The sequence below is a fragment of the Callorhinchus milii genome, unplaced genomic scaffold, assembly GCF_018977255.1.
Source record: "Callorhinchus milii isolate IMCB2004 unplaced genomic scaffold, IMCB_Cmil_1.0 Scaffold5, whole genome shotgun sequence".
Classification (NCBI taxonomy): Eukaryota; Metazoa; Chordata; class Chondrichthyes; order Chimaeriformes; family Callorhinchidae; genus Callorhinchus; species Callorhinchus milii.
In genome coordinates, this window is record NW_024704746.1 from 5,629,882 (window position 1) to 5,752,900 (window position 123,019).

Genomic DNA, 123,019 nt, shown 5'->3' on the forward strand with positions numbered 1-123,019 from the left:
TTACACTCTACACGCTATATACATTATATGCACAATATTTTCACTCACAAAATACACAATCAATCCACTTTACAATATATTCTGTGAAGTTGCTTTGAGATGTCTCAACAATGCGATAAGGCGCTATATCAAATGCAAGGATTATTTATTATTATTATATGCACTATATATTCTACACATTATATACATTGCATACATTCAATACAACAATAACAACAAATTACATTTGCATAACGTCATATACACTATACATTATTCACACTATATACTGTTCTGGACAAGATGAAACAGCCTGCCATGATCTACATTATCTGGATATATTACACAATAATAATAATAATAATCCTTGCATTTGATATAGCGCTTCTCACGTCTTCTAGATGTCTCAAAACGCTTTATAGAATAGACTGTAAAGTGAATTGACCATATATTTGTGGGCGAAATGTGGCAGCCAATTACGCACAGTAGTGTCCCACAAACAGTCGTGGATTGAAATGACCAATTTATTATTGTTTTTTTTCTTGACGGATTATAACAGGCGTGTGGAGTAAGGAAACGTGCCCAAGGTTTTACCCTGCCGGGAATCGGACTGAGGTCTCTCGCCTGCAAAGCGAGTGCTCTAACCACTGAGCTTTGGACTGCACATCTGGTTTACTGAGTTCACTAATCGCTGCGATATAAGGCCCAGAGTCAAGAGGCAGTGACTATGAGAGCAGCAATCCATTGTGTTAGAAGTTGATAAGCTCAGGCTCCTAAGTCTTGATGGCACCTCCAAAGATGCAGTGCTCCCCCAGCCCTACGTTGGAGCATCAGCCTAGATTATGTGGAGTTCCACAGTCTTGCTTGGCCCTACCTCTGTGACCTCCTAAAACCATACCAACTTTTCCTCTCCCTCCACTCCACACTGCTCCACTATTGGCAGTCAGGTCTTCACCCTTTCTGCCCCCACCTATCCCGGAGCTCCTCTGCCTCGCCCCCTCCTGTCTCAAGACCTTCGTCAACAACCATGCCTTCGGTATCTTCCCTCCTCCACCCTCCCTGCCCTCCACCTCTCTCTAACCCAACCCGCAGTTCGAGTGCAAACCCTTGACTGTCCAGAACCTTGGGATGTCCTCCCAATGTTATATTAATGCAATTTGCTGTTGTTATTGTTGTATACTCTCCTGGCTCTTGATGATGGAGAAAGAGAGGGAAGACGAGGAGGATTGTGATGGAAGCTGGAAGCCTGAGAGACCTAGAAACCATTTGTCAAACTTGTTGGCTTCAACTCTCTCGAAGCTGGTCTCCTCAGCACCCCACCTGAATTACTGCGTTCAGGGGGTACTGGAGGGGGTACAGTGCAGATTCAACAGAATGTTACCAGGGCTTAAAGGGTTAAATTATAAGGGCCGGTTGCATCAATGTGGCTTGTATTGCCTTGAGTTTAGAAGATTGAGGGGTAATTTAATTGAGGTATTTAAAATAGTAAACGGATTTGATAGGGTAGATACAGAGGAAAGTATTTCCTTTGAATACAGAACAAGGGAGCATCATCTTAAAATTTAGAAGTGGATTCAGTGAAGCACTTGTTCACAAAATGGAAATCAGGAACTTTCTCCCTAAAAGGCTGTGGATCTATTCAAATTTTCCAGACTGAGGTGGATAGATTTTTGTTGGATAAGCGTATTAAGGGATGTGGGGCAATGGCGGTGAATGGAGTTGAGGTACAGATCAGCCATGATGTAATACAATGTTGGAACAGGCTGGAGGGACTGAATGGCCTATTCCTGTTCCCATGTTTCTATGATATAAGTTGGTCACTCAGGGTGTGGAGGCAGTAACGATGAGAGCAGTGAGGCTGATCCATAGCAGTTACTGAAGCTCCTTAGCCTTACGCTGGGCATCAACTTAGACTGTGTGATTCCAAGTCCTAATGTGGGGCTTGAACCCACAACCTTCTGACCGGAGTTGGGAGCGTACAGTGTGAGTCAGGCTGAGGGAATGAAGCAGTTCTCTAATCCGAGAGAAACTGAATTTGAGGAGGAGACTTTGAGTGCGAAGGGCCTTGATTCTGATGTGGGCGGTGGAGATGGTTAGGGGAGAGAGAATTAAACAGAACAACTCGTCTAAGTACAATCCGAAAGAATGGCACTGAGAGGGTTAAGTTAACCTTCCCGTGGTAACTGAGGGATGTGAGAGATGAAAGGGGTCGGGAAAAAATCCACGGTAAATCTAGCTTTTTTTTCTTTCCAAAGGCTCTAATTAAAGTTTAATTAAAAGACGAGTAAATCACAGGGCCCCTAAATACCGAGCGCAAGATCACCCAAGCTAAACATCTCCCCCTGCAATTCACTCCTCGCCTTTGTGTCCTTCCATTACCACCGAGGTTCATTTCAGAGTTTACATATATTTTCTTGACCTTTGAACTGATCCCTGGGAAGAAAAGCTTGTTTGTCTGGGGCCAGGAACCCCTTGGCTCATGTTTCTCTAGGTTAGGAGCGAAAGCGGCTGAGTTAACAGCGGCCGAGGTGAATAAAGGCAGCAGTCAATCGCTCTCGGAAGCCAACATTGCCGAGGACCTGACTCTCTGGTTGCCTCTTGGCCCCACTCCCTGCCTCCTGACCCACTGCCTCCAACCCTTTGATTCTGTATTTCTCCCTCAGGTCACACAGAGTTCCCCTCGGCCACCTCGACTTTGGTTATCCCCGAGAACACAACAGAACACAACAGACCCTTTGTTTTTTTCCCACTGACACTATGGTTTAATAATAATAATAATCCTTGCCGAACTACCGATAGTGGGGCAGGCAGAGCGGGGGGCACGGAGCAGGCTGGTGCTCCCTGAGCAGAGAGAGGGGCTGGGTCAATAGGGTTGGAGGTTGGCGGAGGTCAGAGATGGGATTCAGAGATAGATGAAGAGGGGATGAGATGGAGAGAGAATTAGGGAGTTACAGAGATTAGGTTCAAAGTGGCTGTAAGCTTAGCCACCGATTGTGGGATGGAGGGTCAGAGCACTTAATAATCCTTGCATTTGATATAGTGCTTTTCACGTTGGGAGGACGTCCCAAAGCGCTTCACAGAATACACTGTAATGTGAATTGACTGTATATTTGTGGGCGAACGCGGCAGCCAATTGCGCACAGCAATGTCCCACAAACAGTCGTAGATTGAAAATGACCAATTTTATTATTTTCTTGTTTTTTTTTGGAGGGATTATTATTAGTCGTGTGGAGTAAGGAAACTTGCCCAAGGTTTCGCCCTCTGCCTGGAATTGAACTCAGGTCTCTCACTTGCAAAGAGAGTGCTCTAACCAGTGAGCTACAGGACTCCACTTCTGTGTTAGCTGAGTGAAAGGGGGTTGGGGCAGAGGCCGGGGTGCAAGCAAATGAACAACAACAACAGTAGCATTTATATACTGTCCCTCACGCAGGGCAGGTTCTCAGAGCACTTGACAGTGATGGAACCTGACGCCGAACAGGGGGTGGGTGGAGGGTGGGGGGAGGAGGTGGCCATAAGCACAATTGAAGAGGAAGGTCGTCAGGCATAATCCAAAAGAGGGGAAGTGAAGTGGGGGTAAGGTGATAGGATTGAGGGAGAGAGTTTTAAAGCTTCAGATCATAGTGCTTGAAGGCACAGCTGCTGATGGTGCAGTGAAGGGGACAAGGGACAAGCATGAGGCCAGAGTCAGCCGAGAGGAGGTGGCGGATAGTGTAGTGGGGTTCGAGCAGGTCGGAGAGGTAGGGAGCTGCCGGATGTGAAGATGGAGGTGCGTGAGTTGGGAGTCAGAGCTGCGGTAAAGCCCCTCAGCAAGATGGTTACTAAAGGTGATCAGAGCTGAGCTCCAGGCGACGGGGAAACAAGAGGTTTGGGAACAAACACCTGACAATGTTATGCAAGTAATTCCGTGGACTGAGCAGCAATGTTATTGTGGCACACACTCAATATTAGCTGGTGATGGAAGCTTTGTTGGATACAGTGGAGCTGCATATCTGCTGAGGTTATCTCTGGGTGAGGACCACCTTGAGTAAGTTTGAGGCTTTGACCTTCAAGAGTCACAGCTCCTCATTGAGCCGGGGATGGGGGGAGGAACACTTTGGAGTATTTACATGCCTGATTCTGCTGCAAGCCAAGCAGCATAAACATCAATGGTTTGTGTGTCAGCCTGGCAAGGTGGTAGTGCACTCACCTCTGAGTCACAAGATTGTATGTTCAAGTTCCGCATCGATACTTGGAATCACATAGTCTAAGCTGATACTCCAATGCAGTGCTGGGGGTGGTTGTTGCATTGTCAGAGGTACCATCATTCGGATAAGACTTTAAACCGAGGTCCCATCTTCCTGTTCAGGTGGACATTAAAGATCCCATGGCACGATTTGAAAAGAGAAGGGAGTTTCTCTCTCTTGATGTCCTGACCAACAATCCTCCAAATAGAATTGGCCACTCACTCCAAGGCTGTTTGTGGGACACACACTGGCTGCCTCATTTCGCCCACAAAATACAGTCAATCTACTTTACAGTATATCTCTCTCCCTCTCTGTCTATCCCTGTCTATCTCTCTCTCTCTATCCCTGTCTCTGCCCCAGAACTTGGACTTTCTTTCCCTCTCTCAGTCTTGCCTTACTCCCCCACATTACAGGTTGATAAACTGCTTTCCTAACCTTATTTATTAAGGATGTCCTCCACTGTGATCATTAAGAAAGGCAACATGCTCCAGGATTACCGATTGGCCTGTGTTAGACTCACTTGCACAAATGCACACTCTGGGGTCCCCAAGCCTTGGTTCCTGCCAACTTGCGCCTAATAGTTTCCAGAATTAAGTAAGCAGGATGTGTCCCTCCAAGGAGAAAGTTCTTGTTTCATTCCACAATCTATCTTTGGAATTTCCATGTGTAGATGGGACGCATGGAATTCTCAGTTTAGTTTGGATAAGCTTAAGCATGTTGATGACATATGTGTCAGACACTTGGCTGACCCCCAAAAATTCCCCTCTTTAACTTTAATTTTCACCTCTATCTCTCCCGCTGTCGTCTCACTCACTCTTTGTGTGCGTGTGAGTCTCCCTGACTCTGTCTCTCTGTAGAGGCTGTTCTAAAGAGGGGATGTGAGGATAGATTAAAGGAACCTAAGTTCAAGATCCTCACTCTTGTATTCAAATCCCTCCACTCCTCTGCACCCCCCTACATCTCTGACCTCCTCTCTCCTCAAAACAGTACCCGTTGCCTTCGATCCTCCGGGTCTGGCCTCCTCCTCGTCCCCCGAGTCCTCCGCTCTACCCTCGGCGGCCGTGCCTTCGGCCACTATGCCCCGAGGCTCTGGAACTCCCTTCCTCACTCTCTTCGCCTCACCCCCTCTCTTCCTACTTTCAGGTCCCTTCTGAAGACCTTTCTTTTCGACCACGCCTTTGGTCACCTCCCCCTGGCTCGGCCCCAGAATTCGTGACTGTGAAGCGCTCTGAGACACCGTCCGGTATGGAGGGCACTATATAAATCCAAGTTGTTGTTGTTGTTGTTGTTGTTGTTGTTGTAAGTAACATGGAGATCAGGTGAGGGGGTGTTGAGGGGGGTGTACGAGAGATACCACCTGAGCCACACTGACTGGGGGTTTACAGCAAGGTGCTGAGGCTTCAGTTATTGAATTAGTTTTCTTTCACACTGACTGCAAACCCCAGCATTGGCAGGGAACATAGTATGTGGATTCAGGTGCCAATCACAGTTAAAGCTAAGTTGTGCTTTACAATGCATAGCTGAGCTTGAATGGTACTCTGAGTTAACACAGACTGGCTAGCATTAATAATAATAAACCTTGCATTTGATATAGGACCTTATCACAAGATCAAGACATCTCAAAGCACTTAACAGAATATATCATAAAGTGAATTGATTGTGTATTTTGTGGATGAAACGCGGCAGCCAATTGCACACAGCAGTGTCTCTCAAACTGTTTTTTAAAAAACATTTTTGTCCTCTGAAAGCGATCTGACAATCGACTAACAACCAAGTTCCTATTCACTGCTGGTAAGTGTGGAGTAAGGATATTTGGCTAAGGATTTGCCCCGCCTGGGAATCGAACCTGGATCCTATCCCTTACGAGACTGGCTCACTAACCACTATGCTAGGGGAATCCACATTTCCTCTTTGTCTCCAGGGTCGGAGCGAGGGGAAGTTCAGTCCTGCCACACTGAAGGCGGCCGCACCTCCTATCGGGAGCGTTTCCTCTTGACATCCAGGTGTGAGGGTTTTATTCACGGGTCAATGGGGGCAGCTTCCAGAGCCTGGAGGAGAAGATGTGACATTAATTCAGGCTCTGGCTGACAGGCTCGATGTCAGGCGAGAGTGTGTGTGTGTTCCTGTGTGTATCGGTGAGTAATGTCTCATGTGTTATGTCTGTCTGTTTTATGTTATGTTTATGTTTCAGCGCCTTGGGACGTCCTCCCAAGTATAATACTATACTTGTATAGTATTATATACAAGTATATATAAATACTTTATATATACTTATACAAGTAAGTATAATACTGTACTTGTATAGTATTACGCTATACAAATGTAATTTTGTTGTTGTTGTCTGTCACTCTGTACAGTACTATCTTGTCTCACACTATACAGTATAGCCTGTCTCACACTTTTCCTTACAGTCTCTCAGGAGTATAAAGCAACATGACACCTTTGTCTACAGAACAGTCACTACACTTCAATTGTAAACCACTTTCAAACAATTTAATTAAATAAGACAAGTATCATTCCCTTGTCACACTATAATAAGCTTTGCCACATTACAGTACAGGTGTGTAATACAAGAGCACTGCGGCACAGGTGTGCCAGCCTGGCTCAGTGGTAACGCTCTCGCTTCTGCATCAGAAGGTTGTGGGTTCAAGCCCCACATCGGGACATGAAATTACAGAGTCTAAGATGACACTCCAATGAAGTGCGGGGGTGGGGTGCGGGGCGTGGGGTTTGCATTGTCAGAGGTATTGTCCTTCCGAAGAGATGTTAAACCGAGATCCCATGTGTCTGTTCAGGTGAATGTTAAAGATCCCATGGCACTCTACCAAAATAGAAGGGAATTTCTTTCTCCCAGTTTCCTGGCCAACAATCCCCTGAATAAAATTGGTCACTCGCTCCCTGGCTGTTTATAGGGCATCGCTGTGCGCAACTGACTGCCGTGTTTTACCCACAAAATATACAGTCAATCCACTATACAGTATACAGCAACAACAAATAGCAAAATTACATTTGTATAGCGCCTTTCATGTCGGGAGGACGTCCCAAGGCGCTAGACAGACCAAGTTAGGGACCCGAGCCGAGGGTCGGGGTGGGGAAGTGGCGAGGGCGGGGGGGGGGGGGAAGCAGGAAGCAGCTCTCATCCAGGACTTGGTGTCTGACAGACATTCTGTCAGCACAGCAGTGGTCCTGGAGTCAAGGGTGGAGGCAGAGAAGTAGAGTTAGATGTCATCCGCAAACATGTGGAAGTTAACCCCATGTCTGCAGATGATGTCACCAAGAGGGAGCATATAGATGTTGAAGAGGAGGGTACCAAGGACAGAGCCCTGAGGAACGCTGCACGAAACGGTGGGAGGGCTAGAGGAGAAGCCATTTGAGGAGATGAAGTGCAGGCGGTGTGAGAGGTACGATCTGGACCAATCAAGGATAGCGCCGTGGAGGTTGAGGTGAGAGGAGAGGCAGTGGATGAAGATAGAGCGGTTGATGGTTTCGAAAGCAGCAGAGAGGTCAAGGAGGCAGATGGACAGAATGTCATTTGTCACTTTGACCAGGGCGGTTTCTGTGCTGTGGGTGGCACGGAAACCTCATTGGAGGGGTTCGAGAAGGGAGTGGCGGGAGAGGAAGGAGCGAAGCTGAGAAGCAACAACTCGTTCCAGGACCTTGGAGAGGAAAGGGAAGGTTGGAGATGGAGGTTGGAGAGTATATCCCGTAAAGCGCTTTGAAATGTCAGTGCACGTGTGTAATAACACAGCATTACATCAACAATTCAGTTCTGCTTGCGCAAGGAGCGTCCCAGAGCATTTAACACTGGCGGAGGACTACTCCAAGCTGGGGGGTGGGGACCCTAAGCATGGTCAAAGGGGAAGGTCGTCAGGTGCAACCTGTAGGTGGGGAAGGAGCGGGCAAGACAGAGGGATTGAGGGAGCACAGTCTGTCATGATGTGCAGTAGAGGTCTGTAATAGGTGTAACAATGCCCTGTTCACCTCCAAAACACAGTCACTACACTTAGATCCTGTGCAGCCCTATGAGACGTCCTCATGACCTGTCAAAGGTGCTGCGTCAAGTAAAAGGATTATTACTACAGTCGCCTGTGTCATAATAACCCTTGCATTTGATACACACACCTAGTTTCATATCAAAACGACTCAAAGCACTTCACAGGATTCACAGTAACGACTGTGGATTTTGCAGACAGCAATGTGCCACATCTACAGTATAGGTGTGAAATAATATTCTGTGTCACAATACCGCACGGGGTTGTGATAACAGCTTTACAGGACAGTCTGTCACCCTACAATATAGGGTGTGAATACAGGTTACATTGTGGAGTCCTGTAGTATAGCACACTTGCCCTCGCAAGAGAGAGCACCTGGGTTTGATTCCCGGGTGGGACGAAACCTTAGGCATTTTTCCTTACTCCACATGCCTCTGTTTACCCAGCAGTAAGTAGGACCCTAGTCGTTAGTTGACTGGCAGATTGCTTTTTGGGGGATAATCCTCCCCCCAAAAAATGTGGTCCCTCAATCAGCTACTGTTTGAGGGACACCATTGTGCACAATTGACTACCGCGTTTTGCTCACAAAAGACACAGTCAATCCACTTTACAAGATATTCTGTGAAGCGTTTTGAGACGTCTCAACGACACGATAAGACGCTAGATCAAATGCAAGGATTATTATTATTATTATTACAGGACAGTCTGTCACACAGCAGTACAGGTGAAAACGTACGGCAGGATGTGGCGTTACAAGCACGATAGAGTTGTGAATGTCAGTTGTGTGACAAGAACAATACATTGAGTTTATATAGCGTGGAGTAGGGTCTCGAAGCGTTGGCAGTGTCACAGCACAGACAGGCTGGCGGGAGGATGCTGAGGACAGACAAGAGGAACAAGCAGCCGGGTGTGTTGACAATCCTTTATCACGTACAGCAGAAGGTATTCGCTCATTTTCTACAAGCAACCGGTACATTACACCAAACACGCTGCCGAGAGAAAGTATGCCCCTGGTTTCGGTAGCTTCCAGAAGCCGGGAGATTTCCCTGTCAGTTCCCGTCACTCACGAAACGCGGAAATGCCAGGTTTGCACGCGAGGAGCTTGCCCTCCGCACTTGTTACTTTTTATTTGACTAAATAGCACATACATAGCACAACGTGAACACAACAATTATTAACCTGTAGGCTACTGACAGTGACTGAGGGACACACAGCAAACAGGAACCAGGGCTGGATGGATAGTCATTCAAAACTGTCTGCCGATGGGAATCCTGGAAGAAACACCTTTAAGTCCTTGTTAAAGGAACCGTGCCACCTTTAACAAGCACGTAAAGGTGCAGGTGCAAGGCACTTTACCCGCCCGACGCACCAGATGATTTTAACTCATGACAGCATGGTCAATCCCCCCCACTCCCACCTCATCTGAATGAGACGCAAGCACAGACAGTCTCCAAGGAGGGGTGATGAACCCAGCTCCAAAATTCAGTCAAGTGTCACGATGTACTGGCACCTTTAAATCTTCCTTCCCTGCCCCTAACGCTTTCTCTCACCAGCCACCAAATAATCACAAGATGTTTGCCTGTGTTTGGTGACTCCCATTGCTGTCAGCCAGTCACTGCTCACACAGGGTGTGACTGATTGAGGCCAGGCCTGGGCAATTGCTCACAGCAGCGTCCCACAAACAGTCGTGATTGAGTGACCAATTTATTATTTATTCATTTTATTGTTATTTTTTTTGAAAGGATTATTACCCCTGGAAAAATCGATCCACCAATCAACTGACGACCGGGTTCCTACAGAGGTGTGTGGAGTAAGGAAACTTGCCCAACGTTTCGCCCTGCTCAGGAATCGAACCCAGGTCCTATCCGCTGGACGGTGGGGAGTCACTGCACAGTATAGGAGATTGGACGCTCACCTTAATTCCAACCAGACTGTTAAACATCTTTAAAATGAAATGCAGAACATGGGAAAGAAGTGAGGAGTGAAGAGAGGTGAGGAAACGTGGGAGAGGAGAAAGGTGAGCAGAGGAGAAGTGTGGAGAGGTGAGGAGAAAAGAGAAGAGAGGAGAGTGTTAAGGAAAGGTAGGATCACCTTTTGTTGTCACTAGGTGTCACTAGCTTGCTGTGTACCCAATGCAGGAGGCTTCCTGACGATAGAAAAACAGACCTTCATCACCAACAACCAATGAAACATAGCTTTGGGTCCAGTTATGGTGGCAGCTGGAATTCCTTTGAGTCTCTCCATCGCCGGACAGCAGAGCAGACGGGCTCCCTGGCTCCTCCTCATATGACAGGGGCTCCGCATGCCTCGGGATAAGATTAACATTTTATCCTTTACCTTTTCCCACTGCCTCCCTTCACCCTCCCCACCAAACCAGTACCCAAGCTCGGGGTGGGAGCCAAGGGTGGTGGGGAGGGAAAAGGTGACCAAAAGCGCGGTCAAAAAGGTAGGTCTTAAGATACACCTTGAACATAGTGAGGGAGGGAGCAAGGTTCAATGTTTGTACCCCATCTGTGAACTTGTCACCAGGCTGGATCTGGGGTCACCAGCCTGGGGATGTGGGTAGCCAATACTCGTGCTGCCGATCGGGATCAAATATTAACACGACTTCCCGGGACAGAGCACAGCATTAAGGATATCAGGCAAATAGGAACATGTACAACATACAACGATGAGAGAGAAAGAGAGAACCCGGTCAGCTGTGAGCTCCTGTCTGCTGTCCGTCACTGAGACCCGATTGGTAGGGTTAATACCTGTTGTGTGGGGGAGGGGGAGTTTCCAGTCGTCTTATAGTGTCACAGTTTGTTTTCACAGTTTAAATAACCAGCACTTTTACACACACACACATCCAGAAGCTGTAGATACAGTACTTACACCAGAAATCGCGCTTTTTCTGCAGCACATCAGTTTCGATCGCTGGGGCCGGTCCTAACTAAAGGCGTGTAATAACACTCGCAAATTAAACATCCTTCTTTAAACGATTTACAAAAACGTAAAACTCGTGATAAATTTCATAACTTAAGTGCACGGAGTGCTTCATTAAATAGTAAAAACTGTAGGAACAAGCCACCTTTTGCTAAATAAGAACAGTTACTGTCGTCAATGAGATCCGTTGGACTGGTGGAGTGCAGCCTGTTCTCTGTTGACATATGGCCACTTATCTGAGCACAGTTTCCAGTTTGCTCCAGGCTCTTTGAGGAAAGGCCTCACTACCGGTCAGTCACTTTTCCTCTTTCCCCGTGAAGATGTCCGACCCCTGGTCTGAGTTCCATAGCCGGCCGGGCCAAGCCGAGCCTAGCGAAAAGGAAGGAAAGGCAAGAAGCAAGAAAATTGTCCTCTGGCTCTCTCTGTAGAGATGGGGCTCCTGCACTCAAAATGGCTTCTCCTACACCATCAATCTTTGGAATTGAACCAGTCGGTCATTCACAAGATGACATGTCGCCGTGGGTTGATCAATGAAAGTCTCGGAGGACGCTAGGCCTGATCGCATCCTGCCCGGCCTTCCGAATTCCAAACTAGCATAAGGACAAATATACCTGCATACACATCTACTCCTACATAACCTTCTTAGAAAAGCCTAATGAACACAAGTTTGCTTGTTGACATTAAAGTGGGCGGGGGAAAAAAGGGGTTCATGATGTCACACTGGATCTCACACTGTCTCTATTTGTCGTGTCGAGCAGAAGTTCAGAAATGCCTTGAAGTAGTCAGACACAATGTTGGTTTGCCCCCCCCCTCCCCAACACCCCCCCACTTCCAAAGGGAGGAACCCTTCATGAGGTAAAGTAGGAGTTTTGCATGGAGTACAGCCGGTCGATGGGATTGCCTATTCTGGCCTGCATGGAGCTTGCCTCGGTGGTTGCTAGGAGACAGTCTCCCAAACTGTTGAGTGAGGTATCGCTGTCCATGTCGTGGAAAAGGGTTTCGTTTCCTGCAAATAAAATATAATATCAGTATCTTTGTCAGCCACCACACTGGATAAAGCACAGACCACAGGTTTAGAGATAGCTGGCATCACTGCAACAACAGCAATTTGCATTTATACAACGCCCTTCACACAGGATAGAGTCTAGGAACTCTGCACAGAGGCACACTGAGAAGTGGAGGGAAGGTCACCATAGGTATTTCGCCCACAAAGTACACAGTCACTTCACTTTACAGTATATACTGTGAAGCGCTTTGAGACGTCTCAGCGATGTGATAAAGTGCTATATCAAATGCAAGAATTATTATTACTACAGGGCATTGAGGTGGCGATACAGACCACTACAGGGAAGATGTCAAGGCGATAGATACGGTGCGGAGGAGATTCATTGGGATGGTACCAGGGACGAGAGGTTTTACTATACATATAGTATGTATATAATGGTAATCTTGCATTTGATATAGCGTCACTTTAGTGAGACATCTCAAAGCGCTTCACAGAATATATTGTAAAGTGAAGTGACTATATATTATGTGGGCGAAATGAGGCAGACAGTTTGCAGACAGGAATGTCCCATAAACAGCTGTGGGGTGAGCAGCCAATGTTATTTGGGGGATTGTTGGCTAGGACATCAGGAGAGAATATATAAATATATAAAAATGGACTGTTTGTGGGACATTGCTGTGCGCAATTGGCTGTCAAGTTTCGCCCACAAAATACACAGTCACTACATTTTACACTATATTCTGTGAAGCGCTTTGAGACGTGATAAGGCACTATATCAAATGCAAGGATTATAATTATATATTTTATATATATATATTATGAAAGGCACTATATAAATGTAATTTATTGTTGTTAATCTCAAGGAGAAAGGCATCACCGTAAGGGTGCATGTGGTCTCCTGGCATCTGCGGAGGGGTCAATCCCTGTCGGAAGGGGTCAGTGCTGTATCCGTTCTGATCAATGGCCAGGAGCTGCTGTGGAGGCAGTGTTGTGTAAGGGTTCATCATAGTCTCCATCCCAGCGTTACTGGAGTTGTTCACAGGGGCTGAGGGAGAGAAAGGGAACAGAGTAAAATAATAATAATAATAATCCTTGCATTGGTACAGCGCCTTTTATATCAGGAGGACGTCTCAATGCCTTTCACAGGTTTTACTGTGTAGTGGAGTGACTGTGTGTTTGTGGGTGGATTCAGCAGACCGTTTGCGCACAGCACATCTCAATCTCAACAGTTGTGATATCTCGGCACACCAATGTTCTCCAGGTCGCATGGACATGAGCTAGTTTATAATAATAATCCTTTGATGCATTTAATACAGCCCCTTTCACATAGGGTGGACGTCTCAAAAGCATTTCACAGGATTTACAGCTAAGTGGAATGACTGTGTATTTTGTAAGAAAACGTGACAGCCTAATTGAACACAGGAACATCCTGCAAACAGCCGTGAGTGACCAATTTGATTTGCGGGATTGTTGGCCAGGACACCGGGAGAGAGAAACTCACTTCTCTATTCGAATAGTGCCATGGGATTTTTAACATCCACCTGAACAGGCAGACGGGACCTCGGTTTAATGTCTCATTTGAAGCCCAGCACCTCTGACAGTGTATCACACCCCCAGCACTGCATCCGAGAGTCAGTTTAGGTAACGTGATTCCAACTTGGAGCTTAAACCCACAACCTTCTGAGTCCTGTACCTGTGTTGAGTCGTTGTGTGTTTTGCTGGTCCTGTTGCTGTTGCTGCTGCCTGCGAGCCAGCTTCTTCATCTGTGCAGAGAGAAGACAGTGGTCAGAGCACACCAACCCCAGCGCCAGACACACACGTGGTCACACACACATTCACAAACACACACACACACCCACCCACACCCACAGTCAAGGGGGCTATATCAATGCAAGTTGTTGTTGTCACAGAGACGCTCACACATACACACAGTGACACAAACACACACACAGGAACAGTACACAGTAACACCGATCAATATCTGAAACACAGACACCACCGATAAATATTTGATTAAACAGACTCCACTGATCATTATCTAATACAGACGCCATCAATCACTGTCTGCCACAAAGACACATGTGACACACAGGTTACCTTTGCTCTTTGATTCTGGAACCAGACTTGCACGACCCGGACACTCAATCCCGTCTCAGCAGCTAACGTCTCCCTGACCTGAAAACAAGAGAAACCTCAATCAGCGGTGAAGTCGCTCTGTCATCCTGAACCCAGCTGGACTGCATTTGGGTCTGTTGTGACGGTTCAGAGTAGATCCGGTCAGGGATCCCCTCGGTGGGATGATGGCCTGTCTCTGGAGCAATGAGTGAGAGAGCCTGTCACCTGCTCCCTCCCCTATTACACACAGCTGATGTTTCCGTTCGCACTGGCCTGGCACAGGTAGAGTTCAGTCCTTTCGCCAGTGAGAAAGACACAGTCTGTGAGTGAGCAAGCGAGCGAGGGAGGAGCAAACAGTAAGAGAGTTTGTGGAACTTCAGGATTTCCCAGGATAAAATGTTTGCACCACAACATCAGCTTATTTACACTGTGCCAGTGCCAGCTACTCTAACCCACTGCCTGCTCTTTCACCATAACCATAACCATAACTCTCACCCACCCTACCATCACAACTTCCTTCAACCCAACCCACTTAGCCGCTCCCTTTGCTCAGTGAGCACCCGCCTGCTTCATGTCCCTCACTCTATCCCCCCCATCATTATAATAATAATAATCCTTGCATTTGAGATAGTGCCTGATCACGTCATCAAGACATCTCAAAGGACTTGCCAGGATATACTGTAAAGTGTAGTGACTGACTATTTTTGGGGCGAAACGTTGGTAGTCAGGCTGTCAGCCATTCTGTCCCCGTTCCCTGGAACTCCATCCCAGGTTCCTCCGACTCCTTCCCTCCCTCCCGCGCCCCCGACCTTCAAGGGACATCTCAAAACATATCTCTGTGATCACACTTTTGGTCATCTTTTCCCTCCCCACCCCCCGGGCTCCTACCCCCCAGCTCGGATACCCATCCACTGTGAGCCATGCTGCGACGTCCTCCCGATGTAGAAGGCACGGTGTAAATCTAAATTGTGTTTATTGTACAACCTTTAATAGCATTTTTTTCTCAAATTTATTCATTCACTTACAGGTGATCTGCACTCTAACAAACATTTGTGATTACGGGTTTCTGACCTCCCCTCTGTCCCTCGTTTAGACCATATAACGTGGGGCTTGAACGCACAACCTTCTGATTCAGAGATGCGAGTGCTACCACTGCACCGGGCTGACACACATATATAGGCAGGGTAAGTGACAACATCAATGATGGATAGCACGTTTGAAAGTGCAGTACAGAACAGAAGGTGTGACATCGGTGCCTGGTGTTCACACAGAGCTGACACGTTGCACCCTGTGTTGTTTTGTCAAAAGATTCATCGACACAAGTTACTGAAGTGCCTGTGAGGAGGAGTTTCCCTGACATCTGCTGACCCCAGGAACCCCAAAGACCAACCAGTTCCTGCAGCCCACATCCAATGGTGTACAATAGAGATGCACGTGTGAAGTGAGAGAGACTTACTGCCTCACTGTCAATGCTAACGTTCAGGCATGGAGAATGACCATGGACAAGAGAGAGATAGTCACCCATTTAATTGTGAGCGCTGTTAATGAGCCAAAGCCAAACCTTCTCACAGTGTGGGAGGGGGAGCAACTTCAAATTCATGATAAGAAACTAACAAAGCTTGCATGATAGGTCCCCCCCAACACCCTTCAGTCTTGCTCTTACCTTTCTGCACGGTTTGGAAGAGACTTCGAAGGATGCCTTGAAGGCACGTCTCTGCTGTGTGGTGAGGATGGTCCGTGGTCTCTTGGGTCTCTTGGAGTCTTTGGAATCGTCGATTCCTTTGCAATGTCCCTGCCCTACTTTGCTGCTGCTGTCCTCCTCGTCGCTCTTCCCTACAGGAAACACACAAGCAAACATGGCTCATCAGTCACCCCAACACAGTCCAACACATGGGAACTATCTGCCTCATTCTCTCTGGAGAGTATCAATTTCCTTTCAGTCGCATGTTCCACACTCATTGCTCTCTCCGTCAGTGTGTCAGAAATGCTCAGTTACAGGTATTTTAACGTTCTGGCTGAGTTTTCCTTCACATTCAAACTCCTGGTTAAAAATTGTTGTAAAGAATATCCACACAGACTGTGCTACAGGCAATACCCGGTACCTGGCTTTAGAGGTGATCTCTAACTGTACCAACAACCTTAGTACATAACTAGTTTGCAACAAACTCATCTTGCAGAGGGCTTTACTGTTATATCACATGCGCAGTCTCAGAGCAACTGTGATACCACAAACACAGTGAGAGATCCACAACAACTGTTATGCCACACACACAGTCAGTGATACAGTTACTGTTAGATCACACGCAGAAATGCAGGGTCTGAGTTACTGTGAGTCAGTATGACACAACTTGGGTAAGGATCTTTTCTGTGTAGTAGTAAATCAGCAGTCTCACTCAAACACACCATAAGAATATAATAATAGTAATAATAATAATCCTTTGCATTTGATTTAGTGCCTTATCATGTCACTGATATGTCTCAAAGCATTCACAGAATATACTGGAAAGTGAATTGACTGTGTATTTTTGGGGTGAAAAGGCCAGTGTGGGATATAGAAACATTCACACTGATACATGTCTAAGACTGAAGTTAAGGCACATTTTGAAGACGTTGCAGAGGGAGTTCTACTCTAGGTTTGGCTAATTCAATGCCTGAGTTCTGAGTATAGACTGTTGACACTGGCTGACCAAAGTTTCCATTCCCAGCACTGATATCACTCAACTTGGTGAAGACAAATCAAGTGTGGTTCTTAAAGACACACTGATTCTCCCCGTGGGCTTTATCAACTATAATTCCTAATAATCACAAAATGAATCCTAATCCCTGACTCATTTCCTAGGAATGAGACTGAGGTTTGTCTCTCCCAGGCCGCCAGGAATTCCCTTGGATTTCCCCTTAATATGGCCTTTTGTTGACCTTGGCACATTACAAAATCATAAGACTGGTTCAATGAAGAAGACCCCTTCGGCCGATCAGATCTCATCCCTCCAGAACACGCATCCTACATAACAAGCTGTTTTTAAGTGTCATGGCCTCAACCCTCCCTTTCTCAAATTACCAGACACAACAGCTGGATGGGGAAGTTATCTGAAGTCTTCACTGGGGAAGAATCCATTTAACCTCCTGCATTACCTGGCTCTTTTGTAAAATGTCTCTCCAGCTCGCCACGAATGGTAAACCAGAACATGGGAGGTCAATTCTCCATGGTGGGTGTTTCAATAAGGAGCTGCCAGATGTTAGAATTTTGCCCGAGGACGTGCTTTGAGTCGTTCTTTCTTCTGGATCCCTCATGGAATGTACTCATTGAAGTCAATGGGATGTTAACATTGTGGACAGCATTTCATGAGAGTTATAGAGTTTGTTGGTGTGTGTTCACCATTCCTATCTGTGGGTGTTGGTATCTTCACAGCCCTCCTTGAGCTTCAAATAAGGAGCCAGGCAGTACTCTCAATAGAAAGCTATTCAGTTTTAGCTGGTTAGACTCCAGCAGTTACCCCAACGCACACCCTGTGGTTCCCAAGCCTTGGCTCTTGCCAACCTGCACCTAATACTGTCTGGAATTAGGTAAGCAGGATGTGTCCCTCCAGGGAGAGAGTGCGCATTCCATTCCAACAATTTATCTCTGGAATTTCCATATGTTGGTGGGATGCATGGAATTCTCAATTCGGTTTGGATACTCTTAAGCATGGTGATGGGTTTCCGCATGTGTCAGACACCTGGCTGACCAAAAAGAAAAAAATCCTCACACATTCCTCCTCGGGGGAAAGGCAGAGGTGGAGCTGTCACCACAACCACCAACCTACCTGCTGTGCAGTGAGATACACCGAGACCACTTTCTACAGCTGCACAGCACCATGCAGCAATGCATTTAAAATAACACTGGGAGGATGTCTCAAAGCAATTGGCTCTGCTGGCTGGGCACCCAAGATGCGGGTGGGAGCCGAAGTAGGTGAGGAACATATGAACATGAAAATTGCTGGATGAAAGAAGACCAAGATCCATCCAGTTTGCCTTCCACCATCCTGGCAGTCACACGCACATGTCATATCCCAAACTATATACTGTATCCCAACATTACATTTAGATTTCCTAAAAGAAATCTATCTAATTTGCTTTTGAAAGACTCAAAACTTTAAGGAAAGATGACCAAAAGCACGGTGAAAAGGGAATGAGGGGAGGAAGGGGATGAGACGGAGGGACTCTGAACGGAGGGCAGAACGGCTGAAAGCCTGTCTTGCCGATAGAGGAGCGGAGGCGGCAGGGGGCACGGAGCAGGCTAAGGCAGCCCAGTGTTTGCTGAGCAAAGGGAGCAAAGTGAGGACCACTGGGAGGGAGGCACAATGTCAAGAAGCTTTTGGCCTCAAACCAAATGCCACAGAGAGCCTTTTAATCCCTACGCTCCCAGGCTGTCAGAAATACCACCCACAACAAACACAGCTCAAGATGACAGAGGCTGCGGGCCATGTAATTGGGTTTAATAATCTTCTCTATAATTACACAATTTATCAATAAAGGAGCCCCACTAACTTTCCCAGACTGACAACCATAGAGAAACCAGCACAAATATACAGGCTGTTGACTACAGTCTGCTAGTTTTAAAATGTACTTTTCTTTTTACACCCTGCGCTCAATCGATTCTCTTCATAAAAGTACAATAAGTTTACATTGAATGTGATAAACTGGATTCCCTTTGGTGTTGGCCATTTTTGTGGGATATTGAATGCGAAAGACTAGCTCTCTATCTGAATATGTCATCTCCCATAAGGAAATGCTTATGATAATTCCAATCAGGCTGCCTTGGCTTTCCAACGTGTTAGTAAGGTGGGTGTGTTCAGCAGAAAGTGCAACCAATAATAATATAATAATAATAACAACAATAATAATGATAATGATAATAATCCTTGCACTTGGTAAAGCGCTTTCACATTGGGAAGACGTCTCAAAGTACTTCACAGAATATACTGCGAAGTGAACTGACTTATTTTGTGGGTGAAATGTGGCAGCCAATGTCCCACAAACAGTCGTGGATTGCTTGACCACATTTTTTTTTGGAGGGATTATCACCCCCGGAAAGCGATCCGCCAATCATCTAACAACCGGATTCCTACTTACTGCTAGGTAAACAGAGGCGTGTGGAGTAGGGAAACTTGCCAAAGATTTCACGCCGCCCGGGAATCGAACCCGGATCCTCTCATTTGTGAGGTGAGAGCACTAACCACTACACTATGGGACTCCATGCATGAAACCACAATGTATTTCATTCCTCATGGGCTCAGGACTCAGACAGCCTGTGCTGTCAATCGCCTTACTTTCTGATGAAAGCAATCTGCCTTTTTCTTTAATATATAAAAAAAGTGCTGTCAACAAAACTGAGTGGAAAAATAAACTTTGCATGTATGGTAGTCTTGGCTGAGAGGCCAGACAGAAAGGCAGGTCACGTGAAGTCATGGGCTAAGGCTTTAGCTCCAGGCGACGTGTTGAAGACGAACATGTTTTCACAGTTGGGGCTGTGGTTTTAACAGCTGCAGGTACTGCTTCACTCTTTCCCAGCTTAACATCAAATACGTCTCCCCAGAAGGGAAATCTGAGACTATCGATCCCTGTTGATGTAACAAAGTCCATACCCTCACATTGGCGTGATAAAGTCCTTACAGAATGTGGTGTTACAATGGAGGGAGGATGCTAACCTTTAACTCATGGGACCGGGGCATCGCATTCTGGATGGGCTGAAGGTCTCTGTTGTCTGGGAGGGTCCGAAGGAGAAAAGAGTGAGGGTGATCACAGCTGAGCTCCGTATGACACATAGCTCTGTAGTGTAATATAATAATAATCCTTGCATTTCATATAGTGCCTTAGTACGTTGTTGAGACATCTCAAAGGGCTTCACAAAATATATCGTAAAGTGAATTGACTGTGTGTTTTCAGGGGTGAAACGTGGCAGCACAATTGTGTTCAGTAGTGCAGAGTCCCAGAGACAGCCATGGATTGAATGACCAATTTTATTTGGGGGATTGTTGGCCAAGACACCGGGAGAGATAGTGTCATGTAGCACAAGTTAGAAGCTTATGTCACACAAAGAGGAGGCGTGTGGGAAATAGGACCCTATCAGTGTTACATTCCTCAATTTCGCCAACCTCAAGCACACTGTTTACCACACACTGACAATGAAGGCTTGAGATCAATCCTAAGAGGTTCACAAGTGAAAGTCACTGCTCCAATCTTTCACCAGATGCTGTCTCTCCCCAGTGTTAGAGGAACGAACTATGAGGAACTAGCTAGCGCTTTTCAGATTTGTGAGAAGATGACTCAGAGGGGAGTGTTGGGCAGTGATTCAATTGTGCACAGCAATGTCCCACAAATATGAGTGGATTGAGTGACCAATTTTTTTTTGGAAAGAATGATTACTCCCAGAAAGCTATCCGCCAATCGACTAACAACTGGGTTCCCACTTACTGCTAGGTAAACAGAAGCATGTGGAGTAAGGAAACTAGCCTAGGATTTCGCCCCACCCGGGAATCGAACCCGAGCCCTCTCACTTGCGAGGCGAGCGCTCTAACCACTACGCCATGGGACTCCACAATGTATCCAGTTGGGTAAACTTCCTGTTCAATGATGATTTCCCCCAGTGCAATCTCACCATTGTGCATAGGTCATAGTTCAACCCACACGTTCCACTCCAAATACATTGGATTAGAAGAGCCTAAAGAGGTATAGCACACCGGTGTCACTCAGAGGGATAATTGGCTGTGAAGAACTTTGCTCCTTGCTCCTCTGCACCTCTCAGGTAACACTTAGTGTTCTGTGTCTAACCTCAGGCAGCTATGTTTTCATTGATCAAAGCCACCAAATAGAGCTGCAATTTCAACTCCCCAGAGGCCGTCGTGAAAAGCATCTTACACGGAAGATAAAAATAGGTGATGTGTGCAGCAATCACAAGTATTCAGCTTGATCTCATTTTTGGGTTAAATCAAGGTCCCGTCTGATTGCTCAGGTGGACATGAAAGATGCACTGACATAATTTGCAGGGAGTTTCTCCCGACGTCCTGAATAATCCTCCAGGTTAAATTGGTCAACTACCTTATGGGCTGCGTGTGGGACCTTGCTAGCCCAAACATTTCCCACATTTGCTTACGAGAACATTCAGTGCATTTGACAGAAATTGCTCCTGAGCCACTTCGGGACATTTCGACATGATTAGCTATCATAAAACCGCTAATTATCTTTAGTGGATGGTTGACTGAAAGCCATTTGATTCAGTCACAGAGTCTTACCCTGTGTGTTTTTTCAACACTCCCATATTCTTATCCCCTCTGGCCTGAGCCTTTGAAGTTCCTCTCCTCCCCCATTGTTCTTCGAGACTTAAAGACTTCCTTTAGTCAGTGAGTTCTCTCCAGTGGTGTGGAATGAAAACAGTGACCATACAGCTCTGCAGATCAAAAAATTGGGAATCCTGTAGCATAGCAGTTAGCACCCTCGCCTCGCAAGCGAGAGGACCCAGGTGCGATTCCTGGGTGGGGCGAAACCTAAGGCAGGTTTCCTTACTCTACACACCTCTGTTTACCTCGTAGTAAATGGGAACCCGGTTGTTAGTCGTTTGGTTTATCGCTTTCCAGGGATAATAGTCCCTTAAAAAAAATTGGCACATTCAATCCACGACTGTTTGTGGACCACTGCTGTGCGCAATTGACTGCTGCTCACAAAATACAGTCAATCCACTTTACAATATCTTTTGCGAAACACTTTGAGACATCTCAACAACGTGAAAGGCGCTGTATCAAATGCAAGGATTATTTTTGTTATTATTGCTGGTCTTTATAACACTTAGCGTGTACTGAGATTCAATCTCAATGTCTGGGGGCTTCTCTCCACCCTAAACATAGTTGAGCAAGTCACACATTTGTATGTTAGTTCACTTCAGACATAAGTCATAATTTTGAGTTGAACTCTGTCCGGGTGCGCTTGATTTCCAAGTTAACCTCTTAGCTTCCATCGGTCAAAAGCTTCACTGAAATTCACCAACACAGTGGATATTTTCATCCATCACAACAATAACAACAAAATTACATTTGTATAGCGCCTTTCACGTTGGGAGGACATCCCAAGACACTGGATAAACAGTGTTTCGGACCACAATGAGAGGTAGCGAGATGTGGACAGAGAGGGCAACCTGGTGCTCTTTACAAAACTAAACAAACAAGCTTGTTCAGCCTGGGCTTCCAACTCCGAATTCCAGGTATTTTCCATGTAAAGTGAGCCTGGATTACTCCCCATGTGGTGTTTGGCTAAATAGGGTGCCAGCTGTGTGTATAATATTTATTCTGCTGGTTTAACGTCGATGCAAAGAATGCAAACATTAATTAAGTTGTCTTTAAAGCCCCCCCTCCTCATCGCTAGGGGCAAAAAGGCCATCACTATGCCAGCCTGCTCGGTCAATCCTCCATAAAAGGAACTGAGGCCAGTACAAGAGCCATTCAGGAACCCCTCAAATTAATAAAGATCTTGGTTCACAGGCATTACCGAGAGAGAGGGAGAGAGGGAGGATGTTAGAGATCTTTAATTGGAAATTGTACTCCTCCTGGACAGGCTTTGTTTACCCAGGATTGTCTCTTCATACTGGGAGAAAGTAGTCATTAAATCGTGGGTTGCCGGGATTAGAGCCTGCACACGGACCTCTGGAGAGCCACCTCTCATCTCCTCTCCTCTCATAAAAACGGGCTTTGAGGTGCGCTCTGGCGCTTTTTAAAGCCCCTTTTGATATTCTGCTTAGTTTAAATCAGAAAAGAAAAAAAAACATGCTGCTCCTAATTCCGCTATTAGCAGAAGAGTGTGAAAGGCCCCTGAGCACGGCTGTGAAGCACATGGTGTTGAGTACCACTTCCCAAGCTCCTTTCATTCCACGGATTGCCCTTTTGCTATGTGACTCCCAGAGAACAAAGTCCGCAATATGCTGACATCAATAGACTATTCATCCGGAGCGCCAAGCGCCAGGCTGGCTGACGGACAATGCGGGGGATCTGGGGGTGCGTAAACCTGGGCACTTTTTCTATGAAAATGTTAAATAAAAATTTAGTTAAGCCTCTTTAGGAACAAGACTTCATCAGCCCGAGCGGGCAGCTGAAGGATATGTGTGTTAGTGCCTCGATCCCACACACTGATGAACATTCTGCAGGGAATTCCTCCCCTTATCACCACCGTCACTTTTACTGAAATAAATACGTTCAAGGAAGCAGAAAATGGATTTTATCACGTGTTTCTGTAGAGGGTTCAGTTTGGTCTGTATTCTACAGGGTTTTCACAAAGTCCTGTTACCCCCTGCGTTTTTCTTACATTAGTTTTATTTTTGAACGTAACAATGTCTGATACCAATAACTTCCTCCTCACTGACTCCATCCATGTTACGGAAGATGAGGCACCGAACATGGCGACGGATCATTATCTGCCATGAAAATGATGATACTCTCTCACACCGATCCTCTGAACATCTAAATACAGTTAAACACTTGAACTCGATACAATTAAGTACTTCTAGATACAATTATAATTTTTCCACATGTTTCAGTTGTTGGTCCATGCACTGTAGAAAAAAACACGGGAGGGGGTAACAGGACTATGTGAACACCTTGTACATGCAATCAGATCGCTGTTAGATAGCACAGTCTTCTCTGAAGAGCATTTGTCTTGTGATTATCAAGATGAAGGACGTCTGTGCTGGGGTAACATAATATTTTCCTCATTGAACCCGTGCCAGCATGAAAGCTCTCTCTCTCTCTCTCACTCTCACACCAGGTATAATACAGGTGCATTATGACATCAATGCACATTAACTTTGAACTTCAGGTGAGTGCAGCCCACTCCATTAGTGTGACACTTCCATTTCCACCACCGACCCCAGGGAGCGCTCTGAGCGAGGCTGTCCTCATGCTGTGATTATAATAATAATACAATACTTGCTTGTCTTATCACATTGTCAAGACATCTCAAAGCGCTTTACAGATTATACTGTAAAGTGGATTGACTGTATTTTTTGAGCAAAACACAGCAGCCAGTTTGCATACAGCAGTGTTCCATAAACAGCCATGAGGTGAATGAGCAATTTTATCTGGGAGTTTCTCCCTCGCAGGACACTGCGAGGGAGAAACTCCCTTCTCTTTTCGAATAGCGGCGCAGGATCTTTAACATCCACCTGAACAGACAGACGGAACCTCGGTTTAATGTCTCATCCAAGGATGGCACCTCCGGCAATGCAAACCTCACCCCCCCCCCTCCCCCAGCACTGCGCTGGAGCATCAGCTTAGACTGTGTGATTCCAAATCCCGACGTGGGGCTTGAACCCACAACCTTCTGACTCAGAGAAGTGAGTGCTTCACTGCACCAGGCTGATACACATGCTTGGACACTCTGAGTGGTGCAACTCATGGCCTAGAGAGGCTGGGAGGAGACCTCCCTCAAACCTATGAGGCCTCTTAAAGCATGAAAACAGATGCGTCAGACAGGACTCATGCATTTTTGATGGGGCCAAATGGCCTCCTTCCATGCTGTAAGTTTCTATGATTGCATGATATGGAGTTATTTAAAACGCTAATTCAGAGGTTCAGTAGGTGGGAGGGGGAGGCGGGGGTCGTTATATATAGAATAATTGATCCCGGGAGTGAGTTACAAGCCCGAGTCAATCGAGTTGTGTACCAAACAATAGGTACCTTGAAGTGCTTACAAGACACATACTTTGATCGCTGCTTCACCATCTGCAATCTACAGCAGCAAAGGCTAAAATCTCACCCACAGAGAGGGGCAGGAAATTGGGCAGGCGAGGCACCATCTGCCACTGCCACTCACACTGGGCACAGCATTGTTGCCCAGGCCTTGGTTCACGGACACAAATTCCCAGCCCATGCCTGGCTCTCCAACAGGCTCTACACCACTGCTGCGGAGAAAATCTCTCAGGCAAATAGCCGGACACCTCACACCTATATTGAGCTGTCCATCTGTTGCCTTGCAATGGAGGTATCACCGTGCAGGAGATGTTATAAGCAATTGCGACAAGACACGACAAAGATTTAAGGTCATTTTCAAACACATTCTGCAGTTTATGGTGCAATATAAAACCATCATCACAGTACACCTCAAATACGAGCCCATCACTTCACCTGGACACAACAAATTATCAAATGGTTAAATGGGTCACAATAATAATCCTTGCATTTGATACAGCACCTTACCACAACGTCAAGACATCTGAAAGGGCTTTATGGGATTTTACTGAAAGTGTATTAACTGTATTTGTAGGGGAACATGTCCTACAAACAACCAGCGAGTGAGTGACCACTTTTAATGGGAGGATTTTTTTGTGGACGTCAGATTGAGATATGCAACTGTTGGTCAGGGCACTGGGAGAGAGAAACTCCCATTGGTTTTTGAATAGTGCCACATGATCTATAATGTGCACCTGAACAGGCAGACGGGACCTCGGCATGATAAAGCATGGCACTTCCTACAATACTATGAGTTCAAAGACCCCGATGTGGAGATTGAACCCGCAAACTTCGACTCGGTTGGTGAGAGTGCTACCAACTGAGCCAGGATTGGTCACAGGCAGAAGCGAGAGAAATCCAGGTTCAATTCCCAGGTGGGGCAAAACCTCAGGCAAGTTTCCTTACTCCACATGCCTGTGTCTAACTAGCAGTAAGAAGGAACCTGGTTGTTAGTTGATTGGCGGATCACTTGGTGGGGGTAATAATCCCTCCAAAAAAAAAATTGGTCACTCAATCCACGACTGTTTGTAGGACACTGCTGGGCGCAATTGGCTGCCGCATTTCGCCCACAAAGTATACAGTATATTCTGTGAAGTACTTTGAGACATCTCGACGGCAACATCAACTACAAGAATTAATATTATTATTCTGCTATCCTGACCTTTGCCTTGCCTACGCTGTCCATGGGGTTGCCTTACATACCTGAGTCCGACACAGCCGGGCTGACGAGACTCAGTAGCTCGCGTTCCTTCTCGTAGTCGCTCTTGCACAGAAGCTGCCCCTCTTTGAGCACAAACTCGTCGCCTTTCTGGAGCTGCCTCTCGCACACACAGCAGCAGAAGCAGTGCAGGTGGTAGACGCTCTTCTGCGCCCGCATGACGAACTCGGTGGGCGCGATGGTCTCCAGGCAACCGCTGCACTTGGCAGCGAAGAGTCTGCAAGTCCAAGAGAAGAGAACTTATTCAATCCTCAATCAACTGAGTTACAAAATTGGAAGGTGCTGCCTGAAAGGGCGGTGAAAGCAGATTCAATGATAACTTTCAAAAGGGAATTAATAATAATAATAATAATCCTTGCATTTGATATAGCGCTTTTCACGTCGGGAGGACGTCCCAAAGCGCTTCACAGAACACACTGTAAAGTGAATTGACTGTATATTTGTGGACGAACACGGCAGCCAATTGCGCACAGCAATGTTGTAGATTGAAAATGACCAATTTATTATTGTTTTGTTTTGGAGGGATTATTATTAGGCTCTGTGTGGAGTAAGGAAACTTGCCCAAGGTTTCGCCCTCTGCCTGGAATTGAACTCAGGTCTCTCACTTGCAAAGCGAGTGCTCTAACCACTACAGGACTCCAATTTATTTACTTGAAAAGGAAAAAAAAATTGCAAGGCTATGGGGTAAGAGCGGGGGAGTGGGATTACTTGGTAGCTCTTTCAAAGAGCTGGCACGGGCACATAGGGCCGAATGACCTCCTTCTGTGCTGTAGGATTTTATGATTCTAGAAACCATTCTCAACTATTCCCTGCCATAGAACTTGGCTGTTTGTTGGAGTCCAGGCCACACGAGTCCGCTCAGGAACCTTGGCCATGGGATCATTCTTCAAGTGTAGGTGTAATGATTGGGAGGAGGTATCTTTGTTGACCAAAGCAGGGTTAGATCAGCTCACGCAGCACAGACCAGGAGTCCTGGACTGAATGGAGTTCCAAATAGTGAGTCCTGGGGTCCTTTCTGCCCCCACCCATTGGAACTCCATCCCACAGTCTCTTCGCCTCGCCCCTTCCCTTGTCTCCTTCAAGGCCCGTCACAAGACACTCCTCTTGGACCGTACCTTTGCCACTCTCCTACCCCCCCACTCTCCTTGCCCTCCATCCTTCCTAATCTCAATCCCCAACTCAGGTCCAAATCCCTGACTGTCCAGCACCTTGGGACATCTTCCTGATGTGAAAAGCAGTGTAGAAATGTAATTTGTTGTCGTTGGTTATTGTTGTATGGCTTAGTTCTTTTATCCACTTTGCCATTGGATCAGGGATTGCCACAACCTGAGTTACAGAAAGTCAACCTAACTCCACTAACAGGAAAAGGTGGGGAGAACCACAAACTCTGTTAATTGGTCTCTGAGCCCCTGACAACAACACACATCTACTCTGTTGGATTGCAACACTATTCACTGAGCCAACCCGAGCTGAACACGCCAATGTGCGATTCAACGGAAACCTATGAGAAATATATTGGATAAAACCTAGCAGAATACAATGCAGTTGATGTTTAACAATTTAGGTCACTCAATCCACAACTGTTTGTGGGACACTGGTGTGCGCCATCGGCTACTGCGTTTCGCCCACAAAATACAGTAAGCTCAATCTACAATATATTCCGTGAAGCGCTTTGAGATGTCTTGACGAAGTGATACGACGCAACTTCAAATACAAGGATTATTAGTATTATTTATAACAGGAACACTACGTGCTTTAACTGTGAAGCGCGCAATATGTCACGCAACCTGCATGTCTCTCCCGTGTTTATCCCGTGTGGGATGTTTAGGCTGGGTGCACTACAGTACAATAGTCTGGATTTCCAGCTCCTTGTATGTGCATTTTCCCCCAGTGGTGAGTACGCCAGCAGATTTAAATTACAGGAGACAGACAGGGGAGAATAAAACCTCACACATTCCCCGCTCGTCCTACATGTGTTATTAGCTACATTACCATGGAGACAGCAAACCCAGTTTAATAAAAGAAAATACGCTTCCACAGACCTTTCCCCCCCTTAATCTGTTTAATCGGCCATCGCTAATCTGTTTAAGAAGCTGCTGAATAATCTGTGCTATTGTTAGGGGCTGCAAGTGTGGAATTTCTTCTGCAGCTCAAAGCATAGCAACAGACTGAAGGGTGGAAGGAGTGACAATATTTAAACAACTGGCTAATGAAATATGGCAAGCAATCAATCATCACTAATCGCTGAGTCCTGAGATACGCAGAGAGAGATGTTTTTCAATTTTATAACTGGTTAACTGTATGGAGGAAGGCAAGCGAGGGAGGGAGGGAGAGGTGGAGAGAAATAGAAACAGATACAGCTGAGCTGAGTGCTGATTGTAATTTCAGGTATCACAGAATATTTTGTACTACTAAGGGGGAAAATTAAATGGCAGCCTTTGTAGGAGCTGTTACACATTGTAAAAATAACAGCCAGGAAATCCAACGGCAGAGTCCATCACAGTGGCAAAGGAAGTGTTTGTGCAAAGGGATAGCCAGAGCGAGCGAGTGAGACAGGCATTTGCCCTGATAACAATCAGCCTCTCTCTCGCCTTCTCTCGCCTCCTTATCACATTTCCTCCTAAGAACCCAGCGCTGAAGAAACCGTGACTGAAACAATAGGACAGTTTGCGACTGCGCAACAATAAGCTCCTGACTCTGGCTGTCACGTCACGGAATAGTGAGCAGACGCCTCGTGCAAAGTGACCCACTCCATCAGCTCACACGTGTTCAGACTCTCTTACTCTCAGTGTATTATTTCATTTACTCCATTTACTCGCTGTTTATTGTTGCATTTGATCCACCGTCTCAATACGACAAACTGCTTCTTGCAATGAACTGATTCCCATTTCCCCCACTGTAGATCTGCCACATTGATAGAAATGCCTCTTTGCAAAACCACTCATTTCCTTAGGCGTGAAAATTGGGGGACGAAATTCACTCTACTTAACATCTTAGTGTGACCAGAGTTTGGCATTTTTTTTTAATTTTGATGCCTGTTTTCTGTAAGTTTCTTTCAAGAACTACAGAAAAACAACTCAAAGTTAAGCCTGAATTCAACAAATCACTCAAAATGCTACACGAATAGAGTAATTCTCGGCCCAAAATGGAATTTCTCCCCCAAATAATCCTTGCATTTGATCCGGCGTTTCAATATGACAAACTGCTACTTGCGATGAGTTGTATTGATTGCTGTCACACAGGCAAATGGAGCAGTAAAGCCATGCCAACTATGTACCACCTACAGTAACAAATTAATGAATCTGTTTTCTTGGTGAAGTTGGACGAGGGAACAAGATTGGCCAGGACCTTGAAAGAACTTCCCAACTCTTCTTCCAAATTGTGCCCTGGTATCTTTAACATCCACCTGGACCACAAGAACAGGCAGTTTAAGGTCTCACCAGAAGGATGGCACCACCAACAATGCTCCCTCAGCACGGCTCAGTGTCAGCCTCGGGGGCTCCAGTTTTTGTTCCAGACAGAATCAATTATCTGGATTGGAGAGTAGATTTAAAGACAGGGGGAACAATCAGGGGCTGATTCTCCTTGTGGCTTTGGACTTGAGATGGGAACACAGCTGCCCAATAGTGTCTTGTCTCGGCACTCTCCCCGAAGGCATAGAGTATGTATTCAAAGATCTTATGTCACCCCCGTTTGTGTTGGTGGTTTTACACCACTCCTGGATACAATAATACTTCTGTACATTTATATTTTTATTTCTTTGTGTACATCAGATTGAGATATGGAACCAGCAGCAAATACACTAAGATCAGCGATAGCACAGGTTAGAGACAGAGTAAAGCTCCCTCTACACTGTCCGTCTACACGCCTAGATCAGTGACAGCACAGCTTAGAGACAAACTGAAGCTCTCTCTACACTGTGCGTCCTCACTCCCAGATCAGCTACAGAACGAGTTATGTTTAGCGGAGATTTACCCAAAAGAAACCAAACTTATTTCACACAAAGTTGTCGAGCCAATAAACAAAGGAGATTCTTGCCATCAGTCTGGGTGCTTCCTCTGTGATCTTCATTTTCCTTGGCTCTTGCCAACCTGCGCCTAATACTCTCCAGAATTGGATAAAGCAGGGTAACACCCCTCCAGAGAGAGTTCGAATTCCATTCCAGACACAGGAATTTCCATGTCCTCTTGCATTTGCAATTTGAGAATTGCAGGCATCTGTAAGATGGATACTCACTGATAGATCTGAGATACCCCAACTCAGCTCAGCAAACCCAGTACAGATTGGCTGTGCTTCAGTGATGCATCGCACAGTGTGTTTAACATCACCACAAAATACTCAGAATCCTAGAATCCTAGAAGAAGATCATTCAGCCCATCTGTGCCTGTGGTCCCATGCCCGCTCTTACCCCCTAACCCTGTAAATTTTTCCTTTTCAAGTACCTATCCAATTCCCTTTTGAAAGCCACTATCGAACCTGCTTCCACCACCCTTTCAGGCAGTGCATTCCAGATCGTAACATCTGTCTGCATAAAAAAAATTCTCCGCATTTCCCCTTTGGTTCTTTTACCAATTATCTTGAATCTGTGTCTTCTGGTTACTGACCCACCCACCAGAGGAAGTAGTTTCTCCTTATTTAGTCTTATCAAAACCCCTCATAATTTTGAACATCTCTATTAATTCTCCTCTTAACCTTCTCTAAGGAGAACAATCCCAGTTCTTTCCACATAATTGACGTCTCCCGTCCCTGGTATCATTCTTGAAAATCTCCTTTTTACACTCTCCAAGGCCTTGACATCTTTCCCAAAGTGTGGTGCCCAGAATTGGACACAATACTCCAGCTGAGGCCTAACCAGTGATTTATAAAGGTTTAGCATAACTTCTTTGCTTTTGTACTCTATGCCTCTATTTATAAAGCCAAGGATCCCATATGCTTTTTTAACAGCTTTATCAACTTGTCTTGCCACCTTCAAAGAGCACGTCAACAGAGACGAGAGAACAGAAAGATTGTTCATACAAAGAGATGTAAATGTACTGAGCATCCACAACACAGGCAACGTGCAGAGTATAAGCTACTTTAACACAACTACCTAGCACCTTTTGATCTGTGTTTCTCACATCCACAAGAGGGCAACCAAAGCCATTAAACCCACACTGTAACCCCAGCACTATCCACACCACAGCATCAGTTATGATGTCAAGGTTCTCAGTTAGGGCACTGTATTAAAGAACAGCCTCCATTTTTATGGTGCTTGTAACGTAAAAATATCTCAAAGTACTTCACAGCAATTAGTCGAGTGCTGTGACTGCTTTTGTAGATAACCACAGTGGCTATTTTTAGCAGAGGAAGGTCCTACTAATGTCTACGTGGTGAATGACGGAATGTCAGGGATCGTATCACGGGTTCTTTTAACCTGACGAACAGAGGATTACACCATGAGTTGAATGTCTCAATGTTAGGAGTGGCACTGTACAATGCAACACTCCTACATTACTGCCATGACATTTCAGCATGGGGTATGAGCTCACAAGCTTCTAACCCGCAGGTGAGATTTTTACCAACTGAACATTACAAGACCGTTACAACAAGACTGTTTCGCATTCTGTTACACCATTACAACTCTGGTGTAATTATCTCTGTTACACCATTACATGTATCTCATCTATAGCAATCTGTTACCCTATTACAAGACTCTGATATACGTTACTGTATTGCAAGACTATAATGTAGCACTCTCTATTACACCATTGCAAGCCTCTGATATAGCACCCTCTATTACACCATTATAAGTCTGTCAATTATAGCACTGTCGGTTCACTACAAGATTTTGGGGGACATTGCTGGAGGTCAAATTGGCTGCAGTGTCTGCCTACAGAATACACACTGCACTTTACAGTAAACCCTGTGAAGTGCTTTGAGTCATCTCGATGAAGTGATAAGGCGCTATATCAAATGCAAGGATTATGACAACCGAGTTATGGCAATCTGTCATACCATTACACTGAGTTACAATGTTCTCTGTTACACCATCACTCTGTTATGGTGCTCTCTGTTATACCATTACCGAACACCTAGATATAGTGCTTTCTATTACACGATTACACAGGAGTGTCAACCTGGACATAACAATAATTCTTGCATCTATCAAAGTGTCTGAAAGCGATCAGATGATTTTACACTAAAGAGTAGTTACTTTAATGTAACAGCTAATTTGAACACATCAGTATCCCACAAACTACCATGAAGTGAATCACAAGTTTAATCGAGTGGATTGTTGGCCAAGAGAAACTCCCTTCTCTTTTCAAATAGTGCCATAAGATTTTGAACATCCACTCGATAAGGTAGATGGGATCTCAGTTTAACACCTCATCCAAAGGGCGGCACCTCTGCCGATACAGAGCTTCCCCCCAGCACTGGAACATCAGCCTAGACTGTGAGCTCAAAGTTCTGATGTGGGGTTTGAAGGTGAGAGTGAGAGGAATTTGAATTTATTGAAAGTTTTTTGGGAGAAGCAGGTTTCCAGAGATTCAGGCAGAAATACCAGGGATCTCAAGAAGTGCTGTGAGTGAGTAAACCGAGGAGGCTGACAGTGTGTACCATCTTCACATCCTTAAACAATAAAGCTGCTGAACGCTAGTGTAATCTGCTGGAGAGGTTGTTAATCCACAGAGTAAACCAGCACTGAAGCACTCCGTCCTGACAATGACAGCTTTAAATCCTCTGCTTTAAGAGGAACAACTGCATATTTGTGGGTGTTGGAGAGGGAGATTCACTGGTCCACTTTCTGGTGCCTCCTTTATTTGGGATGTCCTCCCGACCTGAATTGAAATCTAAGTTGTGTAATATAGTATTCCTAACTTTTGTGCTTTAGAACCATTGGCCCAGACAAACCCCACCACTGCAGGGCGGAGATCGGTGGGGGGTGGTGGGCTGGTGTGGCAGTAAGGCTGAGTCCGATCTTGTGTCACCGTCTGATTACACACATGCAATGACCAATTTCTCTCCCTCCCTCCCCACACCCCACACCCCATCCCTCCCTCCACTGTCTTCTCAATGAAAGCAGCAAAAGCAGAGTTTAGAGGAGTGAGAGGCCGATTACAAACAGGAGTCCTAAAACAGTGAACACTGTACACCAACAAAGTCAGTGATGGGGAAACAATGACAAAAGCCAGACCCACCTACTATAATACAATTTACATCTACCCTTGAACTCACAGCGTATTAAGCTGACGTTCCAATGCAGCCCCGGGGGTGTGTTGCATTATCGGGGACGCCAACCTTCAGGTGAGACCTTCAACTGAGGTCCCGTCTGCCTGTTCAGGTGGACAGCAAAGATCCCATGACGCTATTAAAAAAGAGAAGGGAGTTTTTCTCTGCCCGTGTCCTGGCTAACAATTCCCCAGAAAAAATTGGTCACTCGTTTCATGGCTACTTGTGGGACACTGCTACATACTACCTCATTTGCTTACAAATATACACAGTCACTCCATTTCACAGTAAAGGAGTGAAGCACTTTAAGATGTACTTCTGACATGATAAGGCGATATACCAAATGAAAATATTATTACTGTTATATAGCCTCTTTCACGTCAGGAAGATGGCTCAAAGCTCTTAAGGATATCAAATGCAAGGATTATTATATTTATTACAAAATTGAAGAAACGGAATCCAAGAATATATGGACAGGAAAATATCCAGACTTTAATTAACCCCTTGTATCCCAGGCTCACAGCTTTGTGTGCACTAAGGATCTCCACACCTGAATCAACAGAAGGAGAAATAAGCTCTCACAGGGAGCTGGACTGCCCCAGCCCCTCACAGGCACACAGCTTCCCCTGGCCTCTTTGTACAGAACATTGCATCTGCTGGTTGTCAAACAGACATCATGAAAGGGAAGAGAGGGAACCTTAATTCTCCCGACAGAGATCCCACAATGTTCCAACAGAAGTACTTGTGCAGGAACAATGGACGCTGTTTGTCCATCCTCAACTGGTGTCTGCCTCGCCATTGAGCAGGTACAGCTCTCATTCCACTGCCTGTAACAGCAGCTTAGAGAGGCTCCATCTCCATAGTAATACCCAGCAAGCCGGATATAGTGCAAATGCTATTGAGGCAGCTGTTCCCCAGGTGATGCATTGGGATAACACAAGGACATGCACTGTGTAATGTGGATTGACTGTGGAATCCCCTGGACTGAGTACCTCAACTAACCATCTACTGACTGGTAGAATGATGCCAGGACTAAAAGGGTGATTATAATGATAATATTAATAATAGTAGTAATAATCCTTGCATTTGATATAGCCCCTTATCAAGTCGTTGAGACGTCTCAAAGTACTTCGCAGATTACATTGTAAAGTCGATTGACCGTGTATTTTGTGGGCGAAATGTGGCAGCCAATTGCGCAGAGCAGTGTCACACAAACAGTCGTGGATTGAGTGACCACATATTTTTTAAACACTACGCTAAGGGACTCCCTATTTCTCGATTACACACCTATCCCCTTCCCCGCTATTGGTGAAGAAGGACAAACAGAGATCACAGTAGAGATCAGAAATCTCAGTAGAGATCACCAGCGCCTATATGATTCTATAATAATAATAATATTTGCATTTGATATAGCGCCTTATCACATCGTTGAGCCATCTCAAAGCGCTTCACAGAATATACTGTAGAGTGAATTGACCGTGTTTTATGGGCAAAATGTGACTCAAGTGGAGTCAAGGTGCAGCAAACCAGAGCAGATGCAACTGCTGCAATCCTTCCACCATCAGTGGAGAGAGGTGAGAGGGGGCAGCAGGATGGGATTCAGGCCCTGTCTGCTCTAACCCTCTGGCTGCAGTCTCCTTACCCTTTCATCTCTCAGCGCCTGGCTCCTGTACCCTGAGGTGCTTCTGCACAAAGACACTACACTTGTTGTTTTGCTAATTCCTCAAATAAATGGGGAAAAAAACTACACTGAAAATACCCGTACACTGACTTTGTATTGAGGAGCTGTTGGTCGCTTTAATGGGATTATCCTTTGTGCGCTGTGGCCCGGAGCCATTTCTAACACATATAAGATTTTAATTGCTGGTTTTCTGGGGATTGGACACGCCTCTCCTTTCATTCCCAATTGAAGGTGTCATTGGCAGTTCTTTATCCCTCCTTTCAGTCCCTGTCACAATGCAGGGTGCAGATGAGCGCATAATCAATCCATAAACAGAGGATTCCAGCACTGCCAACCCCCTTGCCATTCAATGTGGAGTCCTGTAGCATAGTGGCTAGCACGATCACCTCGCAAGCGATAGGACTTGGGTTTGATTCCCTATTTACCTATTTCCCTATGTAAACAGAGTTGGTTGGAGTAAGGAAACCTGCCTGAGTTTTTGCCCCAACCAGGAAGCAAACTTAGGTCCTCTCGCTTGCGAGGCGAGTGCTCTAACCATTACGCTACAGGACTCCACGAGTGCTGAGGGATCAATAACATCCACCTGAACAGGCAGGTTACCTGCTTTTAGGCCCTTCCTGAAAGGTTGGCATCGCTGACAATGCAGCCCTCCCGCAGCTAATGTCTCAACGTCACATTTCAGTGTCAGTCGATGAGCTCAAGTCCTGATGTGAGTGTTGAACCCACAACTTGTAACTCGGATGTGACAGTGCTACCAGCTGAGCCAGGCTGACACCTATTATCATCAGAGTGATAATCAATATTACACTAAGCTTCGTGCCGTAGGGAGCTATTATTTGCCTAAACAAAAGCCTTCATCATCATTTTAATTTAATTAGGATATCAAACCTTCAACTGACCTCAGGCTGCAGCTCAGGATAATCCACTCAAAATAGGAGGGTATGGTATACTGATCGGGGGAGGGCATGCTGTAATAATAATAATTCTTTCATTTGATATTGTACCTTCTCACATCATTGAGACGTCTCAAAGTGCTTCACAGAATATACTGTAAAGTGCATTGACTGTGTATTTATATTTATGGGGGGGGGGGGGTCGTGGCATGGTATACCAATCAGGGGAGGAGTGCACATTGACAGAACCATGTGAAGCACGTTTGATCAGTTTCCCCATTGAAGTCTCAGGTAAACATCGCTCACACAGGTGGTGGAGACATTGGTAAAAATGCCACGATTCCCGGGCCATCCACCTGTTCCTATCCTGCCCTTATTGTAACATCCCCTTCTTATAGACATGCTGTGTCTGTGCTAATAATGATCCTTGTAGTTGATATAGTACCTTATCATGTTGTCAAGACATCTCAAAGCACAGCAGTATCCTACAATCCCACAGTCATGGATTGAGTGACCAAATTACCAAATCATTGTTATTATTTATTTTTGGAGGGGATTATTACCCTCGCCAAAACAATCCACCAATCGACGAACAACTGGGTTCCTACTTATTGCTAGGTAAATAGAGGCGTATGAAGTAAGGAAACTTGCCTAAGATTTCGCCCCGTTCGGGAATCGAACCTGATCCTCTCATTTGTGAGGCGAGTGCTCTAACCAACATGCTACAATATCCAAGCTGTTGGATGTATCAGAGACTGATTTTAAAGCAAACTCTTGTATTCAGCACACAAGGTAGAATGGACAGATACACAGTCACTCCACGTGATTCTGTTCACCTAGCAGTTGTTAGTTGATTGGCTGATCGCTTTTCCGTTCAAAAAAATAAAAAATAACAATTCGGTCACTCAATCCACGACTATTGGTGGGACCCTGCTGTGCCCAATTGGCTGCCACGTTTTGCCCATAAAACATAGTCAATTCACTTTACGGTATATTCTGTGAAGCGCTTTGAGATGTCTCGAAGATGTTCTATATCAAATGCAAAGATTTTTATTATTATTATACTGAGGTGTGGCAGACCACATACAAGCTTTAACACACACACACACACACACACACACACACATATAAACACGGATACTCGTGCGTACATGTGTGCACAAACACGCACGCCTTGATGTCCAGTGATTATCTGTGTCTCTGAGGGAACTTCCCCATATCTGATTCCCCCTGATGTTTCTCCTCTTGCATGATGTCCCCTGCGGTTGAGAACCCATTCAACGTGGCTCAGGAAGGTGTGTTTAGAGAGAGACAATTCCCTACAGCTCAATGGAGGAGTCAGTTGGAGAGCAGCGGAGCCTAGGAAGGTCCCAGGTTTCTACCTCTGGACCCTTCTCAGTCAATGATCTCAGCTGTTAGTGGGATTTTGCTAGCACCGACCAGCTGCCGTGTTTGCCGACACAGCAGGCATCACTATGCTTTGAAACAACTCACTGCGGTTGGATTGAGTGAAGGTTGAACTGTGGAACAGTCAGCCACAAAGTTCTTTTGCTTCAATATAGTCTGATCACAAGACTGACCTTACCAACCTGCCTGCTCCTTCTGCTCAGTGGGCACTAGCCTGCTCCCCGTCCAGCACCCTACTTACCCCACCATTGGTGGTCGGGCCTTCAGCCTTTCTGCTCCCAGCCTCTGGAACTCCACATTGTCCCCTCCCTTGCCTCCTTCAAGCCCATCTCAAGACCTTCCTCTTTGACCGTGCCTTCAGCCATCCTCCCATCACCACATCTCTTGCCCTACACCCTTCTTGATTCCAACCCCTAGCTTGGGTGCAAAACCTTAACTATCCAGTGACTTGAGATGTACTCCTGACGTGAAAAGTGCTGTAAATGTAATTTGTTGTTGGTGTTTAAAAGGAAATGAGATTGCTGTTTGAGAAAGAGAAATATTATCCAGTGGGGATCAGCATTAACATTGCCGAACAGAACAGTGCTCCACAGGATGACTGTAGTGGGATTTGGGTGGTGAAACACATAGTGGGGACCTCTGAGGGTGAAAGTCTCCAGTGTCTGATTCCCACAGAGACACCCCTGGTTTTGAAGCACCAGTGTATCCTGTGAAGAGATGTCTCGTCAACATGGTGAAGTGTTATATCAAATGTAAGCATTATTATTACCATGATCTGTGCGTCAGCTTGATGCAGTGGTAGCACTCTCACCTCTGAGTCAGGACTTGGAATCGCATAATCTAAAATGACACTCCAAAAGCAGCGCTGGGTGGAGTGTCACATTATCGGAGGTGCGGTCCTTCGGATGAGATGTTAAACCGAGGTCCCATCTGCCTGTTCAGGTGGACATTAAAGATCCCATGGAAAAGAGAAGGGAGTTTCTATCTCCCTCGGTGTCCTGTCCAACAATCCTCCACAAATAAAATTGGTCACTCAATCATTCATTGCTGTTTGTGCAACGTTGTGTGCAATTGGCTGCCATGTTTCACCCACAAAATACCTAGTCAATCCATTTTACAGTATATTCTGTGAAGCGCTTTGAGACGTCTCAACGACATGATAAGGTTCTATATCAAATGCAAGGATTATTATTTTTATAACTCACAGAAGCAGAGTTTTGTTAGCCGTTTCTAGAGAGTACAAGTGCACCATGATAGACGACCCGTTTAGCAATGCCTGGAGAACAGTGAGGGAGCAGTGAAGCATGATAGTGGAAGGTGCACATCAGTAATGGCTATCTTAATATCTTGATCAGATGTTAAATCAATGTCCTGGCTGCCTGTTCAGGTTGATGTTAAGGATCCTGTGGCACCACTCAAAAAGTTTTAACAAGCTAAGTTCATGTAACTTGCCAGTACAAACACTTGCCATGTGAATTGTGTTAGCCAACCACACCCCAAATCAATTTCTTTTTAGTCAGCCAGAATGTTACCCATAACATAGTTATTACCATGCTTAAGAGTCTCCAACTCAACCTGTTGACAGTTCCACATATGTATAGTTTCTATTTGCCTGGTATAATGTGTGTGTGGTGTGCTTCTATGAGTGTGCACTAACCGCTGCCTTCGCTCTACTGGCTCCGGCCTTCTCCTTGTCCCTCAAATCCCCCTCTTCATCAACGGTGGCTGTGCCTTCAGCCGCTGCACTCCAGAGCTATGGAACTCCCTCCCTCAATCCATTCGCCTTGCCACCTTTCCTCATTTGCGCCTTGAAGATCTTCCTCTTCAACCATGCATACGGTCACCTTCCCCGTCCCCCTGGCTCGGCATCGGGCTCCACCAGAGTTTAGCGCTCTGGGACGCCGCCTGGTGTGCGCTAAAAATAAAATATGCGCTCTCTCCCCAAAAGGGACATACCCTGTTTATCTAATACTGGAGAGTATTAGGCACAGGTTAACAAGAGGCAAGACTTGTGGACCCCAGTTGGAGTACTGCTGGAGGTTAACCAGATTCTCACTGTTAGCACTGCGAGGAGCACCCTACCCATTAGGGCTTTGCTTGCAATAACTCAACACAAAACAAGCATAAAGTTTCCTTCAACTCCAGCATCAACCAGAAATCAAATAGGCTGCAAACTGGCTACCCTATCAGTCTATCCTCTCTGTATCCTGTCCCCTCATCACAGCAAAATACTGACCTCAAACTAAATCCAATCTCCTGAATTCAGCGCAAATTGCATTGACAAACTCATTGCCACTTTTCGAGATTCAGTGGTTTTGGATATTAAATATTAATACATAAAAGAAAAGGAATATTCAAAACGTTAAAAAAAATCAATCTTCTGGCTTTGTTTAAGCTAGAATTTTATTCCTAAAACAGACTGGTTATATACAGTGAGTCGGTAAAGTGCAAATAAGCAGCTTGACTATCAAAGAGCTGCAGAGTTCAAATTCATTATCTGTGCTCTTGAGGCAGGATTTGACAGCTCAGTGCTCTGTAAACACACGCTGCCCACCACCAGGTCAACTGCATACTGATTAAAGCCTAACCAAACAAGCCGGCCTCGGTAATAATCACTAACTGCCCTAATAACCACTGGGCCTCAGGAGTAATCTCAGGGCCCTTGCCCCAGCATCTTCAGTCTCACTGATCCCTCTGGTTTCTCCCCAGCCTCAGATCTCAATGCTCATTCCCCCCACCCCTCCTCCCGCTCTCCCAGCCTGTCTCACTGAGCTCCACTTAAGCACTGGGTCAAAATTGAACTTTTCAGGATCTCTGTGGTACTCAAATCTCCAGAAGGCCACAGGTTCCATTTCTGCTTGGCTCTGAGAGATTGGGCAGCTACCAGGCGCTCATTAAGCAGCTATTGTCTCTCTTGGTCAATGGGCTGAAACTATCAGTGAGGCTGGATGCTGGGATACAGAGAGAACCGAGATCCTCAGTGCCCCATTCCATGACTCCAGCACAGTCTCGAAAACAGTAGGACATAATTCAGAGTGCATCAATGATTTTCAATCATACAGTCACTGGTCAACCATCCTACTGCACTCACCTGTACTGTACCACACACACCTGTGCTGTACCACACGCTTACCTGTGCTGGACCACATGCTCACCTGGACTGGACTACTAGCTCACCTGTGCTCTAACACACACTCACCCGTACTGTATCACACACTCACCTGTACTGTATCACACACTCACCTGAACTGTATCACACACTCTCCTGTACTGTACCACACACACTCACTTGTAATGTACCACACACACTCACGTTTACTGTACCACACACACACTGTACTGTACCACACACACACTGTACTGTACCACACACTCACCTGTACGGTACTGCACACTCACCTGTGTGAGTGTGTGGTACAGTACAGGTATCTCCTCTCACCTGGACCTTATCTCACCTGTTAAGTATCTCTCCTTTCACCTGTTCTGTGTCTTACCTGTACTTCAATACAGTTTGACTATCCAGAACTCTGCAGCTCATGTCCTGTTCTGTATCCTCGCTCGGCTCTACTGGCTCCCCATCCCCCAGCAGATCGAGTTCAAGATCCTCGTCCTGAACTTTAACCACCTCCATGGTCTCGCCCCACCCTACCTCTGTGACTTCCACAAAGCCTACCAACCTGGCTGTTCTCCCCCTACAGCCTGTTTCACACCCCTCTCCCAACCCACCCACCAACAGCAGTCAGGCTGTCAGCACACCTGCCCCCATTCCATCCCAAATTCCTTTCGACTTGCCCCTTCCCTCACCTCTTTCAAGTTTCACCTCATGACGTTCTCTTTGACAGTGCTTTGGGACATCATTCCCACCCTCGGCTCAAACCCTTCGGCCCCCACCCCCAGCTGGACTGTCCAGCTCCTTGGGAGGTCCTCCCGACATGAAAGTTGTTGTATAAATAATAACTTTTGTTTACTTAATTACTATCTAAAAGTAAACTTTCATTCCTTCAAACGAAACGTTAAACTGTTCAGGCGGACGCTAAAGATCCTATGGCACTTTTCGAAAAGAGAAGTGAGTTTCTTCGGGGTCCTGGCCAACAATCCCCCAAATAAAAAAAAATTGGTCACTCACTCTGTGGCTCTTTGTGGGACACTGCTATGTGCAATTAGCTGCCATTTCGCCCACAAAATACACAGTCACTCCACTTTACAGTATAATCCTGTAAAGCGCTTTGAGACGTCTCAACGACATGACAGACTACTATATCAAATGGTAGGATTATTATTATGATTATTAACTTGTATTTGTATTGCATATCATTTAATCCAGTGCTCTATTACCATAAAACCTTTCCTATCCTGGTGTTTGCCTCTCTCTGTCAAACATCCCTATTGACTTTGCCTCCCTACAGCTTTCTTGGACCGACGTTCCACATCTTCACCACGCTCTGGGTGAAGAAATGAATCTTGACCTCAGCTCTAACTGTCTGGGCTCTGGCTCTGAGGCTATGGCCCCCACTGTATTACTGATAAAGATGCGGACTGCTCCCTTCGGAGGCGTGCATAGGGTTAAACAGCTCCCCTCCCATCACGGCCACTGCTCTGCCGATGCTCTGTGTCAGCGCTGATTTAGATGCCTTTCCGATTAGCACCAGCGTGTAGCTCCCGCCTCCCGCGTCAAATACAACCGACCCCTGACCCCGGCCTCAACAGCCACTGCTAGGCAATGCTCAACCAGCTGGAAATGGAACGTAGAGGCAGCCCACAAGGGGGGAGTGAAAGGCTCTGTCAGACACTGCAGTCCTTACCCCAGCCCGTCCAGCACTCCCACACCAAGCCCAGGGCCTTTTGCTTTGTCTATGGTCGTGGGGGAGGGGGGAGTATTTGAACTTTTTAATGCATCACCCGTCCTTCAGATGAAACATTAAATCGAGGTCCCGTCTGTGCCTGTTCAGGTGGATGTCAACGATTCCATGGCGCTAGTCGAAACGGGAAGGGAGTTTCTCTCTCTTCCAGTGTTCTGGCCAAGAATGAAATCCCCAAATAAAATTGGTCACTCACTCCATGGCTATTTGTGGGACATTGCTGCGTGCAACTGGCTGCTGCATTTCGCTCACAAAATACACAGTCACTCCACTTTACAGCATATACTGTGAAGCGCTCTGAGATGTCTCAACAACGTGAGAAGGCGCGATATCAAATGCAAGGATTATTATTATTAATAATATTAATTAATGCGTGGAAAATTTGAAAAATTATAATTTGGGATTCCACAAATATCAACGTCTCTATATACAGGATGCTCAGCTGCTGTAGTATTTACACGTGCTGACTGAGCGCTCTCCTGCTCATCAGGCCCAGCCTGTGCTGGTTTTATACACTGAGCACAGAGCCTGTGTCTGGTTACCCCTCTGCAACCCTAGTCAGCTGCCAGAGGAAAGAGATCAGATTACTCTCATTAAAAATATTTCTGTAATGGGTATATTTGCTGCAGTAACGTGTTAATCACAGTGACACCAGTATGTGTGAGTGACATTACTCTCTGTGACACTAGTGTGTGTGAGTGACATTAGTCACAGTGATGCTAGTGTGTGTGAGTGACATGAGTCAGAGTGACACCAGCGGTATGTGTGTGAAATGTTAATCGCAGTCTTTCTGTGGTACAAGCAATGTGGTCTGTCTACTGTATAATCACACCATCATTGTGCCTTGCTTCCATCCCAATAAACTTCCCATCTGTGTAACTAGCCGGGTTCATCACAGGGCCCGAGCTCCCTCATTAACGCACATGGTCCCTGCACTGTGCACAGGTCATGTCAGTGTGTGCACAATAACATAGCCTCTACATTAAGAGACCTAGAAATGTTCTGCACAGAATGGGGCCAAGGGAACCATCCAGCCCTATTGTGTCTGTCACAGCACTACCTGTTTCTAAATCACCTATTTTTTTATTAATCCCACTTTCTGCCCTCTCACCACATCCCTTAGTGTTGTTACTGCTCAGGTCGTTCTCTCTTGAACAATTTCATTGATCCGGCCTCAACAGTCACTGGTGGTAATGAAGTCTTGACGCTAACAACCCCCAAGAAATTCCTTGGCACTATTTCTTCTGCTAACAATCCTGAGATTGTGTTCCCTTGACATCGATTCCCCAACTAAAGAAAGTGGGTTTGGGCTATTACCTGCTATAAATGTCAAGCTTCGCTCAGTTGGTAGCAGTCTCACCACTGAATCATTACCTCACTTCAGGACTTTGACCTGTCTAGACTGACACTCCAGTGCAGTGCTGGGGGAACTCTGCATTGTAGGTGGTACTGAGCTTCAGTGAGATGTTAAACCGAGGTGCCATCTGCCTGTTAAAGATTCCACGGCACTAATCGAAAAGAGAAGGGAGTTTCTCCCGGTGTCCTGGCCAACTGTCCCCCAGATAGAAATGGTCATTCGCTTCGCAGCTGTTTGTGGGACACTGCTGTATGCAAATTGGCTGCTGCATTCACCCACAAAATATACAGTTAATCACTATGGAGTATTATCGGTGAAGCACTTTGAGACGTCTCAACGGCATGATAATGCAAATGCAAGGATTATTATTATTAACTGCAAGCCCCTTCCCTTGCAGTCAATAACCTAAACAAAAATACACAGGAAGCAAACTAAAAGATGGAACAGAAAAAATAAGGCTTTTAGATTTACACAAAGATACAAGCAGTGAGGATAGGGAATAGCTGACAGAGCCCACTCGCTCGAGTTCCGTGACAACATGGGGGTAGAGAAACATCCAAACAAATACAAATAAAAGCAGACGTGTCAGAAAGCACAGCTCACTCTGAGTAGGCACAGCCTGACAACTGAAAACGCTTCCTTCAATGTCGCTGCCTAAAGATAGGAACTCTTACAGTTCGGGTCTCTTTATATGAAAAAAATCAAGGCATTTTGCTGCAGAAATCAATCACTTCTTAAATTTATAACATTATTCCTCGCATTTGCAATAGCCTTATCGTGTCGGCGAGATGTCTCAAAGCGTTTCACAAGACCATTCAGTTGGCGTGAAGTAAATATCAGCAAGCATTTAATTGGATAGAAATGAAGGTGAATGTCATGATATCAGCATTTACTTTATAATCAGCATTTATTCTCCCCCAAAAATTACTCAATGGTCACTCAATCCACAACTGTTTGTGTCTGGGACAATGCTGTGTGTAATTGGCTGCTGTGTTTCACCCAAATAAATACACAGTCAATCCCACTTTACAGTATATTCTGTGAAGCACTTTGAGATATCTTAACAATACGATAAGGCTCGATATCAAACACAGGATTATTATCATTGTTATGTAGGGGATTCCTTCTCACTTTTTTTAAGCCCCCTCGCCTCTGTCCCCTCCCCCGACAATCCTGCCCCCCCCCTCCCCCCCAATCCCAGGCTGATGAACGACCCTGGTGTTGTTGGTCCTCAGGTAAATGACAAAGTTGTCAGGAATGTTGCTGAGCTCTTGAGCTGACCGCAGGGGTTGACGAGGACTCCTCTTGCTCCTGCTCCCCCACCCTCTGTGCCGGGCTGAATGCTCCATCCGGAGCCTGGCAACCGGCAGAGGGGCTCAGTTGCACAGAATGCCGGGGTTTTTTGGCTGGGCTTTGCAGGGACGCAGCCCCTGGGGTGGGAAGAGAATGAAACTCCAGGAGAACTGGCTCCAGAGAGGAGAGGAATTAGCTCTCCCAGCAAAGGGTCAGGCAGCGGGGGCAGCCTACACTGATTGACAGATACACAAAGCCCCCCAATAAAAATCCCAGCTCACTTTCACTGCCTTGCACAGAGAGATTTAACTATAGGAAGAAACACATGGGTCTGATCAGAACTGTTGCTATTTCCCACAGAAACACTGTACGTTTCTCCTTACTCTCCTCTTATGCCCCCTCCCCCCATACCTAGCAATCCCCCAATGGCCATTCTTATAAAATATTAATAACCCTTGTATTTGATATAGCACCTTATCATGCCTTGTCAAGATGTCTCAAAGTGCTTCACAGGATATACTGTAAAGTGGACTGATTGTATATTTTGTAGGTGCAATGCGGCAGCCAGTGGTACACAGCAATGGCCCACAAACAGCCACCGAGTGAGTGACCAAGTTTATTTTGGGGATTGTTGGCCAGGACATCGGGAGAGAGAAACTTTCTTTTTTTTTTGAATAGTGCCATGGGATCTTTGACATCCACCTGAACAGGCACAGACGGGACGGGAAGTCTCATCCGAAGGACGGCACCTCCGACAATGCAGCGCTTTCCCCCAGCACTGCACTGGAGGCTCAGCTTAGACCATCTGATTCCAAGTGCAGATGTGGGGCTTAAACCTACAGCCTTCTGACTCAGAGGCGAGAGTGCTATGACTGAGCCAGGCTGACATATAGTCTTATGTGTATCACAGCGGAGACGATGTTCGAGTGCATCCTCGAGGGGCCCTGGGCAGCCATCAGGTGCGGGGAAGCCTGGCTGATTCCCAGTCCCCAACCCAGAAGCCCTGAGTGCAATGTTAACCTAACCACTGTCCTGGCAGAGACCATCCAACCCGGCACACAGCAGGATCAAATGTAGGACCGTCCCACTGTGTACAGGTCAGTATCACACAGGGAGGTGCATGTACTCACCGAGCCAAGAGGGAAGCTTTCAGTCACCTTGCTTCAGGTTAAAATCTGTTTCATGGGACTGAAATGGAGCAAAGATCACATGCTGACCTTCCACCTGCTGTATCTTGGCATAACTCTATGCCTCTCTCACTGGCATGCAGGAGACCTATCGTTAGTAATGAGTATGGGGCAGACACAGAGCAAAGACAGACCTAACAGAGATTCCATCGGTTCCCCATGCCTCAGAGGATAAAATTCAAAATCTTTATCCTCACTTTCAAGGCCCTCCATGGCCTTGCCCCGTCCTACATCTCTGACCTGCTGACCCTCTAGCCACCTGTCCGTTCTCTCCGCTCAACAGGCTGTGACCTGCTCCAGGTCTCCCATCCAACATGCCCTACCATCGGTGGTCGGGTTTTCAGCCTCTCTGCTCCCACTCTTTTGAACTCCATCCCACAATCCCTTCGCCTTGCTCCTTCAAGGCACGACTCAAGACCCTCCTTTTTGACCGTACCTTCAGCGGCCCTCCTACTCCCTCAGCCCTCCCCCAACCCTGCCCCCCACACTCGGGTCCTGATCCCTGACTGTTTAGTGCCTTGGGAGGTCCTCCTGACATAAAAGGCTCTTTACAAATTAATTTTGTTGTTTTTGTATACATGTGTGTGGATCTGCACGCACGTGCGTGTGCATGTATGTGTGTATGTGCATGTGTGTGTACCTGTGCATGTGTGTATCTGCGTGCTCGTGTGTCTCTGTGTGTACTTGTGTATGTGTGTACGTGAGTACTTGTGTGTGTGTTTATGTGTGTACCTGTATGTGTATATAATCATTTAGCAATCACAGTAAACACAGCACTCAGACCAAAAGCATGCCTGGCGTGTTCTATTTCTGGGATAGTATGGAGGGTGGAGGCTTCACTCTCTATCACACCTACAAAGATCTCACCTGCTGAGCTGCAAGACAGCATGAAGGTCCTGTATGTACTGTGAAATTAGTCAGATTCCTTAGACAAATAGCATCCCTCACCCAATGCTGTGTACCCAACTGTCCAAAGATAGAAATACTGCAGGAAATCTGTTTGTCTCTCTGTCTCATATTGCTTTCAATATCTGTTACCTGTTCTTCTCTTCTCTCTGAACATGGTTAGCATTCTAAATGTGTGTCTCGCTCTCTGCCTGTCTGTGTGTGTCTCACTCACTCTGGCCCTGATTGTGTGTGTGTGTGTGTATGTCTCACTCTCTCTGACCCTGTGTGACTCTGTGTCTCACTCTCTCTGACCCTGATTGTGTTTGTGTATTACTCTCTCCAACCCTGACTGTGTGACTCTTGTGTCTTAATCTCTCTGACCCTAACAGTGTGTCTCTATGTCTCACTCTCTGACCCTGCCTGTGTACGTCTCTGACCTTTACTGTGTGTGTGCGTGTGTCTTATTCTCTGACCCGGTCTGTGTCTCTCACTCTCTCTGACCCTGACTGCGTGACTCTGTGTCTCTCACTCTCTCTGACCCTGACTGCGTGACTCTGTGTTTCTCACTCTCTCTGTGTCCATCTAGCATTGTTATCTTTTGCTCACTCAGCTCTACCCCTGGCTCTTAATTTCTCTGTATCTTTTATTCTGTTGCCCATGTCATGCTTTTGTATCTCTTACCAAGACTCACTGTATCTCCATGTGCTCCCTTCTCTCTCTCTCTTTTCCCTCACTGTGACTGTTTCCCATTCTCTTCTTGGGTGACACTCTCACTCAATCTTGCCCCGCTGTCTTTCATTGTGTTTCTTTCTGTGCGTGTGTCTCTGTCATTGCGTGTGTTTGCGTCTCCGTCTTTCTCTCCCTGGCACATTGTGGGCCTTTCTCTCACTCCTCTCGCCTGTCTCAGGTTTATGTGCCTCTCTTTCAGTCTTGCTGCCTTGTCTCTCTCATTGTGTGGGTGTCTCTGTCACTCTACATAGTTGTGTCTCTCTCATTGTGCGTGTCTTTCTGTCTCGCTCCCGGTCTGGGTTTCCCTGGTGGGGCTGCCAGTGGATTGCCTTACACCTTTACAAAGGGTGTTGTCTGACAGAATGCTACATTCTCCTTGATCCTTAAACAAAGCCAAAAATTGCTGCCGTACAAACCCAGCTCAGGTTCCGTTCTGTACTTGAGTACGTATTTCTCTCAGCGCTATTCTCTCTCTAAAATGACCAGTTTTCATATCACTAAGAATTCACATCAGTGCAGTAATGGCTCTAGGCTTTGCCGAATATAATATTTCTGGTCATTTCCCACCCACATTTCCCCTCCGCCTGAAGGAGGAATGGATTGCATCTTCAGAGAGTAATTCAGGGACAGTAGGAATTGACCCAAACCAAGTGACCAATAGTTAGCCCAGCGGTGGGTGTTTAACCATGGAGGTTGGTAGCTAGGTAAAGGTGGCTGGCTGTGAGGTTACTAAGCCCAACAGTGCGAGGGAGGGACACAGGGTACTAACTGAGCCCACAGGTCGTAAGGTAAGGCTTCCAACCATAAGTGGCTCTTCGCCATGTACAAGCGGAGGCAGAGTGGCTGTGTGTGCAGGTTTTGTGTGTGTGTGTGTCGGGAGGGGTAATGTGTGTATGGGGGTATGGTTGTGTGTGTACACAAGTGGGGATGGAGATATCACAGTTCAGGTCTGTTTGTGCTCCATGTTCTAATGAGGGTGGGCACTCTGCCTGCCTTCACCCCTCCCAAACCCCATCCCAAGCTGAGATCTCACCATGGCAAGCTGAGCTCAGCCTGTCTGACCACGAGCTGTGGGCTGAACCTTCCCGGTCAGTACGGCTCAGCACCACAAGCATTTTTGCAAAGGGTCAGAGATGGCAAGACTCTATCTTCAAACCCAAACTCTATCCGTTCCCTCACGCCTGACTGAAGGGAGCTTTGCCGAGGAGCTCATTCTTTTCCAAGTGCAGATTGCAATTTTGTGTGTTGATCAATTCCCTTTGGCTGCTGCTTGCTAGTAAATCTGATCCCATCAGTCACACACACACACAGAACAAGCGAGCTGACTTTTCAGACCAGGATCTATCAGCTTGGTTGTGCAGGGCCACCCCCCTTATCTGATAAACACTCCGTGGGACAACAATTCATTAAACAATCAGTTTGAGAACATTCAGACCAGACACCGCTTATTGGATCTTGCGGCAGCTGCTCCTTATCAAGGTTTCGGACGCTCCTGGACCCAGGGTGGCAATAGAAACAACATGCAATATCCTGTTGGATTTGGCTGTCATTTCCTGTCAAAAGCCAGTGCCATAGAGATCACCGTGGTAACTAGATACACAGATTGAGGCTATTTCTCAGGGTGAAGCAGGGAATGGATTAACCTGGAGATTAACATGAAGAATGGGTTTCAATTTCCGATGGCTGCTGACAGTGCGCTGGGAGACAGTGGGCGTTTCAGGGAAGAGCCAGGCTGTTTGCTGGGTGAAGCTGCATTTCTTAGACCCCGGCTATTGGCAGGCAGCTGACAAGCTGAAGGCAGGCTCAGGAACCACAGCGAGCCGTCAGCCCCAGCCCTGCCTGGCACTGTTAGCAACTTTATGCAATGGCTATTTTGGTTTGGGTGACACATGCGGAAACGCATCACCGTCTTTAACAGTGTCTGAACCAAACTGAGAATTCTATACATCCCTTGTGGAAATTCCCTTGTGTGCAATGGAAAACACGCTCTCTCCCTAGAGGGACACACTCTACTTGTCTAATTCCGGAGAGTATTAAGTGCAGTTTGGCAAGAGCGTATTCTCCACAGCTCGGTAGCACAGTACAGCTCTGTCTATATCACTGTAGATGTAGCCATTGTAGATATAGCCTTATCCAGCTAGGACCACCCTACCCGCTTAGGGACCAGAGTGTACAATGGGGTAACTACTGGAATCCAACCAGTTAAACCACATAGCTTGCCATTAAGAGCGCTGATGGGTAAGCTTCCTGCTGCCGTTAAGGTTTTGGTTAGCAGGATCCAAAGCCCTAGTGGGTCCTAGCTGGATAAGGCTATATCTACAATGGCTACATCGGCAGTCGCGCCTTCAATCTTTCTGCCTCCACCCTCAAGAACTCCATCCCACAGTCCCTCCGCCGCACACCCTCCCTCTCCTCCTTCAAGGCCCATCTCAAGAATCTCCTCTTCAACCACACCTTCAATCACAATCCTACCGACCCTCCCTGCTCTCCTCCCCTCCTGATCCCAATCCCCAGCTATGGTGTAAATCCTTGACTGCCCAGTGCCTTGGGATGTCCTCCCAACGTGAAGGGAGCTGTGTAAATATGATTTGTTGTTGTGCGGTACAGTTGCACATGCACCAAGCCTCGGCTGGTACATTGATCGCAAGAATCACTTGACCACAGGGTTCAAAGTGATAACAAGTGATTCCAGTACCATCGTCCCTTCTTCCCTTTGGCCTCACTTGTCTATGTGCACACATGCACCTTCCAGGATATAGTCACTGGGTAGAGATTGGGAGCAAGAATCCATCTCATCCCCACACACAACACTGAGGCCAGCTGTACCCTGGCTGAGATCAGCTAATCACACACGAGGCAGTGAACATATTCATCAGGAGAACTGCCTGCTCAAGTGGTAAATGGTCTAAACACAAAGCTGGCTGATAAATAAAGAGGAATAACAGCAGTGTTAAGCTTAACAATGCTAATTCACTCTCTTACAGGCACCCTGTCAATGTTTGCACACAGCTATAAAGCAGTCAGCAGCCAGATCTGAAAGGAAATTTAATTTCCTGATCAACAGAACACTCCATTGATTCTGTATTCCGCAGAAGGTATATCCCTTTTTAATAATATCAGGATATTGAATAAACATACACAGTCAAATCGGCGGAGGATGGAGGGGAGAGTCAAACAATGGCCACTGTGAAGAGTATTGGCACACAAGGGCACTTTCGTTCTGGTCACTTCACAGCTTCAGATCACGGAGATGTTTAGCCATATACATCTTTCTCCAGCTGCTCCATTTACACAAAAAAACATCGCTGTCAAACCAAATGTTAAACTCATACCTTTTCCTACTTATTTGGCCCTTCCGCATATTTACTGCACTGTTAGAGGCGCCGCCCTTTGGATGAGATGTTAAACCGAGGACCCGTCTGCCTGTTCAGGTGGACGTTAAAGATCCCACGGCGCTATTCGAAAAGAGAAGGGAGTTTCTCTCTCCCGGTGTCCCTGGCCAACAATCCCCCGATAAAATCAACTAATTCACTTTGTAGCTGTTTGTGAGGCATTGCTGTGTGCAAACTGGCTGCCGTGTTCACCAAAAGATACACAGTCACTGCATTTTACAGTGTCTCCTGTGAAGCATTTTGAGGTGTATCGACAATGTGATAAAACACTTATCAAAGGCAAGGATTATTATTACAGGGTGCAGGCAGCTCGTTGTAAGCCAAGGTTGGCTCATGCAACAGACGTTGGGAATTAGCACCTATGAAGTCATCCCAGGAGCTAAGCCCTGGTAAGGATGCCTGGATCGGGTGGTTGGGGGCAGAGGGATGCCATTCACCACAGAATGACTTTGACATCTCAGCTTTACCTCACTCAGCTTTCACCTCGCTCTGTAAACTCCCACACAGATCAACAGGCACCTTCCGGGAGGTTCAATGGGAAAGAAAAAGTGAACCCTAAAGAATACTATAATAATAATAATCCTTGCATTTCAAAAAGCGCCTTATCATGTCATTGTGACGTCTCAAAGTGTTTCACAGAATATCTCGTAAAGTGGATTGACTGTGTATTTTGTGGACAAAACGCGGTAGCCAATTATGCATAGCAGTGTCCCGCAAACAGTCGTGGATTGAGTGACCACACTTTTTCTTATTTTTTGGGAGGGATTGTTATATCTGGAAAGCGATCCGTCAATCCTACTACTGCAAGGTAAACAGAAGCGTGTGGAGTAAGGAAACTTGCCTAAGGTTTCGCCCCAGCCAGGATTCAAACCCGGAGTTTCTCGTGATCGCACTGACAACTACACTACGGAACTCCACAGATCTGCAGAGGCGGCCAGACAAGCGGGTACAAATTCAGGGAACAAGGGGCAATTTCAGGCCAGACACTAGGAAGCATTGGTTTACACAAGAGTAATCTACAGGTGGAACAGGTTACCAGAGAGAGGGGTTGTGGCCAGGATGCGCGACTGATTTAAGAAACAGCTCGGCGGTGTCATGGGAAGATGGTGAGGTGGGGGATTCTGGATGAGGTCAAATGTGCCAGAGGACTTTCTTCATCCAAACCAATCTTGTGATCTCATGCGTTCTGTCAGAAGCTCTACCAATCCTGCGCTTGGTATCATTAGAGGTCAGCTTGTACTGCTCTGTACTTCAAGACGGAAAATGAAGACACAGATCAGGAATAAATATAGGTTCTGCTGCTGAAATCCAAAGCTTATGCTTTCCGGAGAGGGTGTGAGTTTTCTAGTTAAACTCCAATCCAAGCAGAATTGCCAGCAGTCAGAATGTTCCGTCTTCAAGTTAAATCTCACAAATGCCTGTAATCTCCTGACGGAACACTCACTGTCCAAACAGGCAGCACACTAACGACCATCAGCCTCCATGATCCATTCCATCAAAGGCCTTCTCTCTTGCCCTCTCCTCAATTCTGTACTGAGTAAAAACTGCACGCCCATCACTCGAATCCTTGCAGGCTCCATTGGCTCCTTGGCTCTAATCGATAGGTGAGGTGGGATTTCAAGATCCCCCCACCTCACCTATAAATTTCTGCACATCCTACCACCTTCCCTATTTCTCTGACCTGCTTCTCACCAACCCCCACCTTCCCTCAACTAACACTGGTCTGCCATGCATCTCCCAACCCCTCTGCACCACCATCAGCAGCCAGACCTTATCTATCTTTAAATCCCATATTAAATCCCACTCTTCAATGGTGACAACAACAGCAACAAATTGCACCCAAACTGGGATTTGGAATCAAGGGGATGGAGGCCAAGGGTGGTGGGGGTTAGAAGATGACTGAAGGCAGTCAAAGAGGAAAGGCTTGAGACCGGCCTTGAAGGAGCAAAGCAGAGGGGCTCCGAGATGGAGTTTGAGAGGTGGGGCAGGAAGGCTGAAGGCCCGACCGACAATGGTGGGGGCAGGCACGTGGAGCAGCCTGGTATCTGCTGAGCTCCCCTTCTGCAACCCCACCACGGTTCAATGCTCTAAGACATTATCCTGCGTGAAGAGTGCTGTATAAATGCTAATTGTTGTTGTTGTACTGAGAAGGAAAATGCCAAGGTGCAGAGGCAGCCACACAAGGAGGTGTACTAAGGGCAATTTCAGCTTTGTGGACAAGGAAAAGGAAAACAATTTGTTAGAAAATACATTCACAGTATATCTTGTGAAGCACTTTGAGATGTTCCAGTGACGTGATAAGACGCTGTATAACAAATACAAGGATCATTATTATTAATAAGCATAATAATAATCCTTGCATTTGATATAGTGCTTTTTCACATCTACTAGATGTCTCAAAGCACTTCACTGTAAAGTGAGTTGACCGTATATTTGTGGGCAAAACACGGCAGCCAATTGCTCACAGCAGTGTCCTACAAACAGTCGTGGATTGAAGTAACCAATTTTATTGCTTTTTTTTCCTTGAGGGATTATTATTAGGTGGCGTGTAGAGTTCGGAAACTTGCCCAAGGTTTCGCCCTGCCGGGAATCGAACCCAGGTCTCTCACTTGCAAGGCAAGTGCTCTAACCACTGAGTTACAGGACTCCTGAGCATCCGTCTTTTCCTCTCCTTGTTACGTCCAAAATATCTCCATGTCAGTTACCTCTGGGAGGTGAGACAACAGGCACAGGTTTGTCTGCTCAGATGCGCTGTGGCTGGTGGGGAATGATTTGCCACACTGTTACAGCAGGGGGCACTCTACTAAAGAAAAGGAGAACAAATGTAGGAGCTTCAGTCTGTACACGGTCATCAATACCTGACCTGCAAGTGCTCCATTCAAGACAATTCTTACAAAGCACCAATATAATAATAATAATAATAATCCTTGCATTTGATATAGCGCTTTTCACGTCGGGAGGACGTCCCAGAGCACTTCACAGAATATACTGTAAAGTGAATTGACTGTATATTTGTGGGCGAAACGCGGCAGCCAATTGCGCACAGCAATGTCCCACAAACAGTCGTGGATTGAAAATGACCAATTTATTATTGTTTTTGGTTTTGGAGGGATTATTATTAGGCTCTGTGTGGAGTAAGGAAACTTGCCCAAGGTTTCGCCCTCTGCCTGGAATTGAACTCAGGTCTCTCGCTTGCAAAGCGAGTGCTCTAACCACTGAGCTACAGGACTCCACAAAATATTCAAAAACAACTAGTTAGAATAAATCTGAGCAGTTAAATTCAACCCGAGGACCAAACATTGTGCAATGTCCTTTGGAGTTGAGTTTAACCTCTCATGTTACACACGTTTTACAGGTGTGTGTCACCCTGCCTGACACTGTCTCCTCCAGGTACAGTCTGAATGGTGACATTAATGCGGTAATATCCCACAAACAGTAAGTGACCAGAGAACTGGGAGAAACTCCCTTCTCTTTTCATGAACAGGTAGACGGGACCTCAGTTTAACGTCTCATTGAAGGACAGCAAATTCAGACGTTGTGTTGCTCCCCAGCGCTGCACTGTAGCATCAGCCTAGACTGGACGCTCAATGTCCTGACGTGGGTTTAACCCACAACTTTTTGAATCAGAGCCGAGGGTATTCCTGACTGAGCCAGGCTGACACCTTTAGTGACTGGTGATGAACACTGACAAATATCGCACGGACACCTGGAGTGGAAACTGGAGCAGATCTGTTGCCAGCAGGAGGAGCGGTTTCATTCGACAACATGACAGGCCACAGGAGATGCTGCTATAATACTAGTTATTAAAAACGGGTGGCTTTGCCTTTAATTGTGGACCCGCGCAGGGTGGCCATAGCCTTTTAACAATGAGATTCAGTCAGTCACCAGCGGCCCTGAATAAATGGTGCTATCGTCTTACAGCTGCTAGCTTTACATTCCTCATCCTTGTCGGCCTCTCTGCCCCTTTCAGAACAGCACTAAACACAGTCATTAGTTTAATTAGCTGGGGAATTTCACACCTCTCTTTATGACTGTTCTTTTATTGCCGATTGATTCTCAATAGACTCAGTAAACAGTGGAAGCCCTTCAAGTCCTGGTGGCGACAATTAAACAATGATTGCAGGTTTCCTCCGCCCCCGCCCCCACTCATTGATTGATTAGGCTCAACCTGTGACTTGGGGCAGACCTTACGTCCCTCCCCACCAACAGCCTGGGATGCACCTGTGACAACAAGCATTAGGACAAAGCAGAGCCTTGCTGGCCTGAGGGACGCTGCTGACAGGACCCTCCAGCAACAGCTCCCCTTCATTTCTTCTGCAGAGATAGCACAGACCAACCCCCAGCCCCCCAACACCCCCCCTCCACCCATCCTACTCCTGAGGGGCTGCCCATGGTTTCTGCTGGGTGTGAGCTGTGACAAATGTCACCAGCTGCGGAGAGCCCTGAGGTGCAGAACATTGTACTTCAAATAAAGATCAACGCAGTGCACGCCACTCATCTTTCCAGCTCTGCCTCCAGTGACAGCACTAGCACTGGCAGATACATCAGAGATGGCTGTTGGTGGGCAAGGCAGGTGGTTGTTGAGAGATCTGACACGTCCATTGCAGAGTGCTGGGATTTGTGTACTGTTGAAGGCAACAATAATTTGCAATCCGCCCTTCGGATGAGACGTTAGCCCGTGGTCCCATCTGCCTGTTCAGGTGGATGCAAACAAAACCACGGCAATATTCGAAAAGAGAAGGGAATTTCTCTTTCCCTGTGTTCTGGCCAACAATTTCCCCAAATAAAATCAGTCACTCACTCCATGATGTTTGTGGGAGACTGCTGTGCCCAATTGGCTGCCACATTTTGCCCACAAAATACACAGTCAATCCACTTTACAGTATATTCTGTGAAGCATTTTGCGACGTCTTGACAATGTGATAAGGCACTATATCAACTGCAAGGATTATTATTTATACAGTGCCCTTTACGTGAGGTGGTGTCTCCGAGCGCTTAACAGTGCTGTAATTTGACGCTGAGCCGGGGAGAAAGTAAAGGTGACTGTAGATGGGCAAAGAGAAGGCAAGGGCGGTGTGATTGAGGCCAAGGGTTCCAGAGGGTCAGGGAATCAAAGCTGAAAGCATGGCCGCTGATGGTGGAGTAAAAGGTTTTGTGGAATGAGCAGAAGGTACTACTGAAATGGTAAGCCGAGAACCTACTTCTTTGTTCAGGACTTTAAAGGTCCCACAACACTATCTGAAAAGAGAAGGGAGTTCCTCCCAGTGTCCTGGCCAACAATCTACATTAGGGGTCTCTAACCGGTCAATTGCAATGGAGGGTCAAGAAGTGACCTGCTAAATACCAATACCAGTTGGAGTTCCAGTAGCTGCTGAACTGCGATACTCATATCGCGGCCATAAGTGAAGAAAAATTCAATAAAGAACATTTTATTCGTTAGCCGACCATAAACTTAGCGACCACTGGTCCGGATTAATCGGTCAATGGTTGTCTGGGGGACCATTCTGTGTGTGAATAAATAGGCTGCCGTGTTATCCTACCAATATATTTCTGTGTTCAGCCACAACTGCAGAAACCTGCCACCGTGCTTAAGAGTATCCAAAGCACATAGAGTTCCAGGTATGCCACCCATACATGGAAATTCCCAATGCTGTAATGGAATACAAACTCTTTCCCTGGGGTAATGCTTATCTAATTCTTGAGAGTATTAAACCCAGATTGGTGAGATCCAAGGCTTGGGGACACCAGAGTGTGCATTGGGGTAACTACTGGAGTCTAACTAGCTAAAATCGCATTGAGAGCCCTGTCTGGCAAGTTTTCCCGCTGCTTGTTCGGCTAGGTCCACCCTACCCATTAGGGTGGTTAGTGGTTCGCGCATTCGCCTCATAAGAGAGAGGACCCAGGTTCAATTCTCTATTTACCTAGCAGTAAGTAGGAACCTGGTTGCTCGTCAACTGGCGGATTGCTTTCCAGGGGTTATAATCCCTCCCAAAAAAATAAAAATTGAACAGGAGGCGACTGGGAAGATTCCTGGACACTACAAGCACCATGAAGCACTGAGTTGTTTTAAAGTTATACACACTGTAATCAAATGCAAGAATTATAATTTTTTCTCTCCTCATTGCTACTTGCGGCACGTTACTGAAACTGCTGCCATTTTGCCTTGAAATAGTCTCACTTTATGATCTGTGAACTACCTGTGAAGTGCTTTCAGATGTTTCCGTGTGGTAAGATGCTATAAAAATGTAACTTCTTTATTATTATGAATAATGTAATAAATCCTGCATTGTAGTGGTTAGCACATTCGCCTCTTAAGGGAGAGGACCCAGGTTCAATTCTCTATTTACCTAACAGTAAGTAGGAACCCGGCTGTTAGTCGACTGGCAGATTGCTTTCCGGGGGTTATAATCCCACCCAAAAAATAAAAATCGGTCACTCAAACTACAACAGTTTGCGGGACAATGTGGGTGATTGGCTGTCACGATTCTCCCACAAAATACATAATCACTCTCCTTTACACTTTACGTCTCAACGCCATGATAAGGCAATATATGAAAAGCAAGGATTATTATTATTAATAATATTTTGCGACTGGTGGGCTCTGGAGGGTGTGTTCTCTGGTACACAGAAGATGGCAGGAACAAGCCAAGTTTTACTATCTGTCGCACCAGCCTCTCGATGCCTGGCTAACTCCACGTGCATATGACTCTATATGAAAGCACTCACATCCCTCATCTGTCGGGCCTTGCCTACATATCGCTAAATGTGTGCCTCTGATGTTAAAAATAGCAGCCAGTTCCCAAAGACTGGGGAAGCTGCTGATTGCTGTGACAAGAGCTGAGTTTGCACGCTGTGTCTGGACAGTGCAGGTTAGGGGTGGGAAAGAGGAGAGGAGGTTTAACCTGCAGTGACTCAGCTCTCCGACACACACCTGATCATTCTAACTTACTGGATATGTCTCCAGTTAGTTTACTGATGTGCTTCAAAGCCATTTTAATACTGTCCAGTCAAAATAAATTGCAATATTTTAAGATGTTTCCATTCAAATCTAGTGCAGATGAACCCCATTATAAAACAGTACAGGTAAACCCATTATTTTGCTCAGAAAATTTACAGTCAATCAGTCCACAGTATATTCCATGAAATGCTTTGAGATGTCTCGATGATGCGATAAGGTGCTATAACAAATGCAAGGATTATTTATTATTATAATACAGTCATAGGTAAACCCTGTTATAATATAGTACAGGTAGACTCTGCCATTATAGAGTAGTTATGATACAATACAGGTAAACTGGATTATAATTCAAGCAAAAGTGCCAGGTAACATTAAAACCTTATATATAAATATACAGACTGTCTATTTTGCGTTCCGCCCACACAATATACAGTCAATTTACTTTACAGATGTCTCAATAACGTGATGAGCTGTTATATCAAATGCAAGGATTATTATTATTATGTAAAACCTCCTCAAACTCAAACCAGACGTTTCCTGTGCAGTAATTTTCCCACTAATCCTCTCCCCCCACTCCCGTCACACACACACACACATTCCTTCTACAAACAGAAAACAGCACTGAGGGCGATGTGCAGCCCAGACAGCACTCAGTGCCATGCTGCATGGGTTAAGATACAGGAGGCTGCTTCTACTTTACTCTTGGAAAGAAAAGAGCAGAGCAAACATTGCAAATAACTCAACCAGCTGTCAGAATCCAGTGCTGACTTAGCAGTTATTCTTGAAAAGCCACAAGGTAGCGAGAGGGGTTGAGAGAACTTTGGGACGTGCCCTTGATTTTCTCCAGCTTCGTGTGGACCCTGACATCCCAGTGCCACGTCACCCCCTCCCCTTCCCCCTGACCCACGCCCAGCACTGGAGCCATTTCACAGCTGGTTGGAGGCGTGTGGTGCTATTTGCTGGCCAGAGGCGGGGAGATGATTGTCAGCCACTTGCAAGCTTTCTCGCTTTGCTGAGACCTCGCGCCTCGCTGCCATGGCAGAAATCGCTGAATCCTGGCTTCTCGATCTTTCTCTCCCTCCCCAGTCACCCTGCGAAGCAGCGCTCCATCAACTGCTGATTTTTATCAACAAGCGAAGTGTCCATACAGCAGAGTAACATCATACAACACAATTTTGCTCACAAAATACAATCAATCTACTGTACAGCACTGTATGTCAAAGCACTTCACTTTACAGTGAAGATGCTTTGAGATGTCTCATCGACGTGATAAGGTGCATAATAATAATCTTTGCATTTCATATAGCACCTTATTATGTCGTTGAGATGTCTCAAAGGGCTTCACAGGATATATTGATTGTAAAGTGGATTGACTGTGGGCGAAATATAATTGCCATATCAAATCCAAGGATTCTTATTATTTACATGTACACCGCACCTTTCATTTTGGGACAACATCTCAAAGCACTTGACAGTGTCGATGGGCACCCGAGCTGGGGATGAGAGCCCAGGGTGGGGAGGGGAAAGATTACCGAAAGTGCAGTCAAAGTGGTAGGTCTTGAGATGTTCCATGAAAGAAGAGAGGAAGGGAGGGAGGGAGCGAGTTGGAGGGACTCTGGGATGGAGTTCCAGACAGTGGGGAGAGAATGGCTGAAAGCCTGCCCGCATGGTTGGTAAAGTCACAGCCTAGTGTAAAACCGGGACAGGGTCAATAACAGCTCCTCTGCCACGAGAGCTCATTGAGTTTATCCAGGGAGCAGTTGAGCCACAGACATTCATGCCTTATCCCCATTCTGTGCTTAGTCAGCAATCACACAGTGTAATACACACAGGATAGTCAACATGTTCCATTCACTGTTATACCAGCACACAATCTGCTCACTGTCGCACATCATTAATAATAATAATACTTTCATTTAATATAACACTTTAACATGCCATCGAGACATCTCAGAGCGCTTCACAGGATATACTGTAAAGTACAGTGACTGTGTATTTTGTGGGCGAAACAGAGCAGCCAATTTGCACACAGCAATGTCCCACAAACAGCCATGGAGTGAGTGATCAATTTTATCTGGGGATCGTTGGCCATTCTCTTTTCGAACAGTGCCATAGGATCTTTAACGTCTCCCTGAGCATGTGGACGGGACCTCTGTTTAACATCTCATCCAAAGGACAGCAATAAAACACACCCCCAGCACTGCATTAGAGTGGCAGCTTAGACTATGCGATTCCAAGTCCCAATGTGGGGCTTGAACACACAAACATCTGACTCAAAGGCGAGAGTGCTACCGGCCGAGCCAGGCTGAAACACCTTCCATTACAGAAAACACAGAGACGCTTTTAACCTCTGATCCTTTCCATGCAGTCTTGTGTTCTCTGAAAGCCCAGTACACAGAGCTCCATTGAGTTACAGAGCACAGAAACAGGATATTTGGCCCAACCTGTCCATATGGGTTATCCTACACACAAGCCCTCACCTCTCCTGCTATTCCCTTCTCCCTCATGTACATCTTACGTTATTGTCAGATCGTATGAAGACAGTGTCTGGGGACAGTGTCTCTCTGCTCTGGGGGGCTGAGGTGCAAATGCATCAAAAGCGCCCGCAAAACATACTGTCAATTCACTTTACAGCATGTCCTTTGAGATGTCCCAATTATGTGATGAAGAGCTATATCAAATGTAAGGATTATTATTATCGAGAGTGCACCCCAGGTGCACCACCTCTGATGCTCGCTCGGCCTGTCATCCAAGCTATGCAGCCTTTGACCCCCGGCAGAAGCTGGAAGTGTAAACGGAGTGTAACCAGGTTAAGAGGCTCTCGAGTTAATTGCTGTGAGTGGAATCCAGCAACAAAAGCAGGATCATAATTACAAGCTGCAGGAATGCTGCTCCAGGTCCCATCAGGGATACGCTCGGAAACGCATGAATGGCTACCTGGTGGGGGGGTGGGGGTGCACAAGAATGGGAAAGACACAGGCCCCATCAATGGGAGCGGGAGAGAGTGCGTGTGATCTCACAAGGGAGGATCGAGACAAAAGGGAATCTTCAAAAGTAAGCAGGTTTGGGAGTGGGAATAAATTTAATCAAACCTCATCACGCCACTCTTGCTTGTATCTCATTCTTTCCCAGGACCTCAAGACTGCGGAGCTTCTTAACTCCATCACCTTTCTCTTTCTCTGGAAACAGGCCGTACACAAGTACTATACTAACCGATGACATTAAGGCAAGGTTTCTGTACCATGTTTAACCCATGCATATTGAGGCTTTGATAGTCTATTCTTTCCAAAACAGTAATGCTGTAATTCAGTAATCCTGTATCTCTGGTAGCGTTTTAAACCAGACCTTTGGGTCACCAACTGGTCCTCTCTCCGATTTGTTTCAACCTACCTGATGCAAATAGGATGCTGGGCTATTTTGCTAAATTAGTTGATTGCAGGCTGGATCTCAGCACCACACAGCCTAGTATCTCAGCAACACATGGGCTGTTTGATGCTCTGAGACAAAATCCTTGCATTTGATATAGCGCCTTATCATGCCGTTGAGGTGTCTCAAAGCACATCACAGACTATACTATAAATAAATTGGCTGTATTACTTTGCAGGTGAAACATAATAGCTAAATGTGCACAGCAGTGTCCCACAAACAGTCGTGGATTGAGTGACCAGATTACTATTATTATAATTGAGATACTAGGCTGTGTGGTGCTGAGATACTATACTACGTGGTGCTGAGATACTAGATTGTGTGGTGCTGAGATATTAGGCTGTGTGGTGCTCTGCGATACTTGGCTGTGTGGTGCTGAGATACTAGACTATGTTTTACACTGAGATACTAGGCTGTGTGTTCCTCTGATATACTAGACTGTGTGGTACTGAGATACTAGGCTTTGTGGTGCTGAGATGCTAAACTGTGTGTTGCTGAGTTACTAGGTGCTATGTAAGCACAAATTATTGTGTTACCATGGTACATAATGTGTTGGACTTTGCAAGAGTAATTGGGAATTTAAAAGATTAAACATCTATAGGGGTGGGGTGGGGTAGTCTTTCAGGCTGCAGAATCTGCAAGAAAGGAAAGTGCCCCCAGAAAGAGATTTGTATATGTACCAAATAATATCTTTACATACTGTTATGTATATATATATTATATAAGTATAATACCGGAGACCCGTAGTGTAGTGGTTAGCGTACTTGGCTTGCAAGCGAGAGGACCTGGGTTCGATTCCCAGACGGGGTGAAACCTTAGGCCAGTTTCCTTACTCCACATGTCTCTGTTTACCTAGCAGTAATTGGGAACCCAGTTATTAGTTGATTGGCAGATCACTTTCCAGTGTAATAATCGCTCTAAAATAAATAAATAATAAATAAATACTTTGGTCACTCAATCCACAATACGTTCTGTTAAGCTCTTTGAGACGTCGCAATGACATTATAAGGCCATATATCAAATGCAAAGATTATTATTATACATTATATAAGTGAGCAGCTATGAGGAATGGAAAGAGTTTCAATTCCCAGCGTGGAGCATTAGAGATGTGAATGGAAGGATTGCACCACAGTCCTGCCACTTTCTTGCCTTCTCTAAGTGGTACATTTGATTACACAGGTCCAGTTTCATCAAGAGCCCACAACAAGCCTCTTAACAGTTTGACAGCTTCTTGAGATAAGTGTGTGTGGGTTGCCTTTCAGAGTCTGGGCTGACAGAGAGCAGGGCGAGGGCAGGAAGCACCTTTTTAATGGGACGCTGAACACGTCTCTCACCGCATGGTCTTTAAGACATTTGAAAAGCATCCAGACAAGCCACTCATTGCACTTCTCCCAACGCTTCCAAGATTCCCAATCACACAGCAGCCACAGGGGGCTCCCAGAGAGAACATGAGGTTTGTAAATAATAATAATACTTGCATTTGATACAGCATCTTATCATGCCATCAAGATGTCTTGAAGAGCTTCACACAATATACTGTAAATTGGATTGACTGTATTTTATGGGTGAATGCAGCAGCTAGTTTGCACACAGCAGCGTCCTACAAACAGTCATGTAGTGAGTAACCAATTTTATTTGGGGATTTTTTGGCCAGGACACTGGAAGAGATACTCCTTCCTGTTTTAGAATAGTGCCTTGGGACGTTTAATATTCATCTGGCCAGACGGGACCTCGTTTTAACAACTCATCCAAAAGACGGCACCGCCGACAATGAAACACACCGCCAGCGGGGTATTGGAGATTAGACCATGTGGTCCAAGTCCCGACATGGGGCCCACAACCTTCTGACTCAGAGGTGAGGGCGCTACCAACTGAGCCAGGCTGACACATCATGCATTGCAGAAACCACGGAGATGCTTTCAACCTCCGACCCTTTGCATGTAGTCTTCTGTTCTCTGAAAGGCAAGAGCACTACCACTGAGCCAGGCTGACAACTGTTACTGAATTTAACAAATTTAACTACTCATTGTGCTAAATGATCATTATTGGCACAAATCCCGCCCCCCCCACCCACCCCCAGCACACACACTGTGTGACTTGGTGTCCAGCAATCACCACCACCCCATCACCACCACCCTCGGAATTCTGTCTGTAAGTCCAGGTGACATCATCAGCACCCACCACATGTTCTCCGCTCAGTCTACCTCACCAGCAAATTCCCACCATTGCCATTCAAATCCGACGTCCAAACGCATACATACAACAACGGGATTTGAAGAGATCCCTCATTGTCCAGTGCTTTGGAAAGTTGTTGTCGTTGTGGGAACGTTAGACCCCACCAGAACTTTGCTATATGTCCTCCCCGAAACAGGGCTGCACAGTTGCTCTCTCTGAGTGTTTCCCCAGTGTCCGCTAAGCAAGCAGAACCGCTTCATTAAATATTAAACCCCTCCAAGGACTGTGGCAGCATCATCCCTTCACACTGCGAGGCTGGTCCGTCTCACCCGGCCGCTAAGTGAGCGACCTTGCTTCCTGGAATCCGCAATGAAATCTATCAAGGAGGCATGATAGCGCTGGCCTGTAATTAGCCTGCCGAGAAATCTTGCTCTTAACGGCTTCTATCAAGGCTTCAAAAGGCTTCGTGCAAAATAGAAAACAACCGTGACCCACAAAGTCAATGTTTCTTCCTGTTAAAGAGTTTGTTCCGGCGTGCCGTGGAATGAAATTAATGCAAAAGGATTTCTTGGTGAAAGTGAGAGAGATTTAGCGTAACCTCTCAACAAGCCAAACAAGACCATAGCCCACCTGCAAAGCTAGGCATCAAGGTCAGTTTCCAGCTCCCACGTGTCCTCTCTCTGTCCAGCAGTGATCCATCCCTAAAACCCACAGATTTTCAGCAATGATCAGACAAGCTGGGGCTCTTCAGTCTTCAGAGGAGATGATTCAGAGGGGACCTCATAGAGGTGTATAAAATTTTAAATGGGATTGAGAAACACTTCAGCATGCAGAGACAGTAGATAAGAGGACATAGTTTTAGAGTTGTAAAAGGTAATTTTATAACAGACACCAGGAAGTTTTTCTTTACCCAGAGGATAATTAACGACTGAAACAGGTTGCCAGGAAAGGTGGGTGAGGCCAGGACGCTGGGATTCATTTAAAAAGCATCTTGATGCTGTAATGGGTGGACAGTAGGGTGGGTGTTCTGAAGGGATGGAATCAGATGGGACGAAGGGCCTTCTTCACCTGCATGAATCTCGTGATCAGAGACCTGAAATTTCACTTTGTGAAAAGGAATAATTTACAAAGGCACGGGAATTCGAGGCATTATGCAGCACTCCGAGCGAGACGCCACCCTGTGTGAAGGGTACTATATAATACAAGGTGTTGTAGTTGTTGTAAATGGGACTGAATGGATTGCTCTTTCACAGAGTCAATACAACAACAACAAGATTCCATTTATAAGCGCCTTTCACGTCAGGAGGACGTCCCAAGGCGCTGCACAGTTGGGTCATGACCCGAGCAGGGGGGAAATGGTCAGGGGAGGGGAGGGAGCGAGGAGGGGGGAAATGGTCAGGGTGAGGGGAGGGATGGGAGGGAGCGAGAAGGGGGAAGAGAGTCGAGAGGGGAGCTGAAGGCTCGGTCAAAGAGAATACAGGCAGGATAATCTGAATGAGCTACATCTGTGCTGTAAATTTCTGTGATTCTATAGCCTGTAAGACTATATTTCCTTAAAGCAATTTAGATCATGCAGAATAAACCTTAGGCAAGTTTCCTTACTCCGCATGCCTGTGCTTATCTAACAGTAAGTAGGAACCCGGTTGTTAGTCAATTGGCAGATGGCTTTCCTGGGGTAATAATCTCTCCAAAATATATATATATTTAAATTTGGTCACTCAATTCATGATTGTTTGTGGGAAACTGTTGTGCGCAATTGGCTGCCACGTTTTGCCCACAAATTACACAGTGAATCCACTTTACATATTGTGTGAAGCCCTTTGAGACGCCTCAACAACATGATAAGGCACTATATCAAATGCAAGGATTATTATTATTAATAGTAGAATATTCTTAACTTCAGCCTTAATTTTTTTTTAAAAATCTTGCAAAGACTACATTTAAGAAGCTTCCACAATTCAGTCTTAAATTCTAAGACAAAATGGTCTCACTCGGTCGAAGATGCTATCCAGTGTAAAGGGTGCTATATAAATGTTATTGTTGTCTGAGGCCTCAAATTCTTGTACTGCACCCAATACAATACAACACAACACAAATTTACATTTACATAGCACCTTTCACATCACGAGGACATCCCAAGGTGCTTAAAATCCCGATAAATGGGAGCCGAGGGGGCGGGGCGGGAAGGAGACAGATGACCGAACGCACGGTCAGAGAGTAGGTAGGTGTTGAGACTGACTTTGAAGCAGGTTGAGTTAATTAACATTTGGTTAATCCTCCGCGGGGACATTGGGTGTTGTCTTCCTGGGTGAGACACCCCAATAGCAGATGTGACGAACAAAATGGAAGGGCGTATTCAGTGCGACATAGAGAAATGGTTTCAAATATGATGAGTAGGCATCTGGTTTCATCATATCTGAACAGAATTTCTGTATACTGTACTGAATGTGTGAATCTAGGTCATTATGAACACTAGGAAATACTAGAAAAAACACTTGCAGCACCAAACCCAATATCCCTAGTATGACCTAGTTCTCCTTACGATTACTCTCTGCCTCCTCCCTTTCAGGACAGTTACTAACCATTGGCTATGTTTTATACTCGATACCAAATTGTCAAGAATATTTTGTGGGTATCTTACCAAAGGCTTTTAGAAGTCCAGGTACAGAATGTCAACTTGGGATGTCACCTCCTCAAAAGGTCTATGAGGTTGGTCAGAAAGATCTATTTCTTCTCAATGTGTGGGCAAGCATTTAATAGGTTATTTCCAGGTAAGTAATCTATCTTGCTTCGAATGATTGATTCCAGGATTTTTCCAATAGCTCAGGTCAGACCAATAGGTCTGTAATTGCTCAGTTTACCTTTCTTGAATAAGGGAACTACATTTGCTTACTACCAGTCTGTCAGAGCCTCCCCGAGTATTCATTGACTTCCTCAAAATATATGTTGATGCTTTGCAATAAATGTGCAGATAAATACAGAGAAACAACATACATACAGAAAAATAAACCAATCTTGATAGATAATAAAGCAACAGATTATAGATAAATCACAGATAGTTATACAGATAGGCAGATCAATTGGTAGAGGTGCATTAATGACTGAAAATACTCAAAACAAAAGACAAATAATAAAGACAAACGGATAGATAAATGGATAGACAGATAGGTAAATAGCTATCGAAAATAGATGGATATGCTGTACAAATCATGTGTCACATACAGCATCTCTATCTATGTATTTGTACATCTCTATCTATGTATCTTTGAACGTTAGTTAATGTATGTACATGCAGGTATGTGAGGCATATATTTCAGCAAATTGAAAAATAATGTCTGTGTTTTCTTTGAGGAATACGGCGATTTGAGTCATGAATTGTATTTTTAAGAATAACATTAAAGTACACTTCCGCAGCGCACAGCATCAGGGCTGATTAACAATTCAAAGCAGCTCATTTCACATTCAGCATGTTTAATAATCTCTCTAATTGCTTCAAATCACAACACATTTATTTATCAGAGCGGAGGGCCGGGGACTTGACACAGACAAACCAAATGCCCAGAGGCATCAGAGAGATAAACAGAGACTCTCTTAACCTAATAAAAGCAGGGAAATAGCATTATTACAGCCGGTGTGTGTATATGTTCCAAACCCCCCGCCCCCCCTTGAACCATCATAAGATTCTTTTGCTATTCCCAGTGGAGCTACCCGTTCCTGCCCTGAATAACAGTGCAATAAGATGATGCCCTATGGCCAGCCCAGCTCCAGGCCGGTCCCTGCCCTTTTTTTTTATTACACGCTGCTCTCGCAGTGAGGGGCTCTCTCCAGGGATCCTCAGCGAGGGAAAACAATGATTAAGAACTGAGGGGATGAAGCAATTACTGTCAGGAACAAGCTGTCAGCACTGGCTCAAAGGCCACACTGCTGACGGGAGCGGTCAGGCTCCGAGTCCCTCAATGTATCTCAGCTGATACCAGACAAGAGCAGCAGGCGATGGCCTACAGCAATCGTTTAGCACACGTGAACCCGTTCTCTATCAGGCCCCGGCACAGACACCAGACTCGGCTGCATTCTCTGTCACTCCAATTACATTCCTTCAAAGTCACTCGAGTCTCTGCTTTACATTATTACAATAATAATCCTTATAATTGATATTGCGCTTTTCACGTCCGGAGGACATCTCAAAGCATTCACAGGTTTTACTGTGTAAAGTAGTGACTGTCTGTTTAGTTGGCGTTCATTTCACCGATGTGTTCGCCTTCCGAAACAGTTTTATAATAATAATTACATTTTGATACAATGCTTTATCACATCGTTGAGACGTCTCAAAGAGCTTCACAGAACATACAACAACAACAACAAAATTACATTTGTATAGCGCCTTTCACATCGGGAGGACGTCCCACGGTAAAGTGAGTTGACCACAGTGGGCAAAACGCAGCTAACGAATGCATACAGTAGTCCCAAGCCCCAAGAAGTTGTGGATTGAGTAACACAATTTTTTTTGTGTGGAGGAATTTTTTGGGGAAAGCAATCTGCTAATTGCTTAATAACCAAGTTCATAATTATGTAAACCGAGGTGCGTGCAGTAAGGAAACTTGTCTAAGGTTTCACCCCACATGGGAATTGAAACGGGGTCCTTGCAAGGTAAGCGCGCTAACCACTATGCTACGGGGCTCCACAATAGCCAATAGAGCTAAAGCAACAGGTCGCAAGTTAGAAATAATCCACCCCTGTGTGTGGCCTACAATTCGCAATTTGGGATTCTGCTGACAGAATTTCTCATTGTTTCAGACTTGAGGTGATTGTCCTAAAATGTAAGATTTTGCAGAATTATGGAGATTTCATATAACAACTTGCATTTATATAACACCCTCCACACAAGATAGCGTTGCCTTTTCTCCTCTCCTGAAGGCGTTGACTCGTGCTGGGACTTGGTGATAATTGTTTTTTTCACCATTCTCTTCGGATCTGGAGGCCCCAAGGAATCCTTGTGTTTGATATAGAGCATCAGCACACCTCAAAGCGCTTCGCAGGGAATTGCTAACAATAATAATAATCCTTGCATTTGATATAGCATCTTATCAGGTCGTTGAGACGTCTCAAAGAGCTTCACACGATATACTGTAAAGTGGAGTGACTGTGTATTTTGTGGGCGAAACTTGGCAGCCAGTTGCGCACAGCAATATCCCACCATGGAGTGAGTCACCAATTTTATTTGGAGGATTAATGGCCAGGACACCAGGAGAGAGAAGCTCTCTTCTCCTTTTAAACAGTTCCATGGGATCTTTAACATCCACCTGAACAGGCAGACAGGACCTCGATTTAACATCTCATCTGAAGAACAGCAGCTCGGTAATGCAACACCTCCCCAAGCACCCTATTAGAGTGTCATCTTAGACTATGTGATTCCAAGTCCCAACATGGTGGGACTTGAACCCACAGAGGCAAGAGTGCCATCACTGAGCCAGCCTGACAAGCGTTGTGACTGTGGATTGCTAGACAAAAATTCTCTTTGGCAGTGGAGCACCTGGGGTTAAACTGACTCAGCAGAGGCAAGCCTGACAAAGGTTCACAATAATCCGAGGCTCTGTTAACGGTTGGCTAGTATGATGGGCTCATCAACATGATTTAGTGCTGCAGAATGTCCCTCACCTCTGTGAACCAAAGCACTAACAGCCATGGGAGGTGGGGCATGGTGGGGGGGAAGGAGGCTCCAAGCTGGTAAAGTGCTGCACATTTGCCTATTTTGAGGGCTGTTGTGGTTGTTTTAATTGTTTTGTTAAATCTGCTGCACACTGTAAAAAGCGACTGAAGTTGCTCTGCAACATTCTCCCAGTGTGGCAGCGATCCCATGGGAGAGCACGACAATGGGAAGAGGCAACTTAACCCCATTGAAAGGCAGCACCTCTCCAAACGAGATTTATTTTCACACATGCTCCATTTAGACTTCACAATACAGTGCTTAAGAGCACAGTGGAAAGGCAGTGTTATTGAAATGACTTTTAATTGGTAAAAATATAGTCACGTTAACTGGCAATGACACAAAGTCCAAAGAAGTGTACGAAGTACTGCATTAGGATTTTATAAAGCACATTCAAAGCTGCATTCCTGACCTAAATTGTATTAAACATGGGAAAGTGTAAAGGAGAAATAGCCACACTTTCCACAGACCAAATGACTTCGCTCCATCTGCTCTATCTCCCGCAGGAGAGTTAGCCATAACTTCATCCTGATCGCAAAGTAATGAAAAATATTGAGTATCACTCTGATACTATTACATGTTATTGAGTATCATGGAGACCTGTAGTGTAGTCGTTAGCGCGCTCACCTCGCAAGTGAGAGGACCCAGGTTTGATTCCCTGGCAAGGCAAAACATTAGGCAAGTTTCCTTACTCCACACACCCTTATTTACCTAGCAATAAGTAAGAACCCAGTTGTTACACAATTTCTGGGGGTAATAATCTCTTCAATTTTTTTTTAAAAATGTGATTACTCAACCCACGTCTGTTTGTGGGAGCAATTGGCTGCATATTTCACCCACAAAATACACAATCAATCCACTTTCAATAAATTCTGTGAAGCGAGTTGAGACATCTCAACAAAGTGATGAGTAGCAATATTAAATGTAAGGATTATTATTATTTACTGTACATTTTATTGAATATCACCCTGATACTGTACATGTTATTGAGTAGTGTAAATCCCTGGCACTGTATATGTTATTGAGTATCACCCTGACACTGTACGTGTTATTGAGTATCGCCCTAACACTGTACATGTTATTGAGATGATTGTGTGGTTTGGGTTGAACCATTGGCAGACCTGGGCTGGCAATAGAGATAATGTGGTGTAAATGTGAACCCTTGAACTGACAGCTCTGCAGGAGTTTCTCTGTATCACAAGACTGAATGTAACACAAGACTGTGTACATACGTTAATGCACAGACAGAATTACATAAGAATACACAATGATGGATATTTAGACAAGAAAACACAGACAGACACACCCACGAGCAGATTAAGAGAACTAGTCAGACTGACGCACGGAATAAGCAGAGGTGGGCAGGTAGATCACTAAACTGATGGGTAGGCAGACACAGACACAGTATGAATATATGAGATACAGACAGTTGGACACAGGAACAGAAAGGCTTAGAGACACAGACAGAGACATATAAAGAACAGATGTACAAAGACGGAGAGAGAGAGAGAGAGAGAGAGCAGTACACCGAGAGATGGGGATAGACTAATAATTGGAGAGACAGGCACACAGTCAGCCAGTTACTGACTGGAAACTGAACTCATTGCTACAGAGAAGAAATCTTATACGATTTCGAGAACAAAATCCTATAGGATTTGCTCTGTAAATCTGTAAGAAGTACACTCCTCCGAATCTATACATCCATGGTGATGTTCATATTTGTATTATTTATTTATAAGTATCCAGGCTCCGTCAGCACGGCTTGTGAAAAGGCTTCTTGGTAAATTCTCGGTTGACAGGCCAGACGAATGGCTGTCCAGAGGCTTGCACTGGATTATTAACCCCCTGCTGGCTAGATAGCTCTCGGGGCAGGTGATTAAAGCCACTTTAGAAACACATCAGCTTGTGTTACACACACACAGACGAAATCCCGCGGGCAAGAGGTAAACGGCTAAATGACAGGACCCCTTCATCAGGACATGGGCCAGGGCAGGCCTTGCATTTTTCAACTTGTTTTTATACATCTGTTCCCACTGTGCAGCTACACACTCTGCCAGAGGTGAACTCCGACTGACTGATGGATTCCCAGAGAGCTTCCTTCTCGATTTAATACAAGAGTCAGCCTCCCGACAGGCTCGGCAACCCCTGGAGTGATGCAGACACTTTTCCTGCTCTTCTGAATAGAGCAGATTCCACCTCCCCCTCTCCTCCCCAGCACCACACAGAAACTGTCTTCATCGCTCTCCGCACTTCACTAGTGATGACTTCTGGGTTGGGTATTTTCAGTGTAATTTACCCCTTTCTTTATAATAATAATAATCCTTGCATTTGATATAGCACCTCATCACATCGTTGAGCGCTTCACAGAATATACTGTAAAGTGGATTGACTGTGTATTTTGTGGGCGAAACGCGGCAGCCAATTGCATACAGCAGCATCCCACAAACATTCGTTGATTGAGTGAGCAAATTATTGTTATTTTACTATTCTTTTTGAAGGGATTATTACTTGCAAAAAGTGATCCGCCAATCGACCTACAACCGGGTTCCTATTTACTGCTAGGTAAACAGAAGCATGTGGAGTAAGGAAACCTGCCCAAGGTTTCGCCCTGCCCGGCAATGGAACCTGGTGTTGTCTGAGGGTGCAAGCTGTGTAGCGAGAGCGAGTGCCCTGACTGAATATCCCATTGATTATTGTGTTTGTGTTGCACGGATTAAGCAGTGAATATGATAGATACCATGTATAGCTGGGAGGGCTCACAACGCCCATTCATACCATCCATCACAGTTAGATCAGAGCTGGGACCTGACACAGCAGCTAAACCTTCACCAAATGCCCGCTAACCGGGGAGTACAGTGAATGCACTCAGAGCTCGAAGTGGAACACAGCAATCAAGATGCTAAATAATTCATCACCTCAGTCATCACAGGTAAAGGGAGTAGATTGAGTGGAGCTGAACTTGAGGACATGAAAGAGTCAAGGACGAGCTCCCGATGAAGGTGACTGTCAGCACAGGTAAACTCTCCAGCAGCCTCCCACCCACCTCAACACACACACACACACACAGACACAAGAGCATTGAGAAGCCGCTACACTCTGAACTCTCTCCCTCTATCCCTCGCCTTGCCTTAAGACCTTCCTCTGCTTATAGTAACCTCCCACTTCCCCTGGCTCGGTCACTGTCAAGCGTTCTGGGATGCTACCCTGTGTGAGGGGCGCTATATAAATGCAAGTTGTTGGTGTTATAGATTCTAAAGTGTGAAGCTAATAGAGTAAACTGTACATGAAAAAACAGGTGCTTGACAAAATGCCCAGGTTCATACTTAGCCATTTGGTGAGATACTGAGTGGAACCACCCTGCAGTATGAGTCAGGTGTAGAGAGGAAACACCTGGGGATGGTGGGAGGAAGAATCAATGCTGTGGACAACAGGAATTAGGCCCAGTTCACAAAACAACCTTAAAACCTATCTCTTCAACTATGCCTACCCTTTCTCCGTTGTTCACACCCCCTTCACTTGGCCATCTCGGGTCTTCTGTGTCTCCCCTGAACTGTCCGCTCCAACATTGGAGGCTGTGCCATCAACCCCTATGCACCAAGCCTATGGGACTCTCTCCCTCATTCAGAGGGAGAGTCCTGTAGCTCAGTGGTTAGAGCACTTGCTTTGCAAGCAAGAGACCTGAGTTCAATTCCAGGCACGGCGAAACCTTGGGCAAGTTTCCTTACTCCACACAGAGCCTAATAATAATCCCTCCAAAACCAAAACCAATAATAAATTGGTCATTTTCAATCTACGACTGTTTGTGGGACATTGCTGTGCGCAATTGGCTGCCGCGTTCGCCCACAAATATACAGTCAATTCACTTTACAGTGTGTTCTGTGAAGCGCTTTGGGACGTCTTCCCGACGTGAAAAGCGCTATATCAAATGCAAGGATTATTATTATTATTATTCTCTCTATCTTTGCCCCTCTTTCCCCATCTTCAATCACATCTCAAGACATTCCCCTTCAACCTCACCTCTCCTTTCTCCCCAGCTTGGCGTCAAACTCAAACGTATTCAGCACACTGAAACACTACTCCACGTGAAGGGGGCTATATGACTGCAAGTTGTTATTTTTGCTCAGCGCTTTTCTCCGTCCTTGTGAAGGGCTCTGAGACATTACCCGAAGCGAAAGAGTTATATAAATGCAAGTTGTTGATGTTGTCATCGATACCAGTGAGTGAGGGCACCCCCCCCAACCATTTCACCTCCACAGAAACACTCAACTAAACACTCCCAAGAGAAAGTCAATTAACTTAAAAAGTTTCTTTGTTACCAAGAAATAACAACAACAACTTGCATTTATATGGCAGCCTTCACGCTGGGGAGCGTTTCAGAACCCAACCCAGGACAGCAGACAGACCTGTCATTGGTGTAAACAGAATCCCACTCATGTGGGATGGAGTCAGAAACGTTTACAATCATAACGCCCTGTGACATTACTACTCGGAATGGTTTTGAATCGTATGCGTTGTGTTAGCTGATATTGAGTGCTAGTTCGGACTGATAGATTTATACAGTAGCCTTTTCATTCTTTTTTGGTGAATGGTGTTTGCGATGGTCAAGGTGAGGGATGGTGAAGCTGGGAAGTGGTCCCAGGTCAGGTCTTCCACTCTGTCCCCATCTCAGAAGAGTGCCCCCAACTGCACAGTGATGTCTCACAAACAGCCATGAGGTGAGTGACAATTTTATTTGGGGGTTTGCTGGCCAGGACACTGGGAAAGATATTTACTTGAATAAATAGGCAGAGTGGTTCTCAGTTTACCATCAAATATGAAGGACAGCACCTACAAACAATGCAGCACACCCCAGAACTTTGTTGGAGCGTCAGCCTAGATTGTGAGTTCAAAGTCACACTGTGGAGCTTGAACCCCTAACCTTCTGAATCAGAGTCAGCCTAACTGTCTGAAATTATGGGCAGTTTGAGCTACAGACCTTAGAAACCATAGTACGTCTATCCCAAACTCAATTGCAGTAAGATTCTGCGGGCTGGAAAAGTGACATTTTCCTGCCATCTGCTTGGGCTCCGTTCAAGACCAGAGCTGGGAGCATGCTAACCAGCAAGGGGAGTCTGTGTTCTTAATACTATATAAGACCAGGTTTCAGTATTATATTTTTCCTAACAAGCATTATTAAAACAGAGGAATCACAAACCACCAGCAACTTTTCATGAAATTCAGATCAGGTTATAAATCTCGATAGCTCAGTGCAAAGAGGCTCTGTCTGAATGAAATAGGGAGGCTTATACAATGAAGATATTACAGGGAATCTCTTCTGTAGGCTCCAATGTTGCACGCTCTAATAGTGGTCCCTGTGTGGGCAGATAAAGACATGATCTCGCCTCATGTGCACAGCGATACTGAAGGGGATTCTTCAAACTTTTTGGCTTTGCTTATTTGACATCGCTCAAATATTTTTTTGTTGAAACTAAAATTACCCTCAGATACTAATCAAGTAATTGAACATTTTCAGACATGCCCAGTAACCCGAGAGTGCTGAATGAGCAGAGAGGCTGTGGTGCCATAGTAAAGAGATTTGTTCCGCTAGTTACTTGTGAAAGACCAAAGACCTTCAAACAGTGGGACAAGTAAATAAAGCTCCAGCGGGGGTCTGCCGAGTCAAAACCAGGGCAGCAGCTGAAGGGGAACCGTGTCAGGCCTGCTGCACAAAAGGCTGAAATAGAGCCCGAGGCCTTGGAGCCCAGGCTTGGGTTTTTAATCTCTCCCTGGGTTACTACCAGCTCAGAGCGGGCAGGAATAAGCGACAACCTGCTGTACGAGCACTTGCCTCAGGCACTTGGAACTGCTGACGCATATTCAATTATATCTGAGAAAGAAGGACTTTGTGATGGGGGCCGCTGGGTGTCTGTATCAGGAGAGACAGTAGCAGGACAGGCCCGATGGGCGTTGTTAGTCGCACCCCACACTTTGCATTGGAATTATCCCAATGTGCCCCTTCAATAAAATCTCACAAATCTTTTCATTATCGATATCTGAGTCGGCATTCAGGTTCAATTTTCTGCTCAAAGACCTGCAGAGTGACCTTCGGATTGCTGGGAGGCTCCCTCACTGGAGTGGAAAATGGTAGCCTATTTCTCCTTTAGAAAATATTGTTTGTTCAAGGCACTGCAATGGATTTTCAATTGACCCTCTCCTATTATGCTTCATGTTCCACACCCACGACCTTACCACATCATAATAATCCTAGCTATTAAAAACAGAAGCCGCTGGAAACATGCAGCAGGTCAGGTAGCATCTATGGAGAGAGGAAAGTGAGTTAACGTTTCAGGTCGATGACCTTTTGTCAGAACCCAAACGTTAACTCACTTTTCTTCTTCCACAGTTGCTGCCTGACACCTGCTGCGTGTTCCCAACGACTTCTGTTTTTATTTCAGATTTCCAGAATCTGCAGCATTTTGCCTTTTTTTAAAATAATAATCCTAGCATTTGATATTGTGCTTTACCGATCTCAGTGAAATGTCTCAAAGTGCTTCCCAGGATTTTATTATAAAATGGAGTGACTGTGTAGCTTCACCCACAAATTATATAGTCAATTTACTTCACAGTATATTCTGTGAAGCACTTTGAGACGTCTCAACAACGTGATAAGGCATGATATCAAAGGCAAGGATTATTATTATTTTGTAAGACACATGAGCAATTTGTACAGAGCAATAATTAATTTACTCTGGGGAATTGTTGGTCAGGACACCAGTAGAAACTCCCTCCTCTTTTCGGATAGCGCCACAGGATCTATAATTCCACCTGAAGAGGCAGACAGGACCTTGGCTCTCACATCTAAGGTTGGCAGCTCAATCCTTTGCTCCTCACAGGCACTGACAGAAACTACAGAGAAGATGATTTCCATAGAGAATTTTGTTTTGTTTTATTGTAAAAACATCCATCTCAGAGAGGCAGCCTCGGATCTCAGCCTCACTTATACTCATTACCTCTCAAGTTTCCCCCTCGGGTTCGGGAGGAGCTGCAGTCATGTAAGGAGAAGGGGTAACCTGACCCAAAAGCACCACTTCCTGTTCTAAGTGAGGCGCGGCAGCAACAGGGTTGATGGAGGGCACAGTTGGTGAGGTGGGAAAATGAGACAGGATTAGCCAAATCAGCGGAGAAAAATGCAGTTTCCTCCACTGCTCTTCATTCTCGTGATGGGATCGATTCCAGGGCAGGGTGAAAACTTAGGTCACTTTCCTTATTCCACATGCTTCTGGTTATCTAGCAGTAAGTAGGAACTCGATTGTTAGTCAATTGGCTTTCCGGTGGTAATAATCCCTCTAACAAATATATGGTCACTCAATCTATGACTGTTTGTGGGGCACTGCTGTTGCAATTGGCTGCCGTGTTTTGTCCACAAAATACAATTCACTTCACAATATATTTTGTGAAGTGCTTTATCAAACAATGTGACAAGACGTGAAAAGTGCTTTATCAAATGCAAGGATTATTATTATTATATATCAAATGCAAGGATTATTATATATCAAATGCAAGGATTATTATTATTATATATCAAATGCAAGGATTATTATTATTATATATCAAATGCAAGGATTATTATTATATATCAAATGCAAGGATTATTATTATTATTATATATCAAATGCAAGGATTATTATTATTTCAATATAGCGCCTTATTGCATTGTTAAATTGTCTCAAAGTACTTCACTGAATTTTATTCTAAAGTGTATGACTGTGGCATCCACAAACAATCATGAAGTGAATGATTGATTTTATGTGGGGGATTGTTGGCCAGGATACTGGGAGAAACTCCCTTCCTTATCAAATAGCATTGTATGATCTTTAACATCCACCTAAACAGGCAGACGGGTCCTTGATTTTTAATGTCTCATCTGAAGGACGGCATCCCTGGCAATGTCTACCATCTTGAAAATCGTCATGGGTGTTTGAGATTTCAAATCCCCCGTATCGGACAGGTAAATGAAGGATAAGGCTTGAAGGAGTGCAGGATAGGGTATGGTGGTAGACTTGAATGAACATCTTGCTCTGAGAGCTGGTGAGATTCATTTGGCTGACCTCCTTCTGTGCTGTAAATTTCTATGATTCGACCTGAAATCTTACTGTAAAGTAGCGAGTGAATATTCAGCTCCATGTATAATCCTTTTTGGATTATGTTCTCAAATCCTCAAGCCATAATTGGCTTTGAAGATTGTACCATGGTTGCTTTGTTCCTGCGGGACCAACTATCATAGTAATGCACCCACATACGGCAATAATTATTGGGGGAAAAGTAGCTTCCCGTCAGAGAGATGATTTGATGCAATCCAACTGCCTGTGTGTGTGTGGGGTGGGGGATTACTGTATCCATATGCAATGTGTTGGCATTTCTGTGCACTAACACACATATGCATGCAGGTGTTTGGGTGGGACTAAACAACAACAATAACTTATATAGTGTCCTTCACGTGGGGCAGTGTCTCGGAGTGCCTAACAGTGGCTGAACTTGATGCTAAGCCGGAGGGGGGGGGGAGGAGCTGACGGTAAGCACGGTCGAAGAGGAAGATGATCAGACATGATCTAAAAGAGGGAAAAGAGGAAGCAACGTATAGGGATTGAGAGAGGGAGTTCCAAAGCTTCTGGGCGTAGTGACTGAAAGCGCGGCCGCCGATGGTGGAGTAGAGGGGACGAGGGTCGAGCAGGAGGCCATGGCCAGCTGAGCTTCTATACTAATATAAGACAAAATGTCTGTATGTATGTCTGTCTGTCCGGCAAGAACTCAATAACCGATCAACGTAGAGACATAATTTATATCTCATCGGAAATGTCTTGCATGGGGGAGCATCATGGGCAGGAATCTCCTATCGTTGATGAGCTATATTTAAAAAATGCTTTAATTAAGCCCCAAAAAGGTATGCATGGAATTCTGCAACAAAGTAGTGACAGCGGTCACACATCCTTCTAGAAAGATACATCTATACTAATAAAGATGAAATGTCTGCCTAACCGACATGATTTATACCTCATCGGAAAGGTCTTGCAAGATGGAATGTCATGGGCATATTTTGTTTCAGGGATCTCCTATCATGACCTAAACAAGCTCATCACACATGTATGGACTCCAACAAGGAGTCTTCCCAACACAAGTCCTTCCACAGGAGTCCTACCACAGAAGTCTTCCCAACAAGAATTCGTCCCTACAGGGCGTCCTCCCACAGGAGTCCTGCTACTGAGGCCTCCCACTGATTCCTCCCAACAGGGTCCTCCCAATGAGTCTTCCCACTGAGTCCTCTTAACAGAAGTCCTCCCACAGCGTCCTCCCAACCAAAAGTCCTCCCACAGGAGTCCTTCCAAAAGGATACGTGTGCAAATATGTGAACAAGCGATGCCAACGAATTCAATGGCACATTTTCTTAATCTTAAGGGATAAAGATGCCTAAGAAGCGAAGATCAAGCGTTTCAACGACAAATAAAAATGCCAGATGAAAGAGAGAAGGCCGATTAAATGAAACTGGTTGCAAGCGGAGCTGCAATGGGTACAGCTAGTATATATATGTGTGTGTGTATGTGTGAGTGTGCTGGACTGCACTATGTGAGTGGACACGCATATATTTCTGTTTGTGCAGGTCTCTGCAGTTGAGCAATGGTGTTTGTGTGTGTGTTTATTTTTTGGCTTGCAAACACTGCAGGACTCCTGAACCCCAGTATACACAGGGAAAGGCAGGCAGCATTGTCCACCCCTCTCCATGGGTACTTGGTTTCTTTTTCCTCCTTGGAAACTCTTAAAGGGATTAGGTGGCCATGTTTCCGGCATTTTGCCACAGTAAAAAAGAAAGCGGTGGAATTAGAGGGAGAGGCCGGCTGATCGGCTCAAGGTGTTAATCTGTTTATTTCACTTTCAGACAGAAAGAGTTAATCGTGCACCAACATCCTCCCTCTGACAGTCAGTTCCGACTCTGCTTTCCATAAGAAAAGAAGAAGGATTTTGACCACGTCGTGGGGGAATGGTGTAGAAAAGAAGAGTCTAATCGCCTCAACGCCCCCGCTGATCACCTCTCCTCCTTCTAACACTTCCCTCTTGCCCAGATCTGACAGAGGTTATCTTTTCAAACTCTCTATTTCTTTGGCAAAGTCTCTCAGAATTGTGAGCTCTTCGCCTGTTTGTTTTGTGTTTGTCGGCAAACAAGTAATGCGTGCAACTGATGGCCTGTCAAGAGTGAGCTACTTGCATGTACGGTGTTTCCGCATCTGTTTCAAAGAGGGAAATTCCAGGAGGAAATTCTACAGTATCAATTAATAATAATCCTTGCATTTGATACAGCGCCTTATCTTGCGTGAGAAGCGCTATATAAATTCAAGTTGTTGTAGTTGTTATTATCACATCGTTGAGATATCTCAAAGCGCTTCAGAGGATATCCTGTATAGTAAATTGACTGTATATTACAGAAGTCCTGTAGTGGTTAGAGCACTCGCTTTGCAAACAATACATGTGGGTTCGATTCCCGGCAGGGTGAAACGTTGGTCAATTTTCCTTACTCAATACGCCTGTTTACCTAGCAGTAAATAGGAACCCAGTTGTTAGTCGCTTTTCCGGGGGGTAAAATAATAATAATTTTCAAAAAAAAAAATAATAAATTGGTCACTTCAATCCATGATTGTTTGTGGGACACTGATTTGCGCAATTAGCTGCCTGTATTTCACCCACAAACCATACAGTCAATTCACTTTACAGTATATTCTGTGAAGCACTTTGAGAAGTCCCAAAGACATAATGAGGCTCTGCATCAAATGCAAGATTTATTATTATTATTATTATATTTTGCGAGTGAAATGCATCAGCTAATTGTGCACAGCAGTGTCCCATAAAGTCGTGGATTGAATGACCAAATTAATTATTCATTTGCAAACTTGCCTAAGGTTTTGCCCTGCCCAGGTTACCGTTCTAACCACTACGCTACAGGACTCCAATTGAGAAACCACTGTACAACTTGCAGCGGCCAGGAACGTGGACTGAGCTGCAAAGCAGCCTGCCTTTTTGTTGTGTGTTTAAAACCCAGTTGCATTCCATTCCCAATCTTACTGTACTGTGTCTCTTACAGAACTGACTTAGACGAGGCTGCCCTGGAGAGACAGGCCTCGGAGGGGGCCCTGAAGAAACGGCCTGTAACTCTATATGTTTGTGCCAATGATAATGGATGAATGGATAAAGGAGCAAAATAAGAACTTAGAATTGCTAGGAAAAGCCTGCTTCAAAGACAGTTATAATCTGCCTGGTTAACCACTGCTATAGGATTAGCGCAATTGGCTTCCACTTTCACCCACAAAATATATAGTATGTTCTGTATGTTGAGTGACCAATTTGTTTTTGGGGGGTGCAGGGTGTTTATTATCCCTGGAAAGTGATCCTCCAATCGATTAATAACCATGTTCCTACTTAATGCGAGGTAAACAGAGCCATGTAGAGTAAGGAAACTTGTCTACGAATATGCCCCACACAGGAATCAAACTCCGGTCCTCTTGCTTTTGAGGAGAGTGTTCTAACTAATACGCTCCGGGGCTCCACAAGGAAGCGGAGGGGGGTGTGGGTTGGCATATAACACGAATAAAGTGTTCTGCAAACAAACCAAGCGGTTCATGGCTGCTAGCTGCAGGGTGCCATGGTATGGAGAATGATATTAGTTTGCCCTCCATAGGGCTTCCTGTTATAATGGTATCCGCTCTGCCTCTGGCTCCTCAATAGCGCTGCCCGATAAACAAAAGCAAAGAAAGTGCTGTAAATCACACAGATACTTCCTACTTATTAATTAAGTCTCCATTTAAGAAGAAGGTTCTTTCTGAACTATAAAGCCATTCATTTCCTGCCTGTGGAATGGCTTCAAGGACGTCCCATGGGGGTTCGGTGGTGGCTGAGAAATCAATGACTGGAAACATCAGTGGAGTCCCATAGCGTAGTGGTTAGCGTTCTCGCCTCGCAAGCAAGAGAACACGGGTTTGATTCATGGGCAGGGCAAAACCTTAGGCAAGTTTCCTTGCTCCATATGCCTCTGTTTATCCAGCAGAAAGGAGGAACCCAGTTGTTAGTCGATTGGCAGATCGCTTTCCGGGGGTAATAATCCCTCCAAAACAAAATGTGGTCACTTAATCCTTGACAGTTTGTGGGACACTGCGTGCGCAATTGGCTGCTGCATTTCGGCCACAAAATATACAGTGAATTCACTGTACAGTATATTCTGTGAAGAGCTTTGAGATGTGTTGTACACGTGATAAGGCACTATATCAAATGCAATGATTATTATTTCCATCTTGACATCTTCCTTACCAGAACGCCATCAAAATATAAGTTTCGGTGTCCTTCCACTGCAAACTGCTGAGAGACTTCCACTCAGAATGTGTCTGGAACTTGATACACTGAAGGTATGCGCTTAGCAATCGTAGTACAATGAGTCCACTTCCAGGAAGACCACAGAATGTGCAAAGAGAACATTTGTTCCTCTTATTCCCTTCAGAGAATATGATGTTGTGACAGGAACAGATTGTGTAGGAACTAAATACAAGGTGTTCAATTTGATAGGCACCTTCAACTGGCTGGGTGAGTGCATTATTCTAATAATCCTTGCCCTTAACTTGATGACCTGACAGGAGGGAGCAATAATAATAATGATGATCCTTGCCTTTGATACAGCACCTTATAATATCTTTGACACCTCAAAGCTTTTCACAGAATATAGTTAAAGTGACTATATATGTTGTGGGCATAATACGGCAGATAATTGAGCACAGCAGCGTCCCAAACAGTCGTGGATTGAGTGACCAAATTATTATTATTACTATTTTTAATTTTGAATGGATTATTGCTTCAGGAAAAGCGATACGCCAATCGACTAACGACCAGGTTCCTACTTACTGCTTGGTAAGAAGTGTGTGGAGTAAGGAAATTTGTCTAAGGTTTCGCCCTGCCCGAACATGGTGCACTGACAGGATGGGTAACAGTATGCACTGACAGGAGGGAGTAACAGGATGGCAGAAAACAACTGTAGGAAGGATTGCTGGAACAGTGGAAATGGGATGTGGTCGTCACAGGGATTCATGAAATGGTCCATTTGCCAGTGCCTGATACCAGATTGCAAAAGGTGAGGTGCAGAGCCAAATCACACTATGTATAATTAGTTTCTATGTATAATGAGCTTCTTTGCCAGTGTATGTCTCTGATACAGCCAGCGAGATTCACTGAGATTGTGTTGTTTTGCCAATTTTCTGAGAGAATGTTATGGACCCATATTGAAGAGCGCAGCACTCCTTACATGTACCATCTGTGGCTGAGGCCGAGGGGCAGAAATATCAGCGACACAAAATGGTAGAGAGAGGTCAGAGCAGAGAAAAGCAAGCATTAAGATAGGAAGGAAACAAGAGAGTAAGTGCATGTAAGAAGGTAGTCTCATCACTTTATATAAATAATAGTCCTTCTATTTGGTACAGCGCCTTTCAAATTGGGCGGATATCTCACAAGGCTTTAGAAGGCATATTGTATGTGTATTTTGTAGGCAGCAGCAAATTTGTGCAATGTCCCACAGTCATGAAGTGTTTGAATGGGATTGAAAAAGTAAACCCAGATCAATACTTTAAGATGCATCAAGACAGTAGAACAAGAGGACACAGATTTAGAGTTACAAAGGGCAATTTCAAGACAGACACCAGGAAGTTTATCCTTACTCAGAGGATAGTTAACAACTGGAACCAGGAAGGGTGGATGTTGACCAGGCACTGGACTCATTTAAAATGTTTTCGAGGGATGAGATCAGATGGGCTGAAGGGCCTCTTCATCCAAACCAATCTTGAATTGTAATGTTCCTCATCTCTCTGACAAATTCCCCCAAAATGTGACTGAGATGAAAGATCCCTAAGGACAGGAATCACCTCAGATATCTCCAGGAACCTGCAGACTGTTCTGCCATGTCTCCCCAATATTGATTCAGTTTACATTATAAAATGCAGTCCATGGTGTATAACATGTATTCTGTTAATCATTGGTACAATATCAATCATTCTGACACCTGGATTTCCATTGAGTCTTAGACATAAAAAAAAGTCTTAAAATTGAAGGCAATGCAGAATTGTAGACAATAATAATAATAATCATAGCATTTGATGTAGCATCTTATCACGTCTTTGAGGGGTCTCAAACTGCCTCAATATTTTGTCAAGTGGATTGACTGTGTATTTTGAGGGTGGAACATGGCAGCCAATTGCGCATGGCAATGTCCCACAAACAGTTGAGGGAGGTCCAGAGGGTTGGGGCATAGTCACTGAAAGCACAGCTGACGAGGGGTTGAGGGAGGTATATAATTTCATCCTGAATTTAAGAATGTTCTGCAATTCCAGCAATGTTAAATGTTAAGGCAAAATTGTTTAACAGGTTAAGACCAGGTGGAATTTGAGCTGCAGATGCCATGCGCATGGCAATAGTTTCTATTACCCATCGGCGGCGCACTGCGTGAGGTGACAATGTGTCGTTCGCACTCCGCACTAGCCATGAGTAACGGTGAACAGGGTCAAAAGTTTACATTGCAAGTGCTACGAGTAAAATAAACCACCGAGTCCACATTGTGGAGAGCAAAAGCCTGGCCTGGCAGTAAGTAATTCAATCTCAGACGCTCTGCTGATGTCATCCATCCTCTCGAGCTTTGCCCAAGAGATTAATGAGATGATCAGAACGAGGTGAAATAATTACTGTGGAGAAGTCCCTCTCAGCCTCCATCCCCTCCATTTGTCTTGTATCACATTGTAATTTTACAGTCTAATTAAAAATCGATCCTTGCTCAGGAGCTTGGACCACTTAAGAGCAAGAGCAGCAGCTCAGCTCCACTGTACAACGAACTGTCTCCTCTCTGGTGCTAACACTGCAGTCACATAACACACACACATCATCTTCACACAAAGACAACACCCCACACACATACAGACTCTCCCACAAATACACAGACCTCTATCCCCACACACAGACTCCTCACACACGCAGAATCCCCTTGCACAACCCCCTCCCAAACACACACAGACCCCCACACAAGCCCTCCCACACAGAGACCCCTGCATAAACACACAAGCCCCTCCACACACAAACACAGATCCAAGCACATACACACACACTCAAAGCATTCCCTACTCAAACACACAGAGCACATATAGGCCTCTCCTATACAGAGACCTCCCCACCCACATACACACAGTCCACCCCTCACTGATAAACCCTTCACAAAGGGGTGGGTTGGTTAGATACAGTCACCATACCAAAGGCACCTGCATCCCAATGTTATACCTAGACTTAACCACTGACCATTTTCTTTTAAAAGTTATCAACATCCAGAATGTTGAAAATTCTTAAAATCAGTCCTAATAGAAAGATTATTTATTTTTTAAGAACAGCAGGAAAACTGGCTTAATTTAAGAATTTCACTTCCTCCTCTATATTACTGAATCTATCTCTCTCATGCACACAAGCAGACACAGACACACACACACAGACACAGACACAAGTAGACACAGACACACACATGCAATATGATCATGCAGCAACATGTGTGCACTTACACGCGCACACAAGGCATATGGTGCATATGCAGGATACATATACACTAATAATAATTATCCTTGCATTTGTCGCAACAGCTTATCATGTAAGACGTCTCAAAGCACTTCCACTGTAAAGTGAATTGACTGTATTTTGTGGACAATTCGCGGCAGCCAATTGCGCACAGCAGTGTCCCACAAACAGTCATGGATTGAGTAACTACATTTTTTTGAAGGGGTTATTATCCCCGGAAAAGCGATCTGCCAATTGACTAACAACCGGGTTCCTACTTAATGCTAGGTAAACAGAGGCGTGTGGAGTAAGGAAACTTCCCAACACTAGCACATACATGCACACAGTAACCGTCCCTGTACTGTGTGAAAACATTTCATGGTCGAACACATGTCAACCCCAGCATCCCCTCGGTTCCCTTCGGCCATTAGCTGCAGAGCAGAAAACATTCCGCAACACATTGCAGATTAGGGAGGGCCTGGCTGCCAGACAGATTTCAAGCAAAATATAGTGGGTTTTATCTTAATCTGCCTCAACTCCCTGAAAATGAACTCGCACAAAGGAGCCCTTCAATCAAAACCAGTGCCACTCAGCAGATCCCTTTTGTTACAGTTACCACCAGTTTCTACGGCGATGGATTTCCACGCTTCAGCTATGGAAGATGAAGCCTTTCCTTTGACCTCCTAAGAACCCATTTGTAGCCTGCTGGATGCCCAACAAAAGACCCGAGAAGGTAATGACTTTAGATAATTTTTTTTCAGCCAGGTTCCTCCGACCTCCTGCTCCTTCTGAGCCGGGGAGTGTACAGTATATTAGATTCACATTTTCCACGGGAAGGGGACGGGAGGGGGTGGAGGGGTGAGAGATGTGATGTGAAAGGAGGAGGGAAGGGAGCATCATTTCCTGTTTGCTCTGTTCTCCAGACGTGTGGGGAATCTCCCAACAAATTCCCTGTGAAGTCGTTTTTTTTAGTTGGGCCAGGTGTCTGACACTAGCGGAAACCCAGCACCGTGCTTAAGAGTCTCCAAAACAGACAGAGTTCCAAGCATGGACATTTCCCTATGGAAATGGAATGCACACCCTCTCCCCCTAGAGGGATGCATTTTACTTACTTAATTCCAAAGAGTATTAGGCGCAGGTTGGCAAGAGCCAAGGGTTGGGGAACCCAGGGTGTACGTTAAGTAACTGCTGGAGGTTAAGCAAATAAAACTGTGTAGCTTGCCATTTTTTTCTTTGCCCTGCTTGGTATTCTTCCTACCAAGTCCCACACACTGTCTATCTAAGAGAACGAGCAAACCACCTCCAAGGCTCTATTGATGCCACTGTTTAGCCAGTTCCCGGTCCAGGCTCACATATACCGATCGCCAGTGGTGTGAGATACTGGCTGGTGACTGGCCCTGTGGAACTCTCCTCCTGCATAAGTCAATGGAAAAGGAGCCGAATGAAGGTGAAACAAAATGATTATTTAGCTTAAATGAATAATTTCTTTGATAAACACTGTTTTCGACCTCTTTTAAAATAGGTTAAAATATATAGCTTTAAATACCTCTCGGAGTCAGAAAATCTGAGCTAGATTTGAGCCAAAGCTTCGATTATTTATTATTGCCTGTTTCACCCAGAAAATATACAGTGAATCCAGTTTGCAGTGTACTCTGTGAAGTACTTTGAGACGTCTCAACGACATACCATTTGATAGAGCACTATATCAAATGCAAGGATTATTATTTTTATGATTACTATTATATTGATTTTTAACGGAAAAGCCTTGTGCGGCAGGAAAGACAAAAGCAATATTAAACCAGTCTTTCTTACAACTTAGGCAAAATTTAAAAAATGTTTGTATAGTGCCATTCACTTCAGGAGAACGTCCCAAGGCGTTGTACAGTCAGGGATTTGGACCTGAGCAGTGGGGGTTGGAATCAGGGGGCTGGAGGGCAGGGAGGTTAGGGTCAGGAGGGTGGCCGAAGGCGCTGTCGAAGAGGAGGGAGGGTCTTGAGACATACCTTGAATAATAATAATATTAATAATCCTTGCATTTGATATAGCGCCCCTTAACACATCTTCAAGACATCTTAAAGCGCTTCACAGAATATACTGTAAAGTGAATTGACTGTATATTTTGTGGGCGAAACACAGCATCCAATTGCGCACAGTAGGTGGCAAGGGAGCGATTGAGGCAAAAGGACTACAGGATGCAGTTCCAAAGCGAGACTGAAGGCCCGACCGCTGATGGTGGGGCGGGCCGGGCGGGGGAACGTGGAGCAGGCTGGAGCCTGCTGAACAGGGGGAGCAGGCAGGTTGATATGGGGTTAGCAGGTCACAGAGATAGGAAGGAACGAGGCCGTGGAGGGCTTTGAAAGTGAGGACAAGGATTTTGAACTCTATCCTCTGTGGGTTTGGGGAGCCAGTGAAGCCAAGCCAGGGTGGGGGTTATAGGGTCACGATTTACACGTTGATATTCTGCCATCGCACCGGTACCAGGACAATATTCTTTATGAGTGGATTCCTGGACTGAATCTGATGGGTGTCTGCGGAGCGTGGACAATGGAGGTATTGTGGAGCCACGAAACGCGAGGCCTGACTTGGCCACTTGAGCTCAGCTGCTCCCCGCAGACCTCAGAAACACGAGAGGCCATAACAAACCTGCTCGGCTCAGATGACATCCCCAATGATTATCTCTCTGCACCACTGGTTGGCAGGAGTGCACTTGGTGTCAGGCGCGCTGTCCTGTGTCACCTGTTTGAAGGCAGAATAGAGGGGCTTTATTACCACGCGCTGCACAGGAACCCAGACAGGACCTGTACTCTAACAAAGTGGCGGATACACTGTGGTCGCAGTGACATAAGAGGCCACTAGTGAGAATTATGACACTAATCCACAGTGTTATAGAGGGCTGCGCTCCGAGGAATGACTAAATACACTAGGTATCTTCAACAACAAAGTACATTTATCTCATGCCTTCAAGTCGGGAGGACATCCCAAGGCAGGAAATGACATCAGCAGTGACCCGATTATCAGCAGTGACCCGACGACAACAACAACAACTTGCATTTATATAGCACCCTTCATGCAGAGAGTTTAACAGTGGCGGAGCTTGATGCCGAGCCAGAGAAAGCCGGGAGGTGACTGTAAGCACAGTTGAGAGGAAGGTCTTCAGGTGAAGAAGACCTGAAGATGGGCAAGGAGGGGCAAGGCGGAGGGATTGAGGCAGCGAGTTATAGTCTCAGAGTGTAGAGGCTTACAACCCAAGCTGGGGAAGCAAGCTGGTCAGCAGTGGAAGCTGGGTTAGTGTAGGTCCACATATAAATGAGGTAACGCTACGTGGAAGAGCATTATTCAGTGTATTAAACTTCAGGACATTGATGTGTCGGATAATGAGATTTATTATATGTAACGAGATGTGGTGAAGCTATTTTAGTGATCTATCTATCTATCTATCTATCTATCTATCTATCTATCTATCTATCTATCTATCTATCTATCTATCTATCTATCTATCTATCTATCTATCTATCTATCTATCTATCTATCTATCTATCTATCTATCTATCTATCTATCTATCTATCTATCTATCTATCTATCTATCTATCTATCTATCTATCTATCTATCTATCTATCTATCTATCTATCTATCTATCTATCTATCTAATCTAATCTATCTATCTATCTATCTATCTATCTATCTATCTATCTATCTATCTATCTATCTATCTATCTATCTATCTATCTATCTATCTATCTATCTATCTATCTATCTATCTATCTATCTATCTATCTATCTATCTATCTATCTATCTATCTATCTATCTATCTATCTATCTATCTATCTATCTATCTATCTATCTATCTATCTATCTATCTATCTATCTATCTATCTATCTATCTATCTATCTATCTATCTATCTATCTATCTATCTATCTATCTATCTATCTATCTATCTATCTATCTATCTGCAGGACGCCTCTGAGATCCTCTGAAGGCAGGACTCACATCAACACCAGGGAAAGCAGCTTTAAAGATACCAGCATGAAGGAAACGCACTGTTTGTTCTGGAGAAGGAGACGAGTATCTCCCTATCCTTTGAGCCATTCAACTGCTTGTGTCATCTGTTCAAACACACTCCAGCTGCCTCCCTGCACACCTCAGTCCACAGGCACTGGGCTGATGTGTATCCCCACCGACAAACAGCTATTAATTGTGAGCAACACAATGAGTGGAGAACAGAGAGAAAGGAGTTGTGTTTCCTATTAAATACACCAACATAAAAAGGGAAAGTCATCTAAAAAAAAACAACCTGTTTATTTTGCACCACAAACACTCCGCAGATCTTTCTACAACTAAATAATCAAACAGATAGACAGACATCGATGTACAGAAAGATATATAGACACACAGACAGATAGAAAGATACATACAGATGGTACAAACGTACATTGGTGCAAAGCAGAGATAATTGGCAATGGATCGAGCAGTTGATGGGTAGACAGACAGACAACCAGATCGACTGATAATTGACAGAAATATACTAGATTAAAGATTGAGAATCAGATCGAGATGAGCAGACAGACAGAAATGTGAGACTGATAGGGGAAAACATAGAACGTAATAATCCTTGGATTTTTATTCAGTGTTTCACAGTGCCAAAATATCACAAATCGCTTCACAGGTAATTGCTGTCAAGCGTAGTGACTGTGCATGTCACCTCTGTTATGCACTCCGAGACACTACCCCACATGAAGGGCGCTATATACAATACAAATTGTTGTTGTACTACAAAGAGAATTTCAAAGGTTGTACAGCACAGAAACAGACCACTCGGTCCAACCAGTCTGTGCCGGTGTTTATACTCCACACAAGTCTCCACCCGTTCCTTAGTTCCTCCCATACCCTTTTGTTCCCCTCTCTCTCGCATGTGAAAGTCTAGCTTCCTCTTGAATGCATCCACACTATCTGTTCAACCACTGCTTCCAGCAGCGAGTTCCACAATCTCACTGCCTTCTGTGTGAAGTAGTTCCTCCTAAATTCCCTTTTAGATCCTCTAGTCACTATCTTAGATTTGTGTCTCTTTGTTACCGACTTCCCAGTCAGTGGAAACAGATTATCTTTGTTAACCTTATTGAACCCTTAATAATTTTAAACACCTCTAATAGGTCCCCCTTAACTTTCTCTTTCCAAGCGCAAAAAAGGCCTAACCTATCCAGTCTGAGAACAGTAACCTGCCAACCCTCATATCATCCTCGTAAACCTGCGCGGTCGTTGCTGTTAAAGTAAGATAGAAACAGCACCGATGGGATAGAACTTTCAAACCAGTCACATCTTTTGTCTACGTTTCTATAGACAAAAGTATTGCATCCTCCAGGCATCTACTGAGTGAAATGGCCAGAGAAGCAGTGTGTTGCAAAGCTGGAAACCTCAGCCATTTGGTTCTCATGAAGTACCCTGCTGCTACTTGTCTCTTGAATTATAGCCCTGGCTTTTAATCACATCTACAATACTCCAACACCGAATCCTTCCTCCATTAACACAGACCAGAAAGGAATCTGGCCTCCTCTAGTCCGCATGGCTGAATCCCACACCACAAGGTGCATTTAGCAACTGAGCCATCACAGGACCTCAAAGAACTGCTGTTAAGCATATCAACGGTGTATTTGTGGACAAATGTAGCAGTCCCTTTGCATACAGCACAGCTTTCAACCAGTCATGAAGTGAATGATTTGTCAGAATGACTTTTGGCCAGTATACTGGGAGAAGCTCCCTTCTCTTCTCAAACAATGTCACAGGATCTTTACACCCATCTGAATAGAGATTTGACACCTCAGTTTAACATCTGAAGGTCAACACCCTCCAAGTATGTAGCGCTCCCCCAGTACTGCACTGGAGCATCAACCTGGATTATGAGCTCAAGGGTAGGGCTCGAAGCTTCGGACAAAAAGTGTTTGCAGACAAACCAGGTAGAGGTGTTACTATTGCCTCAGCACACTTGAGTTACAGAGAAACAGAAGTCTTCCAGGGCTTACCTCCATATCATGAATCTCGTTAGAATGTGGGGTGGATACAGTGAATGTGCGCATTGGTTGATTTTGTGTATGTGTGTATGTGTCTGTGTGTGCACTGATAGTAGGACGAGCAGGTAGAGCGTGGGTGTGTAGGTGCACACACCCAGGTTATGAGGACCTGACCGCAATAAAGAGGTTTGGTTTATTCGACTAAGTTGGTGGTTTTCCAGCTTGTTGTGGTTAAAGTCCCAGATGTTTAGCAGCTGCCACGACGGGGAAGTCGCTACAGTTACACTAGCCACACTTAGCCAGCCAGAGAAAGTCACTTGGTTTATTGCTGCATTCCAGCTGAAGGGAATTTCTGAAATATCTGGAATAACTTCTGTATTAAACACAAAGTGAACCATGTGAGATAATAAGCAACATTCCCTGCCAATCTTCAACAGACATGTTGAACTGAACTTGATCCAAGTATAGCAGATATACACAATCACTGGTTTACTTAGTAATTATAATAATCCTTGCATTTGATATAGCGCCTTATCATGTCTTTGCAACGTCTCAAAGCGATTCACAGGATGTACTGTAAAGTGTATTTTGTGGCCAAAACGTGGCAGCCAATTGCACACAGCAATCTCTCACAAACAGCCATGGAGTGAGTGACCAATTTTATTTGGGAGATTTGTTGGCCAGTGACCAGGAGAGAGAAACTCTCTTCTCTTTGCGAATAGTGCTATGGGATCTTTAACATCCACCTGAACAGGCAGATGGAACCTCGGTTTAACATCTCATCCAAAGAACAGAACCTCCGACAATGAAACACACCCCCAGTACTGCATTGGAGCATCAGTTTAGATTATGTAATTCCAAGTGCCGTAATGGGCCTTGAACCTACCACCTACTAACTCAGACACAACAGCGCTATCCCTGGGTCGGGCTGACTCAACATTACCTATAAATGGACCACTATTTCAAACCTGCTGTAGCAGTAATCACAATAGTGAACAACACACACCAACATTGCTGTTCTTCCATATTGTCCCAAGTTATTTTCATGGGTGTTGACCCACAAAAATAACCACGGGCAAAGTCATACAACAGTTTTTGCTGATTCATTGTAATTTGCTGAAACACTATGCGGTATGTACAGAGGCTGTCTATAATAATCTTAAACATTAACCCACCTCCATCCAGTGTTGGTTAGTGAACCTCAGTTTCTGTAGTCTGGCTTGTCAGATCTGCTCATTAGTACACATTATACACCAAGTTTTCACCATAATTTCTAGGCATTCGTGAACAATCAGCTCACTATGTTTGACACTCCCCGTGGCTGTGTTCCCACAAGTAATGAACAATTTGCATCAATATTATTTCACACTCCCCATAATTCTGTTCACTATATCACTCATGCAATATTAGCACCACGTTATTTCACTCCTCAAATGTTCACAGTACAATTTGTGAAAAATATGCACGAACATACCCATTCACACTCAATGAAAACTATGTTCACTATAACATTAGTAAACAATATGCACCCTTAATCCAAACTCGAAAATCTGTTTTCACTATAAAATTAGTGAATAATGTGCACCATATCCAATATTATGTTCAGTATAACTTTACTGAACAATATGTATCATCCTTTCACCCACCAAAAGCTGCTTTCACTATGAAATTAGTGAACAATTTGCACCATTATTTTACACACATAAAGCTGTGTTCACAATAACAAGAGTGATTACAATAGGCACCATTATTTTGCGCTCCCCCAAAATTGTACTGTAACAGTGAACAATATGCATCATTATTTCTGACTTCTAAAGATGTGGTTTCACAATAATATTAGTGAAAAATATGCACCATTCTGTCACACTCCTCTAAATTGTGTTAATTGTAACATTAGCAAACATAAGCACTATCGTTTCACACTCCCCAAAGCTGTGTTCATTATAACATTGGTGAACAATATGTAGCAATGTACACCCCAAAAGTGTGCTAATTCTATAATTAAAGAGCAATATTCACCGTTGTTATTTTACACTCACTAAATTCAGTGAATGAACTGAAACATCCCTAACTCACAGAGCTATGCTCACTACATGTCACTGCTCAACAGTTTGCCCGGAGAATGTTAAATCTGTGCCCACCATACTGTTAGTGAGCAATTTATACCCCAATTGCTAAATCACACTACTGGAAGGTATGACTGACAATGAAAGACGGAGAGAGAATGCGAGAGGAAAAATAGGACAGCGAAAGAGGAAGAGTCTGCACCAGAGTAAACCAAAGTACGTGAGAGAGCATTTCACAAGAGATGTGTGAGTTTCAGAGAGTGTGTGTATGTTTGAGAGAGGGTGTGTGTTTGAGAGTGTGTGTACGTGTGTTTGAGAGCATGTGTGTGTGCGCAAAAGGTACCAGAGCCTGTGCCAAAGACATTGCAAGCGCAAACATGCACCTGAGACAACAACAGAGCTCCTGACATGGGAGAGATAAACATGCGAGATATATAGCTGTGACACGGGGAGAGAGACAGAGTGAAAGAGAGAAGTGCACGACATAAGTGAGAGAAAACCCATAGCACGGAGAAAAGGAGAAAATACAGAGAGTGAGTATAGAGAGAGAGCAAGAAAGTTAACCCGTTGCTTAGAGAGAGCTTATAAAGTGTGTGCATGTGTGTGAGAGAGAGAAAGAGAGCTCAGAGAGTCAGAGCTATAGAGGGCAAGAATACTGTATGTGTCAGATCAGAGAGTGATAATGGACACGAGGGAGAGAAAGAGAAGCAGCAAAATAGCAGAAGACAAGTCACTCCCCATCCAGACTGTTCCAGTGCATAAGTCAAGCAAGCTATTGGCAATTGCTGGGGTCTCTCTCCCTCTCTGATGTGTGTGCCTCGTCTCACACACCCCCACAGGGTGCGTCTGTGTATGTTTGTGGAGCTTGTTTCTGTGTTTCTTACTCACTTTTCATAGTCATGCTTGCAGTATAGCTTCTTGTCCCTGCAGTAGCAGGTGATGGCCAGTGGCTCCCGGCAGCCCGTACACTGCACACACTGCTCGTGCCAGAAGCTGTCATTAACCCGCAGCAAAAAGCGGTCCCCGATCACCCGCTCACAGCCCTGGCACACCACACGCTCTTTCCCACCAGATCCTAGAGAGAGAAAGACAGAGAGATCAGCAAGTCCGGTTCCTCCACAGCCTCCCCTCTCCATTACACCTTGCCCCAGGAATAATAATAATCCTTGCATTTGATATAGCGCCTTATCACGTCAGTGAGATGTCTGAAAGCGCTTCACAGCATGTATTGCAAACTGGATTGAATGTGTATTTTGTGGGCGAACCACGACAGCAATTGTGCACAGCCATGTCCCACAAACAGTCGCGGATTGAGTGACCAAATTATTGTTTTTTTTAAGGGATTATTACCATCGAAAGCAATTCGCCAAACGACTAACAACTGTGCTCTTACTTACAGCTTGGTAAAAAGAGTTGGGTGGAGTAAGGAAATTTATCTATGGTTTCGCCCCACCCGGGAATGAAGCCCAGGTCCTCTCACTTGCAAGGTGAGTGTGCTAACAAATATGCTACTGGACTCCCAATGTGACCACAGCAGTATCCCACAACAGTCTTGGAGTAAGTGACCAAATTATTTTTTTTTGGTGGGGGGGGGGTTGGGGGAGAATTAAGACTCTTCCTCTCCGTATAAAGCATTAAACCAAGGTTCCGTCTGCCTATTCAGGTGGATGTCAAAGATCCCATTGCACTATTTGAAAAGAAAAGGGAGTTTCTCTCTCCTGGTAGCCAACAATCCCCCAAATAAAATTGGTCACTCACTCCACGACTGTTTGTGGGATATTGCTGCCTGCAAACTGGCTGCCGTGTTGCATCCACAAAATACTAAAATAAAGTCAGGCGTCTCAACGACATAAGGCGCTATATCAAATGCAAGGATTATTATTATCACTCGTCACTGATGTGTGACAGCTCTCGTGCAACTATAAGTGAATATACATATTCTTTTGAAGTTTTAGGGTCCAGTTATACATCTTACAAGAAGCACATAGAACACGTAGATAGACAGAGAAACTGCTCCCAACTCCAGCCAACGTTTACCTGTGCACTTCTCTGCCCAACCTCCATTCCCTGCTGCATATTTTAACACTGGAGTCAGCCAGGTGGACCTCTTAGCTCTCACCATTCAACTGGTCTCCAATTCGGTGCTAATCTATGTGAAGAATGGGCAGTGTGGAACTGAACACCTGCTCAGGACTGACCCCAAACTGCACAGAGGAGATATTGTGGGTGAGATATTTTTGTGGGCATTTTGTCCACAAAATAGTCACTGTACTTTACAGTACATTCTGTGAGGCGCTTTGAGACATCACAAATGACGTGATAAGGTGCTATAATAATATTATTATTATTATAAGGCACTATATCAAATGCAAAGATTATTACTATTAAAATATTATACCCTATCAGCCTGTCCTGTCCAGGAAAGAACCCCCACCCTGTGTCTTGTGTACAGCACAAGAACAAAGCCTGGGGAGTTCCTGGTAAGTGGAGAAAGGAACAACAACAAATTACACTTGTGTAGCGCCTTTCACATCGCAAAAACATCCCTAGGCGCTGTTAAAATTGTGAGAGCAAGGCAATAGGAGTTAAAAAGGGTGTGTAAGTGGTCAGGTTGGCTCCTGAAGTGGAAGTGGAAAGATTGTGGAGGGGGAGGGCAAACCATCTCATTAATAAATAGGTGTATTCCCTAAAAATAATCCTTGCATTTGATACTGCGCTTTTTCCCGTCGTCGAGTCATCTCAAAGGATTTCACAGAATATATTGTAAAGTGGATTAACTGTATATTTTGTGGTGGGTGAAACACAGCAGCCAACTGTGCACAGCAGTGTCCAACAAACAGTCATGGATTGAGTGACCAAATTATTATCATTTTTTGGAAAATGCATTTCAAACGGGTAACGTGTAAAAGTGGAATAAATACCTGCACTCCTCAGGTAGCTCATAAATCACGGCTGCTTTCAGCCTCTCCTGAGTTAAGCTGTTTGCCTTATGCAGATAGTTATCAGGTCCCTGTGCGGCTGCTGACATGACCCTATTATGACTATTGTTTCTATCAAAGTGTATACAGGGAGGGGAGGAGAGGGGGTGTTGAATGTTGCCATGCCTATTGCCTTGCCTCACTCACTCTTGTCCGCGTGCTCGCCACAAACTCCCGCTCTGTGCAAATGCACTTAACCGGAAAAGCCCATTAAAATAAAATCCGACGCCCCTGCAAAGCAGCGTGATTCCAAATTATTATTACTAAAAAAAATAAAAATAATCCGGTCACTCAATCCGCGTCTGTGTGCGCGACACTGCTGTGCGCGACTGGCTTGCCGCGCTTGGCCCACAAAATACACGGCGCGCCCTGCGAGGCGCCTTTTGAGACGCCGCAACGATGCGATAAGGCGCTGCATCAAAATTGCAAGGATTATTGTTGTAATTATTATTATTCCCAGAGACATAAGTAGGTAAACTTGGGTTTTGGCTGGTGTGCGCTTGCGGGAGACAGAGGGAGGGAGAGAGAGAGTTCAGACACAATAAAACTGACGCCTTTAATAATACATGTTCTTCCTATCTATCTATCTCTCTATCTATCTATCTATCTATCTATCTATCTATCTATCTATCTATCTATCTATCTATCTATCTATCTATCTATCTATCTATCTATCTATCTATCTATCTATCTATCTATCTATCTATCTATCTATCTATCTATCTATCTATCTATCTATCTATCTATCTATCTATCTATCTATCTATCTATCTATCTATCTATCTATCTATCTATCTATCTATCTATCTATCTATCTATTCTATCTATCTATCTATCTATCTATCTATCTATCTATCTATCTATCTCTCTATCTATCTATTCTATCTATCTATCTATCTATCTATCTATCTATCTATCTATCTATCTATCTATCTATCTATCTATCTATCTATCTATCTATCTATCTATCTATCTATCTATCTATCTATCTATCTATCTATCTATCTGATCGTCAACTTCTCAGTGCGGATTGTGCATCTGAAATCCTATGTGGTAGACAGCGCATCTGTATGTATATATATATTTAACCCTACAATCCCTAAACACACTAACAAAGTGGGTCGGTTAAAAAAAGAGAGAGAGAACATCTTCACAAATGAGCGGGTCGGTTCAGGTGATAGAAATTAGGAGTTTCTTAGTAAAGCGGAACGACTGTTGTTTTTTTCTTTGCGATTGGAAATCGGTTATAAAATGAAGTGAACTGTAGCCCAGGATCCGCTTTCAGAATTGTGTCTGTGTTTTTCTCTCTCTGTCGCTTTTTCCAGGTCGTTTTTAATCAGCAATTCCACAACCAGGAAAGCGATTAAAAAGCCACTATCTTTCTTTCTTTCTTTCTTTCTTTCTTTCTCTCTCTCTCTTTTTTTACACACACACAACAAAAATCCAAACTTCAAAAATTAGAGTGAAAGGGCTGTGAGGGAATTATTTCTCAAGATTGTCAGCAAGATATCGAAAATATTCCCCCCCACCCCCACCCCCCACAAAAAAAAATCATTGACGGGGAAATGCTCCAAAATGTCTGCAACGGTTCAGGAATGTTGGAATGTATTTACATTTGGATCGATTGGGTCGGGCGCAAACCGAGGCTCGTTTTTAATTATTATCATTATTATTATTATTGATTATTATTATGAATTACAATTAATGATTCTAGAACCCTTGTGTTTGATGCAGCGCCTTGTCACGTCGTTGAGACGTCTCAGAAAGCGCTTCACGGGATATACTGTAGAGTGGATTGACCGTGATATTTTGTGGGTGACATTATTATGGTTGTTATTAAAAATATAAAACTGGGTTTGAATCAGCGACGAATTTCCCTGACGTCTTGTCCTGAAATTGTCTTAACTGTCCTAATTCCAAACCTATGTGATTTTTTCCCCCTCTCTCTCTCTCTCTCGTTTTACCACTACCCCTTTTCTTTCTTTTTCGTTGTTCCCGATATTGGAAAAGGAGTGAATTTAGGAAGTCAGGGCGAATTGGAGAGAGTGAGTGAGTGAGAGTGAGAGAGAGAGAGAAAGAGAGAAAGAGAGAAAGAAAGAGAGAGAGAGAGAGGGAAGTTAAGGTTCAGTCGGTGTGGACGAGCGAGTCAGTGAGTGAGTCTCTGGGTGTGTAACCCATTTTAATGATTAAATCTTGGTGCACGATCCAATCTGTCTGAGATCAGACACGGCTCACACACGGCTCCTTTCCTTTCTCTTTCTCTCTCTCCCACCCCTCCTCTCCCTCCTCTCCCTCTCCCTCTCTCCCCGTATCCGCCTTTGTTAAAGAAGCTCTGAGCAATTGCTTCTAAACTCTGTCCTCTGCAAATCCGACAGCCAAAGAAACAAGAAGGGACGCAGGAAAAAAGCAACGCATTGTCAATTTCCACATCACCTCCAATGCTCCCTTCCCTTCTGTTACTGCTCTCCCCCCCAACAAAAAAAATATCCAGACTGTGAACAAATATTCACGTGAGTCTCTCAGGTTAAAGCCTGAAGTTCTCACTGGTGCAGAGGAGCGACATGGCATTTTTTTTTTGTGTGTTATAAAATAAAAAAAATTGCGCTGCTCAAAGCGGTTTGGGGTGTGGAGGGGGTGATATTTAAGCCCCGACGAGCAAAAGTTTGGGAAGGACTTGTGCAAACAGGGGGGGGGGGGGGGGGGGGGGGAGCCTTGGAAATCTGAAGTGCCTCTCTTCGGATGTTGAGCACCGCCGCTTCTGCGTCGCGCAACAAAACCGCGTGGAAAGTTTCTGTGCGAATTTACACGACCATCAGAGTACTAATTAAGGTGTTTCATTTCCCCGCACGAAAAAGGGCGAGTTTCAGTTTGGAAGTAAAAATGTTTTGATCTCCCCCCACCCCACCACCAGCCCACCCTCTCTCTCTCTCTCTCTCTTCTGTCTCTCTGGCGTTTCGTTCCACCCCATCCATCCATCCATCCATCCATCCATCCATCCCTCTGAATATTCCCAGTCCATTACAGCGCCGCGTTATTACCGAACGAACCCCCCCCCCCCCCCCCCCTTCGCAAAATAATCTCGTGGGAAGCGTTAACAGTTAATAAAGTAGAAGGCAGTTCCTTTTTCAGGACACAAAACAAAATGACTCGTCTGTACTGTATAACATATCATGCAACGTACGCGCGCGTGTGTGTGTGTGTGAGAGAGAGAGTGTGTGTGAGAGAGAGAGTGTGTGTGAGAGTGTGAGTGTGAGAGAGAGAGTGTGTGTGTGAGAGTGTGTGTGTGTGTGAGTGTGAGAGAGAGAGAGAGAGAGTGTGTGTGAGAGAGAGAGTGTATGTGAGTGTGAGAGAGTGTGTGAGTGTTTTCAGGTTTGCTCATTGGCAGCGACATTTACAGTATGTACGTGTGTAAAAGAGAGAGTACATGATGTGTAACTGGGCATGTTACATGCGACATGTATATCATTCGTGTGTGTGTGTATACGTGTGTGTATAATAAATATGTGTCTGCATATTAGATGTTTCTAAACAAGTTATTTGTGTGGGTATTTGCGTGTATGAGTACACATGTATACACACACACACAAATAAATATGCATACGTAAATCACACATACACAACTACGCCTGTTACATGCGTGCACATATGTGCGTTTGATTGTATCTACTTGTGTGTGTAAGTAAACGTGTATGTATGTATCTATCTATCTATCTACATGTGTGTGTGCATTTATCTATTGATCTGTACATGTGTATAATACACATATATAGAGCAGATTGTGTGTATGAGACAGAGGTAAAACGTGGTATTTATGAGTGTTTGTGAGTGTGTGGGTCTAAACATGTATCATTATCCCTCTAAACAGTATTCGTTTACATCCATTCTTAATTTAAGTGTTTTTATGATTGAATTAGTGTCAGATAGGGCTTTGGTAATATGTATAATTACAGCTCGCATGTGTGTGTGTGTGTTGGTGGCGGTGGGGGGGGGGGGGGTAGAGAGACAAACCAGGGAAGAAAGGAAAATTCATATTAACATCAAACAGCCCAATAAACTTGTTTGCAAGTTAAATATGTCAAGGAAAGAGTTTAAACTTCAGCGACACAGTCTCTTCACAGAAAACGAAGCATTTTCCTACCGTTACCCGAGTTATGAGCCGCTGAATCTTGCAATATACTACTAACAGGAACCTCACCACTGCAGGAACCTCAGTAAATTATATATACAGTATTACAGTATACAGTAGTATTAATTCATCGTTTTTCCGAGGGTAATAATCCCCTTTTAAAAATACTGTAATAATAATAAAACAATAACATCAACAATAATTTGGTCACTCAATCCACGACTGGTTTGTGGGGCATTGCTGTGCGCAATCGTCTGCCGCGTTTCGCCCACAAAATACACAGTCACTACACTTTACCGTTATATTCTGTGAAGCGCTTGAGACCTCTCGAAGACGTGCTATATCAAATGCAAGAATTATTATTATTATTATTTTGGAAGTGCGAATCATAGGAGGGTGGATTAAACCCGGGGAGAAACAACACCAGTCTGACACACGGTCCCAAACTCCTTTTGCAGATGAATGAAACATAAAGAAATCGCTCGGTTTTACTTGCACTCCGTTAAAATATTTTTTTTAAAAAACGCGCACTTCTTCAAACTATTTTTAAATAAACAATTTTTTTAAAAAAATATTTCAAAACAACATCCGCGTTTAGCCCACAAAACACGGTCACTCCACTTCACAGTATATTCTGCGAAGCCTTTTGAGACGTCTCAACAGCCCGAAGATGTGCTGTATCAAATGCAAAGATTATTATTATTATTATTATTATTATTATTTTGCGATAGTATTCCCAACTCGTTCGAATACGTTTGCGTTAAAGGTGTCAATTTTTACCCTTCGAAAACTAAAGGTCAGCATGTTGATATTGTTAAGCCCAATGGCTCATTAAACACCAAACACCCAGGGAGTATTTAAAGGGAATAATTCTTGGAGGAGAGCTGGATAAATGGAGTGTGATTTGGAGGATTTAGAGGAGGCGGTTTCGTTGTGTTAATGTATTTATTTGCAGTCAGTTCGTTAACGATTGTCCTCTCCAAATGTCACTGGGGGAGGAGAGGTATCAGAGAGGCACAGGGAGAGGGGGTGACACACACACACACACACAGGGGGGGAGAGAGACACACGGGGTGGGTGGGGGGGAGAGAGAGATAGACTCGCACACACACACACACACACACACACACGGGGAAGAGACAGAAACGCACATACACACGCAGTAGACACACACACACACACACACAACGGGGGGGGGGGGGGGGGAGAGAGTGACACACAAACACATACATACACACACACAGAGGGGGGGTGGGGGGGTGGGGGGAGACACACACACAGAAAGCGGGAGAGAGAGAGCTACTGAAAGAGGGGGAGGGAGGACACACACAGAGACAGGGGTGGAGAGAGCCACAGAGAGAGGAAGAGAGAGTGAGAGAGCCACAGAGAAACCCAGAGAGAGGGAGAGAGAGAGAGAGAGAGAGAGAGAAAGTGAAAGAGAGCAATGTGAAATTGGGATTGACAGCTCAGGTTTAGACCCGGCACTGCAGTGTGTGTTTGCCTCCCAGCGCACATGCAAATCACATTATTCAAAATCTGTCATTCAAATATCACTAACTCTCCCTGAATTGCCATTTAGGAGGGGTTTTATATACAGTATATATATATATTGATTTAGTTGGGGTTTATATATACATAAACATACGTGACACTGAAGCTTTTTTATATTGTATATTATATATTCTGGGGGTTATATCTATATTATACATACATATCATATATTGATTTAGATAGTGATCTATTTGTTTTAATATATTATATATTTAGGAGTATACACCGTTTTTATGTATTGATTTATATAGTGATTTAATTGTTTATATATAAACACATATATTTCAGTGACGTGTCACTGAAGTTTTCCATGTATTATAGGTAATATACGTTTTTTAAATATATGTATCGATATATATATTGATTTAGATAATGGTTTATTTGTTTTGCCTACGTGTCACTGAAGATTTTTTCATACATATTATACTATATATTTGTAGGGTTTCTTATATATATTGATTTAGAGTGTGATTTATTTGTTATATATATAAAAAACAAATTGATTAAATGGATATATATATATATATATAAATTGACCTATATTCCGCCCCACCGCTGAAGCAATAAACCCTCTAACGGCGAACAGCCCCACATCCCCATAAATCCTATTTATTTTAAGAGAAATATATTTTTTTGTTCAAACTTTTTTTTATTTTAAAACAATCTCTCTCTTCTGGAAGCGGCGGGGTTTGGGGAAGCCGTACGGATCCGGTTTCATTGTAATCAGAGTTTATTTATCATGCAAACGCTGTGTGTGTTAATGCATTGGCCCTAAACCGCGCGGGCTCTGTATTGTGGTAATAATACACTTTACTGTGATCTGTGGAGTTTGTCTATCAAACACGAGGCTTTCTTTCATTCACGTCAGCCGTAGAGACAGAGAGAGAGAGAGACTGTATAACTAGAGAGGTGTGTGTGTACAGAGAGAGAGAGAGAGAGAGAGAGAGAATGAGGCCATCTACCTGGGAATTCATAGCCAATACAGACAGAAACAGCAACAAAAGAATTCAGCACAGGACTGGAAAACAAAACGGATAAAATATATACTTTTTCCTTCCAAAAAGTGTCACAAACTAAAGAAATCACATTGAACTCTCTCTCCCTCTTTCTTTCGAGTCTCAAGGTTTGCATCGCCGCTCTCTCTCTCTCTCTCTCTCTGTCTCTATTTATACAGATATAAAATATATTTCTATAAAATATATTTTTCGTTGCAACCCCCTGCCCCACACCCCCGCGCCTGGTAAATTTCGGTGAAATACCCGCCTCGTTTTAAATAAAACGTGGCATTGTTTCGGCATCACAGAGCCGCTCTCAACACAATGAATATTCACTGCTTTAATTGGGGAAAGAGCGCCTTTAATTTTTTAACACCATTTGCCTTTATTCTTTTACACACCATTTCACATTCATTCCACATCCCCAGTTTGTATTTGGGGGAAGAGGACGACGAGGCTGTGTGTGTGTGTGTGACAGATCAGGGTGTGTAATTATTATACTACTCTCCACTCCAGTAATCTAGAAATCGGGGAGGGTTTATAATATATATATATAATATATATATACGCGCTTTCGATTTCTCTCGGTGAGTGGTTATGGTGAAGGGAAGTGTGACTGACATTCAGGGGCTGAGGAGATGGAGATGGGGAGGGGGTGGGGGTAGTTCTCGCTGTTTCACAAGGGACCCCTTCACCTCTCGCCAGTTTTATTTCCCCAGACACCCCCCCCCCCCCACTCCCCCAATGTTTATTTGTGAAATTGCCAAATCAATATTATCTACCCATTCCCAAAGAAAAAGACAACTTCAAGTTAACACGCGCCTCCCTGGGTATGAATTTATAATAATAATAATAGCAATGATAATAACAATAATCCTTGCATTTGATCCTCGTCTTATCACGTCGTTGAGACGTCTCAAAGCGCTTCACATGATTTGCTGTAAAGTGAATTGATTGTAATTTGATTTCTCTGACAGCAGTTTAGTAAATAAAAGTGACATCGCTGGAAAATATTATACGGTTAAAAAAAAAGAAAGTACTAGAATAATCAAATACTATGAGGGAGAAGGGTGCTTAAATGTAACCTTTATACATAAACAGTTTTATATGAGAAGCCATGGATGTGGGAGTTTTTCCCGGTGATTCAGTCGAACATTTTGACTGTAAATTTCCACTTAATGCCCAGGTTTGTTTCTCTGTCGCAGTAAAGTCTAGTTTCGTGCCGCTTTTCTAAATTTATTTTAAAAACAATGCCACAAATTATTTTGACTTTTACTCATATTATTTTACTCGTACTTCATATGCAATAAAACGCTTTTAAAATTAAACCCCCGGTGAGTTGAGGGTAACCGAGCAATACTGCATCTTTCACTTGGGAGGGGGGGAAAAAAACATCTTGATTTGGGGAGTTGAATATTGCATGTTAATAAGGCGAAGGGGATTAGCAGGAAGCAAATGGTGATAAATTAACTTTAGCAGAAGCCGATCATAAACAGAACAAAATTGGTAAAATTGATCACATTTATTTCCCACAACAGCGCTGCACATCAGCTGTGTCTAACGATTGCAACTGACTGGGGATTGTGTGGTGTGAACACGGGTTTGTGTGTGCGTGTGTACACGGTTATGTGTTTGTGTGTACACGGAGATGCGCGCGTGTGTGTGTGTGTGCGGAGATGGGTGTGTGTATATGGGGATATCAATCCGTATCAATAACTAACCTTGTGTATTAAACGTGCGTGATTATTGAAATATAGGTTGCAAAACACGTACTGTGTATGTACATGTACATATTGTGAGCGAGCTGCGCGTGTATACTGGCGAGTGTGCATTTGTGAGTGTTTCTATATTTGTTAGAAGTGTTTATGGCGATGAGGGCATTCATGTACAATATGGTTTCGTTTAGAAGTATTAGTGTGTATATATATCTGACTGCGTGGCTGTGTTGATGAGTGTGGGTTGTACACGAATATATTTTGAACGTGTTGTGTACACGATTATTGTGTGTGTGTGTGTGTGTGTGTGTGTGTGTGCGCGCGCGGTCGGTGTGTATATTAGTGTGATTTTACGGATATGAGTGTGGCTGTGTGTCTGCGAGAGCGATTGGTGTTTACGAGTTACATTTTACGCGCGTTGTGTTTCAGGACATGAGTGCGTTTGAGTGCAGTTGTGCGCAGGCACGAATGGTGACTCCGTAAATGTGCGGGTTGTGAGTGTGCAGCTGTGCATATTTTGTGAGCGGGTTGTGCAGAGGTGAGTGTGCGTTGGGGGGGGGGGGCAGAATTTCTTATCGGGAGTGCAACTGTGAGATTGGGTGATGTTTACGTGGTGCTTGATGGCAAGCATCAACACGCAGCCTCGACTCTCTCTTGACACGAACAAAAGCTCACCTGAAGCTGATTCAAATAATACACAGAGACAGGAGTCGGCGACAGACTGGAGGGTGGAATAGATTGGGGTGTTGGGGGGGGGGGGGGGGGTGGGGGGAGAGAGAGAGAGAGAGAGAGAAATCAGGGAAGTTTCTGAGACTTTACGCTAAGAGGCACTCACCCAGGAGAGAGGAGAGGGAAGCGGAACTCTGAGCCGAGGCTTGGAGACTTCCTTCCATTTTCAACCCGTCCAACATGATCCCGGGGAGAAGTTGTACCTAAAAGGCAGAGTGAGTATCGTGGTCAACTTGGCCGCTCCTTACACACTCTCTCTCTCTCTCTCTATCTATCTCTCTGTGTGTTTGTGTCTCTCTCTCTCTGGGAGGATAGAAACACACACACACACACACACACACTGGGCTCCACTTGAAGCAAACGCCGCTTCCCGACTGGTGGTGACCCGCTCGGCTCATGGAGAGGAGAGTGAGAGCAGACTTGCTCTCCCCCCTCCCCACCCTCCCCCGCCCCCCCATACACACACACACACACACACACACAGCCCCAAGGTGTCCAGACCAGCAGATCCCTTTCTGAAGGCACCGTTGAACCCTCACAGACAGAGAGATTCGCTAAAATCAGAGAGGTGCAACTAAACTAGTCTGTTTCACACTCACACGAAAAAAAAACGAAAACAAAAAAACCCCATAAATTTGTAAAATCGTAATTTTCCCCCCAAAGAAAACCAGCCCAGCGCGGAACTGTTGCAAAATGCAACCGGGATTCGTACCGACCTCACTCGGTCCAAATTGCCAATCGAAGAAATTGTCATTAAAAGTTTTTAAAAAAAAGCTATTTATTTTAATCCGAGTCTATTTTTTTTAACATCTATCTGTTGGTCAAAACGCCACGTGTTAATGAATGTATTCATTTATCGTCTCCGCCGCCGAGGGAGGAACATTGATGGATAACGCCAAAGATTGAACACGTTTATTCAGTTGCGATTCGTGTTGGTTTTAATAAAATAAATATAAATAAAAACCGACTGAGATGATCCAGAATGAAAACAAATCGTGTGTGAATGAATGAATGAATTATTTCCCAAATCGGGAGCGGAATCAATGATTTATTTGGAACAACCCCTCTGCTCCGGCGAACAAGACATTATTGTTAAAGAGCTCCTACTTGAACCATGAACTTGGATTCCCTGTTACTTTGCTAACACATCCCTGATCCCGGGAATGATCCCGCTTTCCCACCCGTTCCCGGCACATCTATCTCCCTGAGAGTTTTCCACTCGCATCAGTAAGTTTAACATTGTAAACTTTTCGCCAAATCTCGGTTTGTGTCCACTCTTTTATGCCGCCCGCCCGCCCACACACAGTGTACAGTATTTTGCATTATGTATATATATATGTTAAAGTCAGCTTTATCAATAAAAAGCGTTATTTTAAATCGTTCTTTTAATGGTATTTCGTTTCAATTAATTGTTCAGAAATGAAAGTTGGGACTCCGCGTGTGTTCCGTGTCCCGTTTCTGCTAATATCGCCGTGAATTTAGTACAGTGACAACAGCTTTTCACACTGCTGTTCTCTACTCTCACACATGCACATTGCCCACTCAGACACACACATTGCCCACACAGACACACACACACATTGCCCACACAGACACACACATTGCCCACACAGACACACACATTGCCCACACAGACACACATACACATTGCCCACACAGACACATACACACATTGCCCACACAGACACACACATTGCCCACACAGACACACACATTGCCCACACAGACACACACATTGCCCACACAGACACATACACATTGCCCACACAGACACACACACATTGCCCACACAGACACACACACACATTGCCCACACAGACACACACATTGCCCACACAGACACATACACACATTGCCCACACAGACACACACATTGCCCACACAGACACACACACATTGCCCACACAGACACACACACATTGCCCACACAGACACACACACACATTGCCCACACAGACACACACATTGCCCACACAGACACACACACACATTGCCCACACAGACACACATTGCCCACACAGACACATACACACATTGCCCACACAGACACACACACATTGCCCACACACACATTGCCCACACAGACACACACACACATTGCCCACACAGACACACACACACATTGCCCACACAGACACACACACACATTGCCCACACAGACACACACACACATTGCCCACACAGACACATTGCCCACACAGACACACACACACATTGCCCACACAGACACACACACACGTTGCCCACACAGACACACATTGCCCACACAGACAGACATTGCCCACACAGACACACATTGCCCACACAGACACACACATATTCCCGAAGCAGACACACATACACACTGACACATACACAAACACACATACACAAACATGCACACACATTGCCACACACTGTCACACACACACAGAGATCAATCTAAAATTTCATCCTGTTTAAGAGATTGCGAGGGGCTGTGACATTTAGTGGCTTCCTACAAAACCACCAGAGTGTGAACTGACATCTCTTATCCCGCATAGTTTTAAAAATGTCTCGAAACTCCCCCCACCCACCCCCCCAAAATATACATATTTAATCAAATCATTTTAAATATATATATTTTAAAAGATATGTGCTAAATGCATCAAGGAGCGTGGCGAATAACCTGCAAACGTGTACACTTTACGAAGTTCCTTTACGAATAAAACATTAAACCCCAGTTAAATACAAATCGTTTAGAGACATTTCTTTCTTTATGATTTCCACAATTTTATTTCGATCAAGAAAGCCACAGGTGTTTTTTTGTGTGTGTGTGTGTGTGTGAGAGAGAGGGGGGGGAGGCTGTTTAAAAAAAACTTGTTAAAAATAAACCACGTTATTAAAAGCACATTTTAGATAAGTACTTGAGACGTGATAAGGCGCTATATCAAATGCAAGGATTATTATTATTATTATATAAAACTTGGAGATTGAGCGACACTGGGACACGAGTTAAGTGTGTGTGAGCTGACAGGAAAACATTTAAATAAAGGAGGTTCCTCTGGAAGTAATTTACAAGGAAAATGTCAGCTTGGTGTTTGTGTGCAAAACAGATACGATTTGGAGGTTAAAAAAAAACTGCCAAAATCAGAATATCGGTCCGTCTGTCTTGTCAGGGACTCTCTGTCTCAAAGTCTGGATAAGGGATCTCTAGTTTTTCCCCTCCCCAATTACACTGCAAAGTATGATTTCAATAGAGAGACACACACACACAGACAGAGCAAAGACAATGTTCAATGTGTTAAGTCTACAATAATAATAATAATAATCCTTGCATTTGATATAGCGCTTTTCACGTCGGGAGGACGTCCCAAAGCGCTTCACAGAACACACAATTGATGGTCAAATTGCAACTCACCCTCGATATCAGTTACTCCCGGCGCTCAATGAATGGACAGAGTTAGCATATCTGCATCTGTTTCCAAACCGACCTCACCACCCTGGGTTTCTCGCTCTCGGATCAATCCCAGTGCAGGTACATCTCTCCCAGAGCCGATTCCCAGATTCCCACTGCCAGTCGCAGGCTGGTAGATAGGCTCACTCTCTGTTCTGGGGAGGTGGGTATATAAAAAAAATCCAAGTAGTGTATGTCAAGTCTAATAACTCCAATACTTGCACACTCCCTGTGTACTGTCGGCAGAGACTCACTCTCCTGATACCCTCTCTCTCTCCCTCTCTCTCTCTCTGTGGCAAGTCACAATCTGATCCCGACTCCCAGACTGCCTTGTCCTGGTGGGTTTTTTTTTTAGATTGTCCCCTCCCAGAACCCAAACTTCCCCCTTCCCCTTCCCCCTCTCACACACACACACACACACACCACCACACACACCACACACACGCACAGGGAATCACACACCTTCTGCTTCTGTCATATGGGAAGTTAGCGCTGTTGGATTGTTCCGCGCCGGTCACAGGGCAGAGGCACTGGGCGGAGGAACAGCTGGCTGTCAGCTGGTGCAAAATAGTCCCAGGGACCAAACCAAACCAAACACAAAATAAAACATCGACTCTGCACGGAAATCAGAGGGAAACTCGTTGCTCGCTCAGGTCCAGGATGAAATTACAGTCACAACCCGCTCAAACTGACGCCAGGTATTTGCACGCTCTGAGGCTCTGAGTGATTTATCATTGCAGATGTTTTTAGGTGTTGTAATGTGTGAAGTGACTTCAACGCCTTCCACCACAATTTATTTGGTCGCCGTTTCCCCCCAATACAATGCCGATCATTTGGTCACTCAATCCGCAACTCGTTTGCGGGGCACTGCTGTGCGCAATTGGCTGCCGCGTTTCGCCCACAAAATACGCAGTGAATCCGCTTTACAGCATATTCTGTGAAGCGCTTCGAGATACCCCAACGACGTGACAAGGCGCTACATCAAGTGCAAGGATTATAATTATTCGTATTTAATTTCAGCGGGTGTCAGGTCACTTTTAAACACTTCAAACCTAATGGAAAAGTAAGTGTGCAAAAGGGGGCTCACTCACTGACTCACTGTTTGACTAGTTTCACACTCTCTCACACCCAAAACCAAGGAAATTACGTTACTGGCCTTTCTTCTGAACCTTTTGTTAAAATAATAAACTATTATTGAGAGCCCCCCCCCCATTAGATTCAGTGAATGTGTGTAAAATCTGAGTAGCCATTTACCGCGTTGCTACCTCTTATTCTAACGTGTTTTCGTTGGAATGATTATATCTCCGTCCCTACTCTTCCCCTTCCTCGTTCCCCTTTTCCTTGCCCTTCATCCTCTCTTCCTTTCCCTTCATCGAATTCCCTTGGACCTTGCTCCTGACTCCCAACACCCTCTCACCATCGATCTCAAAGCCTTCCCTCGCACTCCTGTCCCCACAATCTCTCTAAATAGTCATCCATCCACCCATCTGGCTCTCTACCCCTCTGGTCGCGCTCTCTATATATACCCCTCACACCTTGTCTCCCTCGGTCTCTATATCTCTGTTGTTATATCTCTCTCTATGTATCTCTCATTCTCTACATCCCTCATCTCTACCTCTCGTTCCAGCTTCTCTCTCTCTCTCTCCCCACTCTTTCCAACCTCTCTCTCTCTCCCTTCCTCTCTTTCTAACCACCACCCCCTCTCTCTCTCTCTCTTTCTCTTTCAATCTGTGTCCCTCCCACACGCTCTGTGATCTCCATATTCACCAGGTTCTCTATTTTACTGTCAAGCTCAGTTCGATGGGGGATTTGAAAGTCGTTTTGCAGCTTCAGCCCTTAGCAGTAGGTTAGCCCAAACCCCCACCACACGATGAGTTAGTGACTCTCAGAGCTCAGAGCCTGGTGCCTGGTTATCACCTGTGTGACTGGTGCCCAAAGGCACGGAACTCGCTTCGCACTCCCCGGGCACTGTGCTAAGCTCCAGAGGGGTTTCCTGAACCCTTTCCCAGTCTCTCTCTCTCTCTCTCTCTCTCTCTCTCTCTCTCTCTATCCAGCCAGTAGGGGCTGAATGCGGGACTGGGAGGAAATAACAGTTGGGAATCCAGGAAAAAAAGTATATATACTTTACCCAACCACTGAAAAGATCCAACAGCCACTGATGCGCGGAACTTTTAACTTTTATATCTCTTTCTCTCTAATGTCCTGACAGTTTGTTTAACTACACTTGCGACATTTGAAGAGAGGCAATTTCTCTCCCGAATTTCTGTCCAAAATACGCACCTCCATTCGTCCACAGCACTCCCCCCCCCCCCCCCCACTCTCCTGGAGGAAATATCCCCCAACTCAGACCCCTCTACACTTTACAATATATATTTAAAAAGAGACGAGCACAGGCCCCCAAAACAACCACAAATAATAATACAAAAATCTACATTTTGAACAAAAAATTATATGGGGAAGGGTAGGGGGGATTGCATTTATTTTCAATGAATACGCGCATTGAACAAGTTCTTCTCTTGTACAGGGATCAGATGGCGTGAGGCTTGAGTCTGGGCCGAGGAGTTGGGGTTAGAATTGGGGGGTTGGGGCTGGGTGGTGAGGCTTGTAGGCTGGGGCTCGGGGGTTGAGGACTGGGGCTCGGGGTTGGTGGCTGTGGAGTTGGGGTTGGGGGTTGGTGGTTGGGGATTGAGGAGTTTGGGTTGGAGCTGGGGTTGGGAATGAGGTTGGGGCTGGGCTTGGTGTTTGGGCCTGGGGTTTGAGTTGGGGTTGGGGGTTGGGATTGGGTGTTGGGGATTGAGGAGTTTGGGTTGGAGCCGGGGTTGGGGATGAGGTTGGGGCTGGGGTTTGAGTTGGGGTTGGGAGTTGGTGGTTGGGATTGGGTGTTGGGGATTGAGGAGTTTGGGTTGGAGCCGGGGTTGGGGATGAGGTTGGGGCTGGGCCTGGGGTTTGAGTTGGGGTTGGGGGTTGGGGTGTTGAGTTTGGGGCTGAGTTTGGGGGTTGGGGTTCCGCTTGGGGAGTCTTTGTGGAGACCAGGACTGGCGGTGCCGCCTCTGTTCCCAAACACTACACCCCACAGACTCTCCTCTCAGCTCCCCCTGTCCCCTGACTGCCTCGGGTCAGCCGCGAAAAATGAGTGACAGCATTTCCACGCAGCGACTAACAAAAGCAGTCAGGAGCTGTACATGTCATTACCAGGTGACGGTGTGGCTGGTTTGACTCTGAATGAACCTCACTCAGACAGTGACCTGTGTCCTGCAAACAGCGGCTGTCTTGACACACGGGCAATATTACACTGTGTGAGAAATGATGGCACATTAGCGCTGACAATTTCACTGTTACAGTGTGTGTTGTGTGTGTGTCTCTGCACAGTGACAACGTGGAATCGTTTCAGACGGGGTGGTTATACAATAACAACTTGATACATTCTCTCTCTATGTATATATGTATATATAGGGATGTAATATATGTCAAATAATATAGGGAATAGATTTATCTATATACCGGATGATTGAGAATGTAATAGTGTAATGGTTATATGCGTTGGGAGTGTTTTATATGGATTTATATAAATGTAAGGAATGTAATGTGTTTATAGAGGGAAGGCAATGTGTGAGATGCTGTTTATGTAAATGGCGTTCTCTGGTGTACGGTAGATTATACACAGATGAAATTAGCAATTTCATGTGTTTATATGAACATAGAGAACACAATATATGTCATGTGTATATAGAGGCAATTGGGGATGTCATATCTAGGTACAAAAAGAGAGAATATATATATACATACACAGACTTTATATATATTTATGGATATTTACTTTATTATATAGAGTGCAATCGTGATATTCGATTTTATTCTGAATCATATTCTGGATGTGGACCAGGCGTATTACTATTGAATCAATATTACACACCGAGGAGGGAGATATCTACCAAACACGTTCGATTATAGATCGGTTATTGCACGAAAATAGAGCGGATTGTGCGTTCCTACCTTTATGAAATGGGAAGAAGCGGTGATTTGGATTATAATATTACATGGTTTAACGGGAAACGAGGAAGGAAGGGGGGGGGGGGCGGGAGGAGGGGGGGGGGGGGGGTGTTGAGAAAATTACTTCCCCCTAAAATGAATATGTTAAAGGAGTAAAGCACATTTAGCAAAGTCTCACACTCCTCTGCAATCCCGTCACATTGGATTCCAGCAAACAGTGACCTGACTGCTTGGCTATCACCATTATCTCCTTCACAGCCACGCACAGAGATTAATATTTTCTTATCGATTTTTTTTTTGGCTTTTGAATATAATTATCTTTCTTGTTATCTTGGAAGGCATCAGCGGCCGCTTAGATAATAATGTGATAAGAGCTCATTAGCGCCGGCTTTGCTCGGGGGCAGGTTTTATTGCAAATCTCACTCACTGAAGGCTGTTATTGAGGGTGTGAGGCTGTCCACACACACACACACACACACAGGCTGATACACAGCAGAGAGGGAGAGAGAGAGAGAGAGAGGCGAGGGAACCAGTTCCCAGGCTAATGCCCCCCCCCCCCCCACCACCACCTCCAAAAAAAAAAACACCCCGAAATGTACAACTGGGAGAAAAAGTCGGGGATAATTCGTTAGCAGACAGAAATATCAGTTCGATTTGGGGATTTTTGAAACTAATACAAGTGGACAAAGAAGAGAAAATGAGGTTCATAAATGCAGACTTGCAGTCGGATAAGGCGGATGTGTCTCTTTCTGTGATTTTAAATTAAGTTCTCTTTCTGGGAATGCAATATATATATATGTACAAAGGGGGCGAAGACACGCACATATACACAGGGTGAGCAAAAAAGTCGTGATTTCCTAAACAAATCAAAATATCATAATTTCTTTAAGTCGTATTAGAACATTGTAATGGTATCATGACCCTATATATATGTACACACACACATACACCCACACACATATATATATATATACACACACACACATACAGACTGGGTATTTATTATACTATAGAGAGTGCAAAAGTTATATAAATTAATACCGCTCCTGTCTCTCTTCTTCGCTCACATTCACAGTTGCAATGTTCTTTTTAAACAATATTTAAACTGCACGGATTGTAGCCAACTAAAGCGATGAAAGTCATCGACTGACTTAGTGTGGGGGAGAAACGGGCGAGAGGGGGGAGGTAGGGAGCAGAGAAAGAGGGGGAACGGGAGAGGGGAGGAAGAGAGAGAGAGAGAAAGAAAGAAAGAGAGAGAGGGGGAAAGAAAGGGGAAATATGTAGAGAGGGAAAGAGGGAAATGGATGGAAGAGAGTGGGAATAAAGGGAGAGGGGATGGATGGGGGGGGGGGGGGGGGGCGTGGGGTAGAGAGGGGGAGGGTATACATAAATAGAGAGAGAAATATATAGATATCTATATATCTATAGATAGGGGGGAAATCTAAGATCCGGCTCTGGAGAAAGTGCATTTTAGCAAAGAGAAATCTTTCCTCATCGACCTTTCCGGACAGAGAGTAATAACCTCCTCAAAAACAAAACAAACAGTGCCAGAAAAACACAAGTAACATTTCTCTGTTAATCGTGTTGCTGTTGAGATTTGACTAAAAACATATTAAATATAAAATATATCAAATCGAAATACATTTTGACGGCAGCATTTAACCATTTAAAAGAGTAAAACCAAAAAAAAACAATAAACTGAACGCAGAAATGCGAAAAACCATAAATTAAAGGGGGAAATAAAATTAAAATCGCACCCCAGGGAGACATTCAGAAAAGGGGCTGCAAACAAGGCTTAGTTTTCAAATGATAATTTAAAAAAATCCTTGTATTCACCACACACACGGCGCCGTGCACCACCCCCCCCCCCCCCCAAAAGAAAAACACAGGGCTTCCAGTAAAGTGTAGTGACTGTGTATTTTGCAGGTAAGTTGGGTTGCAATGCCATCGAATGACTGGATAGAATCCATGCTTCCCTAACGCATCAATCGGGCAGACAGGAGACCGGGAATATACCAATGGGACAATTGATCAAGGTTTTTATGGCGTTAGATTTATATTATATGGCTCTGACTTTGCAACCTTCAGCCCCAGTCTGTCTGTCTGTCTGTCTGTCCGTCTGTCTGCCCAACAGCCAAACCAGCGACCCACCGCATCCCATCCCAACCGGCTCATCAGGGTCGAGCTTAGTGGGGAACACATGTTATGTTACTACTGTATATCCTAAAACAAACCCAACTGACTACAGTTACCAAACATTTCAGCTCCTCACCCCCCCCTCCCCACAGCCCGAGGCAGACAGACAGACACTGAGCATTCAGCACTCCAGAGCTCAACCCAATTTCTGCTCGGAAACGTCGACTCTGAAACAATATTGTACAGTACTTGCATTTTTGTTTACACACGTTTTACTTTTACACTTTATTCTATTGCTCTCTCTCTCTCTCCCCACCCCAATTTCCTTCCCCAGGCTGCCTGTGACACTCCTTAGTCTGTCTGCCTGGCACCGTCGACTGTGTGAAGGCTATAACTGGAGCACACATACACTCTCTCTCTCTCTCTCTCGCACACATTTCACACCAGCAAACCAGAACTGCAATTAACACACACACACACACGCCTTGAAAGCAAACCTCCTGTATGTGGCCAGGAGTCATTTCCCTATTGCATTACTGTTTTTCACAAAATAATACGGTATTTATATAAATTAATATGCAATGTTAAATCTCCACTGTATTCCCCTCACATTAACCTCGCGTTGGATGATGGCGTGACGAGGTTAAAGAGAAAGCTCTCTCTGTGTAACTAAACATAACCACGGGACCAGCATTCAGTGACAGCACAGGGGTCATTCCTTCACTTTAAACCCAAGTTAAACCTGGCGTTTAAATACATTCCTGTTTTTCTTAATTTAAATTATTAACACCCTTTAAGATAAACAGCATTTTCTGTGGAATACTATTTTACTGGGCTCCCAATATCATGGCATTTGGATTTCCAGTTTGGAAACATTTTAATAAAGAAATACTGATTGGTTCTTTGCAGAATAATAATAATCCTAGCAACTAACTACAGTTATAATGCCTTATCATGTTGTCAAGACGTCTCAAAGCGCTTGACAGAATATATTGTAAAGTGAATTGACTGTGTATTTTGTGAGTGAATAAAATACTATTGATCCTTGTGACTGATGGCAAACGTGTTCAGGACCAGAGGGTTTTGTATGGCTTATATACAAACCAATGGACACTTTGTTTTTTTGGTCAGCCGGGTGTCTGGTACATCACAGCGCTTCACAGTATCCAAACGAGACTGAGAGTTTCATACACATAGAAATCCCTGTGTCTGGAATGGAATACACACCATCTCCCCCAAAGGGATGTACCCTGTTTACCTAATTCCAGGGAGTATTAGGTGCAGGTTGGCAATGGCCAAGGCTTGAGGACCCCAACAAATATTGGAGTTAATATTGGAATTTAACCAGCAAAAACTGCAAGCTTGCCACTGCGAGCCATTTCACATCCAATTAGAACCATTCTACCATTAGGGCTTTGGCTTGCAGGCTTAATAGGAGTTGAGTGGGAAGAGTCCTCAATGACTGATCTGCCCCTCCAGGTCGAGCCAGGCTGGCAGGTCTGTCATCAGCAGAGCCCTGGGATATTGCAGGCTACCGAGACCACTCAGAGGGTGGACTCAATTCTAACGTTCCATTGCCAAACATGTTACCTTAGAGCCAACTCAGCAAGGAGACCCATTTACCTCCCCACACCCTCAGGATGGAAATAGAGTAGTTACAGGCAGGTAACCCTGATCATCTCATCGAAAGGCCATTCTTGATTCTAGCATTGCCAGGCAGGACATGACATCCGTACCCAATCCTGCCCTCCACAGTGACATCTCCCCAAGTCCTGGCTGGTTGGTATTTGCTCCCCCTGACCCAGATCTGTGAAGGCCAATAATAATAATTATAGTAATAATACTCGCATTTGATATATCCCTTTGTTAAGATGTCTCAAAGCACGTCACAGAACAAAGTGAATTAACTGTGTAATTTATGGACTGTATATTTTGCACACAGCAGTATCCCACAAACAGTCATGGATTGAGTGACCAAATTTTTTTTTGGGGGGGAGGGATTATTATTATCGGAAAGCAATCCGCCAATCTACTAACAACCAGGTTCCTAATTACTGCTAGGTAAACACAGGCATACGGAGTCAGAACACTTGCCTAAGATTTCGCTTCTAGCTTGCGAGGCGAGTGCTCTAACCAATACGCTACTGGACTCCAAGCATCATGGTAGCCTTACCCTCATCCTGGCTGAGAGAAGCTAACTGCATGACAGATTGGGGGAGGAGAGGGAGGCGTTGGGAAATTCCTGGTCTGGGCGTCTCTGTGCCACTCCGACGCAACACATTAATCAGCTGTCAGCAACTATACAGAATCTCTCAATTCTGCTGTTGTTGAAGGTAATTCAACCTTCGTGATTATTTTATAACAATCGGTGCAGTTTCTCCTGAATTAAATCTCTCGCCCACGCACAGTGTTGATGACAGAAATTGTGATATTGTGGGTTGGTATCTGGCAGCATAAGATCAAATGGAGGTGAAAGGGCTTTCTTCATCAGAACCTCTATTGTAGTAGTTTATATATAGAATAATGGACGCCCTGAAGGGAGTTAGAGGCTGCATGTATCAACATGCATCAAGCGGTTTAGAGAACATCATGAACAGTATAAGCTAACTTGAGCTGTTTATATCAGTCAGCTCTGAACCCAAAGATTAAGCTCCTGCCTTGCAATCTCTGGCATAATTTTATGAGGTTGTTTTATTTAGTGTTCAATTTGTTTGGGTGTGTAGTGTGAATGTCCGTGCACCATGTGGGGAAGGCAACTGGACAATTAGGATACTATTTGGGCCACGTTAATGAAAAAAATCTTTCAGATTCAACCTGCTGGATAATAATAATCCTTTTTCGAAGCAGATTCGATAGTAATCGTCAAAAAGGAATTGGATAGGTACTCGAAAAGGAAAAAAATTGCAGGGCAATGGATAAGAGCAGGGGAGTGGGACTAATTGATTATCTTGCTCGGGTCCTGACCCAACTGTACAGCGCCTTGGGACGTCCTCCCGACGTGAAAGGCGCTCAATAAATGGAATCTTGTTGTTGTTGTATCTCTTACAATGAGCTGGCACAGGCACGGTGAGCCGAATGGCCTCTTTCTTGATGTAAGATTCTATGATTCTATGTGATATAGCACCATTCATGTCGGGAGGACGTCTCAAAGCACTTCACAGGATTTACTGTAGAGTGCAGTCACTGTGTATTTTGTAGACAAACACAGCAACAATGCACACAGTAATGTCCCACAAACAGCCATGAACTGAATGACTCATTTTATTTGGAAGATTGCTGTCCAGAACGCAGGCAGATGGGACCTCAGTTTAACATCTCATCCAAACAACAGCACCTCAAACAATGCAACGCACCCTTGCCCCCACACAGCATTGGAGTGTCAACCTAGACTATATGGATTCCAAGTCACAACCTGAACCCACAATTTTTTGACTCAGAGGCAAGAGTGCTACTGACTGAATGAGACTGACACACTGGATATTTACTGTATACTCAATAAACATTGGGGCTAATAGTCACTGCCCAACAGACAGACAGAGGTGAAAACTGTGATACTGCATAACAGATTCTGCGTGTTCATTATTACATCCCAACCACCAGGAACATCGCATTATTCGCTCCATGGCAAAAGAAGCATAAATGATGTTGCAGAAAAATAAACAATACCTGCATGGACCATTTGAAGCTAAAATTAATGTATATGGATGGTCACATACCTGCCCACATAAACTGAAATTAACCACAAACCAGGACGTACACTAAAATGTAGTCCTGTAGCGAATTCTGTGAAGCGCTTTGAGATGTCTCAACAATGTGATAAGGTGCTATATTAAATGCAAATATTATTATTATTATATAGCCACAGCGACGAGCTCTGAGTGACACAGGGTCTCTTTTGACAAGTGGAATGTTTCTTTACGTTGCTCTTCACTCTCCTTTTCTACTCAGTGTGGTGACTCGTACCGGAGTAAGTTTCCCAGGCGCTGGCGTCTCTCCAGCATCTCAACCACGTGTCAAACCTGCACGTGTGATATCCAGACGCTGAGAGCATTAACAGTCTATTGAATTGTGAAGGTGATGGGGGCCGGGTGAAAGCAACAACTGCTTAATCCTGTTCTCATCCAGCCTGCACACGTGAACTTGCCATCAGGGGGTCACAGAATTGTCATCATGAGTGGGTGTTTATGTTGATTATATTCCTCAGTGACTCAAGCACACTGAGACCAACTGTGGCCGCAAATGCTGCCCCAATTCATGTCAGGAAGTTAATAATTAATAATAATGATCATCCTTGCATTTGATCATGTCGTTGAGACGTCTCAAAGTGCTTCACAGAATAAATTGTACAGTGGAATAAAAACAGGTGTTCCCAGGTGTTTCCATATTGTAAAGTGGATTGACTGTGTATTTTGTCAATCCACAAAATAGATCTAGATCTCAACCAGGAGAGCAGAAGGGGGGCCAACATTGGCCTCGGTGCTTTTCAATGAGAGAGGGGAAAATCCTGCTCTTGATCACTAAGCGGATTCCCCCAACATTGAGAACAGAATGATGTTCTCACAGTCAAACAGACTGACAATATCCACTGTCAAGGCCCACACATGGAGAATGGCCACTGGTTGAGGTACCAGGGGCAAATGGAGTGTATGGAATGATACCCCAACAGAAGGAAAAAAAGGGAGTCAAATGTCTTCAGGAGGGCAGCAAGCAAGGGGAGACAATGGAAGTAAAACAAATCAACATACCTTTTAGTACAGTAGGCTTCACTTACCAGTAGAGTGGAGGACCAGGTCAGTTGCAGCCAAATGCCCGCTGGTACTGAGAGCAACACTCAACAACTTTAACTCTCATATTGAAAATGGTTTGGGATCCATAGATACATATCTCGATTGGAGCATTAGGTCACAGATCCAGCCCAACTTCAGGACATAACATCAGTCAGTGGTTTGTGGCCATTCATATTCTTCCACTAGCTTGAAGGTCTTTTGAACAATTAATTGGTTCACGTGGCAATTCTCTCAGCTCTGAGTCAGAAAGCAAACCCCACATCGGGACTTTAGGATCCTCATCAACAATCACACCAACTCAGTACTGGGGAGCACTGCATTGTTGTAGCCCACATCCTTGCACTTAACATAGGGCCTTATCACGTTATTGAAACGTTTCAAAGCTCTTCAGAATAGAATATATCTTAATTTGCATTGAATGTGTACCTTGTGGACGAAATGTGGCAGTCAATTGTGCACAGCAGTATTATTGGATTGTGAGACCAATTTTTTTTGAGGGATTATTACTCGCAGAAAGTGATCCGCCAATCAACTAACAACTGAGTTCCTACTTACTGCTAGGTAAACGAGTAAGGAAACTTGACAAAGATTTCTCCCTGCCTGGGCATCGAACCAAGGTCCTCTTGCTTGCGAGGCGAGTGTTCTAACCTTGCTTGTGAGATGAGTAATCAAAACCAGGTTCTCTCTCTTGTGGGGCAAGGACTCCTTGATAGTGTAAAGCGGTGTGACTTTATTTTGTAGGTAAATATGCCAGAAGTGTCCCTCAATTGAAGTGGTTATACAGTTGAACCTGCTTACCTTTCCTTTTTGAAGAACTGAGCTGTACTTGAAAGTTTTTATGAATTTTTCTCCTTTTTGAATAATATTTGACATCTCTGCCTGACAGCTACAGACAGGAATGATGCATTGTGTCAAACAGCGTCTGGGGGCGAAAGGGAAAAAAACAAGACTTTGCAAGAATTCGGCTACATTTTGTCATGTCAAATTGAATCTTATTGGCATGCTTCAAAATAGTATTTTAAAAAAGTGGCAAGGTTTCACACCAGTTACAGTCAAACCTGTTTTGAGCAACCACTCAGGGGACTGAACCAAAGTGGCCTTCACATAAGGGTGGCCTCTGAATAAGGGTTTGTTGGCTCATTGACTGGGCCTGAATTTTTTTTAAATTTCCTTAGGGCAAAATTTTTCAAGGCCTCATATGTTGACTCAACAACAAATTACATTTACACGTAAGGAGGAAGTCCCAATCAGAGTCAGAGCCGGACTTGCATTGCAGCAGTCTTGCAGCCACACGCACAGAGTGTGGGAAGTTTTCTTCGGAGCACACATTTCTCACGGCAGCTGTCTTGTGGTCGCATACTTAAGAAACGGAGAATTCTTCAGTACATGAATTCCTGCCTGCAGAATCGTCCTCTCATGCAATGCAGAATACAGGGATTCTTCAGAGCTTATATTTCTCATCACAGCAGTATTGCAATTGCATAGAATAGAGCATGAAAATCTTCTTCACACCATGCATTTTCTTTGCAATGCTGCAGCCACATACAACAGTATGTTAATTTTTCTCCAGCGCCCAGATTTCTCACTGTATTAGATCATGTCAGCTATGATCTAATAAGAATGGCGGAATAGGTTTGCGGGGCTGAATGGCCTCCTCCTGTTCCTACGTAGTAGTGTTGCAGTCCTCACAACAGTGTTGCAGTTACATGCAACAGAACCCAGGAGTTCTTCTCCAGAACATGCATTATAAATTAAAAAGAAAATGGTCAGATTCTCAGCCAACTACTGAACAAATAAACCATGGAGTAATTAAGGACTCCACATACCAGTGTTTCCTGAGCTTACATTGTTGTTAGTTTATATTGTTGTTAGTTTAGACCAAAAAAGTGATAAAAAGTATACTCACACACTAAATGTGACGTGAACCCAATTATATTTTCTTTCATCTCTCCTTCAGACAAACATGATGTCTGTCACATATTTCTACACGTCAACATATTTATTTCCTCCTCTTTTACAATTGAGGAAATAAACGTAATCCTTGCATTTAATATAGTGCTATTCATGTCAGCAGGACACAATGTAGTTTACAAATATAGTGTCTTTCACGTTGGGAGAATGTCTCTTCTCTTTTAGAATAGTACCATAGGATCTTTAACTTTCACCTGAACAAGGAGACAGGTCTTCAATTTGATATCTTATCTTCGTTGGGAGGCTGTCACAAAGTGCTTCATGGGATTTACTGAAATGTGTAGTGCCTGTTGGCCAATACACCAGGAGAAAGTTCCTTCTTTCTTTGAAAAGTGCCATGGGATCTTTAATACCCACCTGAACAGCCAGACGGGACCTTGGTTTAATGTCTTATTTGAAGGACGGCATCTCCAAAAATGCAGTGCACCCTCAGCACAGTGATGTGGGTGTCAGCCTAAACTGTGCGCTCAAAGTCCTGATATGTGGCTTGAACTAACGACCTACTAACTCAAGAGGTGAGAGCTCTATCAACTGAGCCGGGGTGACACCTAAACCAAAAGTCACCGCTTATTTCACTGTTTTAAAACAGTTCCCTCTCAAAGTTCAGGAAACAAGTAAGTGCAAAGTTTGATTCATGTAAGAAAGTCATTGAACTATAACAGATCTTTCATGTCGACAGGAGAAAAATGAGGATGAGAGACAGAGAGAGAAAAGCATAAGTGAACTCAGATTCTGAGATTGCAATTTGCTCATAAAATCAATGCAGTAAAATTAATATTGATTAATGCAGTGCTTAAACTGAATGGATAAATGCCTAAAAGGACCATTACACTTGCGGCTTCACCCTGTACCTAGGCACAGTCTGCCCCCATGTGGTCACAGAGGGATACGGTGGACATTCCACCAGTTTCTTGGATGAGTAAAAATGGATTTGCTCCTAAATGTGTTTTTGGAATTCTTCTTATTCGCGTATTTTATGAAAATTATATAACTTGCAATGTCATAGCAGATTCTGGGAGGGAATTGGAGTCTGGAATATAATCCAGGAGGTGGGGTGGTGGGGTGGGGGGCAGTTGAATAGGTTTATAGTGTGCATTATATGAAGCTCCGAGGAGTGAGTTATCAGACTGCAATCTAATTAATGCAATCAGATGGTTTATGTACATATGTATATAATAAAATAAAAATCCTTGCTTTTGGTACATCACTTTATCGCATCAAAATGTCTCAAAAGCTATGAGGATTGCTGACCAGAAACTCCCTTCTCTTTTCGAATAGTCCTGTAGCTCAGTGGTTAGAGCACTCGCTTTGCAAGCGAGAGACCTGAGTTCAATCCCAGGCAGGTCAGGGCGAAACCTTGGGCAAGTTTCCTTACTCCACACAGAGCCTAATAATAATCCCTCCAAAACCAAAAACAATAATAAATTGGTCATTTTCTATCTACGACTGTTTGTGGGACATTGCTGTGCGCACTTGGCTGCCGCGTTCGCCCACAAATATACAGTCAATTCACTTTACAGTGTGTTCTGTGAAGTGCTTTGGGACGTCCTCCCGACGTGAAAAGCGCTATATCAAATGCAAGGATTATTATTATTATTATTAT

At 44.7% G+C, this 123,019-nt stretch overlaps 1 protein-coding gene across 1 annotated transcript; it reads right to left on the minus strand.

The window, feature by feature from the left end:
- Positions 1-11,967: 11,967 nt before the first annotated feature.
- Positions 11,968-119,462, minus strand: LOC103184779 (LIM homeobox transcription factor 1-alpha). Its single transcript, XM_042335516.1, has 10 exons — positions 119,430-119,462; positions 108,497-108,687; positions 105,224-105,320; positions 93,912-94,098; positions 26,192-26,424; positions 15,904-16,073; positions 14,223-14,300; positions 13,819-13,888; positions 13,003-13,170; positions 11,968-12,125 (listed from the first exon to the last, which is right to left on the minus strand). The coding sequence occupies exons 3-10, from the start codon at positions 105,297-105,299 to the stop codon at positions 11,968-11,970; spliced, it is 1,140 nt and encodes a 379-aa protein (XP_042191450.1). The 5' UTR covers positions 105,300-105,320; positions 108,497-108,687; positions 119,430-119,462.
- Positions 119,463-123,019: the final 3,557 nt, after the last annotated feature.

Excerpts from the sequence above, each read along its gene's own strand:
- LOC103184779 (XM_042335516.1), bottom strand. The coding sequence starts at position 105,299 with ATGTTGGACGGGTTGAAAATGGAAGGAAGTCTCCAAGCCTCGGCTCAG. Across the intron at positions 26,425-93,911 it reads TGCAAGCATGACTATGAAAA|ACTCTTCGCTGCCAAGTGCA; the intron begins GTGAGTAAGAAA and ends TTGGACTTGCAG. Across the intron at positions 13,889-14,222 it reads TCCAGAATCAAAGAGCAAAG|ATGAAGAAGCTGGCTCGCAG; the intron begins GTAACCTGTGTG and ends CTCTCTGCACAG.